At 42.6% G+C, this 143,177-nt stretch overlaps 1 protein-coding gene across 3 annotated transcripts; it reads left to right on the plus strand.

Annotated features, from left to right (window-relative positions):
- The first annotated feature begins 38,574 nt into the window (after window positions 1-38,574).
- Window positions 38,575-101,695, plus strand: LOC118233667 (calcium-binding mitochondrial carrier protein Aralar2). 3 transcript variants are annotated; one of them, XM_035429489.1, is made up of 19 exons: window positions 38,680-38,708; window positions 40,302-40,355; window positions 43,031-43,081; window positions 47,774-47,916; window positions 64,593-64,708; window positions 67,334-67,473; window positions 70,897-71,043; window positions 72,337-72,475; window positions 74,166-74,259; window positions 75,185-75,269; window positions 78,427-78,511; window positions 79,775-79,933; window positions 81,370-81,422; window positions 81,748-81,828; window positions 87,289-87,429; window positions 91,174-91,312; window positions 93,167-93,325; window positions 98,894-98,984; window positions 99,918-101,695. In XM_035429489.1, exons 4-19 carry the CDS (start codon window positions 47,807-47,809, stop codon window positions 100,093-100,095), a joined length of 1,917 nt encoding a protein of 638 aa, XP_035285380.1. In that variant the 5' UTR covers window positions 38,680-38,708; window positions 40,302-40,355; window positions 43,031-43,081; window positions 47,774-47,806; the 3' UTR covers window positions 100,096-101,695. The 3 variants fall into 3 exon arrangements, with proteins under 3 accessions (XP_035285379.1, XP_035285380.1, XP_035285381.1); XM_035429488.1 differs by lacking the exon at window positions 43,031-43,081 and having other exon boundaries at window positions 38,575-38,708; XM_035429490.1 differs by lacking the exons at window positions 38,680-38,708; window positions 40,302-40,355; window positions 43,031-43,081; ... (1 more) ...; window positions 64,593-64,708; window positions 67,334-67,473 and adding an exon at window positions 70,283-70,498.
- Window positions 101,696-143,177: the final 41,482 nt, after the last annotated feature.

Consider the following 143,177-nt stretch of genomic DNA (forward strand, 5'->3'; position numbering starts at 1 on the left):
AGAGAGAGAGAGAGAGAGAGAGGGGGGGGCTGCAGGCAGACAGCAGGGAAAAGCACTTGGACAAGTGACAGCCTTCCTCATTCTCTGAGAATATAAAATCCATAGTCAACAAACTAGCATAACAAAAAAAAAAAAAAAAGACCTGCCGTGGAAATAGTTTATTTTAGGTCCTGGGCAGAGCTCTCTGCCTCACATGGAAAGCAATATGTTTTGATGTCTCTTTTAAATCGCCAAAACGGAAACTATCTGGTCGAAGATGTAGGCGACTTACCATACTGCAACTCAGCTGGTGCAGACAGATCGCAAACAGGCAACCTGGGGGTTGCCTGTTGAATGAAGCCCTCCTTCCCAAGGTGATGCTATGGGCAATTATGAATTACTCCCAGCCTTCAATCTGGGCCATAGGGGGTATCACTGCACCACACACAGGTGCATTAGTCTTAACTAACTTAATCACAAAGGCACCAGTGTGCTGAATTAATTGATACCTCTGTAGTTTTGAGGCTCACAGGTAGATCCTAATGGATTAAGGACTATAAATCTCATGAACGTTTACATGAAAATACATCCACAATATTTCCATGGAAAATACAGATACGCCCCCTTACAGGTAAAAACAAATGTTTTTTACAGTAATTAAAATCTCAGTGAAAAATCTTCACCAACTCCCTTGAAACATCAACGGCTTATGAAATTTCAAAATGTCTTTCAAAACGTCTTTTTGAACCGTGAAAATTGAGTGGACCCTTGAGACAAATTTGATCATTTTTGCAAATTTTGTGCTTTGTTCAGAAATAAAATGTCTCTTTCAAGGAATTTGTTTGAAATATGAACCATCCATCCAAGCATTTCTGCAAATTAAAATTTAACTTTTTACAGTAACGTAACAACAGCTGCAATGCTTCTTTCAGTGGTCTTAAGCAACCTACCAGTCAAAAATAAAATCTGAAGCCAGATTACAAAAAATGAATTTGAAAATGTACAAGGACGCACGAGCCAAAGCAAACAATAGTTGGCAGCTGTTCAGAGTGTAGTCCAGGCTCCCCTTTGGAGCCTCTGTGCAGCGTGGAACCCTCAACAGAGCAGACCCATGCTCTCCCATTTACTGTACAGTCAAAACAAAGCACGGCCATATGCAGCTGCGAAAAAATGAAAGAAAGCACACAACCGTGTGACTAAACAGCCCTCCAGAGAACTGCAGTTAGCCACCTTTAACTGGAGACCTTGCTGTGCAACATAAGCTCAGTCCAAACCCGCAGAAACGGTTTGGTACTAGTACTACACACCAGAGCACATTCGCATGCACGTTTGTCTCTTGCCTGAGCTAGGAAGGATGTGAATGTGTGAGGGCCATCTGCACTTGAGTGCAGAGACGACATGTTTATTTTCATTTATTTATTTTATGAACACTAGTCCTCACAGAGAATTTCAATTGCCTGGCCCTAATTTGCAGAATTGCCACCCAATGTATTGTGCATTGGTAGGCAGAGAATAATCTGCATAAGGCCTACATTTACATGAAAAGGAAACCCCCCACAATACGTTGTACGCTTCCAAAAGACCCTTGAACCCATTCAAACAGGGAACAGAAAGGTGCTCTCAAATCACGATCCGCACAAGGAATTCACTTCACAAGAGACACCTTTTTCTGTTTCATGCACTTAAAAATGGAATTTACCTTTTTTCTTTTGCCGTGACACACAGAATGAAAATCAATCAGTCATTTAGCTTTGATGTTAAATGACAGCTGAGATTTGCAACCGATAATCCTAATCTCTTAACATAATTCCAAAGTCAGGTTCTGTCGCTGTGTAAGGAAGATAAAGCCTGCCTGCTGTTGTTCAACTACAAACATGACAGACAGCATGACACACCAATCATACCCTGATGAATATCTTTTGCCTGCAGGGGGAAAAGCCAAAGCTGTCATGAAGCACTAGGAAATACATTTTTTTGGAATGTTGCGTGTGATTTATTGAAAGTCTTTGTTGAATGAGTGCTCGGATTCAATGCAGTTATAGTGTGGGTATGTGTGTGTGTGTGTGTGTGTGTCTGTGTGTATATTTATATACACATATACTATATATGACAGGTTTTTTAAATGGGATTTCCACATTAATAAAGCAATATTACAAACTGCAATTACATTGCAAGGAAAGAAAGAACTACACTTTTCCCAGACTTTTTTTAGGCCAATTTTCAAATCACACGCTGTAGTGGATTTTTGAATATCCACAGAGACACATTATCTTTTGCTCTAAAAATTGACATTACATTCTTTTAGACAGAGCAACATGTGCATATGGGGAAAGGGAAAAAAGCAACTTGGACCCTCTGCATTCTTGTTTCTTTGAAAAGTCTTAATGACAAATCACCACTTTCCCCTTCACCTCCTTGTGTTTCATCTGCTCTCTACCAAGGGTGTTCTGGTCTACTTAAACACTTGTCATTGGCCAAGTAGCTTATGTTTCGCCTGTGGGTATATTCTAAGAATTATTTTTGGTCGCTTGCCCTGAGTTCTGTTCACAAGTGGAGCTAAATGCATCTGCTTTCTTTAAAACTGAGATAGTGCTGTTTCCACAGTTTAGGTTTCCTCAGACTCCAGAATGGTGAAAGTTTGTTCAGTGATACTAATGATAAGGTGTAATCTAGCTCCAAAAAAAGGTTCATCATAACCAAAACTGTTGCCATGTTTGAAAGGTTTCGAGCGTGGACGGGGTGGACAGGGTTAAAAACTAAATCAGTTTAAAACATTAGTCTGAACCCCAGTGGGCTTTGCACACTTCCTAATTGGAATGGTTTAAGTTAAATAGATTTACCCACTTGGAAATTTAGGATTGATTTTAAACAGCGCACACTGAATCCTGCATAAGAAGTCAATGAAGGGGAAGAAACTATTAACAGACAGTAATTGCTTTGCCACTAGGAAGTTCTGGAACCGTGTTTGCATATTTCTGGACTGCTCAGTAGTACTTAGTCATCTCATGCACCTATTCTATGAAAAACGGGGTTTGGATTCCTTAATTTTTTAAATGATCCAGAATCAATCCATTGCATTCCAGATAGTTTTTTTGTATTTATACATTTAATTTGCAAAAGATTTTTTCTGTGTTGGTTTGATTAGTGAGGAGGTGTAGTGAGTGAGGTGTAATCGTTAGCTGACTTATAAGTTGTTATCAAAGTAATTACATGGCTCTCTATGCTTTTACAAATCTACGAAAACAGATAAGGATGCATGGTAGAGCAGTCACTCTTTATTTTCGACTGCATTAATACAGACTGCATTTATGCAACCGATACTTTAGGAACACAGTGGGGTCAAAAAGTCATTGCTTTTCTGATGAGTGAAATCTCTGTCCCTAGATTTATCTCACAGTAAGGCATCTAGATAATAACAAAGCCAGTGTGTTGCCATCATTTTTTTAAATTAATGTTGGCCACTGAGACGTAAAATCCCAAAAAACAAATGGAAAAGCTGACTTCCTTCTGATCAAAAGTTTCTAAATCTCCATTTTATGGTGTGTGCATATATTGTAATGGACACATTTTTGTAAGCGATAATAATCCACTTTGTCATCACTAATATATTACATACTATATATAATAATAAATATAGTTATTTGACCCATTTTATTTAAATTTTGCACACTGAGAACTCACTAACAGTCACTATCAGTCAAATGTAATGGTTAATAGAGGCTCATACTTATTGTGCACATCTTAACCTTGTCACATCACACAGATATATGGAATTCACACAAATGTGGTTCTGGGACAAAGACATATTGGTGGCATTGAGTGGGTGTTTTGCTAAAATGCTAATAATTACATCTCCAAATGACTGGACCAAGCTGTAAAAACAGAGATTCTGGGGTCCGGTAGGAGAAGAAAGAGGATTTGATGAGGGGAGACCCCCTAAAAGCAGCAAGGGGCTCCCATCGTGATCAGACAGGTTCCCCTGTTCCAATAAACAAAGGCCCAGGTGACAACCGGCGGCCTGCATCCCCGCTCATAGATCTAACAACTTAATAAGTGGCTGTTAGAGGTTTCCTGGACAAAGTCCAGAGCTCTAGGCCTCAGAAAAGAGGTCAATTTATCATTCCAGCCAATCAAATGCATTTTCGAGGTTTTTGGGGACAGGCACATGTTGAGGGGAGTTTTTTTTATATTTTATTTTATTTATTTATTTTTTTTACATTTTTATCGCTAAGCTGGCTAAATGGTCTAAACACATTCAAAGTGGCTTTTTTGCTTTCGAACGCACATAGAAAGATACAAAATTTCTACCTTAACTTATTTTGTATCTGAAGAGACACAATGCCGTAGGGGACAGTGTTTACTGGTGAAGTTGTGCATTACCTTGTTGCTGTTTAATTTAATAATATGTTGCTGTCATGTCGGCTGAAAGTGCCCAGTCAGTTACAGTAAATACTAACAGACAGTTTGTTCATAAAACCTTTTTTGATTTCCATAACGATGCCCTTTTGTGCCGAGAAAATGTGTTCTTTTTAGGGTGAGACATTTGCTTATGATGTAACAGAAAGTAAACAATTCTGTACTAATTGATTTCATGTGTGTTAAATCTCACAGTTCCTGTCATGTCCGCAATTAGTTTTTCCTATGAAATACTGATATATACAGTCACAGAACCAAACAAAATGGAAATTCTGTAAAATAAAAAAACGTATATTTTTTAAACAGTAATCTCATATTCATGCTTTATAACCACTCAATTGTTTTTAAATATTCTGTTTTTAGATGTCACATCTGTCTCCAGTTACATGGGGTCATTTCAGAGCATATACCGCACTGGTAATATAGTGCTTCAACGTTATTTGCATTACGGTACAAAAAAAAAATGGCTTGAAATGGTTGCTGCCGCCATTTGGAATTCAAGAGGCAATCTGTCGTAATGCTCGGCTCCTTTCTCCAATCTTCATTTATGTGTTTGTTATCTCCCAAATAACTCTGGAATAATGATTTGTTTGCTGACACTTGGACACCTGGTGGAGTACCCAATTAGCTGGCTTTTCTGGTTACAAGAAAATTTTCCCAAATAAAAATCTTCCACATATGAAGTGGAACGAATAAATTAAATGTATTGTTTGAAGAATAAATTACTGGGATTGTTGCAATGATTGACAATTGCAATTTGGGTTTCAAAGAACTGAGCAGAAACAGGGAGTCTTTCAGTACATGGCATGCAAGCCATTCCAGATTTCACAGAGAAGCAGGTACAGGAAGTGTACTGAAGCTGTTGGTGTTGCTCTAAGCTGCTTCTAGTAAGACCAGACAAGGCTTAACGTGCTGTGTATTTGGAGCGATATCTCTATCCACTGGAATTGCCTGCAGGCTCATCTTACAATAAAAGTTCCTGCATATGTTTTCTGGAGAAAAGATAGATGTGTGTCAGATTACAAAATGCTCCTGAATTAATTTAAAGCAATATCAATACAAATCTGCATTGCCTTGGATTCTTGTTGCTGATTTGTTTATGCAAATGTGTCATATTAATGGGTAATGAAAATGATATTGGTAGAAACATCTTGCCTTCATGTGATTGAATCTAAAAGTGCAAAGCAAATCCAGTGCACATCAAAAATCAGCAAAATAAATAAAGAAATAAAAATTTAAAAAATAATAAAAATAATCATTGGTATGTGCGGAGACCCTGGTGAGGTATCGCCCTAATTACAAACAGACACAAATGAAAGGCATCACTGTCACCTGGGGCATGTTATGTCATTTGTTCTTAATACTCCCGGAATGACGGACAGAGGATGAGGAGGCATTAGAGCCGGCCACTTCATCACTCACTGAAGCGCTCGGTGAAGGACAGGCACTTGAGGCTGTCACACCGTGACCCGGAGAAAGCTGGAGAAACAAGGTGAGCCGCAGAAGGGGAGGCCGCTACCTCAGGCCCCTTACTCAAGGCATGCGACACCAGGCGGCGCACAAAAAGCCCCTTTGTGGCCCAGAGAGAAAAGAGCCCGAATGTTCTTCGGGAGGACGCGCTTTCGGAGAGACAGGTCGCAAAATAACAACAGTTTTGCTTCAGGCCTGGATCAATACTGCGGCCCAGAATGGGGAAGGGAAGAAGAAAAAAAAAAGGCCGAGGTGGGTAACCTGTTCGTGGAAAGACTGACATTTGTTGAATCTTTTAAAGTCTGAGTTTCGAATGAGAGCAAAATGCTAATGAACGTGCTCCCCTACTCTTTATGTGGCAGATCCTTAATGGTTGATAATTATATTACACTGACTGTAGGCCACTCCACTGAAGGGCCTGACAGATATTCTCATTCAAAAACAGGGAGAAAAAAAATTACATTTGTAGCAGGACTCTGGTGTAAGCACCATTTGGTATTTTGTATTTGGTATAAATTACATCACTTCCTGAAGACAGAGTGGAAGGTCTTCAGCGTCAAAGTTATTATTAATGACCTTTAATGACAGTTGTAAATAACTGTAATTGTATCATATTTAAAAACTCTTTTTGAAAACCACAGATACTCATTGTTTGACACAGCATGTTCACTGAATGTAAATAATATCATTTTATACAACTTTAATGAACTATTTGGGATTGACTAAGGGCTCAACTAAAGCTAGTTTTTCAACAAAAAAAATTATGACAAAAACGGTGCTGTTGTGAAAGCTCTGAAGAATCAGAAATCCAACAGAACCTCTGAACGTGTTACACAGCAAACAGTTTTATCTAACAGAGACAACAAATACGTTAATATTAACAAACGCCCTCCTGATAAAGACGTCATTGTTTGCCGTCTTATTTTGAGATATGAACAAACCCCCTTCATAAAACGGGATGGTAACTGTTCGGTCTTGCAACACGAGATAGACCCCCCATATTTCATTACACTCTTGCTGATAGCATTTATCAGCAAAATCCTGATAAAAAAACAAAATATGCAACTTAAGCTCCGCCATAACTGAGCGGCTAAGGAGGACAGGATTACCTGGGGCTCCGCAGGACAAATATGGGATTGTATTGTCATGGAGACCTATTAGCCTGTTGGCAAACTGTACTTCAAGCCTCAGATGAAAGACCTTTTCAGGGCTGACAGAGGAAAAATATGAACCTTAAATTCTTCATGACAGACAGTTAAATGAAATGGTCTGCTGGGAAAACAGAAGATAACCACCCCACCCCCCCCCCGCGCCCTCCCCAAAAAAAACCGTAACAAACACGCCTCTCCTTTACGCTCGGCACACATCTCTCCCACAAACACTGCACACACCCGTCACAACCGTTCTGATCACATCTTATTTTCCTCGGCCACAAGAAGGGTGTGTTTACTGCCAGTGGCTCTGGTACAAAACACAAAGGCCTGGACTTTGAGTGTGGGATCAGGTTCAATGCAAAATCTTGACAGATGCATCCTGGAAGGATATCAGCCCCCGCAGATTACCGAAGACCAAAGCAGACCTGTTTTTTTCTTTCTTTCTGAAATTAATCTTATTGATTGGCTGATTAGGCTGCTCTAATCCGTGGCGATCGCTCCCGACATCCCCTCAAGAAATGTTTTTCCTGAATTTTTATCTCAGGAAAATCCTTTGCCACTCCATAATCAATCCAGGGAGCAGCTTGTACAGCGGTGGAAAGTTCTCAGATGGGGATAGGAAACGCACATTTACGTTTAAATTATTTATTTATTTAGCAGACGCTTTTATCCAAAGCGACGTACAAAAGTGCATATCATGGTCATTGGAACAACTACAAAACACACAAGAAACCACTGGATATTGAATTAAATGTTTCACAACTTAGTGTCACCGGGTTCCAGAAAACACTTAGCGTTTTGTCATTCTGAATAGACACTCGGGCTGGTATTCACAAAGTGCTGCTGGGCCAGAGCTCTGATCTAGGAGGAGGCTTCCCTTGTCCAGATCCGACCATTATCCATTTTGAGCCAAAGGCTAAACTGATCCTAGACCAGTGCTTCCATTCTGAGATGCTTTGCAAATACGGGCCTGAATCTTTTCACCCACTAAAGTTTGTTCAGAGCCTCCCAAGCTTACAGTAAACCATAATGTTATGTGGGTAAATTCACAATTTTAAAAATTCATTTTCCTGAGAATTCTTTTTTTTTGACATAAGGAAATGCATTTTTTTTCTAACAGCATGTCATTGGTGCGCTGCACTAGCGGCTTGCTGTCTGATCAGTTACCACAGCTTTTCAAGGCAAATTCTCCGAAATGTCAATCAAACACGATCCCCGTGGAGGCACTTGCAGGCTAAGTTGGCAATCGGCCCCTGGCGGGCCGTGGCGGGACGGTTATCAGCCGTATGGCTCCAGCCCTGGGAGGCAGCGCCCATCCCCTATCAAGACGTTGTCACTTTCCCCTGCCGGACACGGAGCCCTGCCCCTAATCAAAGGGGGGGATCAGCGGCGAGAGAGCTGGGGGCGATGACGGCCAGGCTCTCACAGCGCACTGAACCCCCGCCCCCCCCCCCCCGCCCCCTCCACTCCCCCACCTTCCACCCCCCTACCCCAACCCCCACCCCCCGCAGCCCAAAGGCCGTATCATGATCACCTGGCCGATAGGGCCGGGAACAGAGACTGGCAGTCTGGGCCGGGGTTCCCAGCGCAGACGCAGCGCGGGCCCGCCTCGGAGGCTCTATGAAAGGCATTCTCAGACGCGAGGAAAGGGCCCGGGAGTCAGTCTGGGCAGCCCACTGTCTGCCCCGGGAGACTGCAGGCGCCACGGTGAAACAGCAGTCTCAGGTATGCCCGGCAGACACCGCGGGCCCGCCCCGGCCCCTCACCTGAGCCTGAGAAGCTCTCCGCTATGAATGGGAGGCTAATGGCCGGCCCACGCCACTCATTCACTTCGGAGCTTTTGGCTCGCTTCCGTGGGAGAGCTCTGCTCACCGTCTGGAGCAAGCATGACCTTTGTGTGTGATCCAATAGGCCTTCCTGTGCACATGCACCATGCATCGCGTATGTATTTATTGATGTATTATTTTTATCTTATGTATAGTTAGCCTGTTGCTTTTATTTGGAGTTAAATGGCTGAACCTTTTTAAAAATCTGAAATCCCTTTCACATGTAAACAGCTTTGATTATTGAAAAATGATATAAGAAGGAAAAGAACGGAAATCAAACATGTGACAGCATATGAAACCACATTCACAACCGCAAATTTTAAAGCAATGCATAAGGAATGTGGCATGTGCAACATTGTCAGTGCAGTGGAAAAATTGGTTACAGTTCCTTACCTTATTTAGAATTTATAATAAAAATATTTAAAAATCTAAATATTAGGCAGATTGTAATTAATTAATATAGCGCATACAGGGGAGAGCTGCACTTGGGATTACAATGTCTGGCAACTTCTGAAAATAGCAATTTATTATTTAATTTGATTGTTTTGTTACATTTAAAAAAGATGAAAAAGCATACCCGCAGACTATTTACATGTTTTACAGTTGTGTCATTGTCATTGTTTTTTCCTCATTTGTGTGCTTACAAAAAAAGTCTTAATTTGTAAACAAGGAATAGAATAAATCTATATATTTGGACTATTTGTTGCTATTCACCTACAGGGGTGAAAGATGTTAGTCTCCCTTGAATTGTTATATCTTGATTAGCATAGCAGCATTTTCGAATAACGTCCCACATAAGAAGGCTCTGGCCCGGAGGGGTCAGGTGAGTTTTGCTTTACACCGTCCGTAAAAACATAAAATGTGCAATGACTAAGTGGCCATCGGACCCCATCCATTGTGGCAGCATCATTTAAGGAGGTCAAAAAACATCACTGCCTTTCATATTAACTGTGCTTTCATATTCTCTGTACTTTGGGATTTGCAATGCCTTTAAGTTGTACAATTTCAGCATACACTAAATGATCACTTTTGTTCACTGCATGATTTATGAATATTGCCAATGAATGGTAGCCTTGTTCAATGAGAGTGCTTTGAAAACCATTGACCAAGGCTTGAGGCTGGCTCTTGTCTTAGTCTGGCCTTCAATGCCAGAAATGTATGGCCTAAGTCTAAGAGGGCAATACAATCCTTCTGCTTTGCCATATTGTCTATTATTTTCATAAAGAAATTTAAGGAAACATTACTTTTCTTCATTAGCTACACTGAATTACGGGTTTGAGAGGTCACAGAACGGACAGTAATAAATACAGACGGTTGACAATTTAAAGGAAACACCAAAATAAAGTGTCTTAGTAAGGTATTGGGGCACCACGAGCCACCAGAACAGCCTAAACACCTTGGCATACATTCTACAAGTCTCTGGAACTCTCCTGGAGGGATGGAACATCATTCTTCCAAAAGATACTCCCTCATTTAGTGTTCTGATGATGGTGGAGAGCGCCATCTAACACAATTGGGTTGAGATCTGGTGACTGCGAAAGCCATAGCATATAATTCATATCATTTTCACAGTCATCAAACCATTCAGTGACCCCCTAGTGCCCAGTGGATGAGGAATTGTCATCCTGGAAGAGACCACTCCCATCAGGATAGAAATAAAGGTGATCACTCAGAATAACTTTGTATTGATTTGCAGTGACTCTTCCCTCTAAGGGGAGAAGTGGACCCAAACCATGCCAGGAATATGCCCCCCACAGCTCCACAGCATAACTGAGCCTTCCCTGTAGGAGTCAAGCATTCAGGCCTGTACCATTCTCCAGGTGTATGCCACATATGCAATCGCCCACTTGTCGAGGATATGGTGAAGGATGGCTCATCTGATCATATCACTTTTTTTCCAGATCTCTGCAGACCTGTGCCTATGGTTTTTGCATCACTAAACTCTCAAATGTGCATTCTACTTTGTAATGAGGGGCTTATGCACTGCAACCCTACTATAATATCCCTCTCTATGTATGTGTTGACGCACTGTTTTTGCTGACACAGTCTGATCGTGTCCTGCATTGACATTCTCAGTCACCTGAGGAAGAGTTGTTCTTTTGTTTTTCCTTCCGCACTAATGCACAAGCATCATGGTCATTGAATGTTCGCTTTTGACCACAATTTCCGACCCTATTTACTAATGTCTTCCCCATAGATCTAAATTGAGATGTCACTTAGTCACTGTGCCTGTTGAAACACTAGCCAGTTGAGCAGTCTTTGTGACTGAAGTTCCTGCCATCCGTGTCCCAATAATGAACCCTCTGTCAAAGTCACTTAGATCTTTTCCTCTTGCCATATTAATCTAAAATCGAGGTCAACTGGGCCTGCTCAGCATTTTTATACATGCTACAGAGCATGATAGGCTGTTAATTGCTTAATTTTATCATGAAGTACACCTGTATGGAAGCACCTACATTCTTTATGCTTTTTTATGATTTTTTCCCTTTAATTTGTCACCCATATATTTATAATTTATTGGTATTTATGCAGATGCACTTGGTCACATTTTAAAATATGAATTGAATAATTGCAACTGTTCTGACTAACCTGAATAACACAAGGTGAAAGGTAGGTATTGAAGCCTGTATCAGGATAAATATATATATATATATATATATAGATTGGCTTTCATACTTTGTAGACATTTTACAGACTTAATATTAAATTTCAACTAATTTATAAGACATAAAAAACTGGATTAATACTCTTCAACTTACTCGCGTATATTTTTTACTTACCCATGAGAATAGCGCAATTAAGTGAGATGGCTCTCCACTACAGGTTCTCTAAAAAGCACCTACAAAGCAAAACATACCCAGAAGCGTTACTCGCGTCTGCACGCGTGCGCAAACCGGCATATCCAAATCCTCTCTTTTACGACTGCTCATGCGCAGAGCTTGCGTCACAACCACCAGGCCTGACTTGTGTACGATAGCGAAACACTAAGCTTGTGTGCACATCCGAAAGAAGCTAACGATATGTCGGAAAAGAAACAAACTGTGGATTTGGGACTTTTAGAGGAGGACGATGAGTTTGAAGAATTCCCAGCAGAAGGTATATTCAGTTTAAGAGGCAGTATGTATATCGGCTTAGTTTTACCGACCAGTTCTGTTCCTGTAGTAAAATTAAATGGGCTTACCAATCTAGAACAGGCAGTGACTCAGCTATGAACATAGCTTGCTAACTGTTCTGCCTTGCTAGGGGACCAGGCCGTTTGCCGTACTGCTGTTAGCTAGCTACCTACTAGACAGCCATAACAAACTGGTGTAGCGCGCAAACGTTAGCTGTCTAGTTTACCTAGTTCAGTCAACTGATTTGCATACAAACCCAGTCTTGCACTCTGATCATTTTTGCTTAAGCTTAATGTTAACATTACTTAACATAGCTATCCAGCTACCACCCGAATGTAGCCAGCAAAGATATTTGAGTCTCTCTGGTCGCCAGTGGCTGAAATGTACTTGGCTAACTAGCCAGATAGCGTAGCTAGCTAGACAATTAGCTAGCTTACTTTCCACGATAAAACGTTTAGGTAGTTTTGTTTGACTTACCCTTACATGTATTTCTGTTCATATGCCTAGCTGTCTATCTCTCTACTTTAGTGGCGTTTTGTAAAATCCCCGGCGCTGGCTTAGACAGTGTGCTCATACCCGTTGAACGCAGACATAACGTGACTGTTAGCAAACTATGCAGCATTGTATCATTGGGCTCGGAGCTACTGACTATTTGTGTATTTTAATTTATTAAGGTAAGCTTATAGTAAAACATCTGTCCTTATGATATTAAAAGCACGTGATAGCTTGTTCTGTTGGAGCGAACATTTAAGGCCTAGTTGCCCGTCAGTTTTATGCCGACAAACATTATTTGTTTTCTGTTGTAGACTGGACTGGGTTGGATGAGGATGAAGATGCCCATGTTTGGGAAGATAATTGGGATGATGACAATGTTGAGGATGACTTCTCAAATCAACTGAGGTAAGGTTACTCCACAAACATTTAAGATGGTTTCACTTTGATAACGTTAAACTGGATGACTCTTGTTGGCCTAGTAGTTCACTATGGTTCAGTCTGAACACAGAGGTGCATTCACATATTTCCATGACAACATCTTTTTTATAGTCTGAATCTTTTGTGCAGGATGAAGGGTTTCCACACCACTGTCAGCAAAGGAACAATTTACACAAAAGCACAAAATTTTAATTTTTACTGTCTATGGGCAATAGTGCTAACAACCAGAGAATGATAATACCCTGCATCACAAGAGTGCCCCAAGACAAATTACTCCTGATGATGCAGTGTAATGATATAAACAGCATTATAAATGGAATAGTTCCAGACAATGTTCCAGCTGTGCTACAATACACAATGTAGTAACAGCTATGATGTGGCACACCTTTTCACCTCACTGTGTATAATATCTCTGTGCACCCTTTACAAGAGATTAGACTATTGAGAATAGCTAAGAGTTATTAGGCCAACAACTTTTGACATTAGAGTAAGCTATAATTGAGAGCCTGTAATGAAAAATACAGTGCACCAAACCAAGACAATAATATGGACAGTTTTAACATTCCTTTTAATAAGAAAATGCAGTATTTGCAGCTGTTTATGGATAATATCAAAACGTAACTTGCTTGCAATTCTTATGCTGTGTTGTTCCTCCAAAAAAAGTCGACTGCTTTGCACATTTGCCACTTCTGTAAGTAACAACATCCAGATTAATATACCCTATGCAAATGTGAAGTTAGCTTGATGAGGCTCTTTCTAGTTTTTAAATATTATTTTATAGCAGTAGAGTGATCGACAAGTTAAAAATGTGCAGACTAAGTAACTTTTCAAGTTTGCATAACCCGGTTCACTTTCCTCAAGCTCCCATTGTTCATTGTAAAGTGTTTGTTAGTGATGTTTCAGATGTTAGTGAAACATTTGGTGGGGATTGTATAACACTGTATTTAAAGCTTATGAAAAAAATCTAATTTGAATGACATATATTACTGTCATACCTTAGTAATAATATAAAACTTCATTGAAATAAAGCTTTATAATTTCATGTTGAAACTGAGGCTATTGACCAAGGAAAGGGAGAGAATGGCACACAGGGCAAGCCGCGTTCAAGGCAAGCATTTGTGCTGTCATAAGACATGGCATCAGTGGGGGAACATTGAGGGGAAGGCCGCAGCCTGCGGATGTGCAGGCGGCTCCTGTCTACTGAGACTAGCACTGTTAGAAATGAACCTGTCAGTGTGCTAAAAAAAAGGCACGATTAGCTCTTTATTTATGACCACGCCTGTTGAGCACAAAAGATAGCAAAATGACTGGGATGAGGACAGTAAGGAGAACATAGCCCCCGGAGATGAGGTCATTGTTGACAAGAAAAGTCATGTGACGTGTAAAAGTGCCTCTGCCTGTAACTGCATTTTGGGTCTCTCTGAAATCAGCATGTAGGGAGCAAGTTTTCAAGGGGTGACATGATTTAAAACAAAAACAATACATTTTTACAATAACAATAAAAATGTTGCATTTTAATGAATTTCCTGAAACATTGACAGGTGTGTTTAATTAACAGTGCTAGAAGTAGTTTAAGTTGAGCTGGGTAGATCTGGGTCACTTGCTCATCACCAGACAGTTGTTCCCCTTTCCCATATTTATTTATTTCATTCATTTAAAAAAATTAACTTTTCCCCCCTGGATTTTCCTTACTATTCTCTTACTGTATTTGCTGTTTAGGGTTTCGTTCTTGGCATTTAATCCCTTTGGTTATATAGCTTTGTTTGTTATTGTTGCTATAAGAATAAAATGGTCGTGTACATTGTCTTTCAAGATAAAGGTCTTAAGATGGGAACCTTATTTTGGCATGCAGGACATTACTAGATTGACAGAGGTTGTGCATTCACAAATAGACAAGTGATTTTGAAATCAACATGAGAAGTAGGTGAGGGTAAATACCAATATACACATGTATCACACAGGAATGGAGTACATTCTGCTTGTGTCTTTGGGAGTCAGATATATAAATCTTAGGAGGGTCATCTTGTCAAGCAGAGTTTTCTGTATATCGTATGCTCTGGGTATTTAGTGTTTTCTGCAGAAAGCAAACAAACAAACATTTTAAAATGTTTTTTTGATGTATTTTTTCATTCAAGTGCCTGAACTCTTGACAAAGCTGATAATGTTGGGCAGTTGATACACCAATGCATTATAACCAATGGCATGATAGTGCTTTCCAGCACGCATAGCTTTTAAAAATGGTGTGCTAACATATGGGCTTTCAGACAAAATGTTTTCACCACTCAGGAGGTTGAGGGTTAAAATGTTAAAATGTTCTTCTGAAGTGTTTATCCACAGACCACAGAGAAATTATAGCTCACCAAATGCATTGGCAACCAGTAAAGGAAGTATGAGAAATTAAAAGAAAAGAAAAGAAAAAGAAAGAATTACTGTCTCTGAGACACTTCTCCAGTGGGAAACGGGTCCTTGTTATGTTTGGATTTTTGCACATAGTTCAAATGTATATACCAGTTTGCAAGGTTTTTCCTGGCTCAGAATAGGGCTTAGATGGGGACTTTGTGTGACGGCGACTGTGGTCAGCCTGGCTGTACTGCCACGGTCAACTCGACGCGTCGTCTCCCTAATTTAGCTATCTTTAGAACGTAAAGTTCTGGTCTTCCAGAGACCACCACAATGCATTGGTGCAGGCTATAAAAAAAGAAACGCGTGACAAAAATGAAACACTGGAACAACTTAAATATTTATTGAAGGGTTACATACTGGTATATGTAATCCTGGTTTTCAAATGTTGCAAGGTGTCCATGTCTCACATGTCAAACCGCACCTTAAACTGAATATGCTTTACAAAACTTAGTTTTGTGTAGTCAATTTTTTATTTAGATTTATACATTTTCTGCTTCCCCTGATTATGCATAGTAGATTATGGTTAGGGTGTCTTCTCACAAAGAAAAATGTTCGTCATCAAATCTAGATCTGGTGAAAACGCACATTCCACAAACAATTTTTTTTAAATGTCAAGAGGAATGCTTGTTTTGTAAATAATGTCTGCACCACATTTTGCAGGTAGCATTCAAGAGGTCTGGGATACATTTATACCTCAGCAGGCGGTCTCTGGCTACAGTGTAAAGAGAAATTGCTCTTGGAATCTGACTAGTGAAATAAGTCATTAAGTCAGGTCATGGAGTAGGAGGTCTCTGGGGTGTTTCTGTCATTGCTAATGTGCTGATGTTTACACCTGAAATAATAATTAATTCGTGATTTCTGATATCATCACAGAATTATGCAGCATTTCTCTGTTCATATTAAATTGAAGTTGTGGGTAAATGTCGACTAGTCTGTTCTCCCTGTCCTGAATCAAAGTATGTACTGATGTAAAGCTCTATTCTGCTGGCTGCTGGGTGGTTCATTCGGTTACAGCGCCACACTGTGGCGTGAAGTTGAGCCCCACAGACCATGCCGGTGCCAGCTTTAGGCGGTAGCTTCACTGGGCGATGTGCAGTTGGCGATTGCATTGCCCAGGGTATGGAAGGGATCCGCCAGTTTCTAGGACCGCGTTTCTTTGCTCTTTATTGGCGCCTACTGGTCAGCCTGTGCCCTGCATGCTAAAAGCTGCAAATGAAAGGTCTTCCTCTGACTCCACTCTATGCGAGTTTAGCTGTATTATACAGTATAAAGAAACAGGCTGGTGGCAACACATGTTTTGGAGTGTCCACACTTTGCAGTGGGGTTCGTGCATGAACACGGCTGCAGTTGCAGATAATTTGGACATTTCAAATTTGGGTGGGAATTGGACATGTTCAGCGCACTGGGTAGTTTCTATATGGGTACATTCTCATTATGCACAGAACAGACAAATGGATCTTTATATATCGAGTGAGCTCCATAATGTTCAGGACAAAGACATTTTTTCGTGATTTGACATTCTTGGCTGGCCAAGTCATTCACCTGATCTGAATCCTATTGGACATGTGTTTCATATGCTGGAGAGAGAAATTTAGGCTGGAGCAGGAGCTGAGGATGGCTACAGTACAGACAGAGCATCACCAGAGAAGATACAATGGGTTGCAGACTTAAAGCAGTCATTGCATGCATTGTATTATTATTAGCCTGTATTTATACGGGGTAGGTTGACCTGTGTAAGCACGCCTATGCTGTCTGCATGTCTTTGGTCTGTGGACACGAACATGAAAACTCCACACAGAAAAGTATACATGGCGAAACCAACGTGTATAAAAATACCCAAAAATAAAAGTTGAAAATGTGCACTTCAACCACCTGTGAATTGTTTGATTACAAGTCGAAAATTGTGGAGTACAGAGCCAAATCAAGAAAAGAGAAAATGTCTTTGTAGCAAACATTATGGAGCTCACAGTATATATAAAGATCCATTCCTATGTTCTGTGCATAATGAGAAAATACTTTATTTTGTTTGCTAGGCTTGAATGTGTGATCTACAGATTACAGAGGGATTTTCTTAAGTGTAGCCCATGCTTTGAAATGATTACATCGATTTTACAGAATTATCCTCTATTTTAACTTTTAGCAAGCTGCGTCTTCTAATTTGTCAAGAAAGAGAACAAGTACGGCATGAGAAAATTGTGAGAATTTTGGGATTGCTTTCCAATGGATCATTTAGATAATTGAAATGCTTAAGTGAAATAAGTGAAAACCGTCACTGATATTATACTCCTAGATTGTGGCTTCTGCTACATGCATTTGCATAGCTGAAATGGTGTGGAATGTGTCCTCTTCACACTACATTTGGCGACGGTATGAAGAGAAATGTAGCGGCAGACCACATTTCGCCAATGCTAGGTTTGGCAACAGGCAGATTCCGAACACATCAGAACTATAGTGTAAAGATGGCCTTTATGCGCTCTGCGGGAGAGAGTTTATCCAATCAGCAGAAGGGCTGGGGGGGGGGGGGGGGGGGGGAGTAGCCAGACATTCTACCCACCCCCACCACGCTATGGAACGCTCTCCATTGCTCAACACAAACCTGGTGCCATCGGCATCACATTCAACGCATTTTTCGACAGAACATTTGTAGACGCCGAACATTTGTGGCTGTGCACGGTCTGATTTTACGTCTGTTTGTTTTCATTTTGTTTTCATGTTACGCGTGGCACTTATTTGAGAAGTACCTTTGAGAAAAACACTGTATTAATCTGCGCCGTTTATTATGATTACTGTTATTAAAATGGGAGGGATCCATTGGTTACAGGGGAGCAGTGTGGTAGATGGCTGTGTAAAGCCTTCAGCTAGGACATGTGCTGATAAACCGAGGTACTAATCATTGCTCAGGAGTGCTATGTGAACAGAGCAAGGAAGAAAAATCTCGCGATATAATTCACAGCAGTAATTTTAACAGCCTGTAATATCTTTAATGGCAATTTGCTTCTCATCAATTCTTGTCCTTGCTACAATAAAGAAATGTGTAGTCTGGACACAGTCCATGTATCCTTGACCATGAAATAAAGCTGGCGCTTTGATTTTAAAAGAGGCATAAATCCCCATGCTTTTGTGATCATAAAGTCAGCCTCGAAAAGATTTCCCTGCATATAAATCTTTCGCTTGTTGGTTCGATTCACATTTTCTCCCCAGCAGATAAACAAAAGCACTCAGTTTTTCCTCATTCTGGTGCAAAAGCCACAGTAAATGCAAAACAGCCATCGGCACTTGAGCAAAACATTTTACGGAGCGTTTACTTGTAAAACTCAATCGCTAAGGAGTTTCTTTTAGGATTATAAAGCTAGTTGCCAACCAACGTTCTCAAGGTGGTCTGAGACCACAATGGTCCCTCAATGAATGGTTGAGCCGTCTTTTAAATTACATGGTTTGACTTGACCGAGGGAAAAGTGTCTTCCCCAATAACTGGTGGTCACACACCAACATTTCAGGGTGGCCTGTGGCCTGATTCTTTGATAGGTAGAAGTGAAATGCCTTGGATTAATCCCATTTTGTAAATATCCTCCAGTTTATAAATTTAATGAACCCTGGTGGCTTCTTTGAGTGGCATCTCCAGAGTCATTTGATTTTATTATTCTTGTTACCCTGCTAGTTTTACTGGCTGAAGATGACCTGTTCACATTTTGTTTTGGAGTTGCTCTTGCTGTTAGTGAAGTAAATTTTGGTAGCGCAGTTTGGTAGTGGTCGTAGTAGATTTATAATTTTGGCTGCCCTTTAACAAGCCTGAGTGTGCATCATTTCTCTTGTGTGTAGGGCCTTTCTTTTAATAACACGCGTTGTGTGAATGTTTGGGAAGGGCTGCAAAACAGGCCGCTTCAGCGTCGCTCAATGTTAAATTAAATCTTTAGAGATGTTGTGAATACCCCTGTTTGAGTATATTTTGGTGCAATATTTTTTTCCACGCTAGTTTTTAATTGCAACAAAGATTTCAGTATTGCCTGGTAGTGTTGACATTTTCTCAAATGAAAGTACAATAGACTAAATGTGTTCATGCCCTTCCTTTAGAAAATTTAAATTGCTAGTAGGCTCATTGCAGTTACTTTTTTTTTTTTCCTCCAGCCATGAAACTTTCTAATCATCTCATATTGATGCGTTCGTGTGTTTATTATATTGTTTCTTTTTATTAACCTTTTTATTTACAGTTTTATACATGACACTTTCTAATTATCACATTTGTAATTTTTTCCCCCTCTGCAGAGCTGAGCTTGAAAAACACGGCTACAAGATGGAGACGTCGTAGCTTCCGAAGCAACTATGAATATTATATTCTGAATATGGACTTCCATGTTTGAATATTGTTAATTCATGTGTGGTTAGAACTTCAGTAGTTAACTTTTGATGCTTTCTTTTGTATTAAAACAACACTGGTAAAATAAAATGTTTGAAAACTGAATTGCAAATGTCGTCGGTTTTGCTGCCTTATTTAATTTAAATTAATGACAATGGCATTGGTTAATAAAAAGATGGAAAAAAAATTCTTTTCAGCTTCGAATTTAGTCCGTCGTTCACGAGCCGGGAATGCGATGAAAAACACGTAACTGATGCTGCGAAAGGGCAGCATGGTCTTCACGTCGGACATGTTAGAGCATATGCAAAATCATGTATGAAAGCATGGGTATTTAAAAATATTATCAGTAAAGATACTGTTTCTCATGCGCGAAATAAAACGCACCTTCCTATAGACTTGGCCAGTCGTATCCTTTTCTTTTTGTAAACAGTCATAAACGAGCAGCTCCACGAGTGGGCGAGAGCCTATCCCGTTAGGTGTCCCCTCCGAGACTGGGGCTTCGCGAAGTCTCTGATCGGGAGATTATCCAGTGCTATGTTTTCTGAGAGAGGGGGTGGTCACAGCATGTGGCCCAATCGGTCCTGCCCGGACCTGCCTTCTGTCATGTGGAAACCGGGCTACTCTTCCTTTGCGCAGCAGGTTCTCCCAGAGAACCACAGGCCAATTTGCTGAGCCGCGCTCCCAGCAAATGATTGTGCTGGATTTGGACTCTCAGCCTCTGTACTTTAATGAGCTGAAATCGATGCCAGTAAGAGATCGCTTACAGCAGGGAGAGGTTCCTCGTGCAATGCTCTGCTTTCGTGTTTTGTCTTGGTTAATTGGAATTAAAACAGCCTGTATGACAACAGCTTGGTTGTTCGCATTAATGCACCGCACACTATGTGCATTTATACTGCACCTTTAAACCGCTCCGTCCTATGACCTATTTTTAACGTTATACGACAGAGAACAGATGTAGGGCAACTGATTATTAGTGAAATTGTACGGATGGAAAAACTTGAGGAAGTAGCCCACCTGTAGGCCTGCAGATTTGCAATTTAAGTATATCCAGCCCTGCCCAAATTGTTTCTAATTTTAGTGACTTTCCCTGTCCATGTCTCAGATGTGAGGCTCTTTCATCATGAACGTCGGCTGTAGCCTCAGAGGTTAAAACTTCTCTTTCACCAGCGATTATCGCAAACGCTGTCATCTGCAAATGCGGCCGACAAAATCCATCAGAGAGCGGGGCCCAGAGAACAGGTGGAGCATTTTTCTATGCCTTTAAACGAACCAAAACTATAGCGTCCAAATACTGGCTTGAAAAAAACACCACGCATCATTTAATAGGGTATTATATTTAAGGTATTTGTATCAATGTTCAACTGAATCAAATAGCCCAATACATTGTTCGGTGGATTGTTTGACTTCTTTAAAATTATACATGCTTGTTCCGGATGCAAATATGATAATCCTTCACAGTAATAGCGTGTATCTGGCACTCTAGTTTTAGGAGAGCCTAGCCTAAGGAAAAAATGCTACCAAGTTGAATTAATTACTGCTCGTGAGTGACACTTAAAATAACAGCCTGAAACACTAGTGTGCAATACTTGGTTAACTTCCAGGATTTTCTTGCAATGTGTAAGGCTATAACCTTGCACATTGCATTATATTTGTGCACTTCTAGACATCAGGTAACACAGGCTGTTGGCAAGCATTCAACGGTGAACAACAAAAATTTGAACCGAAAAGTACACTGAGTGAATCTCTGGAGAGATAAATTGTGGTTGTGACAGCCACATCTGGAAGTATGAATTAAAAATAGCGCACCTTTATAACACGTCTGATCATATCCCTGACTGAAAATAAACTAGAAAAACAACACTAAAGCATGCAAATCCTCCTAGGCCATGAGATTAGGTCCTGTGTGCTCGATCATTATTTTAATTGTTGGGAAGTTACTGAAGTGTGTAAATCAGTAAGCGGGGGCAGCGACGGTGAATCTGTGGCCATTTTGTTTGTGCCAAAAAGCGGAAGACTGGCCTCTTGTGTTTGACACACACTATTTATGTGGCACCTGTGTCTTTGCAAGTAGGCTAGTATTCAGTTACCGAATCTTTGACAATGAAGCAGACGTTTTTATTGACGTCTTTGTGACCCTTTGGTGTATTCCGCTGTGCTTTCCTTTTGCGTTTCTTATTAATTGCGGGTATTTACACCTTTGTATTTCAGACTTGACCCAGAAGATTTTTTTCAGGCCCGAGCTCTATGCTTCCCCTGGACCTCAGTGTCACATTATTGATCACAAGCTTGCGCTGTTACTTGACCCCCCTCCCAGCCCCCACCAAATCAAACGTGCAGCAGACTAGCTTGTGTTTATTTTCGTAATATTGTTATCTTCTTTTGTCCTGGCTATATTTCGCCGAACATTGTATCATAAAGTGTGTGGTCTGCAGTGGTTTTTCACTGATGCTATAACAACAGTTTCGCCTCATCCGCTCTCAGAAAAATTGTTATTATTTTGACAGTAGGCTATCCGATTGTGACTCAAATCAGGTAGACCTACGCACTGACTGTCGTGTATAAAACTAAGATCATGCATCTATGCATTCCACAATAACAGCATTATTTTGGAGGCTGTCGTTAATTTGTGAATACAAAGCCATAAATCCTGTTTTATATACACGTGTACAATCAAATGAACGTGTTGAAGATAACACGGAGTTATGGATCAGTCCTGTTGTGGTCATGGCGTTCCCACCTTGACGACACGCCAGCGCTGGTTTTTACGCAGGAGCTGGTGAGCGGCTGTCGTTCCGGGAGCACTCGACCACAGTGAGCCTCTCCACAAGCCAAGAAAGACGGGGGCCATTGTGCGGTAGCACGCAGCTGCTACAATAATAGGCCTAATTGCACATTTCTTTTGTGGGGTGAAATTAGTGGCAAAAACAGCTACAATGCCCAAACCCCGAGAAAAATGACTCATGGGGTGACTGCTGCCAGTGAGGCACATATCCACCACCCACAGCTCCGCATCCCACACCTGCACTCGCGCACAAGCAAACACGGATAATAAGGTGTAATTACTTCAAAAATAATAATAAGTGCTCCCGATGTGACAATAGCATGCCTGTTTATCGCGAGAGGGAATAATAACTTGTGAGGACACAGAGGCGCACCTCTCTTCCTTCCCAAAAGCCCTAGGACGCCGTGTCAGCGTCTAAGTCCGTTTCATTGTGTCGTCCCGTTATTCTTGCGATCACAGCGACTGACAATGGCAGTGAATGCCGTCTTCGCAGTTTGATATCTAGACATAGCCAATAATGAACCAGGATGTGCGGGTGGCTGCCGAGCGACAACGTTCCTTGTTATTTGCATTGCAAACCCAAAAATGAACAACTAATACAAAATGTAGCCAAAACATTACGTGTGATACGCACGATGCGGCGAACGGCAGAATAATTGTATTTCAGTACTGTAGGCCTATTGGAGTAATAGGTTCTTGTAGAATTATTGGAATATTATTAGAGGGATCTGATGTTCTCACACAAAATACAAAATTAAGGTAATGTCAGAAAAATCACCATCAGTGGTGGCAGGAGTCACTGCAATAATAATAACATTAGTTGTAGTGTCGCTCCGTTTTATCGTGTTTCTTATTATTTGATAATACTGAAAGTTATGCTTCTCTGGATTAAAAAAAAACAAAAAAAAAAACAAACAAATTCGGCTGATTTTCAAGTAAGAAAGTAGGGAGTGATGGAATTGTTCAGCTGGAAAACCTGGATAAATCCATCCCTTTGATCCGGAGGGCTACATAGGCCTGGCTTATAAATGTTTATTTGCAAGCTGTGTCTATAAAGCCTCAATTCAATTTCATTATAAATTTAAATAAGCATCACAATGAGAAAGATATGTACGTTATACCTTTTACTAGTGATTCAGCCATGCAACTGTGGTAAAACCTCCTAACAAAACCCAAAGCACACAACTTATGAGAAAAGTTGTATATGAAAAGGTTTTTATTTTGTCTACAGTTTTGACATTTTATTCAATGTATTTCAAACGATGACGCAATATTTAATTTAGCAATTTCTAGAATATGGAAATTGGTCGAGTGATATGTGTGAATATGCTTCCACAAGAACACACGCGCACTACCACTTAACAAACCCCCAGAACCGTACCATGCATGGTCAAAGCAGGGTGGTTAAACAAACCATCCTCTAGTCTTATTGGTTAAGCTCTCATTTGCATGTCCTAATCCAACGGGATTGCTGCGTTTCGTTTAACGAGTTTTATGTGGTATGCAAATAATCAATACTAATGTAACTTTTTTTTCAAAATACATAATAAACTTGAGACGTAAACAAAGACTGGCTGTCATTTCAATTTTCGTGGGACTTCAAGAGTGTATTCAGCACTGTTAAGTGGTGCTGATGACTCCTTGCAGGGTTTTGCAAACAGACATATCATTGATATGTTTGTGCACCCCTGCAACAAAGGCAAATGTAGGATTGAGAATTTGTGGTACTTAATATAAACTAATTCATACATTTTGTGATCATATTTTAACATTTCAAATAATTTTGAGGGAAGTGAATTACTATGCCATGGCTGCAATGAGTACTGTAAAAAAAAAAGAGTATTGTACCTTATCGGGCCTATATTTAGTAGTTGTTTCAATGACCTTTGGTGTGTTCCAGTGACCTTTGGTATGCACTTATTGTACGTCGTTTTGGATGAAAGCTTTTGCCACATAAATGTAATGTAATATAATGCAATATAGAAGCATACTCCATCTGAGCCCAAAATATTGCACTCATATTTGAATATAAAGTTCTCATTAGATGTGCTAACTGGTAAATAATATATTGTGGTTTCACTGGCCTTTGGACAAATCAGATCAATGATAGTCACAAACTCCAGATGCTTTTTGGCAAGGTAATAAATCTGTACCTGAAACAAAATGGGAACCACAGGTCACCTTGACCTATCTGTATAGCTGTGCACAAATGTCTGTTCTGGGGACATTGGTGTGGGCCTTGCGTTATTGCACTAAGCCAATTCTATGTTTACTTGCAATGCAAATATTGAGGATGCACTGCATTTAATGAGCAATTTCATAAAACATAGAAGGTTGAAGTTACATCATAACAAATTATACATAAATTAAACCTTATTATAAAAGACAGCTTGAAATTTGCAAATATTTTATTGGGTAATTATTGAACCTTAATTTAGGCTATACAAGCTTATACTTTCTCTATTACAGCATGTGGAAAAATACATTATGCAGTGTACATGCACAAACAGCCATATGTATAGCATGTTTTGAAAGTTACACAGCTTTAACTTATTAACTAATTCTGCATGGACAGAGGAAACCATTTTAACCACATGGTCCTTAATGCAATGAAAAGCCATTTAATATAATAACAAAATCAATATACTCATAATAATGGCAAAATGAAATTGCTGCCCTGGTGCAGGTTGTGGAGAAAGGCTCGTTCCTCATTTCACATTGGGGAAGTAAAGTTGAACGTAATTAGAGGTTACTGACACTGGCTTAATGTTCCACAAGAATTGTCTTTATACTGTCATTAGGCTTCAATTGTGTCAGATAGCTGAGTGGGCTCGAAGAGGCAGGGACAGTTCATGTGACGTCTTCAGCCTGCTCCCTACTGTGATGCTGCAGCCATCTGCACCTACATCGATAGCCAGCAATTATGGTTTGTTTGCTGTTTTTATTAATTTTTGGCCATTGTGTTTGTAAGCATGCACACAAAAGCCAGTCCACTGAACATAATGGCCCTGGACAGTAAGGGAAAAATTAACAGAGCAATTTAAGTGCAGGGAAGCTCTGCTGAGCAATTAGCCGCTCTTGATGTTATCATCACTGCTAAATTATCACTGGCCTAATAGTTGTAATTAATTAATCATCTCACTCATTTGCGCGCTCTTGCACGCTCTATAAATGTATGGTAGAGGCACTGTGACTCCCATGGACTGTTGCTTCTGATATTCATCCATCCATCCATTTTATGAAGCGCTTACTCCTGATCACGGTCATGGGAATCTATCCCAGTATTCATTGGGTGAATGGCAGGAATACACCCTGGAGAGGTCACCAATTCATCGCAGGCACTCACACACCATTCACTCACACATTCATACCTCAAGGAAAATTTACCTGACCTGCATGTCTTTGGACTGTGAGAGGAAACCGGAGCACCCATAGGAAACCCATGCAAACTCCATACAGGAAGGCTCTCTGCCATCATTTCAACTTGGTTTTCTTCTTGCTGTGAGGCGACAGCGATATGCTCTCTACCCCTGTGCTGTCCCTCTTCTGACACTCTTTTCTGACAGTAGCACTATGACATTACATGTCATCTTTTTATATACATGGTTAAATTTACAAATGAAGTGCTGAAAATAACAAATGTTTTGAGTGCAGTTAAACAAGACCTTCGATGCTCTTTATCCTAAATGAATTAAGGATAAAGTAATTAACTCATGTCACTTGTGCATTGCTATGGATGGGATGCGATGCATCAATGCAGGTGGTTTTATTGTCCATTGTTGAGAGTTCTTGAAGCCAACAGAAGATTGGCATAATTTAAGACAACAACAACAGTGAAAACAGCCTGAAAACAGCCTTTGGTCAAAAAGACTGGGAGGGCTTGGCATACTGACTGTCTGTGGTGCTGGTTCAATGAGGAAACGATTAATCATGTGAGTGGTTGTCTGCTTGCAAGACGAGAACATTCTCACTCCCCCACTACTATTGCAGGAAATAATTCCAGCTAACAGTTAGGACTTGCCAGTGGCTCTCTTTTGCTTATCCGTCAAATCTAAGAAATTAGATAGCGTATAAATGGATATCTTTTTGATATGAGCATTCTTCATCTTACAAATCTCTTGTCTCCTGTCAAATTGAAACAAGCTGTATCTTGCAATTTAACTGTGATGTAAAATAGATGCATGGCTTTAGTTTATCCATAGAATGTGTAATGTCAACACTGGTATGACTCTCCAGACTCTGAGATGAAAATGTTATCACTTTTTTTTTTTTTGGTTTTCTATATGATAAACAAAACATGGATTAACAAGCACATTGGTTTGTTTTGGGGGAAGTATAGTCATCCTTAATTTAACTATTCATCTTCTGAGTGGCAAACTCTTTTAAATGTGAGCCAACACAGGCTGAACCGACCAAATGAGAAAGGAAATTTGTAGTTTATTCTTGCTTCTACGCCTGGATTTAAGGGGCAAAAAAAAATAGATGTGACTCAGGCAAACAAAGAGCCGGTGTGTGTTTCAGGAGTGAGGGTCTGGGCTGTATCATCCAAACTTGTCAAAATTAGGAGTGACACAGGTTACTCAAAAGGTCTCTGCAGAGAAATAGTATTGAGTCTGCTGGGAAAACGGCTCACAATCATTGGTTGCCCTCTATCACATGTTTTCAAATCAGCAAGGAAAGAATGTACTTGTTTTACCTCTGCCATTTCATTGTGGTGATTGTGTTCTATAACTTTGCCCAGTGAGTGACATATTACTTGATCTTGCAGGTAACCTTTTGGGTAGGTGGATTGTATGGAAGCTTCGAAAAAACTGGGAATTGGCCCCTCAAATATCTGGGATTTCCTTAAATGAGACTGGGACATAAGCATTCTGGTATGTTCCTCGGTGTAGTCCGATCCTAGGTTAGTGATCAGTAAATGGCACCTGCTTACAAGTTGGAGTGGCAGGGCATCAGAATTCACAAAATCCCAAATTTTACATTTATTTCATATATTTCCATTCCGTTGCTACATTGTTGAAATTGCCCCATAGTTCTTGTAGAAGCCAAAATATGTATGACATTGTAAGCTGAGGTTATTTATTCTGGTTTTTTGTTTTTTTTGTTTTTTGCATGTTTAGTGAAATTTAATAGGTTGTGCTTGCGTGCATGTGTGTGTGTATGTGTTTGTGTGTGTGTGGGGGGTGGGTTGGTGAGTGGGTGGGTGGGTGGGTGGGGGATTTAGAGTTAGAAGCTTAAAAGATTATTCCAAGTGTCGGGCCGATGTAAAAAGAGGAAAAACAGGTGGAATGTTCTTAAACAAGAGCAGCGTTGACATTTACATATAAAACTGGTTAGGACTGCATTCTCTCAGCCTCCTTCTCAGGTTTCCCATATGCAGAATAACATGCTCAGAATGAGCAGAATGAGTGTATACACATCCTTACTCAGTAAATAAATAAACAAATCATTTAATGGCACATAAAGGCATTACTGGCATAATGGTGGTGGCCAAATATGCCTTTAAGTGACCGCGTTGATGTTTCCATGTTTTCTTCAGTACCGGTAAGTATGCAGGGCATCTATCATTAAAATATTTTGCAATTGAATGGATTAATGCTGATGGCTTTAAATTGGATATGTTGCTTCCATTAAGCATTAAAACCAGTGCAAAATATTCTTCTGTGCTTGTGAATATAAACTTAAAATAGCATATTTTTTTTGTATTTTCTGTATATCACTGGTGCTGTAAGTATGTCATGTGTCCTGGTTAAAATACATTTAAGCAATAGATAATATGACTGAAATCTAGGGATTAGTTGGACATTTTTACATGTATTGCTTGCAGCTTGGATGTATTTAATAAACACATACATGCATATATCCGGTCTTGCATATCTCCTGTGTTGACCGTTCCACTTAAAAGTGAAAAAGTAAAGCTATTCTAGACCCACCATTACACTTTTTCAGTCAATTTATTGAACTGAAGGCGTTTTCCCTTCAATGCAGTTACATTGTACCCTTCAGACTTACAACAGAACAATGCAAGTAATTACTCTGAATTTTTACAAGTGCAGTCAGAATGCTAGAAATGTAGGATACTTCCTTGGTGATTCTTGTTTTGCATTTTGTTTCTTTCTGTGATGACTCAACTGTAACCATGAGAACCAGAGATACTCTGCATGTTCTGTCTCAGAGTACAAAGGGAAAAAAATAAGACTTCAACTTGATTTTGTGCTCGCATGGAACAGTGTGTTTTATTGAAAATATGAGTTTCTTGGGAATAAAGAAACTTCTTTTGTAAATGCTGACAATACTATTTGTCAGATGAAATATGATAACTGACGGTCCTTTCATATGTAGCATATTGACTGAAATAACAACGCTAAAGCAAAGTTAAACGGTTTATGGAGACCCTAGTGAATCCATGATTTCAGGTGTAATTGCGACTGAAATTCAAAACCGTTGGTGTATTTGTCTGTGCCAGTATCCTTCAGATTTAGTCTTAATTCTCTTTGGTGCGTTCATTTTAATTCCATTTATCTGAGGGGCTTATGGTGCGGCCTGTCAAAATGCCTCCCCTAGTTTTATTATTTGAAGGTCCAGGTGGTGGGCTTTCAGGAAGGGGAAAAGGAAAGGACTAAGAGATTAGCCAGCACGCTCATTTCATTCCAAGACAAATGCTCCTCTGATGATTTCCCACAATGAATTTAGCAAGCGCCGTGGTCAGAGATTACGAAGAAGTCCTGGAATCTCTAAGACAACTGCCACAGCACTGCAGAGGGAGAAGGAAAGCCCCGAGGCCCAGCCCCAGCCCCAGCCCCCCCCACCCCCCGCCCCCACCCCTTTTTTTTTTCCACAGAACGCCTGGTTTTAGTGTTTGCGCGTCACATCTGGGTTCATTTAACCATGCTGGAGAGGAGGACCCCGCATCCTCTTGGGTTGCAGGTTTGAGTGGGGGGCTCTGTTTCTAGCGTCGGGAGTGCCCGCCTGGACCTTCTCAAGCGGCCTGGGCGCATCCGCCCATCCCTCCTGAGGGGCAATTTCGCCCATCCCAGATGCCCCGCGCATGTTTAGTGTAGGTCTTCATTTGAGCTGAAAGATGTTAAACAGATCCATTCAGAAGCCCGTCTCCTTGAGGTTCTTAATAGGGGGAACCGAGCAGGGCTGGGGGAGCAGAATGTAAACTGAGCAGCACCCATGAAATGAGGATAAAATCATTGGCGATCCCTCGACGTTTCCTGACATGGCCCCCTCCACCCCAGCCCCACCCTTCTGAGAACTTCAGAGGAGCTCAATCAATCTGTTACCTTGGCGATTAAAGCAAATGACTTCTCTGAGTAGAAGCACTGCATATAGGATTGGTCCTTATTGTGAAACTAATGTCAGAGTTGTTTATTTTGTTCGATGTTTGAATGAAACCAGTGTGGATATGACCGTTAAGTCAGTCATCATCTTGTTATTTTAACATGGATTTATTTTAATGTAAACAAAAAGAGCCTACCATAGCCAATTATATACTGTGTCAATCCCTGCCATTTTTACACACAATACATTTTGTGTCACATTTTTAGATTTTAGCTACCATATGCCTGATAGATATATGAGACTTATTCAAGGTAAACAACTTGATGCATGTTTTATGCATTCACTGTATGAGGTGTAGGATTGCTCAGACATTGTGTATTGACAGAATGCAATTTTGCTTGTGCAAGATGTTTTGTGTTTCATGCAGTCAAATTGTCCGATGGAAATGTGGTTCATTTCCTTATGAACAAGTTAAATTAGATGTTAACAACACATTTGGAGGCTATTTGGGGGATTTGATTATATGTTTTGTTTTGAATCCTATAAGGTTTGCTGTTATGAAGAACTTGACATTTGTAATATGTGTGGAAAAAAATGGATTTCTCTATGACGATGTACAGTGCATTTTCAGTTAAATAATCACTGGGTAGCCCTAACACCCCCTTTCAAAATACAGATGCACGCAGAAGGTGATTATCGAAGAACTGGAAATGTAATCATTCACCCCCTGGCAAAATTATGTCTGCTGGACTCCCCTCCCAGTAATGAATTCCTGGCTATACCACTGACCTTCAGTGCAGTGCTTTTGTTGACACTCTTTATGTATGAGGCAATGCTGCGCTTAGCTGTTCACCAAGAAGTAGTCTTTTGAATAATAGCTGTCTTATCTCGATCCTTTCCAAAGACGGGTGCTTTATCAACCCACCATGCTGTATGCTGATGCAGTACATATGTACGTGTGAAAAAAATCACTCTAAATGGCTTCGAGGTGCACACTGAATGTGTAATGTAACTTGTTCTTCAGCGTGTTGCAAAATAACAGAGGCAAGTAGTGAACAGTGTGTCCATTTCAGTTTCCTGTTAGATCGGCTTGTTTACTTTGCCTCATCATGTTTTTGATTAGCGATATCTGCCATCCCAACACATTCACATGTGAGAGCCGAAAGCGGCTCCAAAACTCCTTCTCCTTCCACCTTCTTAAGTCATACTTTTCTCTTTTTCTTTCTTTTTCTTTGCTACACTGCAAGATGTGGAGAGCCCATAGTTTCTCTTTTAATGTGCATTTATGATCTAAATATAGTCAGAGCGAATGCATTATAAACCTAAGCATAGGCCAAATCCAACACAGCGCCTTACAAATTGATTCACGATAATGCATCGACTTTTAAATTCCCTCAGGTATAGCGTAAAGAATAATAATAATAATGGATTGCATTTGTATAATGGTCTATAATGATCTCTTTTCATCTCAAAGTGCTTTATAGTGAAGGGGGGAAACTCACCTCAACCACCACCAATGAGTATCACCCATTCGGGCGATGTACAGCTGCCTTTTTGCTCTAGAATGCTCACCTGCTGAGACAATGTTTTCTATTGGAAAGCATATTTTGCTTATTCATTGTGTGAGCGAGATCTAAGCCCCCTTTGTAGGATGTAGTATGTAGCCATTTATCCAAAGCCATTTAGTGTCCAGACTATAGCCTGAGTGTGTCCTGAGAGCTTCCACAGAAGGGTTACCATAGATTATTTGAGGGCAGATTACTCCTCTGATGATTTTTTTTACCCTTGCTCTCATTTTGGGTCAAACTGACTCAGTTTAAACTTTTAGTAAAAGAGTAATGACACTTTTGAGAGACGTATTTCATAACCAGTGATTAAACCAGTGTAAATTTGGTTCTTGTTTTTAAAAAAAATTGTTGTTCATTAGCTATACTTGCTTTATGTTTTATTAATAATAAAATAATTGACAATGAGTTCGAAACAATAAATATCAACAATAAATATTATATTATATATATTATATTATCTACTGCATGAAAGCCTTGTTTCATTTGAACTTTTCACAGATAAACATGATTTATGTCTCCCATCCCTTCATTATAGTAGATTTAAATAAATCACTTCTTTTCCACAATAACAATCAATGACACTTTCATTATTAAATGTGACCTAGTAGAGGTAAATGCAATCATTAACCATATACAGTATTTTTGCATAAATCTAATTTCTGTATTGCTTAAAATCCCAATAATGTCTTGACCCAGACTAGCAGTTTCACTGGTGCTAATAAATAAACATAACACAAAAGTTAAACCATTTTTGATTAACATGCTTGTTTCTTGGACCGAATGAGCCACTGCATGATGTCATTCCATACTCACACACCATATTTCTCCCTAAGGCTTAAACAACCCTTGGCATGGAAACTGTAACGTCAAAATTAATAAATGTGTTCATTTTTATGACCGGCGAGTCCAGCATTCAGTTCCATTTTTCGCACACAATTTTTCTAACAACCGTAATATTTCGGAGGGTTTGAATTAACCCTTAAATGTAAACCGTTTTTCATTGAAGGGGAACAGGACGATCTGGTCTTCTTTTGTTAATTGTGCTTTACAATAAAGGGTGACAATGGGGAAGGGACCACAGCTAGGAAAGTGCCATGGCAGGATGGGGAATCACACATGGCGTCAGAGTCAGCTGCTCCACAGACTGCACCACACGTCTTGCCGCAAATGTATAAATGTAACATTTTTTTAGTCAAACATTGCAATAATATCAGATCCCCATGTTTATGGGCCGCCCCAGTCCTTTCTGGATCTTCAAATTTGGTTTTCTTGCTACTGATCAAAAACCGTTTATGATACTTCAAATTACACTTGGAATTGCCCTTGTATAGATAATCGGCAAATGCAATAGTATTATGTTTAGACCCCTGCATTTTATAAAATGCTCTATTTGTTGTAAAAGGGTGTAAGATCAAACAAAATTGGATTTATGTGAACACACTCTACATCCCCACTTGAGCAAATAAATTCTCATTTAAATCAATCTGTGCAATTTACAATGTAACCCCTCACATTATGGTGTTCCCACATTCAAACATTATAGCATTCATGCCATTATAATCTCAACATATAAGGATGGATTCTTTTGAGTTTTCAAAATAGGCTATTTTTTCCACATCTTTTGGCAACTTTATCTCACCAGCAGAATCAAGGTGCAAATTAATATTTAAGGGGCCGGGCTTACAGAAAATGGTTGTATAACTTTGCTAATGGAAAACGGTGAGGCTGCTCAAAATGTTAACCTTTTTTTTCTGTGGGCGCAAATAGTCTCCACGCCTGATACTCCACTGAATCTCATTTTCATATCATGAATACATCTCAGATGCCTTTCTGTTTGAACCTTGTTTTCAACATGACCCAGTGTCACAGCGGGAAGAAAAACCCATCCGCAAGTTAAATGCAAAAACCTGCACGGCAATATCAACCTTATGGTGAAAAAATCTATACGTGGCTGATGGACAAGAGCAAAATATAAGACGAGGTTCACTTATGTCAGTGCTTGACAAGAAAGAAATAATAGCAATGAAATTGTCAGCATTCTCAAATGAGGGAACACTTCTAAAATACTCCCCATGCCTTGGTTCCTTTAAATAGAAATTATTTGACCTTTGGGCCTCAAGGGTCTACCATCATTGACCGTTAATAGATACGTTCTGGTAGGAAAAGCAAAAAGTGGTCTAATCACTTGTTTATACCAAGGCTATTTAAAACACTGTGTCCGGATGGCTAAATATAGGCACTTCGCCGAAAACAGCCACCCCACCCCCATCTTGGTTGCGGTTCTGCCTTCTTCCCGGAGGGCAAGAGAAGTCATTCCCGAGACTCAGAAGCTCTTAGGTTTTAGAACCTATGACAAAACCACCAATTCTTTGCAGAAAACAGGACAACTTGACAATAGGTTTTTGGGCTCCTTGTATTATACTGTTCTAAATAGCTGATGACGAGATTTGAAATCATTCCAAACAATCAAAAAACGATCATCTCAAAGACGAAATCTTTGTTGTTGACATTACAAAATTATGCCTTATGCTGTCACTTAAAACAGAAAACGAACAGGGATAATGACTGGAAGCATATAAATAAGTGTAACCTTCTAAAGATTATTATCAAAAGCCAGGATAAGAATAACAAAAATGTCTACCAAGAAAATAACATGAATTATTAGATAGGGCACTGTACCAGGTTTTATTCACCTATAAAATCAAATGGACTAAACAACATTAAATCCTTTGACATGTTCAGAAGTAGAATGTGGCCAGTAGATTTTAGTTCATAAAACATTACTGACAGCTATTTTCTAATAAGTGATAGAGAGCTGTGCCATCAATATTTGTGGAAGAGGAATTTCCTGGTAGAGCCTATTTTGAAGGAGCAGATGACCTGCTGAGAAAAATACTGTGGTTCATGCTGTTACTCTGAGACTCCAAGAAGCCACTGACAAAAAAGCTATGAATTATTTTGTGCGCAAAATGCATTTTCTTTGAAGACCATCTGCCATTAGAGCCCTTTTGCTCCCTTTTAAATTGTTTTTTATGCTGTGAGTAATGTTAACCTTTGCTTTTGTAGTTACGGAATTCTCTTTTTTTTGTCACAAAGCATACAGCAGCTGCAATGCCTGGAAATAAAGTAGAAGAACCATTAAACACTGGATAAAAGGATGTCTGATGGCAAAGATGGCCTCAGCTCTCTTGCATGTGATTTATACACACACACACACACACACACACACACACGTATATAATCAGGGCACTATAACATATTTATGTTATGTGTATTAAAGTGATCACGTTTAGTACTTTGTTGCATATTTTTTGCATGGAATGACTGCTAGAAGTCTGTGACCATTACATCACCAGGTGCTGAATATCTTCTGTGGTGATGCTCTGCCAGGCTTGCACTGCAGCCATCTTCAGCTCCTGTTTGTTTCAAGGGCTAGTTGGCTTAAATATTATCTTCAGCATATGAAACACATGTTCAATTGGATTCAGATCAGGTGACTGTTATGTTACTGTAGGATAAAGCACTGTTCAATGAGTTTGGAGGAATTTGGTTAAGCTTGCGCAAATAAAACGCTTCTGAACACTTCAGAATTCATTCTGCCGCTGCTGTCAGCAGTTACATCATCACTGAAGACAAAGGAGTCATTATTTCTGGCAGCCATACATGACCAAACCATAACACCCCCACTACCATGTTTTACCGATGAGGGAGGATTATTTGGATCTTGGGCAGTTCATTTTGGTCACCACACTTTGCTCTTGCCATCAATCTGACACAAGTGAATCTGGTCTCATCTGTCCACAAGACCTTTTTCCAGACCTCTGTAGGCTCTTTTAGATACTTCTTAGCAAACTATAACTTGCCCATGCTGTTTTTGCAGCTAACTAGTGGTTTTCATCTTGCAACGTAGCCTCTGCAGTTCTGATTGTGAAGTCTTCTACTGACAATAGTCACTGACACAGCCACGCCTGCCTCCTGAAGAATGTTTCTGATCTGTCGGACAGGTATTTGCAGGTTTTTCTTCATCATGGTGAGAATTCTTTGTTCATCAACTGCCGAGCTCTTCCTTGGCCTACCAGAACTGTTACAACTACTGAGCTTACCAGTGCTTCCTTTCTTTTTAATGATGTTCTAAACAGTTGATTTTGGTAAGCCAAATGTTTGGCCGACATCTCTGACTTTTTTATTTTTATTTCTCAGCCTCATAATGGCTTCCATGACTTGCACTGGCGCAACTTCGGTCCTCATGCATAAAAGTGCTGTAATTCCTATACAAATTAATGGATATTGCTGTAAATACCCTCAAATTAAACCTGACAGTGCCCATTAACCTCATATTCATTGTTTTATTTTAAATCCAGTATGTTGAAATACTGAGCCAAGATGACATGAAATGTGTCAGTGGAGAAGAACAGTCTGAGGACACTAGTAAAGAAAAGTGTGTCGGTATTTATTGAAGGTCAACAATAGATAATACTTGGTGTGTCTGCCGTTGGCCTTGATTACTGCCTTCTCTCGGCTTGGCGGTAATTCTACCAGTTTATGCAGCACCTCCCTCTTCAGCTGCTCTCACAGATGTTCGATTGAGCCCATGTCTGGTGACTGTGGTGCATGCCATCCTAATAAGATCCCCTTGTTCTCAGTAATGTATTCTTGAATAAGAAGTGTAATTGGAGTATTATAATTACATTATTCTTTGATGAATAATGAAAACACCCAGGACTTGATAGTGTCCTCAGACTGTGTGGTCTGTGAAACATGTTGCAATGATAGATTATATGGTCCACATCTAATCTTCTAATGTGAATTGACAAAATACATGTCTCAGTACTAGAAATCACATATTTATATATTTCACTTTAGGGAGCAAGAGTAATGCCATGACCACATACATTGGGACACAATGTTCTCTTTATTGAAATATACATTTGTGAATCAAACATTGGCATTAACTCAACAGTAAAATTGTAAAGGCTGTAGAGAATTTGTAATAGTTCATTATCAAATTTAAGGATGACATCTTGTCATCTCACACATCTGATTGTCATTTGCTTTCAGAAAACATTTACCAATCCAATGGGAATGGGTTTTGAGACCATTCACTGCCAGTCCACATTTTTTCCAAACACAGAAAAACCACTGAGACCTTTTTTTCTGTGTTCTTTCAATTTAAGAATTTGTAAGCCACATTTGAGAACTTCATTAAAACCCTGCATGCAGAGTCATTCATACAATGTAAGGTCATTTTTCTGAAAATGATAAAATGCTTTACATACATTGTAAATGACAAATGAAATGATTTTCTGCCTAAGCCCAGGTGAGTAATAGCACATACGTTGTGATGAGAATAAAACACCACTGGTTGATGGTCAGCAAACATTTTATTCGCACTTGAATATTGATTCAGTTTTAGGAACCACAAGATGAAACATACCGCAATCATAACGAGCCTTGGTCGTCCGCTCAGGACTCCCACTGATAAAGGCCCATTTTGAATCAGATTTTTCCCAGATGTATTCATGTTAAGTCCTTAAATGGACAAGTCAGCTGCAAGCATTTGGTTTAGAATGACAAATGAAAAACCCCAGACATGTTTTGTGCCTATGATGTACTGGTTTAAATATGGCATGAATGAATGTCATCAAAATGTCATCTTACACTTAAATCTGCATATAGCATACAGGGTAACAAAGTGGACATGTCACAACATAAGCTAAGAAAACACATGACTGCAATTTTTTGATGTGCAGCTTATGTGTGGTTCCAGATTTTTGTGTAAATGACTAAAATGAGCTAACAGAATTTGAAGCAATGATTGGGTCGAGGTTATGGCAAATGCCACTGCAAGTAGTACTGAGGAAAGGAAATGACTGCAACCTATGAGAAGAAATTTAAGTTGCTATTTCACAGTTCTCTCTTTTTTTTTTTTACAACTTCAGCCCCGCTGTTCTAATGCATGAATGGGCCTCGTGGTCTGGTATCGAATCCAGAGAGTACCAGTGGCTGGCAGCCTGATGGGGCCATGCACAGTTAGCGCTAGCATCACCCAGGAAAGAAAGAGTTCAGTCGGCTGGGATTACAAAATGTTATTTCTCACTTAGAGCACTAACAGATTTTATGACTCCGACCTGCCAAGTCAGCTATGCAACATGAAATTCACAAGGGCACTGCAAAGAGGTTGCAGCAGTTATGACATGTGAACTCTTGCCAATAAACAATATCACTTTATCACTTCACTCAAGGCAATTGTCTATGATCATATAGCTAATGACAGTGCAGGTACTGTGTAACTAATATGTCAATTATTGGATAACTGAGTTATACTGTATATTTTCTACACTGATGGGTCAGGGACTTGGTAATAGCAGTGCTGAATTCACCACAAATAAATGTCCATTGGGAAAATATGAATAGTAACATAGTGCTATATTGCCATTAATAAATGTAATGCATAGCGTTTACAACACTAAAGCTTTGTATCTAAGGGAGGATGCAAATGAAGGCAGTTTAAGAGAAAGTCCTCTGCCCGCAAAGTGCGGTAGGTATATCTCAAAGCCGCACTAACCGTTGCACATTTACTTCAACATACATCGCATGACTGATGACTGATTTAACCAAGGCCATTCAGTCTCAATGGAATTTTTAAATATTTGTCAATACGGATATTATCTTACATAATAATTCTGTAACAAAATGTCATATAATATACTACGTCTCTTTCCAAGTTGAAAAATTTAGGAGAACACTAATGTATTCCAATTAGTAGCTGTGCAATTATTTTTCTAATTAGCACAAATCAATTTTCAGGAATTTGGAAAATGGATCACTGTAGAGCCTTGCCATATGCTAAAGCCAATACAGTAGTGTCAGGACTAAGTTAGGTAGTTAAAGGTAGATTTGAGTGATTAGCTGTAACCATGCCTTTTCCGCCCTGCCTACAAAGCTTGGACCATGCCCAGAGAGCAGCTCTAGTGTCAGAACCATTGGCATATGCCACTGGCACTGTGCAGTCCCTTAGGGCAACAACCAACCCTGGGCTACACAATTCAGAAATTAAGTGGTGGGTGTGATTTATGTTGCACTTTGGGGCCACAACCTTCTTGTTAAGGGCCACCAAATCCGGAGGGATGGCTCTGCCTAGCATTACCGTATGAACTAGTGTGCTAGCAAGACATCTAATTACTTAAATTGCAACCTATCTACCCTTGTTCAACGCTGTAGAGGAAAAGTGCAGTGCGTATTTGGTGTGTCTACCACGTGCATTATAGCGAGCTCACATACCCCATGACGTAAACACTTCAGCCTCTTTCGTTTTTCTTTTCTATTTTATCCGTGATCCACACGTGATTTAGCTACACGTTTACGTCATCACGCACAAGGAAGTGAGCTTGGAGGGAGTTGTAAGCTAAGCATGGCTGCAAAGGTAAGCACAGTTTTAGCTAGAAATTAGATTGCTGCACATTGGCTGTCAACATCGGTCTTTTCATATGAACTAGGCGTACATGCATTTATGTTAGTCAGTCCCAAGGAAGCTTTTATCCTGTGAAAGCATATCCCTCTCCCATACATTTAGCCAGCTAGCCAGGTAAGAGAGGATGTCCGACGTCAGGGTCAATGACATTGAGACATTAAAAGCCAGTGAACTGAGACTGTTTTAGTACCGAAAAAATGAATGTTTTACCCAGTAGAGTGAGGTTACAACAGCATGCATTGTTTTCATTTCAAGTTTACTATCCCCCGGAATTCCACCTCTGTGAACTTGACATGATTATGCTTTGCCATTGAGTTTAACCGGGCAAAGAGCAAATGTTATCTCTTGCCTGAGCTGATTAACGTTAGCTATCACACTTACCAAAGGCAACGCGAACAGATCTAGCAAATGTAGCCATAAATGTAGAATGTGTCGTTGGTTTCTATTTTAGCGAGCTACCTATTGCAACTCTACGGCTACTGTTACTGTAGCTGATTAACCAGCCAGCTTACCGTTCAAGTGATTGCGTAACAGTATACTTTGTATACCTATTACGTTGTTTTAGCTGAGATGGGCTACAGTTGAAATTAGTTAGCTTGCTTGGCAAGAAAACGGCTGACTGTTGGTGAACTTGCTACTTATTTAACCATTTACTGTTAACCAATAAGCCTAACTTTATTTAACTTACGGTAAGCCAATAAGCTATCAGGTGGCCATACTATTGAACGAATGTTCACGTACAGATCTCTCTGTGACAAAAAAATATTATTCACCTACTTTCCCTCACGTTTTTCATCGCATAACTGATTTATTGACATACTTCTTTAAATTATTTAGGTTCATTTCATGTTAGTTGCCCTTAACTTCCTGTAGCCAACATGCTTTACTCTCACTCAAAATGGGTCCCGGATCTCCACTTTGCTCATTACATTTCGGTTACTGCTGCTACCTTTGAGGCCCTCTCCAAAATTTTCACACCACTGCCCACAGCTTGTCTAAACACAGCAACCCTTCTCCAAACTAAAATCACTAGAGCAAAACATTTGACCAGCAGGCTCCTTTAATGCAGCCTAGCTTACTGTATCTACCTTTCATTTGATACATTATCCATTTTTCAAGCTAGATACATTAGTTGTTTTCTTCATGGGGAAAAAAAAGAGTATCTGTGGAAGCTCAAACATCATCTGGGGAACAGTTTAGAGATTTGTGATTGCGTTATTTAAATTAGGAAGTTATTTGATGTGTGGTTAAATCTAGAGGGGAGATCAAACAACTAAATACAAGCAATAAGATGTAGGCAATGTCCTAAACTAGTATGTGATGATGAGACACCCCTGTGTTTGCAAATGGATTCCTTGTTTGACTTCTTAGTCTCCATTTCTCCTTGATAATATGGATATGTATGGCAATTAAGCCAATGTTTACAGAATCAGAACAGTATACTGTCAAATTCATAATAGAATTGCTATTGATGGCTGTTGATGCATTAGCCTGATGTACAGTATTTGTGTATTTAAGGGCATTATTGTATGAATTCATTTGCAGGTAGTTTTCCCCAGAAGGGCTGATCCAGCTGAGCTGAAGTCTATTTTTTTAAAGGTAGGTTTTCAAAATGTTGTCAAACATTGAGTATGTCTAAGTCTTGTTAAAATTCTCAGGTAAATGTACAATGAGTTTCTTTACACTTAAGTGGTCCATTTTGTTTGTCCACAGCATGACTTGGCTCCATTATATGCAGTTATTTTCTGAAGAAAATCTATTCTGATTATCTTAGGGTTAACACTACATTTAAGGACATGTGATAAGAGAAAATTGAAACACCCGATTACAGTAATATATTTAAAAAGCTAAATGTTTTGTACTCTGGCTGGCAATTTTTTAAAAGCGTTATTAGCCCTATAACCTGTGCCAAGAGCCTTGAAAAGGTCAGACTTTGGAAATTGACATTGTTTACAGTTGTGTAATAGAGGGCTCCATCAGAGCCTTTGTGTTGTCTTCCTCCTCTGGTGAGTGAACTCAGCAGGAGCCTTGAGCGGCAGGTGCTGGCTTTAATTATTGCCTGCTACATTGCAGCCAGAGAAAATGTCAACAATGCTGAGGGAAAAATGAAATGACAAATAAAATGGGCCATTGTGTGTGTGTATAATATATATAAGATGTGCATTTTTGTATTGTATTATGTATATACAATATAATATATTCATACATGAGAGGCGGAAAAAATGCCGATAATGATTTCAGCTTAGATTTTTGATAACCATGAACAAATATACAAAATAAACTGGATGAAAGTTCCGCATTAGTGTTCTAACCTACGATAAAGGGGGTTTACCAGTGGACAAGTACAATGACCTGTGTGTCACCAATCATTGTACTCAATGGTGACATTACAAGAACATTGATTTCTCTCTGGGAAATCATATTACCAGAAATGTGCCAATTCATCAGAGAGTTGTTTCACACCAGGAAAGTACCGAATGTGTGCAACAATTGGGCTGTCTGTGTGTGTCCATTCATAAGTATGAGGGCATTATTTTTGGTATTAATTTGTATATATTAGCAATATTTAAGGTGAATTAATGGCTGGACCAGTGGGGTTGGGGGGGGGGGGGGGGGCTGCAGGGATCTGGAGGAGTTTAGATGTGTGGGGTAAAGGGAATTGTGGAGCTTTATGTGTCAGCATTGTCTCTATAGTGGTGTGAAGTCAAGGAAGCATCAGTAAACACTTAACTGTGAGTGCCATCCATACTGCATTGAGACCTGAGCAATCATGCTCAACCTCATTTCTTCACTGGAAACTGGTTCCTCCCTATACGTCTGTGGTTCACTCCTGACTTACTATCATGCTGGAACTGATTGAAGTGTGACATCATCATTGAACACAGCCTTGGATCACTTTGCATTGGGCCAGTGCCTGTTGAAATATTTGCACCCAGGAACAATGCTGACCGAAGTACAGTTGAGTAGCTCTGATTAGCTCTTCCTGGAGCCACTCTCTTGGTGCTTGGGAGGAGCCCATCTCATCTCACTCTGTGGCATTCACATGTCCCTGTGTCACTTTGGGATGGGTAGTATTGTTCATCCTCTAGATGCTTCAGTTGGGTGTATCAGGCTTGTGCTGTCATGGTGACTGTGGGTGCTGTGATCATCATTGTCCTGTGCTCAACATGTCTTAGTTTATCTGTGAATACTAGTTGACCGTGGAAATTGACATTCCTGCTGTATTCCTTTGGCCTCGTCTCTTCAACCTTGTGGCAATTGTAGCACTGTGGTCCACAAGTAGTTCATGATTAGCGTTCTCAGGCATATACGCACAAACATCACATATCCAAATGCAAAGAATAAATCTCATTTTTTGTGTGTAACTGTACATAGAGTAACTGTAAATTTGCTCACAATTGAAGTATTTGAGCCTCTTCATCCCAAGAAGTAACCCTTTTGTTTGGGAAAACTACCGTATGCCACCAAAATACGCCAAAGAGCTGAGGAGGAATAATGACACGCCAAAAAAACCTGCTAGCATCGTCAATCCTCCCACCAAATATAGCAACAGACTGGTTACTTCTGACATCCTGCCATTTGTCAGGTTTTCTGCAGAAATGATAAAATTATTGATATATGTTTATCTCTCTTTAGAAAATTATCATCTCAGTGCCTTGCTTAGGTGGACTCATCCAGAAATTAAATGTACAAAATACAATAATCGACAGATGTTAGAACAACTTAGCTGGATTCTCCATGCAATGAATGTCAGCTTTCCAGCACTAAGCTGCACCAAGAGCTAAATAATGTTCCCTAGATGCGCATGGCCAAATTATATGGACAGTGACAGAATACAAAAACAGTCAGAGAAAGGAAAAATCTCTTGGTCATGGGATTCCATGAGTGTGTGGAGGGCAGGGACACTGGGTTTTCTGAAAAAATGGCTTCCAGAAATCCTAGGGCTACCGGGTGCTTCTGAGCTAGAGAGAACGCATCACAAGCTGCAGAGGCACCTGCCCAAGCATGGGAGGCCGACGCTATTGGTTCTCATACTTCTCCTTTACAGAGACACTGTGAGAATACTGGAAGCATGGAAGAAAGCCAAGCTCTTCTACAGCAACTCAAAAATAACGATTTTCCCTGACTTGTCACCCATCTTCACAATATAAGAATGGCTTTCAATTTGCTGAAGACGCTGCTTCGGCAAGCGGAAGTGAAGTATGAAATCCCTTACCCAGCCACTTTTAGGGTGGATACACAGACTGCTGGAGCATGGTTCTCTGTCTCTGCAGAGCAGCCGAAACTTCTCCTGGAGCAATATCCAGATGTTTCTTCGTACCTGAGTGAGTAGAGTATGTGTTGGCATGGTAACCCGTTCAGTAGCTGGCTATGCATGTCTTGGACAAAGAGATTGTTCGTTCATTTGCCAGTTTAATTTGGCTGCCTACTGAAGCATGGCCTAAGATTTATTTTTCCTACTCATTGTACTACATTTTCTTAGAATTTGGTGCCAGATTTCCTTTTTAGATTCACAAATGCTTTTTGCTAGCTATGAATGGCTAACAATAGCTAGCAACAAATATCAATATCAATAGCTAGCTAGCTAACTTTGAATTGAACCGTACACAACATATATTTTTGTTTGATTTACTTTGATAGTTTTTAACTGATACTATTGGAACATCTTTCATATTTGGTCATTACATATGCGCCCAGCTGTTATGCAGTGCATTGCTATGATTAGAAAGAGATTTTTCTTCCTCTTTGGTCACTTCAAATTTGACTTCTCAAACTCATACTTTTCTTTGAACCTTTCCAATGAATTTTTGCCAAATTGTGCCTTCCCTTTTTATTGGACTCACAGATAATTTTGCTAGCTTATAGGTTAGCATCATTTTAATTTGAATTGGACTGTATTCAGCATGTTTTTGGTTTGCTTTGTCTTGATGCTTTTATTTGTGATGCCAAACGAATATCGTTGTATTTTTTATATTCTCTGTTCTCACCTTTTCTGTTGAGCGCATGCTGTCATCTTTAAAGTGGATGGAGAATACGAGGACTTGTAAATGCATGGTGACAGAAGATAGTATTGGGCACTTGCTTGACTGAATATTGAGAAAAGATATTTAAAGGGACACCCAAAAATCTAATTGAGGTACTGTGTGTTTTCACACTGCCAGAGTATTATCTATTCATCCATATAGTTTCGCTGAGATTTGATGAATTTCCTAGGTATCCGCTGTAGCTCATCTTGATGCAACGGACCTCAATAGATAGTTTTTGTAACCTCAAAGCACCAAAAATGTCCATTTCAATTTCAATTCAACAGCAACATAATTTTTCAAAATAAAATTCCATGGAGCTTGGTTTTGCATGGTTTCATCAGAAACTGCTTTCTCTACAGAAGTAGGCCATCTGTGTTTATCCGCACAAGTCTCAACCAAAGCGTGCACTGCCAACATTTTTTAAAAACATTGTTACAACATTGTTTTTACAATGTTGATGCTGCACCACAGAATACTGGCATTTGGTTGAGACTTTGGTTGAGACTTTGCACACAATCTGGGTTAGTGGAAGCATACCTTAATTACATCTTTAAGCATTCTCCTCCTGACAAAGGGTCACTTGCAAATGTTTTTTTCTTTAACGATAGACACCCCACCAGGTTCACCAGAAATTGTGTATTTAAATTCTATATAGTTGCTGATTTGGGTCTGACACATTTTATTTATATACCAAGAAGATATTACAACAATAGCCAGTGATTGTCTTTTTTAAAATTTACTCTCCACTTCTCTTACTTGGTTTAATGTAAGGCTACATTTTCACTGCATGTGTATTTGCATAGAAGTAGTATCCTCCTGTGATTGCTTTGCTTAGATTTTATTAGATTGTAGGGTGGTTTACATGAGTGTGCCCCTTATCAGACCCCCAAAGAAGAACAGACTGTGTTTATGGTGCTGACAGGGAGTTAGAAAAGTTTGATAAAGAGATGGTGCTATTGCCCCAATGCTGCACAGTTGCAATCATTTACTGAGTTGAAATAGCGCAATGTAAACCTTAGGTTTTCCATATAAAGTGTAATCATATTTGGTGTTGTTGGAACCTCGATGTCATGGGGAACAAGTTGGTGTCAGTGATGGTGTGGTACAGTGATGCTAAATAAAGACATTGGAACAGTTCAAAAGTGAGCTGTAGGTGATGCAAGTTATCTATGAGTCAGTAGCCAACTGTGCTACAAAGGTTAACCTGGTTTGATAGGGTTACAGAGGTAATGCAAGCAGGGTCATGGATGTTACTGCGGTTTTGTTGTGATTGTGTATTTTTTCCTGGATTTGGGGTTTTTCTGTGATCCTTGAGTATATAAGGGGGAAAGTGGAATGGTTCAAGGAGACTTGTCACTATTACTTCTTACATGTCATTCACATATATCCATTTCACTACTCACATTTTGCAGTGAACCGTTGTATATTGCTATTATTGAACACACTGTATAATAAATTGCATTCACTTGAACCTGGCCTCCTTGACTCTAAACCACTACACACCTTCTGGTTTTATAGTCCTAATATACATGTCCTCCCTGTAGTCACTTGCCTATATGCTAGTGCCATTGCAAGATACACAATTGTATATTTGTATAGAGGCACGTCCGTATCTACCGAAATAGATAGCGATCTGTATAGAGCCGCACTGGTACAAAGAAGCTTTAGCCCCTCAATTTGCAGTCTCTTTCTATGTGTAACTGTTAGCACAATAGGAAAGGTTAAAACATTATTCTGGAATCAGATAACCAAGATAACATTAAATTAATACCATTCCAGTTATGCACCAGGTAAGACTAAGTGTGTGCCTTTGCCACTCAGATACTTCCACTGTTTGGTGTGTTTGAGGGCATCATGTAAGAATGTGTTACTTACAATTCCAACATCACATAACCTTGTCCTTCGCAAGAGATGGAGCTTTGGCTCTCATTTACTAAATGATGCTGACATTAACATCTTCTTTAATACAAATTAAAACTCAGCTGCTCCTGACATTCAGTGGAACTCTATGAGGGCCTGCTAAAGGGCCTCCATTTCACACACAAAATGGCCATGCCTTGGAAACAGACATAGAGCCCCAGAAAGAACACCTGGAATCAGACGATAAAAAGTGATTTACCAGCAACTTGAAGGTAAAAAAACTGGAATACGATACCCCTAATACACTACTGTCTGAGAATTCTTTGCAGTAAATGGCAAACTGAAACTATGAACAGGAGGCAATACACAACACTTAAACTGACCATACTACCACCAGGTGATATGAACTGCCTTTTTGGGTTACTAAAAATCTGGCCATCCAGGGTTGCCACTCAAAGAAAATGAAGCAGCTTTTTCATAAGGATGAATTGTCAGCTCCGACTGATGACACGAGGGATGCTCTTGACCTGGAAATTACAGAAGAAGAAGTAATGGAAGCCATGTCAAAACTTGCCTCAGGAAGTCCCTAGGCTTATACAAACTCCCTATGGAGTTGTATGAATGTTTCTTCCTAAATTGCTGGACCCTATGCTCACTATATGCAACCACGCCATAGAGACAGATAAACTCCCAGAGTCATTAGAACAAGCCCTGATTGTAGTTCTGCCCCAGCCGGGAAAATACCCATGATGTGACACACTGCTGTTCCCAATTGTCGTTACCATCAAACGTCTAGCTTGTTTCTCTTTTACCCAGAAAATTTCAGGTACTTTCCAAAGTCCTAGAATTGTGACTAGAAAAGTTGCACCAGATCTAGTGTATATGGACCAGACTGGGTTCATTCAAAACCATTCATACATATGGACCAGACTGGATTCATTAAAAACCATTCATATATATAAAATGTGAGAACCTTATCATCCATTGCTCTAAATTAGACATGAAGCCATGTGTTGCAGTATCATTTGTATCTTTAGATTCTGAAAAAGCATTTGACTGGGTCAATTGGCAATATTTGTTTGAAACAATGGGTAAGATGATCAGCTGCCCCTGGTTCCTAGATCTGGTTAAACTGCTTTACAGACACCTGGACTCAAGCCAAGTCCCGAACTTGCCCTGGAATGGTGGGGACTATGCATAAAAAGTACTGTAATTTCAACATGGTGAAACCAAAATGTATAAAAATACTCTTTTGTTAAAAGCTGAGAATGTGTGGTTTAATCATATGTGACATGTTTGTTTACAAATCTAAAATTGTGGAGTACAGAACCAGATCGAAAAAAAAAACAATAACTTTGTCCCAGGCATTATGGAGCTCACTGTATCTGTTCCTACTCTTATAGAGACTTTTTCTGAATATGGGTTTATCTTTAAGCTAATTTTGGAAAAGTGTAGTGTAGGCACTTGGTTTACTGCAGTGGCCATTTCTACTGATTGACGGTTTGCATTGCTAGGTGATTCAACTTTGTTAACTAGGTAGTGAGCTTAGATTCATAAAGATAGCTTTTGCTACAGCTAATCAATACATGGCTGTTTCGCTGGATGGATGAGCAACCTCCCACTACCACAAGGTAGATAACAAAACTAGCGTCCTCTGTGCCTAGTGCGAAAATGATGTATAATCTGAAGCTGAAACCCAGGAAATGAGGTAAAAATCTGGGGGGGATTCACTGCCTCCATAGAGGCTGCTCACCTCCGAATAAAAGAATAGATGCAGCCAGAATGTTTTGTTTGTAACCTGCCTTTGATCTGTTGGCCCTCTAATATAATTTGAGTGCCTTTTGTTTGTTTTATTCTTTTTGAATGGATTTTTTAAGTGTGGGGGAATAGGTGTAGGGTAAAGGGGTGGGGGGTCAGGGGAGGAAAGAGGGAGGGTGGGTGAGGGAGGGAGGAATTCCGAATGAGTGGCATGGGCCTTGTTTGCCTGATTCTCATGTGCATTTTCCTGTTCCTAATATTCAAAAAGATTCAATAAATCCAGTTTTAAAAAAAAAGTTTAAATTAAAAGCAATGCAGAAAATATTGTTTTCTTATTGTATTTAAATTACTTGTGAATATGTTTCTTTGCAGTATGCAAGCATTCAGAAAAATGAAGAGCACTTCATGTCTCCCGAGGACTTCGTCTGTCGGTTCCTCCATGCGCACACAGACGTCAGGCTGTCTGAGGGGGCTGTAAACTTGCTGGCAGGTGTTGTTGACCAGACCAAAGATGGGTAGGTACCTGCTCCGCCTGGCCGAAAGTTTCCTCACTGTTACAGAAACAAGCCCAGTTGTGTTCCCGCATAGTCCAAAATACAAACTATTTCACCTTGTTTTTTTGGTTGCATCTTGTCAGTTTTGTCAGCATTTGTTGACATTGCATTGGTAGTTGGGTTGAGCGGTATACTGGTATTAACGCGAATATCAGTATGGCACTGTGCCACAATATGGATTTTGCCATAACTTGGATATTGTGGCAAATCGTTTTTAAAAATTAGGCATCGGAACTTGTGTGATGGAACATTTACGTTAAAACACAGGACCAGAGTAAAATCAAAGTCTGGGAATCTGCATTTTGTTTGAAATCATATTGGCCTATCTTAAGGCGGCAGGCGTGCTAGATATTCTAAGTAGTGCTAACTGTAAAACCAACAAGAGAAATCAGCTAACGTTATTCTAAAAGAGATTATGCTAGTTGTTACAGGTCGTTGTGCTGATCTTTGTGCTCAATGTTTGCCTGAAGTCTGTCATCCATATGAGTCACTGGGCACTAAGTCTTTTTCCTGGTAACGCTCTTTCAGGCCTGTACTGCTGCCATCTTCGGTTCCTGTTTGTGTACGAGAATTTTCTTTTGGCAGTGAAATGCATGTTCAGAATAGGTGATGGACATGGCCAGTCAAGAACATTCCACTTTTTTGCCAAAAAAAATTCCTTGGTTGCTTTAACAGTGTTTATGGGGTGATTTCCCTGCTGCAAGGTTATGCATTGTCCAATGAGTTTTGAGGCATTTGGCTGGATTTCAGATAAGATTAGATGGTTCTATACACTTCAGAAGTCATCCTGCTGCCATCAGCAGTCACATTATCAATAAAGACAAATGAGCCAGTTCCAGTGGCAGCCATACATGCCCAAGCCCCATAACACTACTTTCACCATGTTTCAAAGATGAGGAGGTGCTTTGGATCTTGAGCAGTTCCTTTCTTTCTCCACACTTTTCTCTCGCCACCACTTTGGTACTGAGTAATACTCATCTGATTTGTCCGTAAGGTTTTGTTCCAGAACTCTACAGGTTTTTAATATATCTTTTAGCGAACTCTGATCTGGTTATTTTGTTCTTGAGGCTTGCGGTGGATCTTGTAGTGAACCCTCTGAGGTTATGCTGGTATAGCCTCTTTATTGTAGTTTTTGACACATGAGTGTGTACATTCTGAAGGGTGTTCTTGATGTCTTCAACAGTTAAAAAGAGGTTTTTCATCACAATTGAAAGTATTCTCTGGTCATCTACTACAGTGGTCCTCTGTGGTCTACCAGGTTTTTTGATATTGCTGAGCTCACCAGTGCAACAATGTGCAGTACCAAAAAGTAGATTTTGACACACCTAATGTTTTAGCCATTTCTCTGATAAATTTATTCTAATCTTTCCTCCCCATGATGGCATGCTTTACTGGTATTGAGTGTTCCTTGCTCCTAATGTTGAGAGACAGCCGCAGCAGTAACAGACTCCAAATGTAAATTCTGAATCTAGAATCAACTCTAGACCTTTCCTTCGCTTTCTTGTGTTTGCAACAACACACAGCTGACCAAGAAACAGCTGAGCAGCCTAATTTCCAAATAATTTTGTTCCCCCAAAATGTGGGGAGTGTTGTAAAAAGGGCTACAATTGTTTACCTGATATTTATGTAAATACCCACACATTAAAGCTGACAGTCCGCTCTTTAATCTCATATTCAGAGCCAAAACAACAAAAACTGTGTCACTGTCCAAGCATTTGCGTTCTGAAATGTATGTTATTTTTTGTTATACACTTTATATAGTGATTAGTAAAAATAATGTCAGTTTTTATATCAATTTTATTGGATAATAAAAACAATTGTGTTGAAAAATGTTAGCTTTGTTGCAGGAGTTTAAAAATTGTTCAGTAAAATGTTATCGAGTATACTGATTCACGTATTAATCTTTCTGGTTTTATAAACTAGGAATGATTCTGAATTTTAAAAAATCTACATTGTGATCTCATACCATTATTGCAATGCAAACAGTGCTAAATATTGTGCTGTGAATTTTAGGCCACATCGCCCGCTCCTAGTGGATAGTAACTAACAGACGACTGAATTTTTTTTAAAAAGTTAACAAGATGTTACCCTGATCAATTTTCCCATATTGCTGTCAGCTTGTGTCATCATTTCTTCTGCTTTTCTCATTGGGTCAGTAATTACAAGTTACCGCCAACTGGGGCATTCAGCACTGGGGTAAGATAATGGCGCAGCTGTTCTGTAGTCCTGGCTCCGCACATGTCTGTTCCCACACAGACAGAGCTCCACCTCTCCATTGTGCTGAGCATAAATGTTAAAGGAAGCATTTTACGAAAATAAAGGCATGAAGGGGAAATATTTCATTATGTTTATTTGTTCTCTTTTCTCTTTAATATAGTTGATTGGCTGTGTGGATGGTGGAAATCAGTCACATGAACCTTAGCTAAAGGGGTTTTTTTTTAAATTTGGAAACGCTGTTCAGTTCATTGTTGTGAACAGTAACAATTTCATTTTTAGTAAAAAATATGGACAAATGGCTTACATTGTATTTTGAAAATTAAAATGCAAAACTTTGACAAAGCTCCCCCCACTTCCCCCTAAATGTGCAAATTTAATAGTAAAAAACAAATAATCTGCTGTTTTTGAGGGGTATGTGAAGTGTGAACTGTGGCCCATATTCCAAGGTAAATGCTAAAGTATCTTGAAGCCACATAATGTAAACAAACAAGTTGCAAAAAATGAAAAATATGACCACTAAGTTCTGGTATTTGTAACTGTGGTATGTTTTTTCTCCCTGCTAACTGTTGGTACATGAGGCATTATGTTTTCGGCTGCTTTTAGTCCAGTTAAGCAGGTTCTGGTCCTTGCCTATTGACCATTATGTCGTGCTAAAATGTTGGGATTATGATGAAACTTGACACAAAAGTTGTCCTCACTGTTTCCTGACAAGCCGTGTCAATTTTCAAATTACAGCCTCAGTGGTAAAGGTGAGATTCATAGTGGTTTAGGATTGTTTCTGGATTTTCTTTCCATAAACACGAACAAGCAGGAACAACTGGTTTCTGTGAGTCTAAAATAAAAGTAGTAAAGGCTTTAGATAGATTATTCTTTTTTCTAGTGTACAGTTTAACCCATTTATTCATGCAAGGGTTTTAATTGTATACACTTTAGAACAGTGCTGATCTTCAAGCTAAGTGGACACCTGCCAAAGTATGGTATCCTGGTTTTGTTTTGGTTACGTCTTTTTTATTACATGCACAATTACAGTCCTCTTTCATTTAATATAGCTACTGTAACTTTCCATTATTGATTCTCAGAAGATTATTGTTTTGTTGACCTCCTCAGTGGCATTAAACACATTGGACTGTGTGTCTGTGTGTGTGTGTGTGCGTGGTGCATGGGTGGGCCTCATGGTCTCAGATTGAGTTCTCAGATTGTCTCAGTTAATTCCCGCCCACACCAGAGGGGAAAACAATTCATCACTCTCCATTGACTTTGTATTGCGTGAAGGTGCCTCCTTGTTACTTTCGTCTGCTAGCAAACAACAGAAAAATGCCTAAAAGCTGGTGTGTGGTGCGATGCACTACCAGCTGGGTAAAGGACCCAGAACTAAGTTTTTATAAGCTGCCGAACCAAAAAACCTGTCCTAACATTGGAGTCTAGTGGCGTGTCAGCTAGCAAGCTAGCTACAGGCTACAGTACGTTACTGTCATTCGAAATAATTTGGAGTTGGCTAGCGACGTTGGCGCCGATTGTTTCCACTCCGATGGGCGTGGTTTTCAGAGTATGACGCGTTGCGCTCTGTCTCGCCATAGGTCATAGGTCAGTGCGCAATTATTGATAATGTTGCCCAGGATATCCGAGAGTTCCGTTGGTTAGGGCTTCGCGTATCATCACAATCTGGTGACCCACAATGGTCAGTCTGTATGTTAAAGCTGCATATGAAAGGTGTTCCACTGACTCCACTCGGTGCAAGCGTAGCTATAGTTTGTGATGTGAAAAGAAGCAGGTGGTGACGTCCTGTGTTTCGGAGGAGATCCGCGGATGTCCAGTCTCTTCATCACAGTATTTATGACTATACTAATGTATTTCGCTAACTTGCACATTTAGCGAGTGTAGCTAGTGATAGTACAACCATGAGTATAATGGTACCTAAGCTTGTAGACTTTGAATAGCTGAGTAAGCTCTACTATTCCCTACTTTTCATTTTGAAAGAAAACATATGAAAACCTGTGTTATGTGTTATGAATGATTTGATTCCATTTTGCTAATTTCATAACATTTTTTTCAAATAAGTGAAAATTAGATTGCCATTGGCAATGGAATTTTTTCTTCTCTGCTTTACCAAAACTGTGACCCAATGCTGAGTTTTGTAAACATATATGAAATTATGGCGATATATGCATATATGTCACTTTTGATATATATATGTATTTACATGTATAGTTGAGGGGATCATTAACAGTTTGTATACAATTTAAACAACATCGTCCAGTGTTACATATGCAAAGAACACTACATGGCGAAAACCAAAATCCAAAATTATGGGCATTAATATGGAGTTGGTTCACCCTTTGCTGCTATAACAACCTTCACTCTTCTGGAAGGCTTTGTACACTAGGTGTTTGAGCATTGCTGCGGGGATTTGCTTCCATTCAGCCATAAGAGCATTAGTGAGGTTGGGTGCTGATTGGGCAATTAGGCCTGGCTCGCAGTTGGCTTTCCAGTTAATTGCAAAGGTGTTGGATGGGGTTGAGGTCAGGGCTCTTCGCAGGCCAGTCAAGTTTTTCCACACCGATCTCCACAAAACCATTTCTATATGGACCTTGCTGTGTGCCCGGGGGCATTGTAATGCTGAAACAGGATAGGGCCTTCCCCAAACTGTTGCCACTAAGTTGGAAGCAAAGAATTGTCTAGAATTGTTGAATTGAGAATGCCAACATTCACTAGCCACGCCCAGTGTGCCCATGTGCCCCGCCATTGACTGTGCCCATGTGCCGTGCGACAGTGGGTCTGGAATACAGAGCTCGATTGCGCTTACTGGGGTTCCTTGAAGTGGTTTGCAGAAATGGCTTTGTAACCCTTCCCAGACTGATACGTTTCAACAACTTGTTACTCATTTCTTCTGGACTTCCCTTTGATCGAGGCATAGTATGCTTGTAGATACTTTGTGGTGACTACTTCACTCTGATGGTAAGGTTCAGTACGAGTGACGTTTAGATTTAATAGGGCTGGCTGTGTTCAGTCAGCTGAATCTGATTATGAATTAAATTTGGTTAATTGGTTGATTGACTAACTAAGCGGTCAATTACTTTCACATGGTTGATATGGATGTTTGATAACTTTTCATTAAATAAATGAAATAATAATTTAAAAAATGTGTTTTGTGTTTACACCGTTTTTTTTTTTTGTCTGATGTTACATTTTGCCTAAAGATCTGAAACCATTCAGTGTGACAAATATGCAATAATTGAGGAAATCAGGAAAGGGGCAAAGAATGTTTCACGGCAGTGTACGTATGAGTGTGTTTGTGTGTATTTATTTTTTCCTCCACAGAACACACCCTTTGTCTGTAAAGAAATAGAGACTTTCCACATGCACTTCACGTGTATCCATTTCATATGTTAAATGCAAGTTTTTTTGAAGGCTTAATAAATGAAAGGCCAGAACTTTTATACATAAAGAGCCTCTTAGATGCTGTCCATTTCAATGGCCTAATTCATCTTATACATTAATATGTATGTTTTTAATAATACATAATGACAGTCAATAAAATGTTAGGGTAAGTCAGAGAGAAAATTCGTTACCCTGGCAACTACGGGCGTTCGGCAGAGAGCAGAGTGCATGTGGTCATGTTGCACACATTATTAGAGCTGCTTTAAACAGGGAGTCACACATGCACTGTAATTGCCTGTGAAAAATTGCCATTCAGCTCTTGCATTGTGTGGTTCATAATGCAGATAAATGCTTGCATTACTGCTCATAAGGGATAAGTCTATTAGGACTCACGGGTAGATTTGTATCTACTTCTGATTTGGGGGTGCTGCAAATAATAAGCACTAAAATTACTGGTTTAATCAACCCACAGAATGGACTTAAATGCAGCTGAATGCTATACATTTGACATTATCCTCTTAATGTGTGCTTTGGTTTTGCAAGCTTTTGATGTGTTTATCAGTCCTAAGAAAGAAAAAAAATGTATGTAGAGGCAAAATATCATACAAGTTGCATATATTCAGTGTAAAATATGTCATATTTGTATTTTGGGACAGCGCTGTTCAAAATATAAAACATATGTTGACCTTTCAAAGCTCAAGCAAGGGTCAGTGTTGGTATTGTACGTGTAATCTTTGATGTGTTTTTTCTGTCTTTCATTTAATCATATAATCCACCAATATGGATGCTAAGTCTTTTTTTTGTTGACCAAACTGATGAAAACATTGGTACAATGTTTCAACTGTAATTTTGATACAGTACTTAAGTTATAGCCAAGTAACATTTGAAAAATAAATTGCCAAAAATGTCTGAGGCTTCTGAACACCTGTCATATAGTCTGAAATGTAAAACATTCTCCTTAACTTTATTGTTATGTCCCTTCTCTCCTTTCCACAATCTGTAAAATGTAGCTCTGGAACATACCCCTTTGTACAATGCTATGCTTAGTATGACTCTTACCATACAGTATGTAGGCTATGTATATTTATGCATTTATGTGTATATATAGCCAACATACTGTAAGGGTAATATTGAGCATAATGCACACACACACACACACACTCACACTCACATTCATTATATATATACACCATAATGTTTCAGACAAAAAGACATTTGGCTCTGTACTCAACAGTTTTAGATTTTTAATCCAACAATTGACATGTGGATTTTATTAAAGGGTATATATATATATATATACCTTTTAAATTATATATCTTTTAAATGCAGCTGGAAGTCTGACCCATAGACATCAGGTGTTGTGTATCTTCTCTGGTGATGCTCCGCCAGGCTTGTGCTGCAGCCATCTTCAGCTTCTGATTTTTGTTTTGGGGGTCAGTTGCCTTAAGTTTTCTATTCAACATATGAAAGGCATGTTCAGGTGGATTCAGTTTGGGTAACTGACTTGACCAGTCAAAAATTCTCCAGTTTTTGGCCTTGAAAAAATTATTTGTTGCTTGAGCAGTTTGGGATCATTGTGTTGCTGTAAGATGAAGCTCCGCTCAGTAAGTTTGGAGGAATTTGCTTTAAGGTTGTTTTGGCACACTATATTAATTCTACTGTTGATATCAGCAGTTACATCATCAATCAAAACAAGTGAGCCATTACCTGTGGCAGCCATACATGCCCAAACCATATCACCCCCCACCACCATGTTTCATAGATGAGGTGGTATACATTGGATCTTGGGCAGTTCATTTTGGCGTCTACTCTTTGCTCTTGCTATCACTTGTATCAGAGTGATACTGACCTACAAATGCCTTCAAACTTATTGAATGGCCTAAAAGAGCCTGCACGCTCTTTTGGGTAGTTTTTTGCAAATTACAACCTGACCATCCTGTTTTTGCAGCTAACTAGAGGTTTGCATCTTGCAGTGTAGCCCCTGTCTGTGAATTCTTCTGCGGACTGTAGTCACTCAGTGGGTTTACATGATGTTTGAAAAAGTCGATTTATTGTATTAGTCCGGCTAAAACTGGACTTCATGTAACATCATGTAAACATCGTAGTCCGACTGAAATCGTACAAAGTCGAATTTTTCAAAGTCGGACTAACATAGCATACATACATATAATGCGGTTCGGGGTCGATTTACTACGGCATGTATACGCTTCAATCGGACTACAATTGGCCTAGGCGTTCTGCGCATGTTCCGTAATTTACATAGCAACTTTACGCTCACGGTGGCCAAGCGGAATCGATAACGTTTCAGAAAAATATATAACTTTAAAAGATTTAATTCAATCTTCTACTGGGACTTTTGCCGTTTATTGAGGGTGTGAATTTTGGTGCCGCTGACTATAATCAAATGTTTTTTTCACATTTATCATTTGATCGAGCAAATAGCCTGCCATTCAAAGTACATTTTTATGGATTAGTGCTGTCCGATTGTACTTCACATTAACCTTATATAGCGATCGATAAAGTCTAACAGCACAGTACCACTTAATTATTGTCACTTCTATCACCACTGTAATGAACTAAAAAAAGGCAACAAACAACTTTTTCGGTGAGAAATGCATTGTCGAGCTCATGCGCATACACTGCTGGCGACATTCTAAAGCTCCGTTTTGCTATCGCAAATAAAGGAGTTAAATATCCTAAAATACATGGATGGAGGAAAAACGAGGAATGACAAACTATTCAAAAAAGTTGCGACAAAATTGGAGGAAGCAGGATTTATAAGAAGCCTTAGTCAGACACACCTTGGTCAATAATTTGATTCTTTCCGAGTCATGTATATTGGGACAACGACAATAATCCAATGAAATCTCATCTTTGGCCAAATCGAGCTATTAATATAGCTCAATTTCAACTGTGCATGTAAACGTACTGACTGACACAACCATGGCTGCCTCCTGAAGAGTGTTTCTGATCTGTCATGCAGGGGTTTGTAGGGTTTTTTTCATTATGGTAAGAATACTGGTCATCAACTGTAGAGGTCTTCCTTGGCCTACCAAGCCCTTAGTCGTTACTGAGCTCACCGGTGCTCTCTTTCTTTTTACAATGTTCCAGCCAGTTGATTTAGGTAAGCCTAAGGTCTCTTGACTGTTTTTTTTTTCTTCTTATTTCTAAGCCTCATAATGGCTTCTTTGACTTTCTGTCCTCATGTTGACAAACACCAATAACAGGTTCCAAAGATAATCAAAAGCCTAGAATCAAGACTAGTTACTGAAAGCTCTCTTATACTTGCACTAAGGAAGCAGTTGAACACACCTGACCGATCAGAAACACTTGTGATGCCATTTGTCCCAAACTTTATGGTGCCCTGAAATGGAGAACGGGGAACGGGGGCTATTTATAAAATGTTCAGTCATTTCTACATGGTGATACTAAAATGTAGAAAATAAAATAGTAGAATCTGATCTTTTGTTTGATTACAAGTCTAAAATTGTAGAGTACTGAGCCAAATCAAGAAAAAATATTTATCTGGTCATATTTTTAATATGTATATGAGTGGCCATTTTATATTTGTATCATTCTCATGGAAATGTATGCTTATGTGTTACATTTCCATAGCTCAGGGTGCTATAGCACTATCACATTATAGGTGGTTTGGAATGGAAAGTAGCCATTGATTTTTACATTCTGGTCATTATTAACTGAAATGAGTTACAGGGGAGTGGCCATGATGGAGGTGTAAGGTCTCTTAGCCAATCGGAACTCCTGCAGAGAGGGTCTCAGGCACAGTGACTGCACAGCTGATAGACCGTAGGGTGAAAAGCAGTGGTGGCTGTCACCAAAACTACTGATACACGTCACTGAGGAATTAGAGACGTGCAAATCCAAATTGTAGAGATTCAGTCTTCTGCATTTATGAATGCAAAATGGGCCATTAGTCAATTAACTTCAAATTCATGTCACCATGAAATGCATGAGCCATTTGCATAAGGTTTGCTTGTGAAGGCAGATGAACTGAAAGCTAGAATAAGATTGTGAAAGCTTCCTACTGTCCCATGTATTGTACTTCAGTAAGTAGTCCCCTGGGAACTTGGGGAACGGGTTAGATTCTGGCAAGTATAGCAGGCTACAAGAACATCTAACAACCATGCCACATTAGTGTAGATTTCCATTATGACATTCCATTATACAACTTTTCACGTAGTATTTTACTTGGGCAAAGACAGAACAGAGCACCTCTGGGAGGAAATTATGTGCCATTATGCATCTTGACTGAACTTTTACTGAAAATGTTTTACTTGCAGTGACATCGATTCTTTTTCTAAGACACGCATGCTGTTTTCTGTAAATATTGTATTTTAGCGAGTGGGTTGAAACAGAAAAAAGATCAACGTATGCATGATTTCACGGGGCAGGTAACAAAATGAAGAATTTGTGGTTTGCTGAAAATTTACCGTGGGTTCTGTTGTTTGGCTGCCGAATGATATCACACAAAATTGCATAAAACGTGTTGTCAGATTCGGTAGGTGGGGTCGGGGGCTGTGGAACCTGTTAGCAGTGATTGGCTCTGCCGAGTTATGTCATTTTTATATAAGCCTTTTCAAGTCTTCCAAACCTCACATACTGTCTTCGGCTCACACTTTGGGTATTGATTACTGATGCTCCTGTCACATATTTTTCCATTAATTGAATACTCCGTATTATGCAAACAGTTTTTTAATTAAATGCAGAACAATAAATCCTCTCTTCCCCCGAATGGCTGATTATCATAAATGTGATTCCCCTGTCATTACCATTTCATTGCCGCGGCAGCCAGTGATTACCCTGGCACCGAGACTGCTCTCTGAATGTGGGATATTCCTGACGTTCCCCGTGTAGTTCACTGCTGAAGCTATGAAAGCCGCGCTGGTGGGAGGGGATTTTACTTGTTAGCATCCCTGTGCTTGGACAGGACGTTCAGGTGGAAACCTTCAGTGTCATCCCTTCCGTGTTAAGCGAAAACTCGCTTTGGCGATGTTCGTCTTTGGCGAAACCCAACGATTAAACGGCCCAAAAGAAAAACCTACAATCATTACTGTGTGTGTTTTTTTTTTTTTTTTGGTACAATTTTTTAATGGCCGATTTGGAGGGGCCGGTTGTCCCTCTTGTCGTCGCCGTTGCCGCGCCACCTGCGCCCGTGCGAAGAGCACTGCGTCCGAAGCGTGCGCTCTCTCGCAAGCCACGGGCCGCTTCGCACGTCGCGGGCCTCACAGGAGCGCCGGCGCTGATTTGGAGGAGACGTGCGCCTCTCGCCGTCGACAGCCGGTCGCCTGTGGGAGCCTGGCGTGCGTCGGGAGGAGCCGGCGCGGTGGAAACCCCTCGGAACCCTGGCTGACTTAAACTACCCCCTGGCGGGATTAGTCCAATTTGGCCCCCGCCACTGTGGACCCGCAGCCGTGGTTGGCTAATGACACGGCTGAGACTCAAACCCTCGCCGACGGGGCCCAGTAGGCCCTCCTGGCAGCCGTGTTTACCGGCGGAACCAAACAGGAAGCCTGTAATTGATATATTCAAATTTCACTGTAATTGTAATCGCTGCTGCCATTGCACCTCGCCAAACGTTAGAGGTCTGGATCAAAAAGATGATTTTTAGTGTTTTAACGCTAACATTTTAAAAATGTTTTTAAAAAAAAACATGTTCTCCTGTTCTTGTGGAAATTGAGTATTTCTCAATATATTGTACATTTATGGACTTGTTTGAAAACATAATGAGAAATTTATTTCACCGCAGAGTTTTTTTGAGAAACATATTTGAAGACTACAATAATTTGTTATATGGGCCCATATTTTAGGTATTAAGTATTATTTTCACACTATACGGGCACCATCTTGATTATATATTTTGTTTCATTTGATTTTAGTATATTTTTTTCCAGTAAGGATGAGAACTACTGTTAACCATGTCTTGCCAAACAGGGCGTATTAACTGTCCTCTTCCTTACCATTTTGACATGTTTGATTTAAATAATATAAATAGAACGTCAGATTTTTCTTTTGGCATTAATATAAAGGAAATTATGTCGTGTCATAAAACCGATTTTGGAAATCGTTCTACAGCCAGCCTCTTATTTCACTGTCTTTTGAGACCCGTGCTGCAGAAGTCTGAAAATCAGTTATTCAGTTCGTGTGCCCATGTAGACTTCCCCGCTGACTCTAAGATGTGTCAGGCGTTTTTTTTTTTTGATGGGAAACTCTTCAAGTGTGAAACTCCTTGTCTCCCACGGGTTAAAACTTTGTAAAGAGGACATGCTGGGAAAATAGCAGTCCCCTGACCATGTGCATTCAGTCCGGGCAGGAGGGTTTGCTCCGAAAAGCAAACCAAACTGCAGTCGTCACTGGGGGTGGGGGTGCGGGTAGGGGGGCTGGCTGCTGCTGTCAGTGGCTGTGGTGTGGACCGAGCTTATCGGGCTCGTAGTGTCTTTTCACCGAGGTTAAGCCACATTAGCATAGCCAAATGTGTATTTTTTTAATGTTACCATTTTCTTTGGGCTTATTAAAGCTACTCCAGCAATAATGATCCAGAAAAAAAAATTTTGAACAAAAATTTGAGTGAAGAAGTGGGTCAGAACTGGGGCTCAAGCTGAGATGATCTTTCTGGGATCTCTGTTGCTTTTTTCCTGTCGTCTTCAGAATAGCTGGCTACCTTTTGTTAATCTCTGGAACTGCCTCTATCTCTGATATGCTAAAAGCCTAAATTTTAAGCATCATTGAAATTAAATGCAAACTGTCTTTTCGATTTTACATTTTCTTATTTGGGTCTAAAAGAGAGCAAATTTCAAGTATACAGGGACAATACTGTAATACAACATGGTATTTTGGTTGTACCAGTGGTGAATAAAAATGTAGCTATACTGAGGATTCATTAATGTATTCTCCTCTTAAAAACAGAAATGATAGAAAAGGGTACTAAATGTCTTAAATGGTCTTTCCTTGAAATACCTGCATCTGAGTATAGTTATATCAAATTCTTTTGCCCAAAGACGCCTTGTGGCCTTCTGAACTGAAGCCAAACTTGCAGACTACAGTGCATAAATAACCAGTTAAGTTAATCAGAGATCATCAAGACCCTCTCTACAGGAGTTCCGATTGGCTAAGAGACCTTACACCTCCATCATGGGCACTCCCCTGCAACTCCTTTCAATTAATAATGACCAGGATGTAAAAATCAATGGCTGATTATTTTCTATTCTAACAAACCTATAATTTCAGATGAGTGTACCACATCAATTAAATACAATCTGGACTTAGGTTGTAATAAGGTTCTTTGTACTTAAAATTAACATTTTTTTGGAAAACTACTCATGCTGTAGCTTTCTGAGTTGGGATTATGGTAATTATGAGATCATTAATCAATGCCTGTGCCTCTTTGAAAACTATAAGTGTATTAGCAGGTGTAACCCCGGGTATTAGCCGAATAGGTCACCCAGTAGCCTTCGATGTTTAAACATTGAACAGCACCAGTTGTTTCTGAGCAGTTCTTAAAATCCATATGAAATACAGGCACTTGGATACCACATTGAGGAACAGTCTCGGATTGAACGTAGATTATGATTTACGTGCACAGCAACATAACATGAAATTGTCTATCAAAAAGTAGTTTGTATGTCTAAAATGTTTGTAAAAAATCTGGTACAATTTCCATGGCGAAATACACTCTGAGAGGAAGTCCAATTGTATGTGAGTTTTTCACATACAATTGGAAGAGTGGCAGCTAAGCTCAGAAATGCATTAAGTTGCTTAAAATGAAAGTGAAATGCTATCAAAAATAATGTCCTATTTTTATTTGCAGTGCTTGTGTCCCACTTGAGAACCAAAGAAACCCTTTTAATGCTTAGTTCTCTATGAGATGTATAAGGAACTAATAAAATGCACTGCTGCATTTGTGACCGTATTATGGATATGTACCCTGAGGCAACCACCACACACTCACGTTTCTGGTTATACAAATATAGATGACTCTTTTGGTTCGGTGCCATATTAGTTGATGGTTCGGAGATATCCCAGATTGGTTTTTATTATTTTGTCTTGATTTGGTCTCTGTTAAAGGGAGATTGTGTTTTCCTTTGACATAATTCCTTGCTGTTGTTTTCTCGTAGTCAAGGCACTGCTAAACCAACCATCATAATCTTCATCCTGAGTGCAGTCACTGGAGAACAATTGAACCAGTGTTTGTTATTATTTTTGCGTTTAGGAGGAACTCCTATTCGGGCTAACGCATAGAGCATACAAATGCAGGGAACAGTATGCATATAGAAATGCTTATTACTAATCGAAGGAGAAGCGGATTGTGTTGTTAATAACAGTTAGCTGAAGAAAAGCCGGGTGTTAATTGTAACACGGTGAAGGTAATGATATAATCCCAGCCAAATATAATCACGGGCAGTTGCAGATCTCCTTACGGGACTGGGTCCTGTTTTCAGTACGGGTGGAAGACGGAAGAGGTGTGCGTTTGGGTTAAGGAGGCCGTGGACAGCGGTGAGGGACTGTTTTTCAGGACGGCGTGTACTTTGTTCTATCACATGGGTACTGTAGGTGTTTAATTTGCCTTACTGTGCAGATAAATGTTTTGATGTGTCATTAAGATGCTGTTGACAGTCTCTAGAGAATCTGTTCTCTAAATGTTCTGATTAAATAAATAAAAAAAACCTAAAATGGTTTGAAAAACATTGCTTTGTGTATGCATCCTTTTCCTTGGACAGCAATAAAGCATAATTGTCATGGACTGTGCAGACAATAATTCTAATTCTGATATTATCCCTTAAAAACCATTTAAACTTTAACTAAGGCTTTTTCTTAGGAATTCAGTTCTGTTCTGTAGGGAGGTGTAATTTATCTGGTTCATTTGTGTCAGAATGAATCAAACACTGCTTACATGTTGTGTGTGTCTATACGTGTGTCTGCGCATGGTATACACTGATGTATATCTCCTCAACTTAGCGGTTTAATACTGTACCTCTCCCATCCACTCTGACTGTAGCCTGAAGTTTTAACGTTTCTGGTTTATATAGTAAAACAATAACTTGACTCCACGATGGGTCAGCTCACTATGCCCAGAGACAAACTGTTCTCATTCCTGTTTGAATTTCATCAGGAACAAAATGCATTTAGAGTGGCTACAAAAATGAAATCATTGCCTCTCATGGCCTTGAAATGAATCGCAAATGCATGGTATGGACTGTCCTTTAGAGCTGACTTCACTTCATCATTTCAGTTGTGAAATGTACAACAGACACCTTTCAGACCCCTTCCCACAGAAAATTTGACCTGGATTTTTGAGTCCAGAAAAGTTTTCTTATAGTTTTTTTAAATTGGCATAGGTGCTGAAATTGACTGATTAGTTAGAAGAGCGCTAGAAGACTGTGATGGGGGGGTCAATCTTCATATATCTTAGCCCCAACCAAAACCTGTAGTCTATTTACCCTGTCGACAGATTAAAATGTTTTTTCTTTTCTATTGAAATAGAATGAAGGGAATGCAGACTCTGCATGTACAGCACGTCAGCGCAAACACATGCTTGTACATTTCTTGCACTGGTAACCCCTGTAGTCCAACAGAATAAATTTGGGGGGGGGGGTTGTTATATGGGTTATGCAGTAGCTTTTTTGCTCTGAGATTGTCATGGGCCCATGTAGTATCATTTAAGAAACACTTTACTGAAAAATATTCTTGAATGTTACCCAGGGAATTGCAAATCATGTGCTCTGCCATCACACTGGTCATTTCTGTGCCAATACGCCATTGTCTATACAGAACATTAAAATGCCATTATGAATATTTTTGAGAATGGAAAATATGTGCACGTGTAGTCAGAAGTATTGTGACATACTATAAGTTCTAACCAAATGAATGCCTTGGCATGCGCAGGTGGGTCTGTTTTTATATGTAAATAGAGGGGAATGTGGGCCTGCCAAACATAAGGAATACAATGTCAGAGTCTTGCTGGTAATTTTAATAAGAGCAGTAACAGTTATGGTGATTGAGTCTCATTCTGTTCTCCAGCATGTTTATAATAGAATTGTGATTTTAAATCATAGGTTCAGTTGGTGTAAAACATTACTTGCAGGAGGGGGGGGGGGTGTCACATGGTGGAGTAGGGTGGGGGCCTTTGGGCAGGGAAATCCAGGCCAATTATCAAGTTCAATGCAAGTTGCACATTGTGAACTGAAAATATGGAGCTGACTTCCAAGATTGTGAAACAACAACTTTCAATGCCTTTACACTGTACTAAGAGCAGGTTTTGGAACACATTACCAGGTTTCTGGTATTATTGTTACAAGATGGACAAGGAAAGCCAGAACATTTTAATTGTTCACAAGATGGCGATGGGTACATTGCATTACTACTGTATGCATTGGAATGTATGTATGCTATGGAAATGAATTTGTATTTGCATTCTAATGTATACCCCATAAGCTATTGTGTATACATCACATTTGATACTCACTATGTAAACTACATTTAAATCGATGAAGCAGTCCTCACCAAAGTCATCCTCATGTTATTTCAGTACTGTATTTTTATTACTCATTTTAATACAATATTGTAGTTGAATCCAGAGTGCTTGAACAGACAATTGGCCAATTATGTCGTTTTGTTTTGGCTTCCATTTACACCCAGTGCTGCACACTGAATGTAGAACTGAAATAGCAATATTTTGTGCAGAATTGTTTAATATTCATAATTACTGTACAGCATTGCAGTGGGTGTCAAGAGTGTTCTGTACAAGTGTGCTCTTGCCTTTTGTTTCACTGTGGAGAACCGATCGCAGTATTGCACTCGCACGCATTGATTACTTGTTGATATTTCATTCATGAATCATTGGGAAAATCAACCTCTGCCTTTTGTTCTGGAAAAACGTACCTGGATCATCAGGATCACATTATCTTACTTATTAACAACGGTCTGTACAGCGCAGTAGCGTCTTGGTGTTGCGTCTGTGGCTCTTGAACTTGAACTGTGAAATTTCTCCAGGCTCTTAAACTTCTTTTTGTCGTCTTCTCTTTCAGGTTGATTTCCTTCCAGGAGTTTCTTGCGTTTGAGTCTGTGTTGTGTTCTCCGGATGCACTCTTCATGGTCGCCTTCCAGCTGTTTGACAAAACCGGAAACGGAGTGGCAACGTTCGGTAACTTTTTAAAATCACGTATCAGTGACTTTTCGTTCCATCATTTAAGAACGTGAGAGGGTTTCTGAAGAACATTTGTTTAACCATCGTGACCACCGTAAGAAGAAAAAGTCTGTTTATAATTGTCTAATTCTCTGTGGATATATTTGACAATTTGCAGCCATGTTACATGTTGTGCAAGAAGAATAATTAGCAATGATTGTTTGGCAGCTTTATTAGGTGCTCCAAAGTTTTTGTCTTTTGAGTTTCCTCGCCCCCCCTCCCCCCCACGTACACACACACACACACACACACAAGAATAAAATGTAAATGTAATTAATTTATTAATGATATATTATATATTATTATTTTTTATTTATTTTATTGTATAATATGTAAATATGAGATTTAAATCAGTTGTTTCCCTAAGGGTTATAATGCTTTTAAGGCTATCTGCTTCATTATAATGACCTAATTCTAAAGGTATTGTGTGGAGAGTACTGTATGTAATGACCCTTCCATGTGTATAGCATGTGATTGACATCATTACCTTAATGCTGCCAAGCACAAAGGTGTAGGCAATGCATATTTTAAATTGCCTAATTAATTTAAATGACCTCATTTTGCCTCGCGTGTACATGCTACGTGAACCCAGCTTTAAATGTGCCGCACAGAAGCGCAGAGAGAAAGAAAATTCAGTAATTGTTCCAGTCAGTAGGGAGTACGATCATTACGGTTGATTTTATGCACATATTTAAATTTTCGTATTTAAAAGCTTTAATTAAAATATTTAATTGAGACATTTCGGTTTCATAATTAAAAGGTCTGTTGTTATTTGTGCCTTTTAAAGGTTAATGAATGTACTTAATGGTACAGTATATCGAAAAGCGAGCGAAAAATTTTTTTAGCTGTGGAAAAACGAGATGGCACGTGACGGGTGTCACACGTGTTGCATGCTTCAGCATTTCCAGCGCCGAATCTCCGCCATAATTTCAAATAAATTTTTAAAAAAATTAATCACCGTGGACACGGATTAATGTTAATGTCCGTACTTGTGACACATTTTATGTTTGTTTTTTTTTTAGCTTTCATTACCTTGAATAGCTGTTCTCGGTGAACGAAAAGGACTCGGAGCTTTATAACCGCATTAACAGAATTAATTGCGTCAGCTTGCTTGTGTTAAAGGAGAGTTTGTTTTTCCAGTGCATAAATGGGTCCTGAAACTGTCCCTTTTTTACATTTCCTTTGATTTTCTTTTTTTTTTCATGCTGGATACAGGGGGGGGAAAAAAGAAATACGAAATGACGGGAGGATTTTAATCTTAGCCTTTTTTCCCCTCTTTCTTTTTTTGAATCAAGCTGTAACCGGTGGAATAGAGTCAATAAACACGCAACATGAAATGCACGCAACTTTGATTGTGCATTAGCCAACAAGAAAAAAAAAAATTCACAGCCTTGAGTGCTGACAGGTACATAAAAGCTGATAATATAAATGCAGAGTCTGAAATAACGCAGCAGTGTTACTCTGTAGTAATGCTGTATATTTATTGCCTCATTATGGAGTCAGACCTGCCTGAGCTGTCTTGTTCCAGAGACAGACAGCCTGGATGAAATTTTCACTCAGATTCCACCCCCACACACTCTTCCCCCCCACCCCCCCACCCCTCCATTGCTGTTTGAAATGCTGTTTGTTTTAAACGTAATAAGAAACAGGTTGCCGTCTTATCGAATTGTTTTATTTCGGTGCTCTGACCTCACGTCAGATGTGTCCTACCTGTATTGTCTGTCGTCCTTCAATAATAGGCTTTTCCTCTAATCTAGAAAACCATGCTACCTAATCTTTGCTTCGAGGACTTGCTTGTCTTTTTAATTCCTTGAACTTTGCAGCTGTGGTTGTGTTGCTTAATTTTTTACAGTGGTAACGGTCATCCCGAAAACAGCTGCTTTCATGCTACTGTCTTTATGCGCGTGCTTGAGGCTTTATCTGGAAATGCTTTCAGGTTCAAGATGCCATTGGAAGAGGATGTTGGGCCGTTCAGGAAACGCATGCAAATTTGCACGCATGTTTAATCGTTACCTTTCAAATTAGCTTTTGAATAATACTAATTGTGTCCAGGGAACAGATTGAAAAGGAATGCCAGCGCTCCTGACATGATGGATTGAACCAGAGTGTTTATGCAGACATTACTTTTTTTATTATTCCTTCAGTTTTGGTTTTCCGAAACTTTGGGCAGTCAGAAATATCAGGGGCTCAAGCCTACCTTTTTCATTTCTGTTCAGATAAACTTGTGTAGTTTTAAAAGAAGACTCTTTCTGAGGAACACCGAGCGTAGCCTCTGGGTATTTAAGAACTGACCTTGAAAATCATGTGGGTGTTTAAGACCTTGAATATGAGACATTGAATCACGTAATCAATACGGGAAATCAATAAGGAAAGCAGACTTCTTTTCTCTAGCTTAAAAGCAACACCTAGCGAAAAAGGGCGCTGCATTTTGGAAGGCTGGCAGACAATCACTTGATGATCACACGCGTTGTCGTCTTTGTTTGGTGAGATGCTATGGTCGTATTTACCTGTGATCATGTAGTTAGCTAGTTTTTTTTTTTTTTTTTTAACTGAACGTTGTTCCTCTCGTTTTCTCTCCTTCAGATGATGTGAAGCAGGTTTTTGGCCAGACCACTATTCATCAGCACATTCCTTTTAACTGGGACTCGGAGTTCATGCAGCTGCACTTTGGCAAGGAGCGAAAGAAGCACCTCTCGTATGGAGAGTTCACACAGTTCCTACTGGTACGCCTATTCCACCACGTATCCATCCTCCTCTTGAGAAAAAATAGTCCTCTTAATTGCTGAATAGCTTTACCAAGCACCTCTTAATTTTGCCTTGATTCCAAGTGCGTTCTAGAGAACTGTACTGGTCCCCTGGATGCAGAGCTCAGTTTGTTGTCTCTCCTGCCAGACCTGCACACAAAGTCATAACGGCCGGTGCACCTTTTTCTCAACACAATAAAGCATATTGACTTTGTTAAGCATTAATGAAACACCGAGCTTGTATTTCTGCGGGAGCAGTTGGCTTTTATTAGATGACGTAGTCGTGGCACCAACTGCTCCTCGCAAACAGGTAGAAATGTTTCTCTATAAGTGATATTATCAGCGGGCGCTGCGGCATTCCTTTTGTATTTGTGGTGTGCGAGCCATTCCAATATAATGTCTAGACCTGGAATCGGGCAGCGGGAGGGGTGAGCCATGCCAAGTTTGCATCTACCCTCACTACGTTTGAATGAGCTTTTTATATTGCCGTTAACATGGACCAGATGGGTGAGGGAACATGCCGCGGAACACACCGACACTGTCTCGCTGGTGGAGACGTTTTTCACAGGCACGCTTTCCCCCCGTGACTCCCAGTTGTTTTCCAGCACCTCGTTCCAAAAGAGACCTAGCTGCAGGAACACACGGCCGCGATTGCCAAACGGACATTTCCTGTTACGTCGGCTTTATTTAGTTATCGGATTCCTCGGGCCGCTGGTCCTTGCGATAGAACTGTATGTGAGTGGGGGGAAAAAAAGAAAACAAAATGTGTCATTATTTTTTACATCCAGGGACTTTCTGATGGCGTGTACTTTGCTTGTCAGTCTGGGGAAAGATATCCTGCAATTCTTATGATGGGGGATTGACAAGCCAGGTGAAGATTAGCAGTGAAGCATCTCAACAATTCTGCTAACATTTTATGGGGGAAATGGTTCTAAACCAACTACATAATATTGTAACTGTTTGGGAATATTTTACTGGTACCAAAAGCCTTTTGTGGGTGGAAGCAAACCCTGAGAACCTGAGAGAGATGGCTGTTGTTAATGACCTGGAATGCATCCGAACACACAGGAACTTATCTCCACAGCCCCGGTGTCGTACAGTAAATGTTCCGCTGTAGACGTCCTCGGTCCAGGTTTGTTCCTCCAAGGAACATTTCCTTTAATCAGACTGATACGCTTATTGTCCAAATGGCAAACATCCAGGTGAACACAGGGCTAGATTATATAAGAAGCGTTTCTGTATCAAAATTCTGGCAAAGGATTATCTTTGTTGTCTTGCGAAAATTATCTGGAAAAGGAGTTTTGGAATTCTCTGGAAAGTCAAATGTGGTTCTTTGTATGTGGTCCTGACCTCATTCAGCTGTATTCATTATGATTCAGATGTTAGGCTAACATACGTGTAGCAAAAGCACATTGTAGCTATGCTGTAATTAGACCTCGCATTATTATAATAGCATTTCTAACTGGTCTTTTTTTTCCTTCTTTTTTTAACACGTTGTGTAAGAAAAAAAAAAAAAAAAAGACCTCCCGAAGAGAATTTGTAACGTTTTTCCTTCAAAGGTATTTCATTGTTTCAGTTCAGGTAAAATGTCAAGGCTCACTAAATAATTATGGCAAACAGAAAAATGACAAATGTTTTTCCTCAAATCTAAGAACGTTTAAATGCAATAAAACAGTGGTGGTGTCAACATTGGGGTTTTTTAAACTAGTAAATGCCTGCAGTACCTCCAAACTATAAAGCCCACCAGCAAACCACATCTCCAGGCCCGCACAGTTGCGTTAATTTAAGGCTGTAACGACTAAAACGGTAAACTGCAAGATTGTGTGCCACGATTGTTTTGCAGCTGTCTCTCAAACATTTTTAATTTAATCTAGCTGTTGGTCTGGCATTTTTCTGCCCCAGAGTTTTTGTCTTGTTTTGACTACTCCACACTAACTCTATCTTGTCAATTTTTTTTTTTGTTCCTGCCGCATTTGCACTATTATTGTCTTGTTCTTTCTTTTTTTTTTTTTTGCTGGGTCAATTTTAATGGTGTCTTTTCAGTTGCAGCGCAATTTTTGTAAATATCTCTGGCCCTTTTTTGTAGGCCTATTTTTTTAAAGACTCCTGGCACGGTTTTCATTGTGGGGGTAAAGCAATTACAATAACCTCGGCTAATGAAGAGTTTTCACAGTAATCTTAGCGGTGACAACTGACGTTTCTCACAGACGGGCATAGGTGCTTATCGTATCCCGCCATTTTAAACGTTGATTTGCTGATTTTCTTTTATGGTATGTCAATCTTGAAACCGCAGCGTCTTTTCAGCTTTCAGGTGGTCTGTGACTGTATACTGCTGTCTGTTGTTTTGCTGTTGCCTTGAATTGAGTCGATAGCTTCAGGTGCTGAATATTGGTCTATTAATCCATTGAAAAAAAGACCTTCTTTTAATGCTATTTGTTCTTTTAATGCGTCGTGCATTGTAACTTTGTGTAAGGAATTCATGTTTATGTAACTACCTATAATTTGTGCACATAATTGTATACATAATGACGTATAATAAGAATAGGTTCAATATGAAGGTATTGTTAGTTATTTATTGTTATAATCCAGTAATTGCACTTCATTTTCAATATGAGATATTACTAGGTATTATCAAACACTGTTCTTAAACCTTCGAAGAAATTGTGGCCTTTGTAAGCCCACGTGTGACTGTGTCAGTGTTACCCATTGTCTTAAAGAAGCACTTTTTTGCGGGGCTGTTGTGTGGCACTGCGAGCCTTGAGGTGTGATTAGGTGTCGTGGCAGCACGTTGAGCACGTATACCCTGGGGTGTGTTTAATCAAGGCCTCGGATAAGCTGAGAAACACACCAACACACGGCTCAAGAGCAAATGACTGCAGCTCCACCAACTGCCGACTCTCAGTAACTGAGAGGGAAAATGGCGGCAAGGGCCTCATCGCGTCTCGTGTGAACTCCAGGGGCGGCGAGGCCCTTTCTTCACTATTCCCAAGTCCAAACCTGCATGATAAATAGCTCAAGTCTTAGTTTCCCCACTGAAATATATAAATAAATGAATTAATAAATAAACTATGTAACCTGAGAATTATGTACAATAAGGGGGAAATTTTACTTCACAATGGCACGTTTTGTAATGGACATATTATGCCTGCTCAAAATAGCATCTTGTAATTTTGGAGACAACATTTTGGAGTTACAAGGTTTCATTGTCACAAAGGTCTACAGCATGCCCTCTCGATATCTGAAAAGCAAAAAATATTTAAATAAATGAAAAATCCCGTGGAAAAGGACTTCCAGTGTTTGTTTAGTTTTTGTTTCAGTCTCAAGAACTAGTTTCTGCATTCTGAGCCGGATGGCTCTCCCGCCAGCCAGTTTCCATAACTCAGTGTCTCCATGACTACACAGGAAATGCAACTGGAGCATGCAAGGCAGGCTTTCATCCAGAGGGACAAGGCCCGAACCGGCACTATCACTGCCCTGGACTTCCGGGACATCATGGTCACCATCCGGCCACACATGCTGACGCCGTTTGTGGAGGAGTCCTTGGTCGCCGTGAGTCAAACTCGGTCGCCGCGACTAGCGAGTAGCCGCGAGCCGACCGCGAGCCTATTTCAGTGACGGAATCGACCATAAATCGAGCAGCCAATTCCCTCCAGTGCTTCACCCTATTTTAGAGGGGGTTTTTTTCCCCCCTCTATTTTTCCCCTTCGAGCACGGAGGTTTTCTGGTTTATGCGCGCAGCCCTCCACACAAACGCCGCCGCTCGTGCCCTCTGTCATTTTCTCTCAGCGTCTGCCTCAGAGACGAGGGAGCCGCGCGCTGCCGTTAGTAAACACACTCCCGCAGAAGCGATCGGAAATGAATTAGAGGTAACGTTCCCCTAAACTCCAGCTTAAACACCTCGTCCTCTAATTTACGGGCCGCACATGAAGACTGGAAGAACCAGACCCGGTGTCTGTGAAACAGTTTTCTCTTTAAACGACCGTCGTACTGATCAGACCGGTGGAAAGGTGTTGGCTTACAGACAGAGGTCGGTTGAACCTGCCCAGTTAGGGAGCGTTTTTCTGTTGTGCTGTAGGTCGACAGAAGTGTTTGAGGGGGTACCTGTTTTTGGTAGCTTCAGGCAAGACACTGTAAAGCTTACACTGCCATCTAGTGAGGGGTTGTTAGTGTGTTCCTCCCCACCCCCCACTGAATAACATAGCAGGTCACACATTTTTAACCTCCTAACTAGTCCAGTGGGCTCATTTATGTAGGCCAGGGGGGAATTCGTTTTTGAATTTGATATAAAACTAAATCTGATTAAACCAAACAAGCAAACGGCTGAGAAATTTGCTTTTGTTTTTATGTGAGTGTAAGTAATGCTATGAAACCGCGTAGAACCCTGTCCTTCTGTGATGAGAGAGGAGGCTGCAGGCTTCAGGAATTTTAATTTGCATGCTGAGGCACAACACTTGCAGATTCTATTTTTGAGTCTTATTTCTTTTTTTATTTTGTTTCCTGTTTATTAGGTCCCACTTCTCATGAAACATCTTAATTAAAATGGTTCTAGAACTTGGATCCTCTTAAATTACTACTGGGCTTCAAGCAGTAATTCTCCTCTGTATTTATTTAATTCCTGTAGGCATTGATGGTTACAAATTCTGTTAATGATTAGCGATCGATCCCTTTTTTTTGCCCGCTTTATCCTAAAAAAAAATAATCCAGGAGCCGGTTGATTCCCTCCGCCCCCCCCCAAAATGTGTTACATATTGTTTGTGCATGTTTTTGCCATAAAACAGGACTGCATTCATGATTTTTTCGCCCCCACATCCTCCCCTTGTTCTTGTTTGTACCCCCCTTCAGGTCGCTGGTGGTGGCACCTCCCACCAGGTCAGCTTCTCCTACTTCAGTGGCTTTAATTCTCTGCTGAACAACATGGAGCTCATGAGGAAGATCTACTCCACTCTGGCCGGGAGTCGCAAAGACGTCGAGGTCACTAAAGGTCGGGCGCAGTTTACTTCCTTTTTTTTTTCTTTTGTCCCCCCTCCCCCCCCGTCCCCGACCGCGACCGCGACCCCGCCTCACCCCCGCTGCCCTTTGTGTGGACGTGCCTGCCGGACGCGGCCCGGCACGCACAAGAGCCCGATTTCCGCCGCCCCCGGCCCGCCGGCCCGTCTGCCATCCGCGGCGGTGTCTTCGCCACTTCCTCCCGGAACCTCCCCGCGCGCACCCCCGCCCCCTCCCTCTGCTTGCCACTCAGCGTAAAAAAAAGGGGGAACCCCACAGGGAAATGGACAGAGGGGAGGGTTTCTCCAAAAGGGGCCCTGAGTTTCGCCAGGCCCTGCGCCCGGTCGGTGAACCGCGGAGCGGCCCGGGCCGAAAACGCGGTGCCGGCGCCGCCGCCGCCAGGCACGCCCACGCCCCGCCCCGCCCTGCGCCGCTTGCTCGGAATGCGATGCTATCTGCCCCGCGGTGCCCCTCCGGGACGGCCCGCGTGCAGATTTACACGTCCCCCTCGCCCTCCTTCTCCGGCACGTCCCCTTCTGATTAGTACCTCATGTGGCGCTGGAGGAACCTTTGGGGAGGAAAAAAAAAAAAAAAAAACCACAAATACCGCCGGCGAAGCCCCGCCCACCCCACCCCTGCCTGCACGTGCGGGCGCTCGTGTGGCCGCCTTTGCACTTGTGCGGGTGCCACACGATACAGGTAGAGACAGCCGGCCGGGGTTGCTTGCCGTCGAGTGTCCTTGTTCCCATTAGGCGACCGTAGATGAACCGTGATGGTCTCACATGTGCGCAGTGGTTAAGGAAGCGTACAGAGGGGGGGGGGGGGGGGACTTGCGGGCTGAAAGTGTTTACTGCTTAAGAGTAAACATGAGCTCTGCTGCATTGTATAGAGCGACGCACCAACCATGTAACAGCATACTGCTGCTCTTGAGTCACTGGATGCCAGTAATGGGACTCGCTATATATTGGTTCCTGGTTTGGGTTCAATGTGGTCTCCATTCTGGAACTGCTCTGCAGTTCTGTGGTTTAATCCATGTGGATTTGGAGACGTTCGTAAAACAATGAACCTGATTTAGGCAACCAAAAAAAAAAAAAAAGGCATAAAGAAATAACATGCTTGAAGGAATCCTTTAAATTGTTTCAGCGTATCAGTGTAAATTTGGGTGGTAATTTTCTGAAATGATGGTGGAAGGAGAACAATAACACCAGTAATAATAATTATTATGAAGAATAATTGATATCAAGATAGGAGTGGTACAAAGGCAGGCAAGACCATGCTGCACGAATGAACGTGTGTGTTCGCACTTGTGTGTGTGTGTGTGTGCATATGTGTGTGTGTGTCTGTGTCTGTGTCTGTGTCTGTGTGCGTGTGCGTGTGCGTGTGCGTGTGCGTGTGCGTGTGCGTGTGCGTGTGCGTGTGCGTGTGCGTGTGCGTGTGCGTGTGCGTGTGCGTGCGTGTGCGTGTGCGTGTGCGTGTGTGTGTGTGTGTGTGTGTGTGTGTGTGTGTGTGTGTGTGTGTGTGTGCACGCGCACTTGTGTGCATACGCAGTATAATCAGGATTTAGTTGTTACTTAAGTTCATTTTGTAGTGTGGGTAATGTATTGTGTTTTCGTAACTGTATTTTCAGTTAGTAACGTACCCCAAAGAGAGGGCTGATGCCCTGTGCTCTGTCTCCCTTGCCTCAGAGGAGTTCATCATAGCGGCGCAGAGGTTTGGTCAGGTGACCCCCATGGAGGTGGACATCCTGTTTAAGCTGGCTGACCTGTCTGAGCCGCGGGGGTGAGTACAGCAGCGTGGCCCTCTCAGCCACCGTACTACAGGAAACGGTGATGTCACCACTTTATCCACGTCTTTAATGACATCACACTGCGACAGCTAACTGCCCCCTTTGTCTGTGATGGACATTATAAGCTTTATTCATACACGTCGGCCATGTTTAGTAGAGGTATTATCAAATATGGTTTTTAATACCTTTAAATAATGCTAAGATGCCATGTGCTGTTCTTGAATAAATCCGCTCGCTTTGCTGTTTGGCCTTTTCCCCCTCTTTGCTTTTGTAAATTGCTGCCCTTTTTAATTAAAGCAAGATGATTCCTCTCTTTGGTGCTTCATCTGAAAAAGAGTGATGACCTGAACTCAGCCATTTTAATGATATAAACAACAGCGATAATATTTCATGAAGCTTTTTTTATTACCGAGCACAGAGATGATGCATTGTGGTAAAGCAGGATCAGCGACGCACAGGCTGAATTTGCGCCGACCGTAGGCTTGTCCCAGGGCCTGTCGCCGACCAAACTGATTGGAAAAACGGTCGACGTGATCAAAGGAAGTGGAGACGTCCGCTCGGACGGTCCGGATAAGGGGGTTCGCGAGCTAAGCCCGCCGGCTTGGCGTTTCTGAGGGAAATTGAGGCGCGGCTCACGGATGTTACTGTACGCGGATCGCTTTCCTTACATCAGCGCCGTCCTCGCGCACCGGTAATTGCTCCTCCGGCGTGCACCTGATCGTTAGTCCTGCGCAACGCTATACTTTAATCGCCGCCGACCCTGATTGGAGATGCCAGAGATAATCGTTCCCATGACGGTCGGAATTCTCGTCCGGGGTCCGGGAACGCCGCGCGGGTCCTGTGTTCGGAGGAAGCCCCGCCCCTCTTCTGCCCTGCAGCGCCCCGCGGTCAGCTGACTGAATTCTCCCTTCCCCGCAGGCGCGTGGGCCTCCTCGACATCGAACAGATCGCGCCGTTGGAGGAGGGGGCTCTTCCGTACAACCTTGCCGAGGTCCAGAGACAGGTAAAAAAAGAACAAAATCTTTCTGTGCTACGGTGTGCTTTCCAGAGAAGTACATTTCTTTCATACATATTGTTTATTGGGAGCTTTTGAGCTGTGTGTCCAGCATAAACAGTTGTTGTCACTGCTGTGACGTGGCCTGTTAACTGGAATCGGAACGTCAAACTCGCCATTGCCAAATTTGAACAGCAGGTCGCATATAAACTGCCACTTGAGACCACCAGGGAGGGAGAGCTTCAGTTGGCGGTATTGCCTTCACCTCCTTTTGCAAGTACAGCTCAATTTTTTGTTCAGGTGCGTGCCGTCTGTCTGTGGTTAGCGCACAGAAAGTGTACTTCCTCTTGACTAGGGCTGTGAATGAATGTCTGAATATTCGGCTACTCGATTTAAATTTAAAACTCTGCCAATGCAAACAAATAAGGAGCGTTTAATTCATTTTCATAAAATTTGTAGCCTATGATGAAACTGTTTAACTATGTTAAAACGCACTAAAAATGTAAATGTTACCCCTTCCAAATTCAAAGGGACAACATTAGACAAATGGCCTGTTTCACGGTTGACAAATCCAAGTGAGCAAAGTTAGCCTACTGCCAGTAACGTTTGTGTTAGCTGATCTGCTAGCCAACACAAAGCGAAATCATCCTAGCGCATCGTGGAATTATTTCATTCAAGCAAACAGCGAGAATGTGAAGTGCAAATTGTGCGGCACAGTAATAATATTCACAGGCGGAACAGCTAGCACTCAGAATGCTATGAAAGCAAAGCACACGTCACATCCTGCCCTCGCCAGCACAGACACGGGACAACTGTCATCTCGACGGTCGTCTCTGATCTCGTTAGTATCTAAATACCGTTTAAGTTGAGAAAACAAGTATCCAAGTACCGTTTGAGTAGAGAAAACGAGTATTCAAGTACCGTTTGAGTAGAGAAAATGAGTATCCAAATACTGTTTGAGTAGAGAAATCGAGTATCAAAATACTGTTAGAGTAGAGAAAACGAGTATCCAAGTACCGTTTGAGTAGTGAAAAGAGTATCCGATTGCCACATTATTCATTATTCACATCCCTACTGCCGGCACAGTGACTGCGTAGCTGAGCTGGTGGACTGCAGTGTGACAGGGAGTGGCAGCTGGCTGTGTGCGTTTCAGAGGAAGCAAATGCCAGTCTGCACTGTTTGGAGTTGACAGAGGAAGTAGCAGTGGTGGGCTTATATACACATTTGAAAAAGATCTATAATGATTACTGTTGTTTTTTTACTTGAATTGTTTTCGCCTGCTAGCACACAGTGGGCTATAGTCACCTGCTAGATGATGTAATCCACACAAGTTTATATTCAGCCATATATTTTGTAGTATAAATTTACTTTTCACCATTCTGCTATTGCGGTTTTTGGGGTACAGGTATTGTACAATGTGAAATTGAAGCCAAGCTTTGAACTGTCTTGTTAATTCACTGTTTATCTGTACATTTTTTTGTCTAAACATCTATTTCAGGTTGACACAAATTTTGTTCCTGTCTATGGAGGCACCTTCGGCCTAACTTTGTTGAAGTGCAGGACTGTCGTACAGGGAGGGAAGTGTGCAGTAAATGCTGAAATGTGTGTTATTGCAGATTACGGAGGCTTACGCGGTAATCGCTGTAAACGCGGGCCGTCTCCTCCGGCGCCCCGCTGCAGTTTCCGCAGCCGCGTGACTTCACCGCTCCCGCCCCGGCCCCGCGGGCTGCAGTGAGCTACCTCCAGCGGTTCGGTCGGCCGACGCAGAAAAGAGCTGCCTCTTTTTCAGGCAGCAATTTGGTCTGGCACAAGAATTCTCAAACAGAAAAAGTCGTAAATTGTCCCCCCCCGCCCCCCGCCCCCCCCCACCCTCCACACACGCCTCCCCGTCTTCCAGCCGTCCAAGATCGTTTTCGTTTTCAGATGTGCAGACGAGGGAAATGAAAAACGACGGAGCGGGTCGAGAACGGCGGCTCGGCGGTGGCGGGGGGGGCGGGCGGGGGGGGCTGTGGGCGGAGGAGGGGGGGTTGGGGTTGGGGTTGGAGAGGGCGGGTGGGTGGGGGTTGGGGGGGGGTGAGGCAGGATGTTCCTTTCTGTCAGAAGTGCTCCCAGACTGCGCGGGGCGAAGCGGCTCCCTCCGCGCCTGGCTGGTTCCGGTCGGGGCAGAGCGGAGACGCCGGGGGCCTACCGCAGCCAGCCGAGGGGAGGGTTTGGCCCGCGGCCCGGGCCCCCTCGCCCCCGCCGGCCCCTGGACCCCCCGCCGGAGCGCCAACCACGAGCGGGACCGCGGCGCGGCGGCGTGGGGGGTGGGGGGCGGGGGAGGGGCCCTGCGGACGGAACTCCGAAGACTCCCGGCAGGTAGCGACAGGTACCCGCGGCGCGGAGAGGGCGGGGCACGGCGCTTGGCTGGCCGCTAACGCTCCGGTCGAGCTCCCGCGCGGGTTCGAATCGCCCGAGGCCTCTCGGCCCCGTCCGCTTGACTAACACACGCAGAATGGCGCAGCAGTCCCAGGCCTGGGGAGAATCGAACCCGGACTTAAATCACAGCTTGTTTTAGTTTGTAATTTTTCTTTTCCCTCCTCCTTTCGTTAATTCAGCAAAGCGAATTGCAGGAGTTTGCTTCGCAACAGAACGGAATGCGCTCAACAGAAGCACGCAAGGATCTGTCACAGGCTTAACAAACTGAAAGTCAGATCGCTTAATGAGCAGCTGCTTTGTTTAGTTAAATGGTGTGTGTGTGTGTGTGTGAGAGAGAGAGAGAGAGAGTAACGAGAAGAACTGTCTGCATTCTCTGCATGATTCCTGAACATACACACCGAACTTCTTCAAATTAAGCTTTTTAACTCAAAAAAAGCAAAAAAAGCAAAAAAAAAAAAAAAAAAAAGCCCAGGGCATGATAATGATTAGGCATGTTGAGGCTTTTTTTTTTCTCCGAGACTGAAACATGTGGAATCGGAATGGGTGGCAATGCTACCGCTAGGCTTTCTATGACTGGAAATGACTGGAAATGCTATTCTGGGGTGGGTCGAGTCAGGCTAACCCCAGAGATTGTCCTGAAACCATGAATGCCCGCCCCCCCCCCTCTCTGCTGCCCTTTCGACAGCCGTTTGACTCTCTTTCCGTCTCTCTGTCTCTGCCCCCCCCCCCCCCCCCCACATCTGAGCAGCAGTCCACCGGCGAGGTGTCCCGCCCCTTCCTCGTCCAGGCAGCCGAGTCCGCCTACAGGTTCGGCTTGGGCTCAATCGCTGGAGGTGGGTCACGGATCGTTGTGTTCCTAAACCCCCTCATCCACCCCCCCTCCCCCCCTCCCCCCCTGCATAACCTGCCCCCCCTCATCCACCCCCCCTGCACTCCTCTCTCCCCCCCACCTAACTTTCCTCCCCCCTCCACCCACCCCCCCCGCACTCCACTTTTCCCACCCCACATAACCTGCCCCCCCCCCCCCCCGGCCCAGCCCCCAGCCCCCCGTAGGGCCTCACGGGGTAAGCGGCACAAAGCTGCCCCATTGCCTTCAGAAGGCGACGTCTCCCAGGGCGGGGGCGGTGGGCGTGTCCCGCGGGAACCTTGTGTGCAGATTCTTTTGTACCTGTCACTGATCAGAGGCTTTTCGGAGGTGGTGCCTCCTTGCCTGGTTTGGCTCCAGACGGGCTTCACCCAGAGACAGGTTAATAAGGAGGTAGCGCCCTTCAGTACCCTTTTTAATTAAAACCCGTCAGCATCGCAGCCCTTTGTAGCTAGCGCAGTTTTTTTTTTTTTCTTTCTTTTTTTTTTTTTTTTTTTTTTTTTTGGAGATGAGGTCTAATTGATGAGTTTAAAGTCATGTGACTTCTTTGTTTTATATTTTTTTTTTTTTTGCGCGTCCTTTTGCGCCCCCTCTCGCCCCCCCCCCGTTGTAGGCCCCAACGCAGCTCATTTTTTTATTTTGGTGGGTTTGGGCGTTCAAGGTTATACACTTAAACGCCTGTCCAATTGCTCGCGGAAAGTAAAACTGTTCAGCCGCTTGCCTGGACAGGGCTGGTTCGTAATTCTAGGACAGAAGCCTGAGTCGCGTCTGAGAAAAAAAATGTTACAAGGCCAGTGTCACATTGGTTACTGAGACCACTGACCAATCATAGAATCAGGAACATTAGTACAGTAAGGTCTTGACTGATGCCACAGATATTACTGTGGAACAGACTTACCTGACAGTTGAATCTCTCACTCATTATGTGTTCAGTTTTAAATAACAGGAGGTTTTAATTAATTTATTTTTTTGTTGGGGGGGTGGGGGGGGAGGTGGATGTGTTAATCTTATTACAGAGGCTTTGAGTTTTTTATGCAACAAGTAAACTTTGCCATATCGGAGCAGTATAAATGTAGTTTGGGCAAGTATTTTTCTTACCAACATGGCCGACCGGACAATTGTGGGGAAAAAACAAACCCTTAACGCTGAACTCTGCTTTGTAACTGGTGTCTCTCTCTCTCTCTCTCTCTCTCTCTCTCTCTCTCTCTCTCTCTCTCTCTCTCGCCCTCAGCTGTGGGCGCCACCGCGGTGTACCCCATCGACCTGGTGAAGACCCGCATGCAGAACCAGCGCACGTCGGGCTCCTTCGTCGGGGAGCTGATGTACAAGAGCAGCTTCGACTGCTTCAAGAAGGTGGTGCGCTACGAGGGCTTCTTCGGCCTCTACAGAGGTCAGTCTCCCGAAAAACCCGGCCGGCGACAGCCCGCGTTCCCGCCAAACCGTTCCGCGGACGGGGGTCGGAGGGGCGGAGAGAAGCGCGCGTGGAGGCCGTGCCTGCGTAATGGCCGCCGTCCGCGGCGCTAGGATAGCGAGCGCTCGGCGCCTCTCTCTCTCTCTGTGTGAGGATGATGGCCGCGGAGGCCACACCGCTAAAGCTAGGATAAGAATTCGGGGCTAGACGGAACGTGCTAAAGCTTTATCTGACGCCCGTTATCTTTCCCCGGCTCACAAAGGCTTCCTCCTGCCGCTTGCTATTCGAATCTGAGAAATAGAAACGAGCGAACGATTGCAGGGACGGTTTCTTTTGTGCGCGCCGGGTTCTGAAAGACTTTCCGAGGCAGAGGAACACAGCGAAAATGGCGGTACGTGTTCCGTTTCATACCGGAGCTCGTTCCAGCTCCGAAGCTCCTCGCGGCTTCTTTAACGGCTCGGTCGGGGTCTTGTGTCGCGCACATGCGAGGCATTAGCGGCGGCCCGACCGCACGCCTCCTGGATGAGTGACGCCGCGCCCGCGCGAGCGTGCTGGAAACGCGGAGTGAGGACTCTGACTAATGGTTTTCATAACCGTTCAAGAATCGGTTTTCCACTTTGCTGGAAGCTGAATTTACATACCGCGTATAGAGTTTCCAGGCGTCGTGAAACGGCGAAGTTAGATGTTTCCAAAAATAAAATTCAAAGATCAGTCTCCCGCCGCCCCCTCCTCCCCCCCCCCCCCCCCGTCTCTCTCTCTCTCTCTCTCTCTCTCTCTCTCTCTCTCAGTTCTCCTGAAATCGGTTAAGTGCTTCCACGTTGAAATCAAACGGTTGCGAAAGACGCACGTGGATCTGATTTGCTCTGAAACAGTAGCCTGATGATGTCATTGTCTCAGGACCCTGTCTAATTAACCCGGCGGAGTCGAGTGCCAATCCGAGCGGCTCGGCCGCGAGCGGCGTCAGGAGAAGCGCTCTCGGGCGGCCACGCCCGCGTTTCATTATCATACGCCAAAGCCGGCGTAATGATACCTTTCCGCCCGGTGTCTGCGAGGCCTCGTCGCGCTCTCAAATCCCCCCGTCATCCGTCTGTTTGTTACTCGAAGGAGGTGGGAGGGGCTCTCCGTGAGCTCAAAATGTGATTAATTGGTTTATCTTTAACCGGCTGGAACTTTTGCATTGTAATTTGGTAAACTGGAGAGAGTTTATGGAGGCGTGTAGTTTCTTTCACGTTGTAGCCCTCTTAAAAGGTTTGATGTCTAAACGTTTCACATCAGTAACTCTGATTAGCTGGGGGAATATGACTTGTTGGATGCCGTGGGCCTAGGGTTGTGTTGAGGAAACTCTGCAGCCCGCGAGTCCTGCTTCCTGGCCTCGCTCTTTTTTTTTTTTTAATCGTCGTGTTTCCTAATTATAGGTCTGGTACCGCAGCTTCTGGGTGTGGCTCCAGAGAAGGCCATAAAGCTTACAGTAAGTGCCTCGTTCCACCGCACGCGCTTAATCCAAATCAAAATGGTGCCTGCTGCCTTTTCCAGGGGACACATTTCATCTAGGAATAGCTTTTGTTTCCCTCTATATGCTCTCTGAAGATCGGTTTAGCCGCTGCGGCCTAGCACATCAGCAGGGAAGCTGGAGTTCATTGGCAATAAAAAAAAGGACTTATATTTTGCGTCTTGCATTATTTTTGACTATTGTAGCCTCGCATACAGTCCTAAATGACGATACTGTGCCTCTAATGTAGTAGTGGCTTGTACAGAATATGCTTGCGTTTGATATTTCGATGGTTATGTTACAGGTGAATGATTTTGTCCGAGGAAAAACTGTCCAGAAGGATGGAACGATCCCACTTCCCGCTGAAATCCTTGCTGGCGGATGTGTGAGTAACACCCTTAGACTACACATTAACAAGGCGGTCAAATCGCTGACACAGTAGCGCCACTGCTTTCAGTCATTATCTGGAAAAACAAATAATTCGTTCATTACACACCACGTATAATCTCTGGTTTGAGTGTGTGTTTGAGTTGATTTCAAACCACCTTCTGCACACATCCCATCATTCCACAGTTTGACGTCTTACTTGGCCAATGTCAAGCATATGAATGTGTTTCTCTTTGTGGTTCTTTTTGTTGGTTTTTGTTAGTGAATGTAAGTGCAAGAAGGCACCTAATTTTAGGCACCTTGCATAATTTTATCGTTTATTGTAAGTTGAAACAAAACAGAGGGAAAGCGAAAGTTGCGAAAGGGAAAATGGTCAAGTGAGTGTAGCAGTGTGATACAGGCCAAGCAGTGTTGTACATTTAGAGAGAAAGCCTGTTTGTTTGTAAGACACTCCCCTCAATCCGGTTAAACTCAGTTAGCTACTGCGAGGCCAACTGCGACACAGTCGAACCTTGTCCAACCTTTCCGAGATTAATTCAGTGCCGTATTTTTAAAAATGGCTCGCTATGATGAGGTACGGCAGAGGAAGTGAAACGTTGCAGCCGGTGAAGATGACCTTTCCCTGAGTGATTGACACCGTGGGCTGTGCCTCAGTGGACATGATGAAGTGCACATTCCTGACTTCATACGTGACATTGTTCTTTGGGTCAGACCTTCATTGACGTCTGTCACTTAGCTATGAATGCAGAGCTTGAAAACGCTGTTCTGTGAATGCTTGAATCGATTAATTCATTGGCATTTAATTGCTGCAACTTGCGGGCAAATTTAATATCACTAATCAATTTCATTTTGACCTGCCTGCAAGATGGGTTGTTAATGGTGGACTTGTCTTCCTGTGAAAGTAGCACATGTTGCTTTATTGCACCAAGAGACCTTCCTGAACAAAACTGGCCAACAGGTAGGCTAATCTATTAGAGAACAGAGTTCATAGATGTGAGTCAGCGTGGGAACATCTGCAGAATGTGACTTCCCCCCTGGAGAAACAGGCTGGGGACCTATGACAAAGCTAAGTGTGCTAATTGTGAGTAATAGAATAACATTCATCTATCAGGGCACCAGACTGGCTTGATTGAATCCAGCTAAACTTCTGTCTTATGTGGCTAAGTGATTTTGATTGAATCCAGGGCCACGCAATATCTGGATTAGTCTTGCTCTGGCCGTGCACAGTTTCTGTTTACTCCGAAAAATGGCGTACGCGCCATCTTTTTAAGAAAGGTGGCCGTACGTTCATCGTGCAGTTTGCGATGCGTCGAATCCCCCCGTGGTCTCCGTTTGATGTCAGTCACTGAGCGTATTGGATTTTCTGGGAGCCAGGGCGAATCTTTGTGAGGATCAGTGAAGGCGGTGGGTGTGGGGGTGGGGGTGGGGGGGGAGGAGTCAGACAGGTACTTCTCCCCCCAGGCAGCGGCTGTAGATTAGCGAGCGTGCCTTGTGTCTGGAGCGCAGACGGCCAGATCGGGGCTTTTATGCCTGCCACATGAGACGGACAGACGGGACGGCTACCTGAGAGAGCCAGCGCGTTTGATCAGTGACCTGTCAGGGGCCGGCAGGTAAGGCCCAACCCCCCCCCCCCCCCCACATCGCCCCCCCCCCCCCTCCAGCCGACTCCCCTCACGTCAGCGCCCCTCAATGAAAGGAGGCCTTTCATTCCTTTTTTTTTTTTTTTTTTTCTGAAGCCAATGGGCCAAACACAGAGTTTCAGGACAATTTATACCTAGAAATGCGCCTTCTGTACATTTTCTTGCGCGTACTTTTTTACATTTTATTTTTTTTACATTTGACTGGGCATCAGAAATGTAATAAAATGTTTGAAAAAGTGCATACAAATGCACGAGTAGCTAAAACACAAATGCGGTAAGAATATGAACGTGCGGCAGACGCGGGAGGCGTGCGTGTTCGCTCGCTACGTTAGGCCGGTGTCAGAACGTTTCTCCTCTTCGAGTTCTCGTTGATTCAGCAGATTCTCGTGACGGGTCCGTCGGCGCTGCCAGAGCCCGCGGAATTTGCCCTGGCGAGCCTTTTTCGTTCGGGTGCTGGCTTCTCCCGGCCCGCGCCTCGCGCTCCCGAAACCTCGCTTATTTATGTTTAATAAATGCTAAACGGAATTGTTTATTTGATCGAAGTAAAACGGAGTAAAAAAAAAGCTGTGATCTGCCAACGGTGGGCGCGGTTCCGCAGTCCTATTGGAAAATATGGGGTGCTGCAGGGAGAGGGATTTGGGAAACGAACGGGGCGCTCGCTGAGAGAGGGAAGCGTGTTAATAAAGCGCCCGGCCTATCGAAAGCCGCACACAGAAAACCGGCGGCACAGCGCCCCCTCTCTTCATCGTGCCGAAATTGGCACTTTTGAAATGCGGCGTGTGTTTAAGTGGCGCTGAGGCATGATGGTTATTTGGTAAGGACGTCAGGCTCCGTTGACGGACGCGCTGGCACTACGCTTATCTCCGGTCGGCCGGCCCCTCGTCGAAGCTCAAAATACGCGCCTGCGAGTCGGAAAGGGGCGGAAATTACGCGCGCAGAATAAACGCTTTGTTAATTTTCAGTCAACGGATCGCTCTCCGCCGCGATATGAACAGCTGTAAAAAAAAAAAAAACGCGCGTCAGAGCCTTCCACTTGCGCACGTTCGTAATTCTGGCCAAAAAAAATGGCGAAGCGAGTTTATTTTCCTTCAGCCCGTAAGCGCCCGTTAGCCATGCACAGGAGGCACCTGTGAAAGTGTAAGTGATTATTAATGGAGGATATCTAATGTTTGCTCCTGGCTGTAAAGTGGCTGTGTGGCTTTTTGAGCGCGTGTGTGTGTGGAAGTGGGAACTGCTGACGTGAGAGAGGGCCTCCGCGTGGCCCTCCTGACCCGGGCTTTCAGGCGGCCTGTCCCAGCGTGGCTACTCGAGCGTGCCTGCGCAGTTTCTCCAGTCCCTCAGGAGATCGCCTTGCCTTGTAATTACCGGGAATTAGCCGCCCCGCTCTGACTTTGTCTCTTGTAATCAAATATGTGCCTTTCTTTCAACAAACTACCTGCTGTTTTGTAAACTCTTTTTTTTTGTTAAAAAAAAAAGAGAGAAAAAAAGGCCAGGACCCCCTTTCCCCGTTCCCTGAATCGCATAAATTAAAATGAATTGTTTTCTAATTATTACGTTTTGTTCTTTCCCCCTCCCCCCGACCGTTCAATCTTTTATTGTTCAATTGCTGTTGAGGTCGATTGATTATTCAATTTGGCAGTCTCTCGTATGCCTGTGGTTCACTGTACAGTTTTTGACATTTAACAGGTTTGGTGTTCAATTTTTTATGAGCCAGTGAAGAACGACAAACAAAAATGTCTCTGCATAAGTAGACACGTCTGTTCTCTAAATTTAATTTATTTAAATTATGTCCAACTGTCGAATGCAAGTTCCCCTACTAGTAATTACTAGTTATTTTGTATGGAAGAGCGAAGTTTGGGTCTTTCACTCATTCCTGTTTAAAGAGTGCCTTCAATAAAGAGATTGCATCTTTTTCTAAAAATATGGTAGCACTTATAAAAAGGACTTTTAACTGAACACGGGCGTAGATTTGAGACAAATTTAATGCCTTCCCGTAAGATATAAATACACAAACAATTCAGCATTCATATACTCCGGCAAAAAAGCAAACAGTGCATGCCTTTTTATGGGTACCCAAACGAAGAAGAAATCCATGGAAACTGATTTCTATCTAATTGCTTTCTGGCGCTTTCTGCGCACAGTGTTAGTAACCAGGAGCAACAGGAAAAAAGATAGGGCCAGAAATAAGAGCAGGCCTGAAATGTTCTTTCTTTTTATCATTCTGAAGAGGCGGCAGCAAGCCAGGTTTTCAGAGCCTGAAAGTGTGGCTGCATTCAGAGATAGCACATGAAGGAGCCACTGTTTTAATAACGGTAAAAGTACCTGAGCGCCTTCACTGAAATGCAGTACGCGTCCATGCATACACATATGCGTACACACATAATTATGTGGAACTGGAGAGGTCAAACACCACACAAAGAGGGGACAATCATTTCAAATAAAGAAAAGAAGAAACTCCTCTTTAGCTAGAACTTGCCTTAAATGTCATTTATAATTCTAGTTTGGGAGGTTTTGGCTCTTTAATCAAGTCCACCCTCTTGCCGTTTCCTCAGCATTCAGCCTGAAAGGGAAGAAGATGAGCGTTGTGTGCAGCGGTGGTATTCCTGTAACCAGCACATTCTGGTGGGAAGCCTGCTGCCCAGGGGCTGCACGCAGCACACACACACGCACCCTGCATGTGACTCAAATATCAACATATAATAAAGTCCGATTTGATGCGATGGACCCAGATGCAGCCTTCTCTGTGCACCCGTAGCGTTCTGTTAGCGGCAAGCGGCCTAGCCTTCCTGGAGGGCTGCACTTGTGGCCTGAATTCTCTTCTGCAGACGCATGAGCACGTATGCCACTACACCTGCTGGAGTTTCACATGGGTTAAGTAGCTAATTCCCTAATAATGTTCTCAGGTTAACAAAATAAAACAATACATGAAATGGCGCATTCCACAATTTACTGAGACTTGCTGATTGCTACACTAAATATGTATGACTGCCCCACAAAACTATCTGCATCTCTGTTTGGATAATTATGTGAAAAATGCACGGTTTTCCCAAAAAGCACAAATGCACAACTCATTTTCTTGAGTGACCCTTTTTTAATGCTAGATATTGCAGCCAGCAGACAGTCAAATTATTAGAGAAAGTGGAGTATGATTACTATCTGATATACAGGTATCTATATATTAATTCAATAACTGTGGGCAAGAACAGAAATGGAGTATTAATGAGAATTACTGGAAATATTTCTCTTCACGTGGATTTATTTTAAGTTACTGAATAAAATGAAGCTCAGCTCAAATACTGTTGCTGTGATCTGTTGCTAGCCAGCTTGCTCCTGTATTGCTAGCAGTGAGCTAGCTGGCTTCCACGTGACTGGCTGGATGTGAGAATTACAGGTTATGATCTACTCTCAAAACTCACTCTTTTCTTTCCCCGTGGGTGCTCTTTGCTGATCAAAGAGAAACAGGAATGATACTAATTACATACTGCCCAAAAGAGTTCTGTTCTTGGCAATGAAACTCATTTTTAAGGCCCTTTATGTGTACATATCCATATATTGTATTTAGATTCGGGGACATGTCTTTAAAAAATGCTATCTTGGCTATTGCCTGTGCATCTGGAGACTGTGTTTTAAGGAGTCGTCTTCAGACGCATAGCGATGAATGCAGAAGCCTCTTAAAACCAGCTGTTGCAGGTGTTGTGCTGCGGCATGTGACTGTAGGTGCAGTGACATGTTAATGTAGGTTATTCTCCAGAAGGGCGGTGACGGGCGGGAGCGGAGCGGAGCGCTGTGTAAATCTCCTCTTCCCCCCCCGCGTCCAGGCCGGCGGCTCCCAGGTGATCTTCACCAACCCGCTGGAGATCGTGAAGATCCGGCTGCAGGTCGCCGGGGAGATCACCACGGGCCCCCGGGTCAGCGCGCTGTCCGTCATGCGGGACCTGGGCTTCTTCGGCCTCTACAAGGTGGGTCTCGGTCAGGCGTGGCCCGCCGGCCCCCCTCCCGGGAAGCTCGCTACTGCCCCCTGGTGCTGCTCTCTGGATAGAGCGGTTGGGTTCTACCCCTGGCCACTTATGAATTGCCAGTCATGTCTCTAATTTTATTTTTAAGTGGTTTGTTACCTGCAAAAGTATTATTTACCCTTATGTATTATATACTGTATATAAGGGTAAGTACACACATAAATATATATGATATGTATATATTTTATATAAATATTTGTTTATTATACAATTATAATATATAACATATAATATATAAAATAAATGACGTTATAATATTACAATATTATCTTCGATGACATACACAGTATAATATCATAGTATAATATTCATGCTTTCCCATGTTAATGCAATGCAAACAGGTCCACAGTCTTCTCTGTGGTCTTTTGACTCAGCGATTGGTGCTTAAAAGTAGGAGCACACACTTCTGATTATTTTTCTGCAGGAATGATGTATGCTTCCTCAGTAAAGAGGAAGGTGAAACAAAATGTGGAAGTATAAAGATTGACTGCTCTGTACTTGAGCTGCTACAGAATTACAGTGCAGCCCATTTATGGTGCTGGTGCGATGCACTGGTGAACAATCCAACTGCACTGATTTGTATAATGGGAGACGCATGATTTGTAATTCAGTTGCCTTGTGAGTGTGTAAATGAGGCCGTTATCCGCATGCCCTTGTATGTGTATGTAGAAACAACAGGAAGGCCTGCTTCCTGTTAAAGAGTCGCTCACACATGCAGAGTAATTTATTTTATAGAAAGATAGTAAAACACTGTTCAGTATATGTTTTCTAGTAGAAGTCATTAAGATTATACACACACACACAAACACACACTCACACACATAATACATATAAGATTGTATTAAGAGAACACTGAAATATAACAGTATCTATATAAGATGATAAAACACTTAAAATGCTAAACCTTAGCCATATCACAGTCTGCTCTGGCTTAAGACTGCGATGCTAAAGGCATTGGTGATAAGACATCCAGCCAGGTGCGTCTCAGGTGCTGTTCTGCCGCACTCCTGCGATTCTGGCTCGCCTCTCTCCCTCGCATTCTCCAGTATCTGAGACACAGGGCGCTTAGCGGCCCGCTTATTTAGCAGCGAGCTCCCAGCAGGCCTGGGGACGCTAACGTGCTAACGGGCCGCTCTGGGCGACAGGCGCCCAGCCGGAACAACGCAGTTTGGATGCTAACGCTAACGCGTCCTGTTGGGCTTGTTTTGGGTCGTAGTAAACGGGTCTGAGGGGACCGTTTGCAGCTGAACGGAGTCGAGCCTGCCCGGAGATTAAAAGAGATCATTCCGGAAGGCTGGAGAGCCGAGGCTGCGGGTAGCACGCGTTTAATGTTAACAGACGCCTGTAAAGCGCGACAATGGCAGTAGTAATGCTGAGTCCCAAAGAGATTCAGCCATTTTATTTTAAATTTTTCTAATGTAAATGCTGTGTGGATCGGTCAGAACCTTCAGCAATTTAAAGGTTAAGTGATACATGTTAATGTACGCGTTTAACAGTTCCCAGATTAAAAGTAACATTTGAATAAACTCTGGGTGAATGAAAGGGTATTATTAGTGAACATTTCAGCTATTAATTTTGCTCTGTTTGATTTGCCAATAGTGCTCCTATTTTGTTCTCGCAATGAAAACATAGATTCCACAGGTGATTGTCAGCAGCTTTTACCTGTCTGTAAGGGGGTAGGAAACAGGGGCTAGAGTATAGTTTTAATAGAGAAGATGTGTATCGCTTGTGTGTGTGTATGTGTGTGTGTGTGTCTGCCTGTGTGATTGTATGTGTGTGTGTGAGTGTGTATGTGTGTGTGTGTGTGTGTATGCATGTGTGTGTCTGTGTCTGCATGTGTGTGTCTGTCTGTGTGATTGTATGTGTGAGTGTGTATGTGTGTGTGAGTGTGTATGTGTGTGCGTGTGTGTGTGTGTGTATGCATGTGTGAGTGTGTATGTGTGTGTGTGTGTGTGTGTGTGTGTGTCTGTCTGCGCGCACGTTAAGAATGTCAAACCCATTGCCACCCCTGCCTGCCTTCTGTCCCCCGTACAGACAGACAATGCGCATTCACTGCGGGAGACGAGCTCCGGCCTGCCGTCTCCCAGACCGACTGTCTCCTCCGGCCCGGCCCTGCGTGCACAGAGCTGTCTTTGTCACTCTAATTACCCTGCTTTTCTCCTTCAGGGGAAGAGAGAGCATGTGGGGGGGGGGCGGGGGGGCAGGGGGGTGGGGGGGGTACTGCGGGGGCTCACGACCAGCCCCGCCGCCGTTATACATTTTAACTAAGAGCAGGGCCTTCTCCCACACGGCACCTCCCTCACGCTTCGCCCGTGAGACCGGCCGGTGCCTTCGGCCCACGAGACCGCCGAGAGGTGAACCGCGATTGGCCGACCGGCGGGGCCGACGTCGTCAGAGCCGCGCCGCCGCGCTCTAAGCGGCCTTTTCCGCCAGCGCACTGCCAAAGCAGCGCAGACGGACGGAGGAAGTCCTGATTTCTGAGGGGGGGTGGGGGTGAGGGTGAGGGTGGTGGGGACGATGTTATCTGGCAGTTTTCAGCAGGTAGTCCGCTCCTGTATGGGGGGGGGGGGGGGGCAGCTCGGGGTAAGAGATACCGCAGGAATCCCCGCTACCTGTGTCCGCCGCGCGGATTAACCTGGAAGTTAAATGAAGCCTGTCTAAAATTGCACATCGCTTGGCATTAAACCGTTTTGCTGAAGGGAAAATCTCTCCCATTTCCTTCCCTTGGACGGCTGCCAGGGAGGGGACATGAGATGTTTCTTTGTTTATGAACGGGAAGGCCGTACAGTCAGAAGTCATCGAGTATTGAAATAAGTGTCTGAAAATAAACTCCCAGTGATGCTGTTTACATCATTATGCGACACACATCAGGTCCGAGCCTCGTACAAGACCCAGGTTATGCCAGCACGCCCACGCAGGGAAACATTTGTTTTTGATTGGCCTGAACTTAGTTCCCCTAACCGAGGGGTTGATTCAGTCACAGCACAAAATGGCTTTCTTTGCATTTTCTGCAAGAAACAAAAGAAGGCAGTTTACATTTCTGTCATAATGGAAACATTTTATATTCTACCATGATCGAATAACTACTTTTGTGAGGAGAAACAACACTAACCAGAATTATAAAAATTTTATTGGTTAAAAGTACTTTAACTCTTGAAGTACCACCTCCCCACCGCTGATGTTTTTATTTTGTTGATTTTAGAATTCCTGTTGTTCATTTTAAGAAGGTATACTGTTCTGAATTTAGATTGGCAGAGCTATTTAAAGTCAGCTTGTTCTGCTAAGACACGGAATTCAGTTATCTGTGCTCAAAATTCAAACAGATTAACATTGCACTGCGCATCCAAACATATCTCTGCACTGTGCATTCATGTCTGTATTTTTAACAGCTTTCTGTTTTTCATATTTTATACCCCATCCTGGTTTATTTGTATTTTTATTTTTGTTGTGTCATTGTCTATACTGTGTGTAGGCCAATGTCTGCTTGTATATTAATACTTCTGCAAAGCTAAATGCCCAAACGTGGAGCAAAATGCATTGTAAATTGTATAGAATTGTGTAGAAATTGCCTGCAAAAATGACTTTTCCACTGAGAATCTTTTTTTAAAGAAAAAGGGCTTAGGGGAGAACAGTCTGGGGTAGCGCTGTTCACACCGGTCTCTCTCCTCTGCTTCCTCCCTCCCCCAGGGCGCGAAGGCCTGCTTCCTGCGCGACATCCCCTTCTCGGCCATCTACTTCCCCTGCTACGCGCACACCAAGGCGGCCCTGTCGGACCAGGACGGGCGCGTGGGGCCGGGGAGGCTGCTGCTGGCGGGGGCCCTGGCGGGTGAGTGGCCCCGCGCGGGCCCGCCGGTAGCCGTCGGCGACCGCTGTCTCCGCCGCGGTCGCCTAATTAGAGCGTTGGGCCGCCCGGGCCGGGTTTTCCGAGCGCCGCGTCTCTGCCAAGAAGCCGGGATGTTTTCCACTTTTAATACGCGGGGGCCTGGCAGCTCCCCGCGCCGCGAGGGGGCACAGGGAGCATAGGCAGCCCCGCTGGGGGGGTAAACAGACCCGTCGGTAGCGGTGGAACCACGCAGAAAACCTCTGCCAAAGTCCTCCTATGCATTTCTGCTTTTTTGTTGTTGTTTTTGTGCTTCCTGCATAGAGGAATATGTGGAGTCTGCTTTTCACTTCGATATATATTTCACTTTAGCGGTATTTCCGTGGCGAGAGCAGATATCGCTATAAAGACAATAAATACGGCCAAGCCAATATGGTTTGGAGCGCAAAGGAAAACGAACGAATACATTTCTCGCAGCCTCCCATGCGATTGATAGGTCGATATTTCTTCCTCCCGACTTTTGTCTGGACAAAAGGCCAAACGGAACATTTCTCGAAATGTGGAAAGACATTCGTCTGTGCGGAAAGATTTTTTATTTTATTTTTTTTCCACGGTTTTTTCAACAGGAGCTGCGGTTTAGGCTAATACCCTTAAGGGTCGCGTGTTTAATAATTTAGCGGGTTCCCAGCTGTTTTTTTGTCACCTGTTTCTCGACATGGAAGGAAATAATTTCTGAAGGAAATTGTTTCGCTTATTTGACGATTTACAATCAGCGCAGGAAATTGAATCGCGTGCTCCGTCTGCAGTTTCTGCACGGTGGCTTCTCAGCGGACGTCCCTTACGCAGGACAGCTGGTACTGACGTACAGGGCCCGCAGCTCGTTTGCACAGCTGCCTGTTTTTTTTGTGTTTTTTACAGGTGCGATTGGGGCGAATCGCCTGGCTTTAGGGTACGGGAGCGGCCTCCTCTCTGTGATTGGGACCCGTGACCCTCTCTTCCGGCCTGCGCTTCGGGTTCGAAAGAGACCGCGAGGCTTTCGACCGCGGGAGCGGCGGTTCACGGCCAATGTTTGCGTCCCACCCCCCCCCCCCCCCCTTCTAATTCGCTATACCGGGGGGGAGGGGGAGGAGGAAATGAAGCAGACCGCGCTCCCTCCTCGGCAATCAGCGGACGACATCGTCGGCGATTAAAAGCCGCCGCCGCCGACGAGGAGTAATTTCCCTCTCTCGTTCGGCAAAAAAAAAAGGGGGGCGGGGGCGGCGAGACGTTACGAGCCAATGGCGGCGTAGCTCGGGCGGACGGGCTGCAGCGTAGCGCTCTGCCCCGCCCCGCTCCGCGCCTCTCTGCAGGGGCTCCCGAGGGCCCTTACGTAGGTGAGGGGCTCTCGGGCCCCGCGGCCCCACGTCTCCACGAGGAGCACTCAAACGCTTCATTTGGGCGTTGAGTAAAAAGGGCCCTGCAGCATCTATAAGGGCCCGTAATGGGAACGACAGGCCCGGGGAGGGGGGGGAGGGGCTCGGTCAATTGGGGCATCTCCCCCCCCCCCCCGGCGAACTCGTAAAAAGGGTGAAAGATCGAAATAAAGAGCGCACTCGTCTCCCCCTATTGGAGGGGGGGGGGGGTTGGGGGGGGGGGGTGTTTAACGGCGAACGCGCTAATGCACCGCCCGCTCGGTCACGTTATAACCAGGAAAGTCACGCCAACGCTGAAGCTTTGGAGAACCGGTGATATCTGTATTCAGATGTTTTTTTTTTTGGTTTTGGGGCATTAGGGTTGGGGGAAAGTGTGGGTTGGGGGTGATGTGATTGGTTGTCGGGGGAAATGAACCCCTCAGGTGAAGCTGTGTGTGCTCCCCCTCAGGCATGCCCGCTGCCTCTCTGGTGACCCCTGCTGATGTTATCAAGACCCGCCTGCAAGTGGCCGCTCGTGCTGGCCAGACCACGTACAATGGGCTTCTTGACTGCTTCTGGAAAATCCTGAGGGAAGAAGGGCCTCGAGCTTTCTGGAAAGGAGCCGGAGGTACACATCCACATCTGTACACTGAGTGTGCTAACCTAATGCCTGTATAATGCCTGTGTGTGTATATATGTATAAAATATATAAAATATACAGTGAAGTCAGTATTTGGGCAGTGAAACAATTTTGGTTTTGGCTCCAGCACATTGGATTTGAAATGCATCAATGTATATGATGTTAAAGTGCAGACTCAGCTTTAATTTGTGAGTGTTTACATCCGTGTTCATTGACCTATGGAGGAATTGCAGCGTTTTTTCATACATAGTCTCCCCATTTTGGAGAACCAAAATTCCCTGTGAAATTTGGTGCCCCTACTTGAAAGGTCCTAATACCAAGAAAATAAGGACCCCTTAATGAAATCCGAATTATTGCCTTATTCAAATTTTAATTATTTAACGTTTTTGTTTGCTTATCCTTGATTGTACTGTCAAATTTTACTGATGCTAATGTTAAACTTGTTTTTCTCACTCAGTAGCCCATGAAGAAAAAAAAGAAATTATTCAAAAAATAAAAACGGCTGTCTTGTGATATGCCTGATTATAAACTGAGTTATTTATATATTCAGAATTGTAATTTATATATTCGGGAATTGAATTTATATATTCAGAAATTGTATTTATATATTCAGAATTGAATTTATATATTCAGAAATTGTACTTATATATTCGGGAATTGAATTTATATATTCGGGAATTGAATTTATATATTCAGAAATTGTATTTATATATTCAGAATTGAATTTATATATTCGGGAATTGAATTTATATATTCAGAAATTGTATTTATATATTCAGAATTGAATTTATATATTCAGAAATTGTATTTATATTTTCAGAATTGAATTTATATATTCGGGAATTGAATTTATATATTCAGAAATTGTATTTATATATTCAGAATTGAATTTATATATTCGGGAATTGAATTTATATATTCAGAAATTGTATTTATATATTCAGAATTGAATTTATATATTCAGAAATTGAATTTATATATTCGGGAATTGAATTTATATATTCAGGAATTGAATTTATATATTCAGAAATTGTATTTATATATTCGGGAATTGAATTTATATATTCAGAAATTGTATTTATATATTCAGAATTGAATTTATATATTCGGGAATTGAATTTGTATATTCAGAAATTGTATTTATATATTCAGAATTGAATTTATATATTCGGGAATTGAATTTGTATATTCAGAAATTGTATTTATATATTCAGAATTGAATTTATATATTCAGAAATTGTATTTATATATTCAGAAGTGAATTTATATATTCGGGAATTGAATTTATATATTCAGAAATTGTATTTATATATTCAGAATTGAATTTATATATTCGGGAATTGAATTTATATATTCAGAAATTGTATTTATATATTCAGAATTGAATTTATATATTCAGAAATTGTACTTATATATTCGGGAATTGAATTTATATATTCGGGAATTGTATTTATATATTCAGAATTGAATTTATATATTCAGAAATTGTATTTATATATTCGGGAATTGAATTTATATATTCGGGAATTGAATTTATATATTCAGAAATTGTATTTATATATTCAGAATTGAATTTATATATTCGGGAATTGAATTTATATATTCAGAATTGAATTTATATATTCGGGAATTGAATTTATATATTCAGAAATTGAATTTATATATTCGGGAATTGAATTTATATATTCGGGAATTGAATTTATATATTCAGAAATTGTATTTATATATTCAGAATTGAATTTATATATTCGGGAATTGAATTTATATATTCAGAAATTGTATTTATATATTCAGAATTGAATTTATATATTCGGGAATTGAATTTATATATTCAGAAATTGTATTTATATATTCAGAATTGAATTTATATATTCAGAATTGAATTTATATATTCGGGAATTGAATTTATATATTCAGAAATTGTATTTATATATTCAGAATTGAATATATTCGGGAATTGAATTTATATATTCAGAAATTGTATTTATATATTCAGAATTGAATTTATATATTCGGGAATTGAATTTATATATTCAGAAATTGTATTTATATATTCAGAATTGTAATTTATATATTCGGGAATTGAATTTATATATTCGGGAATTAAATTTATATATTCAGAAATTGTACTTATATATTCAGAATTGTTATTTATATATTCGGGAATTTAATTTATATATTCGGGAATTGAATTTATATATTCAGAAATTGTACTTATATATTCGGGAATTGAATTTATATATTCAAAAATTGTACTTATATATTCAGAATTTAATTTATATATTCGGGAATTGAATTTATATATTCAGAAATTGTATTTATATATTCAGAATTTAATTTATATATTCGGGAAAGATGGCTAGCGGCAGTGCGCCTGTCATGGCAGTTCCACCAAACATAGGACCTACCACTCTTTGAGAAACAAAAAATAATAATTCATGTGTGTGAATACTTTGCCCTTGGTTATATAATCAAGACAACATTATCAAAAACACGTTTGGAATGTCATAAAATCAGTTAGCGAGCTATATGTTATGTTATGATTAGCAAATTACATTTTAGACAGCTAGCTTGTTAGCAAGCGCATATTTGGATATTCAACGTTGAAACTGCAGATGCACGTTTATTTTAGTTGTTAATTGTAATTACAAAATGCATTGACGGACATCGCGACAAGCCTACTTAAGATATATCAGCTGATTTAAAAATGTGTGGGTAGTTTTTATCAGCGATGAAAACAAACAGCTCGGTAGTGAACTGAACACCATTACACAGGCGATCTGACAAGCAATATAAATCTTTATTAGAACAAGTACAGCACAAACAGCATGTCACAAAATAGTAACGGTAGTACAAAACTTAGTTCAGAGATATTTCACTTCGGTATAATAACATAAGTAATTTTGTGGAGCACATTGTACTTGCATAGCATTTGCCTCCCCTGCTGACCGTCAACGTTAACAGAATCGCTTTTCCTCACAGTTGTCAGGCTCCCTATTCATTCATTTTCGGGACAACCGAGAGGAACAGAGACGCTGTTAACAGACAGCAGATGTTGCTTCACGCTACGAAAACACAATGGAGTCGCCTCCAGAAAAGAATTTATGTTATGTCGAAGTGCAACATCTCTTTAATCGGCTAACTTGATGTGGTTAGCAAGCTAGCTATTTAGCTTTCTTGTGAACCAGAGCTAACGTTATACTTACCTTCATAACCGAATATAAACTTCTCAAAAAATAATTTATAGCCCTTGTCCAGTTTAGACCGCTTAACGTTCACTGGCAATGCTTCGACAATGCGGATAACATCGAACAGTGAACTTTGGCAGAGCTATCGGGGACTGTGAGAACACACGTCGCTGTTTAGGCTCAATTTTTCGCTGTCAGAAATGGACTTGCGTCCATAGCAACGGTAACCGGAAACAAAGTATCCCTACATCCGGTTTTGGTCGCCATCTTGTGAAATAGGCCTATTAGTTCATGCACAAGAAAGCTAACAAAAGGTCGAGAGTTGATTCTGGGTGTGGAGACTGCAGTCTGTTGCTGTTGTCGCTCAAAATGGCCGTAAAGCAGGCTTTACATCTTTGGATGTGTCAAAATCGACTTTGTATGGTTGCCACTGGTACTGGCTTACTTGACTTTATTGATGCTGACAGCAGCAGCAGGATGAATTCTGAAGTATACGAAAACACCTTATCTGCTCAGATCCAACCAAATGCCTCTAAACTCATTGGATGCTGCTTCACCTTGCAGCAGGACCCCAAATGCGTTTCACATGCTGAAGACATGTTCATTTATAAGATCATGTTAATTTGTGGAAACTCCTTTGGTCCCCTAAAATGAGAGGGGACTGTGAATAAAAAGGACTATAATTTCTACATGGATCACTGAGTATGGATGTAAATATGCTTAAATTAAAGCTGACAATCTTAATTACTTACCTCATATATATGTTTGACCAAAAGTATCTGGACACCCCTTGGTCTGTGGTTGTTTTTCATGGTTTGGGCTAGACCCCTTAGTTCCAGTGAAGGCAAATTGTCATGCTACAGCATGCAATCACGTTATACATGATTCTGTGCTTCCCCCACCGTTTGTGGAAGGCTCTTTCCTGTTTCAGCAATGACAATGCCCCCCAGGCGCACATATAGAAATGGTTTTGTCGAGAACAGCGTGGGAGAACTTGACTGGTCTGCACAGAGCCCTGACCCCACCCCAATCCAACACTTTTGAGATCAATTGGAAAGCCAACTGCGAGCCAGGCATAATTGCCCAATCAGTGCCCGACCTCACTAATGCTCGCCTGGCTAAATGGAAGAAAATCCCTGCAGCGATGCTGTAATATCTAGTATAAAGCCTTCCCAGAAGAGTTTTTTTATAGCGGCTAAGGGTGAACCAACTCCGTATTAATGTCCATAATTTTGGTAGAGATGTTGGATGTCAGGTGTCCACATACTTTTGGCCATGTACTATTAGTAAGAGATAAACCACGACATGATGTGCATATACAAGAATATACGGCACGATGGTGGTGGTCGTTAACCATCCTGAAGTGCCATATATTGTTGTATATGCACTGGCATGGAGTGGTTTATGTCTCTTGTACCATGGCTAGAACTGAAATGCTTGAAAAAATGTAATGGTGTTTTAAAAACTTATAACCAGGTACAAAACTAAAACATTATGTACACCTCTGCCTCTTAGCTATATGTAGTTCCTCTGCTTACTGTTGATGGCATCAGAGTTCCAATTCTGCAGTTGACTATCACCTAAACCATGAGAATAGAGAAAAGACATTTAACAATGAAAAACGAAGTGCATATTAACTGTTGGTAGGATGCTATACTGCTAGTAGTTACAAGAGCACCATATTTATAGAATAGGTTTTCAATTACAGATTGGCATACCATAGTGCATTTAGTTTCTGTATCGTTAAGGGATATAGCAGCCAGTCGTCTATGTCATTCACTCTAATCCACATGACTACGCTACGTTAACATTTCCAAACTTAATACATACTTCACCTCTGACCAAAAAAATGCTTAGCTAGATGCAATGTGTTGCATCTAAGAAATTTGCTGGATAAAAATGCTTTTTATTTGTATATTTAAACTTTATTTAAGCTATTGATTTTGTGAATCAGCTGTGCAATAACCTGTTGCTATTGTTATATTTTCACTCATTTATTTCTGGATGCGGATGCAGAAATCTTGTATGTGTCAACCATTTTGGTACCTATTGATTTCTAAGCCAACAATTTGAAAGTTATTGGGCAGTGATTTCGAACTGCGCAAAAACCATTACATACTGATACACTTCCACACTTTCTGCATGTATTTTTTTTCTATAACCTTCATCAGCTGTTTTGGGCATTTTCAATATTTATATTTTCACTGTCTTATTATATAATAATATAATAATACATAATTGAGATATAATATTAAGATATAATAATATAATAGAAATATAACAATTAGAGTAGTTCAAAGAAAGATAATGACACAAATATTTGAACTTCTATGGTTAAATGTGCTCATATCTTGTGTACTCATTGCAGCTCGAGTGTTCCGTTCCTCACCGCAGTTTGGAGTCACTCTGGTGACCTATGAGCTGCTGCAGAGATGGTTCTACGTGGACTTCGGTGGACAGTAAGTTCTTCCGCCACTCCATTTTGATCTTAAGCAAAATGGCTTTTCGCACGCCGTGGCATTAGGTATAATACCTTGCCTGAATACCATTTGAGGCGGGGACCTTTCTAGATTTTCATCTTTTAGAGAACATGACAAAAATGGCAGCTGCTAAAAAAAAAGAATGTGGTGATCTAAATGCCACAAAAATTTGCAACTATTTGAAAGGTATGATCTTCCAAGAGGGCAGTTTCTAAGAAATTGCCATCATTTGCAACACTTGAACTTTGCTTTTAATGGTGGGAGATGTCTTGTTACAGGAATAGTGTTTAAGGCCTGATTGAATATGGCTTGTAGGTGCTTTGTCCCTTCAGTAATCCCAGAATTCCGTCAACCAAACGGCCTATAAAAAGTCAGCTGACTGCTTGAAGCCCTCCCACTGGGAATCAGTGTGGCATTTCCATAAAGGCTTTGCCCATGAGCTCTCTAAGCACTGGCACCAGCCAGTGAAAGCCAGAGCAGGAAGAAATGGCTTTATGCGGGTGGAGTCCAGCGTTCAGCCTGTCCTTCTTGTCAGAAATTCCCTCATGTTCTCATGGAGCTAAAAGTGTCGCCATCATGGTGTGCGCAAAGCCTGCATGCGCACCCACATCTTCTGTTGATGTGTCGGTTATCTGAAGTGGTTTTGCCTTGTGGACCTCGCAAAAGACCATTCGGCTAATATTGGTTAGGAGGGCTTTAAAAATAGATCTCTTTTTGTCCTTAGTGGAGAGGTCAAGAGCAGCCGAAATGCAAACAAACTTGAAAACCGGCACGGAATTCTTTATTTGTGGTTCCATTGCGCTTAGGAAAAAAAAGACCTTGGTTGCTCCCTGTTTTTTAATATTCAGCTGAACTGTTTATTTTGAGTGGCGGAAAATGTAGAACATGAAAACCCGCTCTCTTTTACCACAGAAAACCAGTTGGCGCGGAACCCACCCCCAAATCTCGAATCAGCCTGCCGGCACCGAATCCGGACCATATCGGGGGTTTCAGGTTGGCGGTGGCCACGTTTGCGGGAATCGAGAGTAAATACGGGCTCCATCTTCCGCGGTTCAGTGTACCAGCGCCTCCCTCCGCGGATCACCCCTGAGAGGACATGCACCACCCACACACACCCACACACACGCACACACACATACCACACACGCACGCACACACACACACACACACTCACACACACACACATATACCACACACGCACACACACACACGTACCACACATGCACGCACACACACACACATACCACACACACACACACGCACACGCACACACGCACACACACACACACCTGCTCTGTGCCTCTTCTCAGCCCATCCTATGAAAGCAGAAGTGCTTCCTACAGAGTGGCTGTAGTCAATATCTTACTGACAGAATCACACCATGACTAGTACAATACTCACACCATTAAATTAGTATTAAAGATTGGATTTAAAGTATTTTTTTAGTAATATTTATCACCATATGACATTATATTGCTGTAAAAGTTATACTTGCAAAAGTGCTGGTATGTTACCAGTATAAATACTGTAGTATCCTGTGTACTGTCAACTGTCTCGTTCACTATTAACTTTTTGAGGAGTGAGATGTTTATTCATGTGGCCATGTAATTGTCTCATATCTCACATGTTTTCTTGGAAGAAGAGGTTTTTCCAACCACATGAGTTATAACTCGCTTAGTGATTTTGGGTTGATTATCGTTGCTAGCAAACAATCCATCCAGCAGGAAGCACTCCTAACCGGTTTTCAGGTTTGACTAGGTTTAGTTAAGGTCACGTCCAAACAGATGCAAATGAGTGTAAATGGTATACGGATTATATAAATGATGTAACCATTGTAATTTAATGGTTAAATGCAACTATCAGCAAAACTTGTGATAAGAAAGCACAGGGACTTCCGGGTGGAATTACTGTGATCAGAGAATTAAAAAAAAATGCTTCATAACAACAACATGCAGCTGTTCCTTTGTTCAGGAAGCATATTAATTGCTGCAAAATTATGTAATTGAATCTTTAAAGGAGTGGTATCATGACATAAATAGCGAATAATTGTAAAACTTGAATGTAATTTAATTTTAATTATTTAAAGAATTCTAAAGTAGCAATATGTGAGTGATTGTGTTGAATCTTGGTCTATTTTTAGAGTGAAAATGACTGTAGTGTCTGTCTTTACTGTGTGTTACTGAGATGTGAATAACAGTCAGGCCCAGCCAATGAGACTGCATTGTTTCTCAGTCAGAAGGTGGTAACTGCAGAAATGATTAATCACTGTCAATTTGATTCTCTAATTTAATTTTATGTTTTGCAGAGCGGTGATACATTAGAGCGTGTATGGTGTGTCGTACGTGTGCCTTAGGCTATGTATGGCAGGAATGTGTGTACCAATACAAAAGAGTAATAATGTACTGTTATACTTACATATATACTAATACATATGCTAATGCTAACAGACAAGTGCCTCATCTTTGCCACTTGTCAAGAGAAATGTATTTATTTTCATTTATACTTTGACCAATCCTGAAGTTACTACACATTTCATTTATTTTGTCAATGTGGTTTAATTCAGCATAGCAACACACAGTTTGCTAGTGGAAGGTGCTTAAACACTAGTCTTGCTGACAATTTTGTCTGAAGTACAACATTATCTGATTATGCTGGACTGAAATAAATGAACTGAAATATATTTCTTTCAACCAAAATGTGTATTTTTTTTTTGTCAATGTAGACAAATTAATCAAATGGGACATTTTTTAAAAATGGAAATCTCAGTTATGAGTCATTTAAGGTGCAAAGGTCATTCTTTGGTAGCATTTTAAATTTGCAATGGAGAGTATTTAACAGAATCTGAAGGCCAATATGTGTGTAGCACTTAGCATAATGCGAAATAGAAATTATTTTAATCTGCTCAGACGCTCTTTTCGAAACGCATCAAATTGAACTGAGTGCTCTTGTGGAAAACCGCCCCCTGTTAATTTGATCAAGAAGAGTGTCGATCTGTGCGAAAACAACGCGTTCGTTATTGAACTGTCGCACGTCCGGCGGCGGCGGCGGACTCCGCTAGCACACCCCGCCGCGTCTCAACCTGCGCGCGGGCGCGGCGGAGGTGGCCTGGCCCCGACCCGGAGGGGGGCCGGCCGACGAGCCGTCACGTCGAAACCCGCCCGGGAAGTCTTCCTCCAGCGCCCCTCCTCCGGGCTGAGGAGAGCGCTTGTGTACCGAGAGGAAGCGGGGCAATCAGCTGAAGCACAAACACTCGAGTCGCGCGCCGTCTCTGGCCACTCCACGGCTCTTTGTCTTCGCCCTGGAGTGTGTCAGTCTCAATCAGAGCCGCCCGTCAGAGCGTGCGCCGTTTTAACCCTCCCCGGGAGCGGGGGGGGGGGGCTTTTCGTTTTAGCGCACGCCGTTCCTGAGACGAGGCGCACCCCTTACGTCCCACCCCCAGACCGAACCGAGCCGGACTCTTTTGTCTGTGTCCTTGGTCGTGACCAGAAACCGCTTGCTTGCTTTACCATTTCTGGAAGGTTTGGGGAAGTCCGTGCATTGATCGCCTCCACGTCTAAAACCGTTGCGTGGCTGGAGTCGGGTGACCCTCGTGGTGGATCCCCTTGTTCGGCTGAAAGGAGGTCCCGTGAGCTGCCTCCCGTCCCTAAACGCAGCGGAGCCCCTGGGGTTTCAGTGGCGCGTCTGCCTCCTCCATTTCGCTGTTTGTTTCAGGCTTCACAGAAAGGGTTCCGGCAGGCCACGCTCTGTAATGCAGCTCTGTTTGAGTCCTCTTGGATATCTTGCTGGGTTAACGGGGCTTTGCCTGATTGCTCGATTCAAGATGAAAATCTATATGCCTGGGATAGACTCGCCATTGGCTTCCACCCAGGAGAGTGTCTGAAACCCCCTTCTATACCCCCTTCAATCAGAGCAGAAGAGCAGCAGTGGTTTTCTTCAGGATTAAAAAGGCACCTAGGAATAAAAGGGTTCCATAGGAGAGAAAGTCAGAAATAAATGTTTTGTCATACCGTGCATTTACAGAAATTATCATTAAAACTGGCTAATGATTTGTGTCCTTGACACAACTAGCAGTTGTCCTTTTTAAAAATCCTGCAGTATGGTCAGATTGATGTAAAACAAGATGTAGTAAGTGTGAAGTAAAAGTATAGTAAGTGTGATAAGGAATAGGCTTAGAGAGCAGTTCTAGGCATGAGATCAGGCCCCGCTGTGGTGCAGACGAGGTTTTATGAGGAACGTTTTGAACGCTTTTTCACGCAAGAGAACACCTCATACGACTCACCAGCTTCATCTGAGTTCCCCGTAGTCTGATGCATCACTTTCAATTATGAAGGATAAGCTGTGGGAAGAATAATCACTGCATTAATTTGGGTAAGGCAGAAGTCGTGGTTCAGTTCACCTTCTTTTATTTATTTTGAGTGTAGTACCGCATAACCAAAATAGTACTGATGTTTCATTTGGGCATTTACCAGGAGGTGCAGTAGGCCCATAGATTAGGCAATCAACCTAACATAGTGGTTTTGTGTTGCATATGACACCCTACAACCTGTCTCAGGTTGAAAAAATTACATAAACACGTTTCATCCAGGAGTTAAGTGCGGGAACACGTACAGCCTGCGAACCGGCTGAATATAGGATACTCGTGTGAAAAATCCTGGCCGCGGTCCTGTGCTGAGAAAATTATATTTTCATACCGTCCTTGAAAGGCTCATTATGCTTTAATAGCAGAGCCTTTCTCTGTAAATAACAGAATTCACCAGAATTTTAAATAAATATACTAGTTTGCGCGATAGCCAGCATGCCAGGTTTTGGCTTTATTTGGAAAAGGGAGCCATGCTTGCTCGTAACCGGGAGTGAAACTGCAGAGCGTGTGCCAGCCTGGCAGAGCAGACGAGGCTGTAATCAGTAGATTAGGAGTCTGTTTGTGCTCGCTGTCCAGGTGCCCCTGTGTCTAGGGGGGTTTTGAGTAGCGTTTTGGTTTTGGCCCAGCAAGACGTTCAACCGTTCCACCCTCTCTGGTACCCCTCAGTTATTGCTGATCTCTGCCTACATTAGTGGAGGGTTTTTTTTGTTTTGTTGTTGGATTGGATAGGTAGGGTGCTTACCAGGTTTGGGAGGGGGTTTGGGAGGGTGCAGACAGAAAGATTCCCCTCGCAGCACCACACTGCCACCAAACCCCTTCCTTCACTTTTCCAGGCCGAGCTCACAGGAACAGGAAACTCAAAACCTAGCAAAAAAAGTGGCTCTGGGAGCAGAAGGCTCCACAAACCAACAGGGGGAATGATATGAGCTGTGACTCATGGTGCTAGAGGTTCAGATTCCTGAACGAGGTCCCAGAGTATGGTCCGTGAGACTTCTTCACCTCTGCGGTCCGGATAATAGGCCAAACTCCCTGTCTTCTCTGACCACCCCTCCCCCGTTTCTGATTATCCAGAAATATTCCATCCCTTGTGGACAGCCTGTTTCCATTTTCAAACCCCGGTCCGACCACACATGACCACTCCTGCATATCTTCAAAGCCTCATCCCTCTTAGCACCCCTGCTCACCCTAACCCACTACCTCCCTGCTTGTTCTTCCCCCATACTGACCCATAGCAGGAACCTGCTTGCTTTCATTTCCTCAGTAGTGAAACAATCTGGCTCTGTCAGAGCAGAAACTCAGACTGCAGTGGATTGACACTCAGTGGCTACAGCTGCATTAGCGCTTCTGGGAAAACTGTTCTGTCTTTGTGAAATATTACCTGTTATTTCGGTGGCAATATCTGTGCTTTGTCTTTTCAACATTGTGCTTCATATGGTTTGTTGAGTTTTTTTTTTTTTTTTCTTGCTTACACTGCAATCCCTGGAAGAAGAGTGTCTGCCAAGTGAGTGATGAACTTAAACCAAACGTCTAGAAATGTAAACTGTTGACGCACAAACGACAGATCGTTAGCGAGATACGGTCAGCAGCGTATATTTCAACAGTCATATTTTCACCAATTGCACCCTGAGTGAATAACTTGTAAGGTGAAGTCGCCCATCAGCTGTGATGAGAAGTAACTGTGCAGTCTGTGTACTCAATTATCCTAACTGTCAGAATTACAGTGTTTCTCTGAAGAGGGCTTAGCAAGAGAGACATAGCATTTTCAGCCTAAACATTTGCCTTTTAATCACGCATTTAATCATGCCACATGCCGATTTCATCCATTTAACCCTTCAATTATATAAGGTATTTTTTTCCCCTACAGATTCATATGAACTCATACTCCATTGACTGGGGCTTGGCTATACATCGTTTTATCTGAGTCAGTATAAAAAATGTTTGAATTTTTTACAGGGAATATTGTGTCAAAATGCAGTTGAGATCAGGAGATGATTTTGTGACGTCGATTTAATGGAAACGCCGCTGTGAAAGATGCAATGTAAAAAATGGCTGTTGCCACCCAGGCTGAAACCATTTACAGGGTATAATTAGAGAGAAAATGAAGGAGGACGCCTCAATCACTGGCTAAGATAAGACTAAGTGAGGACGCAAATGTGATTCACTGCGAAGCACCACAATGGACTTTAAAATTGCACCAAAATGCACATAAAAAGAGTTACATTAATTTAATAAGGGTAGGTCTACAGTACTTTGGTCTCCAAGAAATACGCAGATTTGTTCCATTAGAGTAATTAAATTTGAGACGCTGTGCATAAATGAAAAAATAGTGCGTCCCAAGCCAGAATGGATTTTTAAGTTGCAAAGTGCATTGTGGGTAAAGTGTACTTGCCATTACTTCTTCTCCTAACGGAAGCAGTGGCACTTTCTTATTGGAGAAGGCCTTGTAAAGGCTCACGGATGTTTTCTGCCCCCTACCCCTCCCTCCCCCTATTCCCCCTGCACTCACCCACACGGTTCAGACATCAAACCCTTCAACCTCGCTCGCTTTATTGATGACCCACCATTATCATTAACCCAAAACCACACGTCAAACCGTTCGCTCTGCAATTACAGCGCGGTGCGGGACTAAAATTAGAAACCCACACGCAAGAAAACCCAAAAAAAGAAACCAGTCAAAAAGAGCTCAGCGAAACACGGAGTCTCAGTGGCGGTTGAGTCAAGTATTGAAGAAAAAAAACAAAAGTAAATCAAACACCCACGGCGAGGTTGGAGCATCTATAAACACAGAACTCGGTTTCTTCGGTTATACATCCACCGAGCTTCTGAAGCTGGAGTTCCATGGCTTGGCTTGTCCATCCAGAGTTCTGTTTCAGTGCCACTGCGTTCTGATGCATTCACGAGGAAGCTGCAGCTTTGAATGGAATTGTTTATTGCGCTGTATTATTACTTTCGGGTGACGCAATTTATATTCGGTCCTTAGTTACGTATTTCCAACACACTCATACAGAAGAATGTGAGACGAAGTGCTCGCTAATAACGTACGTGTACTCGGCTGTGGCTGAGCAGAATTTGTGTGTAGAGAGATGAAGGTGTGTTCCTGTAGCAGGGCAGTGGTGTGGTGCTCATAGGAACCCCTCCCATGTCTTAGATCAAGAGCTGGAGTAAACCGCACACTCACCCCCCCCCCCCCCCCCCCGACCCCCCCCCCCCCCCCCACCCCACCTGCTGACCCACCCCCCCCCCCCCCCCTGCTGAATGCTCCCTGACACAGATCAGGGGTGGATCAGCCCACTGTAGAATGTCGCATTTAGCGTATGTCCTGAGCTATAGTGGCTGCTTCCTGTGTCCAGGTTCAAACTACTGTAGCATGAAGGGCTTCTTTGTTAACTTCGATGTGACGAGTAAGCATTTTGTTCACACGACATGTGGCCCCTAGCAATGGCAAAAATCTTAGAATGTCCTGAATCAGGGCCTTGCTCCCAACTCATTTGTGGTGGTTTATACTTTAAACATGAGGTTTTTAATGAATTAAAATATGAACGAATGACAAATAGCAAGAATAATCTAAGGAAATGAATTCAAGAGGACAGAGCTCTGTCAGAGGACAGGGAAGAAGGAGCGGAGATGAACAAAACAGACCACCGGAGATTATAGATGACATGAGTAATTCATCTGAAACATGTCATACGAGAGATGGAAACCTCAGACGTGCGTAGGCTAATGCGAGAGCTGCTTCCCTTTAAAGGGGCTAACCACAAACTGCGCAGTATTAGCGAACGGCTTCTCTAAAAGTCAACTGCAAGGTTGAATTGTCTGTGCATTGTATGCACAAATTGAAAGCATCTGGCCTCTGCTAATGGCAGTATGGCAAATTTTAAGTTGATAACAATGGCGGTATGCTGCTATTAGCTTACCAGCTGTGTGCAAGTGAATGTTTCCAATAAAATAACATTGTTGGTGAAGTCAAGACATCCTGTAATTCGCTTCCTCTTGCATTTTTACACTTAGAGGCTTCCTTTCAGAGATGGGTACAGCAAGACAACAGAAGAGCTGGATTCAGGACAGGGAGTCCATACTCCTCTCTTAATTCACTATTAACCCCTGTCACTGGGACAAAGGACCTTGTTCCAAATCACTTCAAACCTGTGTCATTATAGATGCTACCGCAGGTAATTTATTGGTCCTCGCTCTTAAATATGTAAAACGGGGGTTCAACAATGTGGTGGTTGGGGCGCTGGGCATCTAATGTTAGAACTATGCTGTTTGAAAATTCAAAAATGAGTTAAATAGCTGATCATCTGCTCTCAAAATTTAAAGCAGAGATTTTATAGAAGTCATAATAGATGTCGTACTATCGGAATTAGCCCTCTCTTCCGTGGCCCATTATACCCATTATGCCCATAAAGGACAGTGGCTCAACCTGTGAGCTTCTCACTGTGAAAGTTGCTCTTGTTTAAAGAGATCCTGACAGCGCTGAAGTGGCGCACTAGTGGCATACAATGCCGTCTGAACCTCCGCCAACGGCAACAGTTTAAGCCTGAGAGCCTTCTCTCTTGTGAAGCTGCTCTTGTTTAAAAAGAGATCCTCCTGGCAGCGCCGGAGTGGCACGCCGGCGGCGGACGTCCATTGATGTTAACGCGACCGGCCCCTGGAAAGCGAACCAGGCGTGTTATTTTCGTTCCAGTTCCGTAGGAATCCATACGTGAGCCCCCCGCCCCCCCACCCCCCGCCCACCGTTGGCAGACGTAATGACACATATACGAGCAACAAAAAAAAAAAAAGAAAAGAAAAGAAACTGCAGAGAGAGGCTAAAATGGGAGCGCTCGTCAGTCACGCCAGGATCTCGCTCCGTGCCTTATAATTAGAGGGGCGGGGCCTGCAGCTGCCCCGGACACTTCTGAGCATCACTGTCCGCTGGGAGCGTGAGCGGCGCTTCCCTTTATCCCCCCCGCCGTCTGCGGCTCGGCGAGGAGGCTTCAGGCTCGCGGTGACTCACGGGGTCGAGGCCTGAGGCCTGAGGCCTTGAAGCCCTGAGGCCCTAGAAGCCTTCGCCCCCTCTCCGTCTGTGGCCCGGAGCCGGTCTTACCGCAGAGCGCCTGTCACCTTCGTTCGTGACTTCTCGGCTGCGTGTCTGGCATTTTTCCTCCATTTCAGTCGCCGGTGTGCGTGCGTAGGTTACGCAAGCGAGAAAGAGGAATGAAAAACGCTCGAACGCTTTGCTGAAATTAAGTGCGGTTGGATCGAAGCTGGGACGTTTTGTGCTTTGCCTCTTTGAAACGAGCACGTTTTAAGCGCTTAGCGATTTTTAGACGCCTCGTATTTATTGTCGCATCTGCTTGCTATTGATTTCAGTCGATATGCAGTGCGCTGATGTACCATTTTAGAGAGTAAAATGAATACAATGCTTCAGCACTGCACAGTCCTGTCTGAAAACTAGCCAATATGTAATAGAAAGTAGTTTACCAAGAAAATGTTTATTGTATTTAAGAGCATCCCATTTTCACATGCAGACTGAATTATTTTCCAGGATTTTTGTAACAACACGATGGTTATTGTACCTGTGTATTTTAAGGGAATAATAGAGATAGTTTTAATTTAAAAAAAAAAAAAAAAAAAATTCAATTTAAAAAAAATTATTCCCTGACTGTAAAAAACAATTTCCCCTGACCTGTCGTCTCCGTGATTTAATAAGAGCTGCCCGGAAAGGGCCATGGAGAAGTGACTTCTTGTTTTGATGAAAGTCTGGCGGGACGCCAACGTGGTTCATCTCAGGAACCGGGGGGTTGCCAGGAGCCAAAATGAAACACCCCTCGACAAAGTCCTGCGAGGGGCGGGGGGGGGGCGGTGAGGGGGCGGTGAGGGGGGCGGTGCAGGGCGCCTCACCTTGGCGTCGTTACTCAGGTTTGGCGGTTCCAGACGTCCCAGCTCTCTCTCTCTCTCTCACGGCGGCGGCGGCGGCGGCGAGGAGGGTTGGGGCCTCGCTGGAGACCACATGACGTCGCAGACATAGTCGGCATTGTCTTCAAAGGGGCTGAGCAACTTGTTGTGCTTCGAGGCGGAGGGAGCTGGAAGACTGAGTGGCGCTACTGCAGCCTTGGGGCTGTCTGGGATTGGCTAATTAAAACCTTTGTACGCTCGCAGAGTGTCATAAAAAAAGGCAGGAGATGAAAGTCTCCGAAAGGTGTACTGTAACTTCGGCGTAACAGCTGTCTGCGGCGAGTAAATAAGAGAGGGAGGACGAGAGAGGGAGGAGGAGGAGGAGGAGGAGGAGGAGGGGTAAAGGAGAGGGAGAGAGAGAAGACCCCCTCTGAATTCCAGAGGGTTGCTCAACTCATTCCGGACAGGTGAAGGGGGGGGGGGGGAGTCTCCTCGCGCTGGCGGGCTTCCAGGTTCCCGCGCAGGGCCGCCGCGGCAGCCGCTGGAATGTGGCCCCTGACTCTCGACTCTGCCGTCTGGGGCCGACGGGAATTATGAGCCTCCGTGAGAGAGAGAACAACAGCCAGCGCAAGGAATGCAGCGAGGATGCCTGGGCCGCGACAGACACACTTTAAGAGCTGGCACCTCCTCCCCAACCCCCCACCGCACGCACACACACACACACAAGCACGCACACACATGCACACACGCGCGCGCACACACGCACCATTGTGACTTTCACCTTTATTACCGTTTGAGCTCATGTAGGTGCAGATTGTATAGTAGGTGAGAATTACATAGCAATTGAAGAGAGAATAATCTGGGACGTATTTTAGTACAATGTTTTACTGCCTGCAATTATTCACAGGCCGTTTCCATGCAGAATATAATGATCGTGTGTTACGCTGTGCTCGCAATGTATTTTTTCTTTGTCCTATGTGAAATATGACATGAATGGTCCTTTTGCATGGTGCAGCACACGTGTGGCAGACCTGGGGGTTCTTTGGTTTGGCAACCAAGGGAGTAGAGAGAATGGGGGGGGGGGGGTGTTCATCTAAAAACCAGCAACCAATTTGGACTGGTTGCAAATTTTTAACAAAAAATCTACTGGAACCAGATGGTAACTGATTTTTATAAGTTAAGTGCTGAACAACAACACAAGCATGCAGATATAGCATGCTCCTGGTCTAGCATGCTGACTGTCATTCACTAGAGTATGCTGTTATTCACGTTGTTCCAGAAAACACCTCTCCCACACAATACCAAGAAGCAGTGCGTGTGCATCTCTCGATCAAATTCATGTGCGTGTTTCAGTAATTCTGTATGACATTTCGGTCTCCATTCATCTGAACTGATGACCTTTCTTGGCTCCCACTGTCTGCCACTTGACAGTTGGGACTTTTCAAAATGACTGAGTTGTGGTGACAGATAACCCGGACGAGCCCCCCTGAACTGGATTCATCCACAAAATGCTGACTTCAGGCCTCAGTTTAAGAATAAATGTGAAAGCTTGCTCTGCCAGAGTACATAGCTTATTCAGACACGACATTTCTCATGTACAATGTCAGTGGTTTATCGTAGTCTTGCACTTCTTATCAACACTGGGCTCCTTTGACAGGGAAATTGTTAAAGGCTTGGATCATTAATTTAATGCATCCATCCATGGCCACAAGGAACTAAATCAGCAATCGTTTAAAATGTTTTTTTTTTTTCTTCTGAAACTACTAGTTTCTGAACAAAAGCTGCAATTGCTGGTGTACATCAGACCGTGATTTATTCTTTAAACGTTTCGGTGCGACGCGACGGTTGGAGAACGGCCTCCCGTTGCCGCGCTTAACGTGCAGCAGCTCACCAAATCCCGAAGGCGCCACGAAATGAAGTCGCTTATTATCCTCCCCGAGGAATTTCTGAGTCCGTCTGCAGGTTTCGACTGGCGCGCGAGAAATCAGGCGGCGGCGCTCGGAGAGCAGGTGATCCTGCGGTCCGAAAAAAAACACATCAGAGCCGCGAGAGACGTCTGTGTGATGTCTGAAACGCGCTCTGCGCGCCCACCCACCACACCGCTCAGTCAGAGCCGCGAAATGCCTCATTCCAAAATTAAATTTGAATTGCAATGAGATCAACGTAGCGACCAATTTGCCTTCATCCCTCCTGGCAAAGTTAATATCCCTCTCCCCCCCCCCCCCCAACACATGATGTAAATGATATGCCATTACCAAACCGGGAACTTTTTGATGAAGAACACCAGGACAACAGAAAATTATTGTGGAATACGTGAATGTGCCCGGCTTGAGACCTGACTGCAAATCAGGAGAAAGTGTTACCCAGCTGGAAATGTGATTTGAGGAGAATAAAATCCAGCTCCTCTCCCCCTGCATACTGCAGGGTATCAATACCAAACCCCGAGCAGTGGTTATTCTTAACTTTATTGTTATTTGAAATATGTATTTTTTTTTTTTTTTTTTTTGTAGGGAGGGTTTGGAATTACCATTTGATTGTTATTAACCACATGGAAAAAAAGTTATTTTTTATATAACCATAAAAAACTGAATAAAAGTACAGAAGAAGTACAAATCAAACTGTTCACTCCAGAGATAACAGAAACCACACGTGGCTTATGCTAAAAGCAAGTATAAGTGTGTAAATCTATTTTTGGCTGTATAATCACCCCTTTTCATTATTTCCTCCCTCCCCCATTTTTATTATTGAAAAATATTTCTCAGAAATAATCTTTTCAACCTCCAAATAAGTTGTCTGTACGTAACATGCAGAGGAAGCATTTGGTGTTTATCTCAGCATATGACTCATAGATGATTAACTTCAGGGCTACAGCACCCTTGCTATAATGTATATGAACTATATTCATTTGAACATGATGCCTTTTTTTTGGTTGTCCAAATATAAATATGCACACAAAATCATGACTTCACCTTAACCTCTTTTATTCTTATCACACACAGATTTAAACAATTGGTATCTGTCTGGTGTCTGGTGTCTGGTGTCTTCTTCATACCTGTAGAAAAACCACAAAGGCAAAAAAAAAAAAGTCATGCGACATGTTTAAAGAAATAAACGCAGCCAAAACAGCGTTGCAGTCAGGTGCAAGGTGAACTCCTCGCTTAAAACTCAGCCCCCGCTTCTCAGGTTCTCTTCGGGCCCAGAATGTTCGCGGCCGCAGTGTTTGTGGGAGGTTCGGAGACACGTCTGGGCACGCCTCTCACGCTTTTTTGCACCTCGTCGTTAGAGAAGTGTGTTACGTTTCCTACGGCGTTCAGCCGTGGTCTGGAGCGAACCTCTGGGGCTGCCGTAAATAAGCAGGAGTCTATCGGTGAAGGTAAAGGTGGGAACGGCAGTGCAGGCACGAGTTGGGAGGCACCCGCGGCTGCATTCTTGCGGTTCCGTTCAAAGGCTGGGAAATTCCCCCCCCCGACTCCAGGCTTTCACGCTGAGTTACTGGCAGCTTCGGGGGGGGGGACCGGTGCAATGGAGTCGAGCCTGAGTGCTGTAGGCAGCAGCTCTTGAACGTATAGCGCACGTATTTCAAGTAAACCATGGGCACCAGGAAGTCATAGCGATACGGGCTATACAGTTTGACGTAGGGGTGTGCAGAGAAGACGCTGTCTCCGTTTGTATGTGTGTCTGTATAAACAGTGCATTATGTGCGCATTTCCGAATATGATACAGGTTTAGATGCACCCTTAGTGGGAAGGATAGGTCAGGTGTGGACCTTATAGGCCATGGCAGTGTTGTGGAACAAATTAGATGGCTACTTCAGGGTGAAATAGTACAAATGTAGTACTTCAAATACAAAAAAAAAAAACATATGATCACTTCAGGCTCTGGGATTCATAAAAGATACTTATCAGGGACGTGTTGAGATGATAGATTCATATTTAGAGAGCTTGTTAAACGGGACTCTTCTCTGGTCTGGCGGCTGGGGTTCCTTCACTCGAGCTGTCTCCTCCCTCTCCCTCAGCTCTGTCCCGTTGCCCTCCGGCTGGGCCCTCCCTCGCCGAGACCACAGCCTCCCTCTCCCTTGGTGGATGCGAGCCAGACCTCTGTCTCCAGGGGGAAAGGGCAGAAAGAGAGAATTATGTCTGTACAGGCAGCTCCGCCCGCCCCTCTCCGTGCGGTTTTGAACCTCTTTCAAGAACGCGGCCCTCCTTCCTTCCCCTGTCACTGGATACATCTCGCTGCCTGCAGAATGGCCAGCACCCTCGTACAAACACACAGGCCTGTATTACAACCAGCACCCTCGTACAAACACACAGGCCTGTATTACAACCAGCACCCTCGTACAAACACACAGGCCTGTATTACAACCAGCAACCTCGTACAAACACACAGGCCTGTATTACAACCAGCAACCTCATACAAACACACAGGCCTGTATTACAACCAGCACTCTCGTACAAACACACAGGCCTGTATTACAACCAGCAACCTCGTACAAACACACAGGCCTGTATTACAACCAGCAACCTCGTACAAACACACAGGCCTGTATTACAACCAGCACCCTTGTACAAACACACAGGCCTATATTACAACCAGCACCCTCGTACAAACACACAGGCCTGTATTACAACCAGTACTCTCACACAAACACACAGGCCTGTATTACAACCAGCACCCTCGTACAAACACACAGGCCTGTATTACAACCAGTACTCTCACACAAACACACAGGCATGCAGTACAACCAGCACCCTCACACAAACACACAGGCCTGCAGTACAGCCAGCACTCTCACACAAACACACAGACCTGCAGTACAGCCAGCACTCTCACACAAACACACAGACCTGCAGTACAACCAGCACCCTTCTACAAACACACAGGCCTGCAGTACAATCAGCACCCTTCTACAAACACACAGGCCTGCAGTACAATCAGCACTCTCACACAAACACACAGGCATGCAGTACAACCAACACTCTCACACAAACACATAGGCATGCAGTACAACCAGCACTCTCACACAAACACACAGGCCTGCAGTACAGCCAGCACTCTCACACAAACACACAGGCCAGCCTGCAGAACAACCAGCACCCTCACACAAACACACAGGCCTGCAGTGCAACCAGAACCCTTCTACAAACACACAGGCATGCAGTACAACCAGCACTCTCACACAAACACACAGGCCTGCAGTACAACCAGCACTCTCACACAAACACACAGGCCTGCAGTACAACCAGCACCCTCGTACAAATACACAGGCCTGCAGTACAACCAGCACCCTCGTACAAATACACAGGCCTGCAGTACAACCAGCACCCTCGTACAAATACACAGGCCTGCAGTACAGCCAGCACCCTCGTACAAATACACAGGCCTGCATTACAACAAGCACTCTCACACAAACAAGCAGACTGTCTGTAGTATACCCAGTGCCCTCCTATAAACAAGCAGACTGTCTGGAAGACAACAAACACCTTCCTAAAAACACACAGGCCTGCAGTACAACCAGCACCTTACTACAAACAAGCAGACTGCATGCAGTACAACCAGCACCCTCCTACAAACAAGCAGACTACCTGCAGTACAGCCAGCACCCTCCTACATACAAGCAGACTGTCTGCAGTACAACCAGCACCCTCCTACATACAAGCAGACTGTCTGCAGTACAACCAGCACCCTCCTACAAACAAGCAGACTGCCTGCAGTACAGCCAGAACCCTCCTACAAACAAGCAGACTGCCTGCAGTACAGCCAGAACCCTCCTACAAACAAGCAGAATGTCTGCAGTACAACCAGCACCCTCCTAAAAACAAGCAGACTACCTGCAGTACAGCCAGAACCCTCCTACAAACAAGCAGACTGCCTGCAGTACAGCCAGAACCCTCCTACAAACAAGCAGACTACCTACAGTACAGCCAGCACCCTCCTACAGACAAGCAGACTGTCTGCAGTACAACCAGCACTTGCACAAACTGTCACTAGTTGTTACCTACATAGCCTATATAATCCCTTTATAACACCTTCATTATGATTCATAATGCTTGACATACCAGTAAGAATAAACTGCTCCAAACTGCATGTAATGTTTATGCTAAGTGCAGCTTTCTGTGGGCTTTGCTTGCTTGTCTGCATTGTTTAGGTTGCATCTTTAGACCTTGTCTGCCAACATTATTTATTTTTTGCTTCATATGCCATGCAGTAGTAGTGCTTGAGAAGTGTTCTCCTCCCTTACCATTGGTCCATCAGCATACACCATAATCACGTTGTCCCCTCTATCACACACTCATTTTAATTGCAGTGTACAGGATTCTGAGAAATGGAAACTTGGAAACTGTTTATTGTTCTGATTGGATGACTCAGATGTGTTGCCTGTTTTTTTTAATTTTCTTTTCCCCAAAATTGGCATACTCAACAACAATGTCCATCACACTGCTGCAACACCTTTCATGAATTCCCGAAGGCCACACACTATTGCACGGCTGCCCAACCCTGCTCCTGGAGGTCTACCGTCCTGTAGGTTTTCGTTTCAGTCCTAATTTGGGACACCCGATTGTACTAATCAGCAGCTCAACGAGATATCCAGCCGTTAAATGTGTCCGTCCTCCGAACAAAGTTGGTAGCCAGCTGACCACTTCCTCCCACATTGCAATCTCACAGCTAAGCTGCCAAGACGATGGTGCCAGAGGACCGCAGAGCTGCTGCACGTAGAGGCTTGCCCCCTTTACCGGAGGAGTCAGCGGGAAGCTCTGAGGTGGGGTCTGCTGACCGAAACCCGCATTCTCTGGTTGATGCTGTCGCCTGGCGGGAATCGCGAGCACAAGTCGCCGTTAACGTGGTCAGGATTCAGTCCAGGCCATAGGGTACACTACTGCACTCTGCAGAAGTGCCTTAGGCAACGACAACACACAAAATCTTTTATTTCACCTATACGCAAGAGACATATGGTACAGTGTGTGTACCATTTTAAGCAGTCCTTAGTAATGAAATGTAAAACAGACAAAAAAATCATAGGTAACAAATTCTCATTTGACAGTGACTAGACATACAATACTCACGTACGTCTATGTGCGCGCCACACCCCTGAAGCAGCGCAACAATGCAAAGTCTGTATCAATTGATGAGATAGGGCCACATAATAGCCCCTTACTTAAACTTGGCTCTGGCATTCCGTGCTGTGTAAATACAGTGGATTGTATAATTCATTATGTCATTATTGCCATCAAATTGATTTTTGTTTTTCAACAATGGTCCCTTTCAACACGCTTGGGTGAAGCGGGGCCTGAGCGTAGACTTTCATTACCGAAGCCCGGAGAATAAAACTTCAGCATGTATGGTATTCGGCAGCGTAGCGAGGAAGCACAATCCAGCCATGCACGTCTCATTTTGGCTTTATTGCCGTGGTTATCCAGCGGAGAAAGGGCCCTTTGTTGGGCGTGCGGTGTCCGCGGCGACGGACAGAGGCGCCCTCTTAACAGGGGTCCTCCTGTGACTGCGGTTGTCCCAGAGCGGGATCTGCCTCGAGTAATCGCTCCGCCCCGCCCCGCCTCGCCCCAGCCAACCACACCCACCCCCCCCCCCCCCAGCCCCCCCCTCACCCCCTCCCCTCCACCGGGCCGCCACCAGGTTCGGGTGAAATCGAGCGAATCGGGCCGACACCACGTGGAGGAGAGGAGAGAGAGAGAGAGGGAGGGAGGGAGAGAGAGAGAGAGGGAGGGAGAGAGAGAGAGGGAGAGAGAAGTTTACCGTACGGGCCGCTCGGGAGGGCCGGGACAATGGCCTCGATTGTGGCTCGGACGGTTTTACGTTACGGGATCGAATATGGCGGCCGCTCGAGCGGAAAAGCGCAGCCTCCGTCGCCACGGCCTTGAACTCCCTTTCATCTTGTCTTATTGAGTTCTCCCTCAGCCGCGACTGTCCGGTCCGCCCCGCGCCGAGCCGCAGCATTGCGCGGCCTGGTTTGGTTTTTTTTATATTTTGTTATTTTGTCCATCGTCCGTCAACATTTTCTTACTGGAACCCGTAATTGTGTCCGGGTATTTTTTTTCATCGTTGTCGAAAAAATTAAAATGAAATAGATGTTTCTTTATCTACGGTTATTTTGGCTTATTGTCGGTGCCGTGCAAAAAACCGTCTCCTGCGAATGCTAGGCAACGGAGAGACGCGAGCTTTTGTGCGATTCGGACGGTGCGTTTTATTTTTTCGACGAGCGCACGTCATGCCATTCATATCCTGAGCTGAACCTCCTGTGTAATTACTTGAGATGCGTTTGTATACTCTGAAGGTCCGAAGGCCCGCTCCGGGCTCGATGAATACTGGGCAGCGGGTTAGAAGTGAACCGGCATTGTTTTCTTTGAGTTTTTCGGGGCCTCCCAGTTTGTGCTGCGAAGTGACTGGCACTCTTTCCCACAACACCGTCTGCCGCCAAGTCATGCGCCCCAAGTTCATTTTAAAGTGACTGGAAAACAAACCGGAGGAAAGGAAAACACGCTTCTTTCTTTTCTTTCCCTCTGAAAATACGGCTTCTAAAAAGGCCACAGAAGAGCCTCAGATGTGTGGCGGTTTAAAGGCTTCTCAAAATAAACTCAGTTCGGGGGAGAAAAAAAAAATAAAGTCGCATTTGGCATCGAGAAAAATCATAAGAGATGTTTATTTACACATAGAACTGCATAGAAATCTGGTTTAAGGCTTAATGCTCTGGGTTACAATATTTGATGGTCGAACCAAAAGTATTTATAAATTTAGAAATGAAGACTCGAATGACTGACTGCATGACTGACTGAAGCTTTTAACATGACATCTCATTGGAGGAAAATATGGAAAAATTTTGATTTTGAACAGATGCCATTGCAATGTATGGAATAATTCCATTGAATTACAGAGGGTCTCCAGCTAATATTACATTTAATGAATTTCCAAACGGACATTCTATATCTCTATTTCAGACTATACAATATAAAGAAATCAAGCTACCTACATAAAATGCTTTACATGTGCTTCATTTAAACGTACAATTTGTCCAGCAGTACAGATCCTATAAAAATCATACATTTTGCCATGTGTAAGCTATTCCCCATCTCTGCATGGGTTTGAATCCCACTGCTGCCGTTGGTATAATTAAACCATAATGTGTTACTCAAGAATTGTTTGAGAAATAAAGGAGATGAGGAGGATTATTGTTCTGTTCTGTAGAGTATTACTTTGTTACTCTTGTATTAATAAAGGGCTAGCTTATGATTAGAGTGAATCATTTTCCAGCTGAAAATGTGGGGAGTGAGCATAGCTACAGTATTCTCTCAGCCTCTTTGGAAAGAAGCAAACATACCTCTCCTTTCTCCCATTTGCACAAATCAAACACTTCCACACCTCAGCGCATATCTTAATTATTAACTCGGAAGTTTCCGGTATTCAACCAAATGTATCCATATCATTATTACTTTAACATTGATGTTTTAATGATGAAAATATTTTCTCAGGACGGCTGCCATTTCCCTCTTTTGACTCCACGACGCATCCGAGGCCTGTCCACGCTGTCCGAACCCGCCCCTCTGACGTACTGCCCTCGCGCCGCACTGATTAAAGCACGACGACCGGCCTTTCCGCCCCCTCCCCCCCCCCCCCCCCACAGCCCTCAGACATGAGGTCCACTCATGTCTCTGATTAGCAGAAATCCGATGCTCGATGTTGCGCGCGCGCCGAGAGCATAAAGTTCCTTAAACGCATCATCGCTGCAATCAGAGCGGCAGGGCTGACCCTGACCTCACTGCTGTGGCCACTGGCTAAGCGAGCGCCCCTTAAGCAAGAGCTTTATTACTCCGGTAATAAACATGAGCCGGCCCCACCACAACACACGGCTCGCAGTTCCTGTACGATGCCATTAATCAAGAGCTTAATGAACTATCATAACTATAAGACCCAGCCCAGCTGAGCCATTCAAACCGCTAACCAGGCTCAAATAACACGGCCTCCTCCGTATCAAAGAATGCTTTCTCTCCGCGCCAAAAAGGGAAAGATCCTCCGTTTGTTGCTACACATAATTAGCATTGCTATCATATTGCAGGACCAAGTGATCCCGTAAGTGTCGTTCAAGAGTGAGAATTTGTAAATAATAAATTTGTGCAAGAATTAGCTAAATGTATTTTTGAATTTACTGTGGATCACAGCATCTTGATAAATCAGCGACACGTTATTAGGTTTCGAACTTTCACATTTTGAAAGGTAAACCCCTTTTATTTCCTTGAAATATTAGTCTCAAATTGAGGGATGTCGAGCATTTCATTTTCAACACGATATTTCAAAATGTCTTGGGAAAGCCACATGAAAGAGTTGCATTGAGTCATAGACAAGAAACAGCAAAACTGCTCCATCAATCTAATCTCCTCAGGTCCTGTGGAAGTTGGCAGCATGAGGAAAATCTCTTTACTTTTTTGTTCAGTGGCTGGTATTAGAGTTGTCAGGACAACGCACGCTATATAAACAATAAGCTGTGGGCAAATATGCATTCTTTTGCTGTCAATTTTATACAAAATGTCTAGGTCTGTGCAGTCCAGAAAACATATTTGTGTCCAGGAACGTGTCCTGATGCTTATTTATTTATTTATTTATTTATTTTTTTGGTTTGAGCTTTGTGCTTGATATATTCGTAATACATATAATGCAAAACTTTTAAGGAGAGCCAAAAAGATTTAAAAAGTAATATACAGTACCTATGTTTTCTGCTCCTAAAACCCTGCTATGCTGTTGGTCTCACACAGAAGCTGGCTACTTTCTTTTCACTTCAATTAGTTCCAACGGCCCAGATTATAAACTCCACCAAAGAAAAATTAAGCTACATATGAAAAGAGTTTCCCTGAACTGATGTCATATGAAAGTACGCACTCATGAAATAAAATACAAAATGCCTAAAGCTTGTGTTGCTGTTCATGAAAAATGGCTCCCTTGTTTTTCAGAAAAGGGAACACCTTTATAAATGGGCTTGTACTGTATCTGCTCAGGTAAATTCTCCCTCCATAACCCATATCCCCTCCCCTCCCCCCTCCAAAATACATGCACATCCCATCACACAGTCCACAGGGCAATGGAGCAGTTCCAAACATACCCTAGCACTGTCCTTGAGTTGATTTTGATACACAGTGACAGTGTGAAAGTTCAGTTTGTATGCTGCTGTTCTGCATTCCGCACATGTATAATGGCTTATGCCAAAATAACTTAACAAAAATGCTTGAAAATTTATGGTATGTATTTCAAAATCTTTTTGTCGCTCGCAGTTTAAAGATAACAAATTACGTAATTAAAATTCAAAGTAAGTCAAAGTTGTATATTTTTTCTATATACCTACTGTCAGTGCTCTTATTTTACTATCTCACTCTAAAGAACGAATTATGAGAGTTTTTTAAGAATGATAAGTGGTTCCAGCAGACACAATTATATTAATAGGAAGTGTTCTGTAGAGACCGATACACAAGGCTAACCCTTGATGAGAGATGGCACAGGGAAGTAGATCAGGGAGGAAAACACTCTCTCCTTTGTTACCCTTTTGTTGAAAATGTTAAACCCATTTGTCAGGGAAGGAATTGCCGTCGGACAGACAGTACATTCACAAACGCGGGTCCAGAGTCTCCTTTCCAGCACCGCAATCATATGTTTTCCAGAGTACGTTATCGAATCCAGATGGGCTCCGCAGCCTTCCAGTGGCATCTCTTTTACAACACCCTGCAGACTTTGTCACTCCGTGGTTTTGGCGCGGGGCACGTAATACCATATCTCTGTTTCGCAAAAAAAAATATATATATATATAATATAAAAAATAGAATAAATAAATAAATGAGTAAGTCCCCGTGCATACGGCCAGGCGTTCTGCATTCAGGGCATTTCACAACACTTCAGACCCTTTCTGTTCGTACCGAAGACGGCGCACCAGCGCGGCAGGCCTCTGCAACGTTAATGGCAGCTCGTAATCCTCGTCAGTACCCAGGCGCATTAAGCTCTGCTGAGTCACCCAGAAGGAATTCATTGTGCAAACTGCTAATTTGAAAAATGTTGTTTCAGGGGGCTATTAAAATTTCAAGTCCTGTGATTGAAAAGAGTCTCATTTCAGAAGTTAAGAATCCGCCCGCTTATTAAGGGTTTTTATAGAGAAATCATTGAAAGTCAACTGATGATTAATAATTTTGCAGGTATTAGAATTATTACTGTTGTTGACATTGTGGCATGTACTGATGTTTGAGGAGAAACATGTCTATCAAAAGATAAACTGTGGTCAATGCACTCTGAAAAAAACAGTATCTGAATAAATGGTCAAATGTGAAATATCATGTAAGGAACACACACATTTTTAAATGTCATTCAAAAATTTGCATGTATGTGAAAAGGTAGTGTATTTAAAAATATATCTGTGGGTGACACGGTGGTGCAGTGGCCTCACAGCAAGAAGGTCTTGGGTTTGAATCCCGGCCTTGGCCTTTCTGTGTGGAGTTTGTATGTTTATCCTCATATCCATGTGGGTTTCCTCTGAGTACTCCGGTTTCCTCCCACAGTCCAAAGACATGCAGGTAGGCGAATTGGAGACTCTAAATTGCCCGATCGTATGATAGTGAGTGAATGGTGTGTGCGCCCTGCGATAGATTGGCGACCTGTCCAGGGTGTATTCCTGCCTCTCGCCCAATGTACACTCATATAGGCTCCAGCACCCCTGACCCTTTTCTTCAAATATATTGTATATATTTTGAGATAATGTATTTATTGCATTAAGTATTTTTTATGCAGATATTGCAGATGTTGTGTTTTCATGAAAGAATACACAAGGCAAGGGTAAAGCTAGCCCTTATGATTTTCATAAAGGGTTGCAGCTTGTATCTTGTAATCACCTTTTGGTGACTGTTCCTCTACATGTATTTTAATTTTAGGCCTTTGTTTTAAAAGGTTTTCAAAAGAGGATTCTGAAGATGAAGTATTTTATATAACATGATATTGTGGGTTTGAATTTTTTATTTTCAAAATCCAGTGAATGAAGCCTTTTTCCTTCTTTTACACAGTTTCACAACATTTGGCACCAAAAAAGACTTGCAGCGAAATCCCCAATGAAAAATGAAGGATACTAATAAAATGCTGTGGAAAACGATGTGATGTGACTAAAGCAGGTCGGTTTTGGAGAGCGCCATTGATGTGGCATAACCCAGGCCACTTGAGAAGGCCTGTGATGTTCCCAATATACACAAAGCGCCCAAGAGGGGTGACGTGGACCCAGCCCAGTCTGAGGCTGTGGAGGAGCACAAGCTCACCGCACCGGCCCCCGGCCCCCAGTCCCCGGCCCCCAGCCCCTGGCCACAGGACCCAGCCCCCAGCCCCTGGCCGCAGGACCCAGCCATGATAGGCCATCAAGGCACCACAGCCATGGTGGTTTGTGGCTGCCACCAAAGAAGGTTCCAGAAGGAGGAAAGGGCAGACAGGAGGGAGAGAGAGGGGGGGGGTCAAGACAGTACAGTTGGAGACAGAGATGCATTTCTCATTTATTGTGACACATATATATAATATATATTTCAATAGATTGTATAAAATTATAAAGAACTTTTCTTCCTTGACAAAGAATGAAGAACTGCAAATCCTTTTAGAAGAAGGAGCGATAATAATAATAATAATAATAATAATTGTTTTTTGTACTACTATACACTTTGGCCATATTTACCGTATTAAGTATTCCCTGCCAAGAATTAGCATAGGGGGTAAAGCTTATGATATATATGTGACATAAGTACCTAATCAAAATGGGAAAAATGAAAGTCCGGTCTTGTTTAATATTCATATAAATGAGGTAACGGTGTTACTGGAACAATCTAACATTTCTGGCCGTGCTGTGAACAACACAGAAGCTACATTTCTGCTCTGCGCAGATGGCCTGGTGCTGCTGTCGCCCACGGCACAGGGGCTACAGCAGCATCTGGACCTGCTGGAGAAGTGCTGTCAAGACCAGGCCTTGACAGTAAATTTGAAAAAGACAAAAATTACGGTCTTTCCGAAAACAGCTCAGATCTCCGTAAAGCAAATGCTACTTTACTGTAGAAAAACTGCTACTTTACCTGGAACTTTGTCTAAGTTATGATTACCTTGGACTAAAAATCAGTGCGTCAGTAAGTTTTGGCCTAGCTGTCAATTAATTAAAAGGAAAGGCCCGTAGAGTATTTAATACAATTAAAAGGAGATTCCATAAAATAAATATTCTCATTAGAATTTGGACAAAAATATTTGACGGTGTTTTAAAGCTAATTGTGTTATGGAATTGAAATATGGGGTCCACTCAGTCAGCAAGGCTACATTGGTTGTGAATAACATCCAACTAAAATTCTGCATTCAGATATCTGTAAACAAAAATATCCAACTGGTAAACAGGCACGCTCGCGAATAATGCATGCAGGGTTGAATTAACTCTAAAAACCCAAGAGGTCAGCACAGGAAAGTGTCTCCTCACCAGCTATTTCTGAACCTATCTAAACTGAGTCATACCAATGCAAATCAGCTTTAGGTCCGCACTGGTTCACAACTGGCAATTAGAGTCAACCAAACTATGAAAAGAATCAAAAGCATATATGCAACACTGGAAGACCAGCACAATCCCAAAATAAACTGAATTGCTATCGAGCCCTAAACAAAGAGTACACACATGCAGAGTATCTCTCCTCTGTCAGAGCTATAGAGCAGAGACAGATACTGGCCAAGTACAGGCTCAGTAAACCACACCTTGGCAAGTGAAAAAAGTAGACATAAAAAGTCAAGGTTTCCCAAAGGAAAAAAATGTTTATGTGGTCACAGTAAGACAGGAGAGGTGGAGACAGAGATGCACTTCCTCCAGGACTGCAGGGAATATTCTGAAATCAGAAAAAGTATATTTCAGCAAATTTTCTAAATTTGTAAACATATTTCCTTCCCTGACTAATACGGAAAAAAATGCTCAACAGTCCCACTTGCAGTACAAATATGTTTCAGCCTGTCATAACCTGAGGGACAGTGAGTAACCACCAGCAAATACAGGGGAACCACTGTACAGGTAATATAGCATACAATTTGTTTGCAATCTGTTTATATATATATATATATATACTGTATATAGGATGAAGCAGTATTAAATATTTAAATGTGCTGTATTTTTTATCATCCTATTTGAAACCGTATATAATGCTTCAGCAATGCTTACTGTAGAGTATTTCATGCCAATAAAGCCTATTGGATTGAACCGAAATGAGAAAGAACGCGACAGAGCGGGAGAGAGGAAAGAACGAGGGAGAGGACAGGAAGGGACGAGGGAGGTACACGGCACATGAAAGGCTCCCTGTGGCCGAATCTGGAAAATTGTTTAAAAAATGCCGAAATCCAGTGTGGCGGAGCCAAGAGAGGAGTGTGTGTGTGACCGAAAGCACAGGATGAAGGGCGGCAGTAGATTTTTTGTTTTGTGGTTTGGGGGTTAAATCACAGTACATGCTCGCACATTAAGATCCCTCTGACCGCCGGGCAACGAGAAAGGGACGACACTGTTTGCAGTAGACCCAAAGCAAAACAATATATGAATCCCCCCCCCCCTGTTCTTTCATCCTTTTCCAGTGAAAAGTACGAGTCGTGTGCCAAACCGTTTTTTTTTTTCTCCATGAAAAAGCCATGGCAGTGCCCCAGGCCACACTCACAAAGGGAAGAAGGCCACGAGGTGCTATTCATTTTCAACCACCGGCAACCGCATGCCTTTCCATTCCAGCCATTTGCGACTCCGGTGCCTCAAAGTCCACTTCCAGCCCAGGGAGAGGTTGACGTGTGAGCGTCCATTTTAATATACGCTCGAGACTGCTGCGAGATGATGACTTTTTAATGCAACAGGCTGTTCTGTGAAAGAACAGCCAATTCCACTTTTGTTCATTGATATGTGTCTTCACCGTAATTAAATGAGTTTCTAGTTGTGCTCGTATCCCAATTAGCAGGAGGAAAGGTGACTGTCAATTTTTTTACCACAAAATCATCGACTAAAGGCAAGAGTACACAAATACGGAGAACAGAGATCTGGTCTGATCGATGTATCAGCTATGGAGAAGAACAAAATCGTGCTTAAGGCATTCTAATCTACATTTCACTATATTTAGCCAATATACCGGGAGGTAAGTTTTTTTTTTAAAATCATTAAATGTTAAGAAGATAATGGGATAACCATTTTTGTGGTCATTGGCACAGTTTATGAAATTATTCTCTAAATCAATTTCACATTACAGAAGCTTGCTTTCACAGAACACATTTTTATACGCATGCGATATCCCCTAACTGAAAGCAGGTGAGCATTTAGCCAGCCATGCTAATGAGTTGCAGTTGCTGTGGAACAGGCTATTAACATGATATATTTCTCTTGCGTTACTGGCTCATATTTAATAAATGTGTCATTTTAATTTAGAATTTCATTCACAGTACTGAGAAAGAAAATAATGAATGAGAGAAATATGCCCTGAGTTAACTATTACTGACTGTCCTCCAGCCAATAAGGAAATGTAGTAATCTTGTGAACAAAGCCTGTTCCGAAAACCAAAGCCATGCCACTGGAATACCATACAGCTGAAAAAAAAAGCAATTGTGCGCTTGGGCCTCGTCCTTGTGAGCCATCACAACAAACGCACGCTTCTCTTAATGAACGGTGCAGCGGTGAAACTCAGTAACGAGCGCGTCATCTTAAGCGCGCGGATCGTTATTCATGCTAAATGGCCGGAGGGGGAGGTCAGGCTACAGCGGTGTGTGTGTGTGTGTAACCTAACGAGGCAGGCCGTGTGTGGTGAGGGCGTGTGAGCACGCAGGTTCGGGCGCAGGAAGTGGAGCACATGCAAAAGAGGCCGTGTGGGTGGGCAAACATATGCGGCCGCCCGGATTAGGAAGTGGTACGCCACACTCTTTTTTATGGGAAAAATGTCTCTATAACATCGCTCTCTTGGGAGGGCGGCAGCCCCGGACTGGGCCCCGGCCTGTCTCGAACTTGCTTACTCGGTTCAAGTTGGTTGTTTTTCCAAATTCAGCTGGAGTCTTTAATGATTAGCGTCAACAGCAACAGCAGATATTTCGCTTTAAAACCTCCAAATGTTTAATTGGAATTTAAGTGGACATTTCTGTGTGATGTCATCATGTTCAGCCTGACTGTGTCAACCCAAACCTGAAACATTACATTAATTAGACCTTAGTTAATTTTTCCCCACACTGTTGCCATTATTTCACTCGTATGGTTATACATGTTTTGGGGATTTGTGTTTGTAAATTTCATGGAGGATATACAGTAGCTGAATAATAGGAAAACAGCAGTCCCTTGCTGCATTACTTTACAGTGAGTCTTCTCTGTAACACGACACTCTCTTGTGAACATTGGCTAAGACAACAACTGCCCTGCCAAATACACTATAAGCCAAGGAGCTCTTCATTAGAGCACTTATTGATCTTGGATGAATGGGCCTCACCATCCAATGGAAATATCAAACCCGTTCCATGCCTGTGCGTATAATAAAAATGTGTTTCCTTTCACATGAGAATGTCTTTTTCACTTTTCCATGTAATACACCTTTTGGGACTTTTAGCCATTAAGCCCACTGACCATAAAGCTTCTAAAGTGACATTTTTGCGTAACCACCAATTTTTCCTGTTTTGCCTCGAAGTGAAGTTGACTATGTGGTTAATGGGGGACAGTTGGAACCTCTTTAGGAAAGATACATGTGACCCATTGTTAAGAACTAGGGGGATTCAGTTCTTTCTTCAAAAGACATTATTATAGATACAGTTTGTTCACACATTTTCTCACTCAGAGAGGGGCAATGGAGCTGGTACTTTCTCCTGCTTGTTGTTCAATTCACAGGATTGCCACTGGAATCTTGGCAACGCCAGCCTGGGTGTCAACAGTTACTTAATACGTTTTAATATATTTTGTTAAGCTTGTACACCGAAAGGGGAGAAAAATCTAATTTTAGACAAATAAAATATGATATAAGCCAGTACATCATGAACCTCATTTGTAAAAATGCTCTTGGATTTAAACTTAAATGCAATCTTACGATCATTCCCCAAGTTGTGCTTACGCCTACACTTAATTATAAAAAAAAATAACTGAAATGGAAAAAAGTTCCTTACGATGGTTTAGAGTGGCGATTCTGTTTCTATATATCACACACCTGTGATATATAAATCTCAAATGAACTTCAATTTGAACTGCAAAAAATGGGAGCGCAAGTGTGCTATTTATATCTTATCATGTTTTAAATAAAACACACCTGGGATTGATCATGATTTTTAAACTCCTCATGCTTAAAGTTGATTTAATGTTATTCTTAAAGATAATCAATTAAATGTAATCCCCTGCAGCTCCAGATGTGCAGTACTTCCACATAACCAGCAGGTAATTAACTTACATGTAATATAAGCTTTTCATAGAGATATGATCATATCCAAATCAAAGTGGGATTTTATAAAAAACTACTTGGTTATAGTTTTCTGTGTAAGCCACAATTTAATTAAGATACAATTTGATTGTGAGACCATTTTATAAACAAGGCCCCATGACTGTATGATTGTTTTTCCAGGTGCGATTTTCTGTTATAGCAAGGCTTGAAGAAATTCTCTGGAGAAGCAGAATATGTGGCAAATAAAAAACAACCACATCTAGCAAACCAGGCATTTATTATTATTGTGTTTATTGGTTGCCATGTTTTGGCTAAAATGAAATGCTTAGCCAAAGTGACTCTTTTTGTAAAGAGGGTTTACCTCTAATGTACTGATTAATGTGTTCTCTTCTGAAGCGTGAGTCAGGGACAGTCAGGGGCAGGCCTGACAGCGGAAGACCTCTCTCTGTGGGCAACACTTTGCCCAGTTACGCCTCGCCCAGCCGCAGTCAGCACTGACACAGCCAGGGTTTGATACCCGACCGTGGGGAGCATCACTTCGCTGAATACCGGTGCTGTAGCAGGACGAGCCCCCTGTCAGCCTCCAAGGTGCCCCTTTTAAATTTCCTGTTCCGTGCTCTGGAAACTTCCGTCCTGAGTGAAGCATCTCACCATTTCTGTGGTGTCACGTGAAACAAAAAATAGAGACAGATTACAAGAAGAAGCACAGCGAGGATTGTGATTTTACACTGTTCATTCAGCCTTCTAGGGTTGCCAGATTTAAAATTTATGCAAACTGGACAACATGCACTGCTGGAAGCTTAATCGTGAATGAGGTGTGGAGCTGTCGGAACCAGTGGAGGACCCCCGGGGGGGTGGGGGGGGGGTGCTTGGGGTTTGCCACCATTGAAACCTTTCGCTGAGGGGGTGGGGGGTGCACTGTAGCTATCGGAACAGATTGTGGACTAGAGGCTGGTTCACACGTAAATTCATTACAACCTAACGGTCAGTTCTTTCAAACTACTCCACTGTCCTGTTGGGACCACAGACCACAGACTTGTACAAATCATTTTTTCACTGGACATTCTGGTCAAAATCGGGAAACCTGGCAAACCTGGACCCTTCGTGTTTGGCCGAATCAGGGGAGCAGATTGACCGAATAAAAAAGATTAGCGCCTGTGGCGTTCAGACAGGTGGTGTGAGGCCCATCACTGAGAGTGTAGTTGAAGGGCAGGTTAAGTCTTGTCTTTTGTCCCTGAGAGGTTAAAACTGCTCTAGAAACAACCAGACACTGCATGCAACTACGCTGTGTTCTCGGCACCATCTCACCTACTGACACGGATTTTGAGACTCGGAAGGTAAAGCTTATATCGTAACGTACCCCCAGGTTAATCCACTGAGCTGCTTAGGACACAATCCATGTAGCCACGATATCTTGGTAGGAAAAAAAAAAACCTAAATCTCTAAATCTCTCTCATTGGAGGAAGTTTGCGTGGAAAGGTTGAACAGTTAAAGGTTAAAGGTTAAAATGCCCGTGTTTTTGAGATGCAGGGTTCTAGGTGATGTCACTGTTTGCCTTATTCACATGTGTATGACATGCAGAGGAAGGCATGTCTTTGAAGAACAAAGGCAGCCTGGAGGACTGCAGAGGCCTCTGTGAGACCAGGGGGCGTGACTCATATGAGTGACACTGTCCAGCACAGAGTTCACACCCTGGCCCCTCAGCCTGGCTCTGTCCGTCATCTCCGTCCGGTCTCCACGGTGACCAGATCTCTCCCTTATATCCACAGCATCGCCACTGTACCCCGCAAAACATCCCTGGCAATATTGACGAAGCAAGCTTCTGGCACAACAGGCAAAATAGATTACTATTACTATACTATAGTAATTATTTCATTGTTTTGAAATTTAAATTTCAGTTAAATTTTAGCATCAGTTTGAGACACGCAAAATTTATTGGCTGCAATGGTTTAGTTCTAATACATTTTTAACTGTTATAAAATGAACACTGCCCCTGTGTAGGTATGACATATCTGGCTTTTCAAATGAAGGATCTGCCTGTTATTCCAAAAATGCTATTCAAAACAAATTTGGACTGCAACAAGTTTGACCTGCCCCAAGGCTCCATAGCCAGCGTTTGATTAATCACTGCCTATCAGAATGAAAGATCAGCTATGTCAGCTGCCTAATGTGGGTTCACATAAATGCACACACACACACACACACACACACACGCACACACAGACACACGTGCACACACTCAAACCCAAACATATGCATAAACACATTTTTGTACTCTCAGCAACCAAAGATGATTGGGGGTTGAGTGTTTTCATAGGTAGGCTAATGGGTAGATTATTATTGTTTTTATAATACAGATATCTAATTGATATTTTGTATTATAGTGTATATAGATACAAGTATATTTTATTATATGGGAACATTATGTTTTCATAGAGGGTGTTATTCAGAATTGCTCATGGGGTATTCAGAAACCAGAATCTGGATGAAATAATGCTTTTATTCAGCTCAAATGAATTTCAAATATAATATTTTATATTAATTATAGTTTTGTGTCAATATTTAGATTTAATTTTTAATTACGTAAAATAGGAAACGTATCAATAATATATGTACGTGTTAATCCTCCAATTGGACCTATCCGCAAAGAACAGACTAATAATTAAAAAAAATGGTTGAGAAACAAACAAATGAAAAAAAATTGCATATAAATTTTTCTCGGGTGGGGTGGGGGGGGGTGTGTGTGTGTGTGTGTGGGGGGGGGGGGGGGAATAAGCGGGATGCAGGTTTTTCGGTCCGCTTTCACAATAATGACCGTGCCTGCAGAAGTGAGCTTCTCATATAATTTTGTCCAATTTTGCCCCCGCCATTACGAGCCCTCCGCTTTGATCAGGCTGCCTCCATTGGCGCGGCCCTTTTTGGACATCTCATAAGGAAGACAAAGGGCTGATCAAAGTATTTCTCTTCTGAGGCGGGCGGTCCTAAAGCCAGGGCGGCTGATGCGCTTTTATAGGTCCGCTCTGACAAGGCTTTATTCTGCGGAGAGCTTATTTACTATATGCTCGCACAAAGAATGCACTCTCAGGCCGGCTTTGAAGTCTCTTTCTGGCGGAGAGGTCAAGTGACACATTTTTTAATCAGCCCCGACCCGCAGTGCCATGGGGCCGATAAGCCGGGTCCCCGGCCCGGAGATTGGCGTTTGATACGACGGGTCACACGCGAGTGACCGCTCGCGGTCGATGGTTTCAAACGCAGGGGCGCAGTTCGCCTCGCGTTCCGATTCTTCACGTGAGAGCGGACGGTGGCGGGCGCTGGGTACGTGTGGCGACCAAAGGCAAAATAAACGTTATCAAAATTGATCAAATTTCTTTCATTTCAAACTTAGAAGGAACCAGAGGAAATGACTATGGGTCAACTGTATTATAAATATTCCCATTTGGAGTGCAAGTCTGTATATTGATGAAGGCTGACAGTGCTGCTATATATGGGTGGTAGCCAATGTGTGTAGTGATAATAACCACAATAAAAATAGCAATAATAAAAGCAACAACTAAAATAATAATAATAATAATAATAATAATAATAATAATACAAATAATAATAATAATAATGCAAAGAAGAAGAAGAAGATAATGAATAAGAACAATCATCATTATCATAGTCATTATCAAACATCAATATTAACGATTATATCAGGGATTCCCAAAAAGGGCCGGTGTGGGTGCAGGTTTTTGTTTTAGCCCAGCACTATAACACCTGATTAAACAAACTGACTAATCATGCTCTTCAATCAAGACCGTGATAAGCAGAATCAGGTGCTGGGCTAAAACAAAAACCTGCACCGGCATCCCCGCATCGGCCCTTTTCGGATAAGACTGGGGACCCCTGATATAATTGCGATTGAATTAAATCAATTTACAGAGTATTTTTTTTTTGGAGGGGATGTTTTTCTTTCAAAGCCAATTTTATTCAGGAAGCTTCTTTTCTAGCTTTCTAGAATATGCTTTCTAGCATATTTTGGAATTAATAATGCTAATAATAAGATCATAATTTGTTTTATAATTTTATGTTTAAGGAATTTTCAAAACTAAGTTCATATACATTACAGTTCCTTTCTGTGCATGAATACAACTTTAAAATGGTGTTCTTACACAATGAAATGACACTAAAAATTATGAATATAGACTAATGTTCAGGAATTAAATCTGAGCAATGTACAGTAATATAATTTTTTGGCTGATTTATTACCAATATATGGTGGATTTAAAACCTAATAGCAGGTATCTATACAATTTATGAATTACTTATTGCTTGCAACATCGTTTATCAGCTATCAGGAACAAAAACCTGTAATCGCTAACCGATCTCCTCTTGTTATTCTGAAGTAATGTGAGTTCAGTTTTACATATTACACAACACACATAATCTGGGGGACCATACAGCCATACATTATCCTTTTTATTTTACCTAATAATATAATCCCCTTAACAAGCCCAATATCTCGGGGTACTTTGCGGATTTTATCGCAAAAAAAGGAGGTCAAACGCTGAAAAATGAAGACGTTTCTGTCCCCGGGACCGTAAGAGACACGGGCTGTTTGTGGCGGTAACGAGCCGCGCGGGGGTCGAATGTGTTCAATTCGCCCCAGCTGGAGGCCGGCGTGAGCCGACTGTCCGCTGTTATGATCCCCCGTGGCAGCGCTCCGCTGTTTACGCTACACTAGAGACAAGTACGCGCTCTGATCGAATGTGAAACGGAGAGCCAGAATCACGCCAGCCGAAGCAGTGAAATGCTGACTCGCTGCTGGGCAGCTTTGTTTCGGGAAAGCCAGTTCGGCCTGTACCAAAACGTGCGCTCCATCTTGGATTTTGGCCCCTCTGGCATTAAGAATGTCCTCAACCCTTGAACCTAGATCTGCTTCAGCTGTAGTCTTACCACTTAATCCCCACTGTTAGCCTCATACTGTCCAATGACCTGTGGCATCCATTTCCCATAGTTCATTTCTCCTGACATGTGTAAGCCTTAAAGGCTATCATATTTCAATTATCGTTTGTTAAATGTATTCAGCAAAGTAAATAAATTAAGAAACCCTTCGGAGAAAGTAGCCTGAAGTGAACTTTGCAAATTGAGAGTCAATTTGGGATGCTTCTGAAAGGGAATGAGTATAAAACATTAAAACATACATGCTGAAGAAGAACACACAAAAATGTCCATCATCCAGCTCAAAAAAACCATCTGTGGGGTGAGGCTACCTTACAGAATCTCTTTCATATCGTCCCACATAAGAAATCCTGCTTCCATAAGGACCCAATTTGTGGCATTTCTCATTGGCCACTACCAAGATGTGGATGGTTAGTTCTATAGCATATTTGTCTAAACTTGAACCTTGCTTTGCTTTCATTGGTTCACGATGGTGGAACAGAAGATCATAGGTGATCAGCGCTGGAAGCTTTACGAACTAGTGTGTCCAAAAACTCTCGTCTCCAAATGGCGTTTGATGTGAGGTCATCAACAACTGACTCAAACTGCGTCTTGAGGTCAGGGAGTTTATTCCTGACACGGCGTCCAGTTCGTCTCAATGCCTTCTTTGTCTTCTCTCCCTGCTCTTCCTCCTCACAGCCAGGTTTAGGCTCTGAGATTGTACCTTCCTCTTCCTCTGTTGAGGAGAAAGGGCATGCATTTCCAGGATCAGCTGTGTGAACCCCTAACTCTAACCTCCGCCCCCCTGCCCCGGAGAGAACAAATAGAGATAATCATTCACAGGCAGCCTCAACCTGGCAAATAATTTCCCTCAGTCGAACGAACGCTCTGTGGGGTTTCAGCTTCTGACAAAACCCTTGACCAGGCCGCTAAGTATTTTCAGATAATATATGCAAGGGCAGTGCTGAAAACAGATGATATGCAAATTACAAGAACACATATGGTCTGCTGTTGCCATTCATTTTCCAGTTCCGTCTGTTTATTTGGGTTTTTCTTTTTGGAAATGTGGAGCCAGAAACAGATTCATTTGCAAATACATTTTCCCAATGTGTCAGAAGTAGCAAGAATTATTTTACAAGTTCTTTACTAGAACTTCATCCCGTGTAATGAATAAAAACATTTTTATGTAACTTATTGAGCTCCTTTCATTTGTCACGATAGGAGATATTCTGAAAATAAGAAAAAGAAAACTTGCTTTAGAGATGGCAGCCAATTAAAAAGGTTCTTACCGTGAGAAACAATGCAAGAAAATGAATCTGATACATTCCCTAAGTATAACATAATTTACATATTTAAAACAGATACTATTTATGGCATGCACAAGTGCGCTATATGAAAAAATACCAATGCGAATGTAAACATAAAGCAAGAGCATGCGTGAAAGAGTTCCATGCTAACTGCCCCAGCATAACAAGTGCCCTAATGCCCTAATACCCTCACCCCAGAGGGGGAGTGGGGTGGGAGGCCTCATCAGGCACCTGCTCCCCCACGTCCACCCCCAGTGCAGTGGGTACATTTTGTGACCCTCCCCCTCCGGCACCATTGCTGCTGCAGCAGCACATGGAGGAAGGCGGGGAGGGGGGGGGGCAGTATGGGGGGGGTGGCGACCCTGTGGACCCCGCGGGCACCTGTAGCCCTGGAGACGTCGTCTCGGCACACACAGCTCTCTGTGGGATCATTTTCGCGTTGACCTCCTGCCAAAGGTTAAATGGCTGGGGGCAGGCAGACAGAGCACGCCTAGTCCGGCAGAGGAAACCAACCCCCCCCCCCCCCCCCCGCCCCCCCTCCACCCCCCCTCCCCCCCGCCCGTGTGACGCGCCATGCCGCAATTAGAACCCTGAGCTCGCAGCGCGCGGTGTGGCGGGTAGAGCGGCGGACTCTACGCCTCGGGGGTGAGGTCTTCAACGACCGGCGTGACTCAGTTAAACCTTTAAGTGAGATAATGCAGCCTCTTCTGTTCAACTAAAGGTCCACTTTTGTAAAACGGCATTTCATGCTTGAGAAAGTATGAGAATTGCTATAAAATATAAAATAAAATGTGCAAATTGTTAGCCGCAGCTGGGAATCTGCCAAAATGAAAAAAATAAATAAATGTAATGTTGGCACAGTCCCCATTCACATTGTCCAAATCAGACATTAAACTCTTAAAATATTAGCACAACTAGAAGTGATTCACGTACAATGACTAAATAAACATTACATTATAAAGGCATTGTAATTATGCTTCATAGCACAATACTCTAGTGACTCTACAATAATGGAAACTGCTGAGTGCCCCCTCCTCCCCCATCTTGTGTTATAATAACTTAACAAGGCATTAGCCCTGCAAAACACAATCTATGACAAAAAAATTCCCTGGAAACTATTTTCGAAAACCAAAATGTATTTACAAGGCAACATAAAATACTGGAGCAGAAATAGATCTGACTGTATTATTGGTTCAGTACTGGCACCGGTGGGAGTACAGCACATTAGTGCTAAGTGAGACTTGCATGCCAGGGCTATGCAAACATGGCTTCACTAATGCGGAGAATATCAGAGTAAGCCAAATGAAGCCAAAACAGCTGTCTGCGCAGCCCGGGTGCTGTACCTCTGTAACATCTCAAAACTCCAGCTTCCTGCTCACTTACTTCATACAGTTACTTCATACTACTGAAGCAGCCTTCTCTATATGCTGTACTGCTTCTGTATCTTGCTGTCATTTCACTGGTGCGACTTAGTATGGCCTTATATAATCCTGCCAAGTTCCTAGCCAGCTGTTTGCACTTCCAATCATAACACACTTTAGTTTTAAAGCTAGGTTTGCTCAATGAGATGCTAAGACGCAGGAAAAGTGTTCTGTTGGTAAGTTTGCACTTTCTTTTCAGGTCCATCAAAATCTGGGTATCTGGCACTTTCAACAAAGCACTTTCTCTGGGGTTCATTTTAAAATACTTGCAGCCTTTATTTTTAAACCGCCTGTTTAGTGTTAATGTTTGCTAATTATTCTCAAAGGAAGCCTTAGAACTAGTTAAAACATACAGTTGACCGAAGTTTGCTGCTTGCTGCATGTCCGCTCAGAGCTTTTACTGTAGCTAACGCCAGAGAGGCTATATTTATTATCTCAGCGCTGCATCCCTCCTCCGTCTCGCGCGCGGCGTCTCCCCCTCGCAGGAGCAGCCAGACCGCGCGTACTGATTTAGGACCAGCGCGGGTCGCGCAGGCAGCCCGGTCGACCCCAGCAGCGGTTTTTTAACGCTGAGTGTGACAGGGCCGCGGAGCCAGAGACAGACGGCGGCGCGGGCGAGCGCGGTCCCAGACGGGCAGCCGGCCAGCCGGGCCTCCAGCCGCCACTGGCTCCACAGCCGGGGGACATCCCCCCCACCTCCCCGGGCGAGCGCTCCGCCCGGCCGCCCGCTGGGGGGCCCCAGCCGCCGGCGCTGAACCTATCCCAACCTCCGGAATGACAGAGAGAGGCTCAGAAACCAAAACGCGGAGCACGCCTCCGGCCGTGTCTGCAGCTACCGAGAGAGCGGCCTGTTTTCTGGCCGGTTTCGGGGGGTGGGGTCTGGCCGGGGGCGGAGCCTTTGGATCAGCCATGATACTGACCTCGCGTGACCCGGTTGCGGGTTGATGCAGTCACCGTGCGATCAGCTGACTGGCGAGCGACTACCTTCAACCGCAATCACAGGAGGCCGCCACTGAGTCACGGTTGTGGTCGTTACCAAAAATATACTCGCAGGTATTTAGTTGCCTTTGTGTTGTTTAGTTGCTTATTGAGACTTAGTTGGTTATCCAGGGTGACTCACACATAGCAAGATATTTGCTGTGCTTCACAGTGAATCGCTTATTCCAGGTAAAACAGCGGTTCGCCACCTGGAATATAAACTGCAACCTTCAGCTAAAAATCCCGTCTCCTAAAGCACGACGCCACGCTCCAGTCTGGACAGATAAGCGTGGCTGCCGTGTCAAGGCTTAAGAGCGCGGCTCTGCTCAGGGTGTTATTCTAATGAAGATTTTCAACATCTGAGCTTTCGCACGCGCCAAGGAGGAAGTTCCACTGCCGTGACTTTGAAACTGGAAACGCGGCGAGGCACGGGGCTATCTTTCGGGCCCGGTCAGGGGAAGGATAATAAAAATGGAAAGAGACAGCTTTAACAAAGTCCCGTGCTCCCACGTCTCTGTCGATTTAATCCCGAGCGGCGGACGCGTTTCCTTCACCTGGCGGTTTAATGAGAGTTTCTCCACAGGACAAGATATTAACCGAGGGGCTGTCTGCTCGCGGGGTGGGGGGGTGTGGGGGGTGGAGGGGGGGGGTCGCTCTGATGAAACTCGACTTGTTTCGGCGCCGCGAGGAGCGATCAGGAAGCGCCGGCCGCGGAGGTAATGACATCCTCCCTCCGCGGCGGAGTGGCGTTCAATCTTCTCTGCTTCCTCGCGTCGGCAATGTCAATTCAGAACCGTCCCCGCCGCACGCTGGCTTCCATATCCGCCGACGCGGCTTGGGCGCGCCTCCTACAGGAGCCGGCGAGCCGAATTTCGTCCGCCCGCTTCGCCCGGCGGAGCCCGCGTTACCTCCGTCTCCAGGCACGCGACGCGGGTAATTAGCGGGCTCCAGTAATCTTTTGATGGAGTAATGCGCTAGAAATTGCCGGGCGCTGACATTATTTGCAATCACCGCAGAGCGCTATCCGGCGCAAACCGGTCGGCCCCGGTTATTACGGAGGGAAAAGAAATCAACACCGTCGAATGGAAACAAAGACCTCAGCCCGCCGAACGCATTGTGGCCACTACGTGCCTCTAATACGTGCCCTGCTGCTTGAATAGTATTCCATGTGAGGGACTCGTAGCGCTAGCCTAGCGCTGGCTCTCTGAGCCAGACAGTCCGGCCCTGCCCTGAAGCCGTGGGGATGTGTCACGACCGTGATGTCGATCCTTTTTTTATTTCTTTTATTTCACTAGTAGCCAGACCTTAAAGCCCTCATTTTGAAACGCCACAGCGCGGTGCGAAACGCGCTCGCGCTCGGCCTCGGAAGAATTGAACTCAAGGTTTTGCCGGTGCGAGTTGGAAGGTCTCCAGCGGCATCGTGAAGTTTCGAGTGGAGCCCTCGCCAGTGCTTCCCCACCCACCCCTGACGGACGTTGACACTAAGCGATTACGCAAAAAGGCCATGACACGGGCCCCGGGACGGCACGCGAAAAGCGGCCACCGCTGAACGCGCCGCGTTGAATGCGGAGAGGGGTGCGCGCGAGCCCTTCGTCCCCGTTTCATTGGGCGCGATCCGCGGCACTGAAGACTGAAGACATGGCTTTGATTACCGTCGCCGAAAATCCGCTCCCACTGCGACCAGCTCCAGGGATCTCTTTCAGCCAGATGACGCTCCCCCCCCGCCGACCCGCGGGGAGGTCCTGGAGGGTCTTGCGGGGGGGGGGGGGAGAGAGAGAGGGTGGGGGATTGGGGGAGGGGGGAGAGGGGGGTAAGCGGTAGCGCTTCCGCGGGGAGAGCCCCCGTGCTCTCCAGGCCCGGAGCCTTGAAAGGGGACACACAAGGGGGCCCTCAGAACCCGGGTCCCGCACAGCCTCCAGACCACAACACAGGCGCGGCGCTGGGGAGTGGGAGGCTCTGGCCCGGACTTGAAAGGGCCCTCGAGCGCAGCCCTGGCACGTCACCTCCGAAACAGCCATTACTTATCCGGCTGCCCTCGTATGAAATGAATGATTTGTCCAGAGGCCAAATTCATCTTCCTCACATCCAGTTTGCTGCTTTCCCCCAACACACTCGATAACATGTCACTGGGCGCAAAGAAAAAGAATGGAACACCATACATTGTAAATATTACACACATTTTATGAATAATGAATTTGCACATAAGCGATGGCGATTTTTAACAATATGGAAGTCACGAGGAGCCAACGGTATAGAGAATTCCAGCTGCCAACTATTTTGCTGAATCTTTTGTGTCAAAAATAGCTATTTATCAACCTCACCTCACATATATTTGACAGAAAATTCAGTGTAGCTACTATAATTCTTCAAAAGACCCAGATATAACGGGCGTGCAAACTTTCGAAAGTCACATGAGTTGATAAATTCAGTACATTACGGTAGTCCCGCAGGATACAATGTACTAGATCCTCTCTTTTGTTCATAATCTGTTGTAGTAAGGCCTGAAAGGTTTATAACTGACCTGTAACTGACCTGAGAGTTATGGGTCAGAGACAGAGGCAAAGTGACAGTGCATTCCTTCCACTTGCGGCAGTTGGTCGCAGTTGCACAGACACGCTGTGGACGCTGCAGGGAAACACTCCCCTGCACTGGGCCCATTTGTTATAAGATCAGTAAAAAGATGGAGGCAAGTACCATTGGTGCTCCATCACATATGTGGCCCCTCCTTCAATCACACTGCAAAGTGCTTTCTCATAAACTTTGAGCAACAATATAGAAGAAGTCTCACGATTGTTTCTGAATAATTTTTTTAAAATGGTTTATTTCAGTAACCCCTAAAATCAAGAGGTTGAGAGAACAGGAAAAGTGGAGCTTGGGGGTACTTAATCAAAGTTAAGTGCAAAGCATGCTGCGGCCAGATTGAGTAGGAGCCAGCCTGTTCCCTCTGTGTTACGTATGGCTTTTCCTACAGAACAGCACCTGTCATGACAAAGGTCAACATCTTTTTCGTTCATTACCTCATTTATGTTCAAGGGTTTAATTAGCCCTGATAACGAGCCTCTGATAACTGCTCCAATTAATTCCTAGAAAGGGATTTCAGAATTGTGTGCATTAATTGCCAAGAATCTCCTTACATATTTCTCCCACAGTTGACATTCCTGCACAGGCAATAATTCTCAAAAATAACTTCACTTATTTTAGGGCATAAAGGTAAAGGGCGCTATTTTCTGTGGGCGCAGTCAGTGCTGTGGCACATGGACACCCTGGGCGTGGCACATGGACACCCTGGGCGTGGCACATGGACACCCTGGGCGTGGCACATGGACACTCTGGGCGTGGCTATTGAATGGTGGTATTTTCGTGACCAGAGGCGAGTAGCACACGGCTGAAAGCATGCAGTGCAGGTGGAAAATGGGCTGGATTATAGCGAATGTATTATCAGTGGGTGTGTTGCAGATGGATTCATTCACAACCAAAAATGACCTCTTTTCATTCCCATTAAGAGCCGTGCGCTTTCATTTTCCATGGTCTACTGCTGCGATGGAAGACGAGGATGAGGGTATACTAATCAGAAGTTCCTCCCAGGACCTTCTTTTGCAGAAGATGCAGAGTTGAGCTGTCACTTTTTCCCGAAATTGGGTTCGAATAAATATCATAAACAAGGTACATTTGTTGTAATTTTCTTCCATCACAGTTAAAATAAAACATTACCTAAACTTTTATAATGGTCCGGTTTTAATTTTCCATTAAACTAGCTAAATAGCGTAAATGCGCTATACTACTGTATAACTAAAAATAATCTTTAAGTTTAAATAAGAAAAATAAGGGAAGGTCATCCAATGCAAGTGATCCAGTTCAAATGTTGCTTAAACGAAAGCAAAAAATTATAACACATGAGTCCATTATTAATTCATAAAATTGCATGGCTTAAATTGAACTGAGAGGGATTAGATGAATCATTGGATGTAATTCAGTAAGAAGTGAAAATGGTTACAATTCTGCCAGCTCTCCCCCATTTGAAATATCGCTTTGACAATAATTGATAATGACATTCTGTGACCATCTGTAATTTGAATTGAATACAAGTGTGAATATTATCATTGTATGTACTGGACAAAGAAATACATGTTCAAACTGCTTTACTGTATGTGGAAAACTACTGGACAAATATATACATGTACAAGCTGCTTATAAAATTTCCAAACGCAAGATAAATTAGACTGCTCAATTATTGTAAGTTGAGAGGAACAAATACATATAGGAATTTGTAATGATTATTACTTGTTTAACACAAATACTATTTTTTTCTTCATTTTTGTTTTTTGTTGACATTTATTACTTATTGCATTAATCCTCAAACTCTCTTTATAAATGCAGTCTGTAGTAGTTGTTATTTCAACTACAGTCAATTAAAACGAAAAGATTTATTCAAGTTGCATTTATTGCCATTCTTCTCATTACAGAAGGGTGTAAGAAAAAGTTGATTGGTTTTTGAACAGGCTATGATGCACGCATTGCATGGGAAAGCCCCAAAATTAGCATACACTGGGCTGCGATTTGTGCTGTAAACCTGGACTGAACAGATAAGCGTCCAGATTAGACCAACACGAAAATTGCAATGAGCTGCACTAAAATTGCAATGCGCTGCCCGATTTTGACTGACACACCCCCAGCAGCGGTTCTCCTCCAACTTCGGTGCATGGCGAGTCAGAAAATTACAAAACGGCTCAGCCGCATCAGAATTTATGACGAAAATACCATTTCACCAGTGAGACGGCTTGCAACACACGGCGGCCGGCAAATAGACCCCAAAGACTTAATTCCAGTTTAGGGTCCTGAACGTTTCTCAACTTGTATGCTCGTGGATAATCACCTACTCTGTACATTCCAAATTGAATTGCTGTGGACTCAAACTCAGATTCCAGGTAGACTTTCACCTGGGAGCTATGAAACTGGGGCCTTCATCAAAGGGGATGCTGTGACACTGACAGTCATGAACAAAGCTCTATCTCTCACGGCCGGTCTTTGTGGATTTCAAGGTTTTGTGAAAAATAAAAACACGCTGTGGAATGTGATGCATTTCCTTTTTCACGCACGCGCCCATGAAATGCGTTTTTCAGTGAGAAGAGCCAAGAGTAATCTTTGAGTTGAGCGGCAGCCCAGTTTTAATTGAGAGCCAGCGCTCCCAGCCACTTCCTCAGGGTTTCGGCATGCTGGGCCAAAGATGCAGACGCTTTAGCGTGGACAGTTCTCACTTCGGCCTGAAAACAAAAGTGCTGAGAGCACTGTTTTTACCCAGCATGCTTTGTGGCAGACTGGCTGGCTTTATAAAAAGACATGGCTCAATGAAATGTGCCACAAAATAACTCGGTTTGCGTTTCTTGTGCGAGGATACTACCAATTTCCATTTAAAGCACGGCTGAAGGGATTTTGTACTCAACACGTTTGCTCGAATGAGACAAAATGCTCATTAAAAGAAAAAATGTCAAACAAATGCATACTGTAAATATGTTCTCCATTATGTCCTGCGCATACTGTTTGTATTCGTTTCTGTCTGACTTTGGGAATTTAAGAAAAATAAAAGCGGTTTTGGCTTCATTCGAACAAGCAGTTCTTATCCAAAAATCCCCAGTCTTCAATAAGAAAGTAACATTACTCATTTAATGTACACAGATCAAGCTGAGTAATGGAAAAATATGTCTCTGTGGGGTATGCCCTTCAAAGAGCTGACTTCCCTCGCACTCATTTGTCATCATTATGATGAATGGAAGGATCGATCACGCTATCCTTTAAAACAATCTGCAAACGGGCGTTATCTTTTTCTCGATGGCCGCAGTTTGGACCTACTCTCTCCCGGGAGACGGCGAGGGAAGGCTCAGCGTCTGGAAATATTCAGAGAACGGAGATAAAGCGCTGCGCTTTGAACGCAGATAAATTCTCTGCCGCGCTGGTAATGTTGCAGGAAATTCTTCACATTGTGAAACTTTTTTTTTGTCTGATTGGCCCTCTTCTTTAAATCGGGAGTGACCAGATTAAATTCAACATGACGGTTGCTGAAAAATATATCTCTAGCTAATTATACAGCACTATAAAATCTTGCGTCCTTTTGCGGTAATGCTGTACCAAACATCAAACAATGTCAAATGTACAACATAGTATCTGAAAAATGTGGTAATTACAAAAAAGTTTTATAAAAAAATATTGCGCACCCTTAATTGATTTAACAAAACCACACTAATATTTTGCCACTATGTGCTTCAACCATGTTAAATTATTGTCATTTGTCAAATATTTAGAAGAAATGAGTGTATGAGAGCCTGTGAGTGCCGTCATCTTTCTTTTGAATGTTCATAATGTTTATATATTTTATATATTTGACACAGATACTATTTAACTATGTAAAACAGTGGATATACATACAAGAACAAAGCTAACTACAGCTAACATAACATGATAATGCAAAACAACTACATGCGTTTATTTGATTTAACAAGACAGATATACCAAAACATCAAATACACAGCATATAACTATGTAAATTATATGAAATGTAGATGTTTGTTTAATACGTACAAATACAAAAAGGAACACATTTTTTTACTTTCTACTGTGCATATATCAGATGGCAAACGGTTGAGTTTATTTGCTGAGAATAGTAGCAAAGAGTCAGTAGGCTGTGTCAAAAGAAAACCTCCTGCACTAACCCTCCAGCAAAAGCCACAAGGCTCAGAGAAGAAACAGTAATAAACCAAAATTATGCAACCGGGTTTGAGCTCTCGTGTCTGGTGCCAGTGGATTTGGCGAGCTCCCAGAACCACATCTTTACCAGTCCGATCATGCCATGGGCCATGGAGAGAATGCCACAGCGTGTGATTAAACCTCATGACTTCAAACTTTCCAAATGCATGCTC

The sequence above is a fragment of the Anguilla anguilla genome, chromosome 8 (assembly GCF_013347855.1).
Source record: "Anguilla anguilla isolate fAngAng1 chromosome 8, fAngAng1.pri, whole genome shotgun sequence".
In the NCBI taxonomy this organism is placed as follows: Eukaryota; Metazoa; Chordata; class Actinopteri; order Anguilliformes; family Anguillidae; genus Anguilla; species Anguilla anguilla.

What these genes read in the sequence shown, in the direction of transcription:
- LOC118233667 (XM_035429488.1), top strand. An exon ending in AGACGTCGAGGTCACTAAAG is followed by an intron (nt 72,476 to 74,165) that starts GTCGGGCGCAGT and finishes CCCTTGCCTCAG; the next exon opens with AGGAGTTCATCATAGCGGCG. An exon ending in GCTGGCGGGGGCCCTGGCGG is followed by an intron (nt 91,313 to 93,166) that starts GTGAGTGGCCCC and finishes GCTCCCCCTCAG; the next exon opens with GCATGCCCGCTGCCTCTCTG.